The following is a 121,896-nucleotide window of genomic DNA, read 5'->3' on the forward strand; positions in this document are numbered from 1 at the left end:
CTCTTCTAAGGTTTCTTTCCAACTTTTTCAGCACAGCTCTCTTTCTCTCCATCCTGCTGTTTATTATTACAGACATGTCTGAACATGGTGCAGCCTCCCAACTGGACATGGACTTACCTCCTCTGAGAGCTGGTGTCCTTCGATTTATCATCATCTCAGGCTTAATAAACAGAAATACTCAATAAATGAAATGATACTACTTTTATTTATTTTGAATGCATCCTCCCTGTGTGCACGTATGGAGGGAATGACATGACATATTGCGTAGATATTTGTTTTCTCACACTACATTACATTTTTCTCACTTTCGAAACAAGGTCCTCCATTTGTAAATGTTGTCTTTTCAGCTTTCAGCTTCAATAGGCCTAAAGAGGCCAAAAGCACAGCAATCAATGCATCTTCAAGATATGTTTATAATAAACGCTTGTAAATCAAAGACAAAATCAACAAGACTTGGAAAAAATTAATATGTAGCTCGCACATACACAATCACAATGTGCACGAGGTCACAGGTCTAATCGGGATACACATTCAACATACGACCATGAGCATAAAGGACTTGTGTGGTCGGATTAATGTGGCACACTGCATTATGGTGACGCCATAGCAACCAAGTAGCATTCCTCCCTGTCAAGGCCCAAAGGACAGAGATGAGGAAGCTGCCCGAGTCCCCGCGTGAACCAAACTGACTCAACAACATGACGGACGTCACTTGTCAATATTTGTATAATAGATGCTGCCTAAAGCTTTGTAAGTATAACAGTAATCTCTCTCTCTCTCTCTCTCTCTCTCTCTCTCTCTCTCTGTTGTGTGCCTCGGTGACAGACTCGTCCAGGGAGTAAATTTGCCCTCTTTGTTTTGTTTTGGGGAGCTTTAATTTTGCTGCTGTTGGAAAATTACCCATAATTGCAGCCTGCAAATGCTTATCCCTCTCTTTCTCCTCTCCAGCTACTCTCTAGTGTACACTAGATGTACACGCCAACATGCACACACTCACACACACACGTTCGCACGCACACACAGACGGATACCCTCTGTAGATAAAATGGTTGCTGCTGAAGGATAGACCCACATTTTCTCACTTTCACACTTGGACACGCAGTTGTGCAGATACACACACACACACACACACACTGACACGTCCACCCTGAGGTTGATAATGAGACTGGGGAAACATGATTTATGTTTTCATAGTGCAATCTAATTGATTTGATTAATCACATTCTTTCTTGACTAATTAAATTACCACAACAGATTACAGAATATTTGGCCACAAACGTGCCCTGCAGCCACGCTGTTAGTTTTCAACTCCGAGTTGGATTACATGTTTCTGAAGAGCTGTGATCAATGAATTTCATGGCCAATAAATCATTCGGGATCCATACCTAGAGCAGAGTTTGTGCTCTGCAAAACAATAGACGTGAGAATTCCCAAATATGTTTATTCCAGGAGCGCAGTCATCTTGCGTGATGCAACGTGTTTTCATTCAGATGGTCGGGATTCCACACATACTCATGATAACGTGAAATTTACACTGCCCGTTGCAGACATACTTCTCCGTGTTGCTCATCCTCGTTCTAGTTCTGTAAACATACAGAGTTTAAAAATAGTGACCCGCACAAAATAAATCAAATAGTGGACATCTATTTTAATATTGTCTTTTCAGAGTGGTGATACTGTACATGCTGTCCTTGGGCCCGGATATAGATTATCTGACCCGTCTTATCCAAGCTTAGGCTGCACTGTACGGTTTTATTCCTGTGGTTTTATCTCTCATTCCTTCACAGTGAAACTCGGTGGGAAAAAGGAGTTGGCCGGTTCACTCGGTTGGTTTGGTTCCTTCTGAGCAACATGTGAGCTTGGAATTACACATGTATTTTGATTGGAAGGGGTTTAAGTATGAATTTATATTATGTGGGGAAAATAAACCATCATATCACGTGATGGACTGGTGAAATGTTCCTTCTCTAGGTTGGTTCAAGTCGTCCACAACTTTTAAGAGGTTTAAATATGTGAAAATATGAATGAAAGCAAGAAAAGGAAAAGAAACTAAACGCTTGATTGCAAACATTGTTGAGAACCACGTTTTGAGAGGAACAACTTTTCCGCATAGAAATTTTTCATTTCCAGTCACTGATCTTGACCCATTCGGCCGTGCTTGTGGTGTTTTTTATGTAAATATCAGACAAATAATATTACTTTCTGTGCGGTTAATTGGACTAACATAGTGGAGCAGGGGACAGACACCGGTGTTTTGGATTAATGAGCGAGCCCTCTAGCGTCAGCAGACAGCTGCTGGAGCCAGCGAGCTCTGGAGGAGACAGGCGTGGGTAGAGCCAAGAGCTTCTGGAGGAATAAACAACAGGAATCCAGGAGAGCAACAGTTTGGATTAGGGTTAGGGTTAAACTCCTGGGATTAAAGAGTGGATTTATCACTCTCGCTATTCCCTTATGGGAAGCATCATTTACTTTATGAATAAGCAGAGAAGAGACGGGGAAAAGAAAAGATGCTGCACCCCCTTGGTGCTGGTTGCTGCTCACTATCTTGCAGCTCAATAAGGTAAATGTTCTGTCTGTTTGGGGTAAATAAACCTGTGATGAAATTCAGGCGAGTAACGTGAGGCAAAAATATTCACTTATATTTATGTGCGTTCACAGACAGCTTGTTCGCTTTTACTGTAGCTAGCTTGGTAGCTTCCAGCTAGGTCCACGCACGCTCTACCTCTTTCCCCACTTTGATAAGCTAGGAGCAAGGCAAAGTCAGGCACTGCCACCATGACGATGGCCGGTACCACCAACTTTGAGCTCCATTCTGGCTCTTCAGAAATCTACGAGTGACGTCACGGTGACTCTGTCCACTATTTTTACAGTAAGTGATTTAGATGGAGCTGTCAAAAGTCTTTTTCCCATGTTGAGACATGAAAGTTGGTGACTAAGATGGCCGTAGCAAAGAAAATGGAAAATAAATTCAATGCGAGCGGGGTGAGGAAAAAAGACAGAGAGAAGGAAAAAGGGAGAGGGAAATACAAGGAGCGCGGGACTTGTGAAGTTTAGAGGTACAGCGGGACCTTATAAAGTGAGCGAAAGAGTGTGAAGATAAAGCACATAAAAAGAGAGCGGGGGACAGGGAAGATTGGAAAAGAGAGCGAAGCCAAATAGAGGACAGATTGGTCTGCAAAACGTGGAGAGCAGCGAGATGAGAAGGAGAGGACAGAAAAGTGCAGAAAAGAGAGAAAGAGCGAGAGAGAGAGAAAAAGAGGGGGAGAGTAAAGAGGTCATGGAGTGGTTATGAAACCAACTCTGACCTAATCTGGCGTGTTTATGACTGTGTTTTCCTTTTTTTTCCAGGCACTGAGATGCAGGCTGGAATTAGACTGGGCGGTGGCTTAGGATGAGCTCAAAGAGAGGCACAGAGGGACGGGAGCATATTGTACTGTCCTTTGCACTGACAGATACAACACTCTGAGTATTTGTGTGTGGCAGCGGGGTGGGTTTGGGAGGTCAGGGTGGGTCACAAACAGCTTCGTTCAGATACCTTCCGCAGCACCTGAAGTCCTGTAATCATTAACCAGAGAAATCAGGCCAAACAACAGAAATGTGGTTGCGTAAGTTTCTATTAACTAGATGTCTAAACATGAAAAGGATGCCAGGCAGTGTAACTGTAGTGGCGTGTAGTGAAGTCAGCTGGTCAAGTCCTTAAATGTAAACAGTGCATATTTTTGATTATTCAGCCCGTTTCTCTTCACTCTCTCGTCATCACCCTCACCTTCCTTCATTGTCTATAGCTCTCGTCTGACGCTCCTGCCATGCTTTACACTGAATTATATATCTGACATTACATTCCAGTTGACCTGCTGTCACCCCACTTGGGCGGTGAGTGCCGCTGCTTTTCAGCTGGATCGTTGTTGCGTTCGGATCGTACAAGCGAGTCGGTGATCTTCTTGTCATCGAAGCTAAACCGCAGACAATGTGACACTAATGCTCATTTAATATGTAAATCTTTGAATCCAACCTAAACATGTGCGAGTACGATCAACTCCTTCTCAAAGCGACTGGAATATGGCGGGAAAATATGCAAATCTGCCGTGTTATCAAGATCTCAGGAGTTGGACCATTGACAGCTTAATAACAGCGCGTGAAATCTACTGTAAATTTATCCCATTACGGAGACAGCGTGCAGATTTTTTTGTTAAACGCCAACGTTATTTGTGTGTAGCTCATCCAAACTGGATGTGACCAAGGGCTAGTCACAGCAGCCTTTATAACAGCATTGTGTTATTTAAAGCAAATTCAATATTGAGATTTCACTTACCAGTTTGATGTTTACCACCTGTAAAAACACTGAAGCTGCATATTTAAGCAATTCAAAGTACATTTTCACAGCTTACACTGACAGGTGTCCACACTTTTTAACGTTGTGCAAACTAGAGGAGACGTCCAACTTATTTCAGAAAAAGTTTGTCAATTGGTCAATGGAGAGAGACAAAGCATTTGTGTTGATTGTTTGAATTGTGCCATGAATTACACATGATGTTTGTCAATTTTGAATCACTGCTCTGTAGAAGAAAAGCATTTTCACAATGTCATTAAATGAATGTGGAACTTTTTTAAATGCAAAAGAAAACTTTCCATTTTTAGCAAAACCGTTTTCATGTAAACATGACCCAAGTTTTGTGTAAAGCTGCTTAGCGAGCTGCATCATCAACAACACCAACATGGCCGTCACCTCGGCGCGGAAAAAGGATTAAAAGATGAAAATCACAAGTCGGGATGTATTGACAACTACAGTTACGTGAAAGGAGATCAGCTAGCTAACAGTCAAGACCAGCCCTTCAAGGCTTTGGTGAGCGTTAAACGAGACAACGTCACAAGGCGACGCCACACTGTGGTCTTTCTAATTACGTTTTTTGCAGTCTTGTGCTTCAACAGTTTTACGAAAAACTGCAGCTTTCTTGAAATGAAAAATTACACAATTCAAACACGATCCCTCGCCATTCACTACTGTGCAAATTTTCCTGAAATAAGGTCCCGTGCTCCACCAGAAAGGGCATGACTTCACCTCTTTATGACTGTTGGAGTAGTTCCAGTTAAAAGCTGCTTATTTTTGATATTTTACCAGAAACTGAATTCCCATTTCTTTGTGTTTGACCCACTGAAAGTACACCTTGATCACGACCTTGTGATTCTGTGCTGCCTGGTTGGAGCTTTGCAGTGGTCAGCACGATGATGATTCAACAGATTTTTAAGGGTTAACAGCCGATGAAAACAATTAGTTTGAGTGTTTCCACCCATCTAATCACAGTAGGATGTGTCACAGGTGATGGACCAGCCCCTGGAAGTCTCGATAACATCACAGACTGCAGCCAACGTTTTTACTGTTATCTGTTTTACATTAAATTAGCATAATCGTTATGTGTAACTCAAGCTAATCTGAATATTTTCAGGTAACTAGGTCACATTTTAAATAAGATGTTAAAGAGAATATAACAGAAAGGAACTAAAACATGCTAGGCATTTTTGCGATGACTGCAAAGTCATCATAACATCGTCGTAAGTGGGTTATCGTAACAGTGACATATTCTGGAGAGGCACCAAATGTTCCCTGTTCATGTGTCATCACAACCTCTCATCACGTTGTGATTATATCAGCTGAGGGATCATGCCAAGCCCGTGTAATATAAACCCTGCGCTGTACCTTGTTCACGAGCCGCAATTCATTAATGAACCTGATAGGAGTGTGTGTGTGTGTGCATGACCAAAAGAGAGACAGAGATGTGTGTTTAGATGTGTGTGACATGACAGATCTAGAGGGAAATGCATACATGTTTCTGTGTGTGTGTGTGTGTGTGTGTGTGTGTGTGTGTGTGTGTGTGTGTGTGTGTGTGTGTGTGAGTGCGTGTTTCTGGGAACCAGCAGAAAGGCTCACCAAGTCTGCAGACAGTCTGGGAAAAGGCATAAACAGTGGTGTTTTAATGCTTTCCTGTGTCCTCTTCTGCCCGCATCTGACTGCAAAACAACACTGCTCACAGGCATGTGTGTGTCTGCCTCACTTTCTGGGGAACGAAGCCAAAACAGACAACACTCCTCCAGCTGGATTTCTTCTTCATACGACACACGAACATATCGATGGAAAAATGTGTATCTGTATTCAATATTTTTCTTCTTTTCCCCCCAATTATAATATTAACCTGACATTCAGCTGACATTCAGTACAGTTTGATTAAATGTTTATCGTATTTATATGATGTTCACAGACTTCACAATAGGCTGGCTTGTATTCATGAGTATCATGTGCTGTTTCCTGCAGGGAAAAGGCCAACTAACTACCTTCAGGTTTTCTGTCTTCTCCCTTACAGGGCCTCTTCAACCCCCACCCCCTATTCTTACACACAAACACACTAAATCTCTCTCTCTTACTCGCTCTCTCTCTCTCACACACACACACACACACATTACCGTGTACACAATCGGTATGACACACCAGAACACACGCACATAGACACACATACACACACACACACACACACACACACACACACACACATTCCTACCCGCTCGGCTGAGACGGTATGTGAACAAACCACAGGCGGGGAGAGGTAGAGAAGGCCTCCACTCTTACTGATTACTGCAGGAGAGAAGAGGAGAGAGGAGGCTGCTGCCAGCTCCTCTCACAATGACCTGCACACACATACATGTATATACACATGCACGTACACACACACACACACACACACACACACACACACACACACACACACACACACACACACACACAAAGAGAAACAATAAATCTCTCTGCTGGGTGCAGCACAACATTACGTAGCAATGCAGATAACAGAACATGCATGTTACCACGAATAAAAAAAATCGGACGCTCGCTCACAGAGATACAATCAGAAGAGCTGCTGATACCCTTTCAGGAGACACACACACACACACACATACACGCACGCTTTTTGTACGTGCACCGTTTGGTCTTAAAACAAACAGTGCGACATACATTAATGCTTTTACAGCTCCCACTCTCGGACAAACATTTACACTGGCTCCCCTTCATCCACACCTCTCCACCCTCTTAAACTCCTGCTCTAACACCTCTGTGTTTATGAAGACCCGCTCACACACTACTGTACACAGCCATGTCGCACACTGACTCACAACCAAACACACACACAGATTACACGCTCACAGTATAGAGTTGTGCTGTATTGTTGCCATGCCATCAAGTGCTGACAAATAAAATTTGTGTAGCCATCTTTTTCAAATCTCTTTGTATGTGTGATGCTAAAAAAGACATCACTAAACACTTTTTGCATTATTATTTGAGATTAGGATTGATTAGAAAAAAAAATCTACGTTATACCACTATAAGACAAGTGGTATATAAAATAGTGGTATAGTGTGAAAAACATATTTAAAAGATGACTGTTTTAAAGGTGCAATATGTAAGAATTTTCATTGTAAACATTCAGAAATTTACTAAAATTATCCCAGTCTGGACCACTAGATGTACAGCTAAACAAGCTAACAGCAGCTACAGTTAGCAGGTATTCTGGTGATATGCTGCTCTGTTTGTTTTTAGTATGAATTTGACAAGTGGTCAATTCTACATCTGCACCTTTAAAGGGGCACTAGAAGAGAAGAAATTCAAACTCAAAATTTAATATTTACGATATTAATGAGGCAATAAAACAAACTCAAAATTATTTTGCCATAACTGAATAACAAGCTGTTCTCAGAGGAAAACAAGGTCCCCAGATCACTGTTTGAAGCTAGCATGGTGGCAGGGTCCGCCAAATATAAACAAAGTAAAACAATATGAGATGTTGTCCATTAAGGTCGGTTTGTTTATTCAGTTTATTCAGTCATGGAAACAAAGACAGTTTGTTTGTTTAGTTTGTTTAGGCATTAAAACAAAAACTACAAAGTGCACCTTCAAAAATGTTTTAAAATGCCTGACATGTAAATTAGTCATATATTTAGCAAAAGCAAAAATTAAAATCAATAAAAGAACTTAATTGAGACCAACATATGAATCACAATCAATTTGATTTGTAGGATAACAGGACTCAGGGTCTTTTCACACCTGAGAAGTCAAAAGACAGGGAATCATAGTAATCATTCATCTTGTGGGCTTAATGGATGTAAAGTATGTACGAAATTTCACAGCAATCGATCCAATAGTTGTCGAAACATTGGATGACTATCCACATTACCATCCCTAGAGTCACACAGCTTGGCCTGAAGTCCTCGAAGGTCTTCACAACCCATCTTGTGTTCCCCGAAGCTGCTAATCCATCAGGATTTGGCTGGTTCGCTATCTTACTATTGAACTCAACTTGGTGACTTACTGTCCCTGTAGTGACCCATACACATTATCCTCACTATACAGGGTTAAAGCCCAACACCAATAGTGTGGCTAAATATCACCATTAATTTAGCACACAAACACATCAAAGCCCACTCAACATTTGATAAATGATGTGTGTGAAGATGAATGCCTTGCATATATCAGGTTGTGTCAAAACACTGGCTCAGTGCTCACTGAATGGGTTCTGTTCACTGTACTGGCAAAATAACAGGTGTCAAAGTGAACACGAAATCTCACATGGTTGTACTTCGATACTTGTGAGGACCCTTAATGAGATAAAGCAGCGGTTTTCCAACTGGGTACCTTGAGTGGGTTGTCGGGGTCCCCAGCAAATGGAGGAATACAGTATTTTAAATGGGCCTCCAAATTCCACCAAAACCTCTGAAATTAGGGGTTTGTGGTCTAATGTGTATCTACCGTGCCTATAGAAAGTATTCAAAGTATTGTTTTCCCTTTTATTGCTTTTATAAATGGAATCATGGTCAATATAATTTTGTTTTTCTTGACAAAGAATTAGCAAAAAATCTTTAATGTCAAAGTGAAAAAACATTTCTACAAAGTAATATCAATTAATTAAAAATATATAATATAAAATAGGTGATTGCGTAAGTATTCAGCCCCTCTAAAGTGACCTAATTCAACAGAGGACCAGCCAGTTGAGTGCAGTGAATGTGTCTCAAGTGGTTGTAGTATAAAGACACCTGTGTCTGAAGGTCCAGTCACTGGCCAGTCAGAATTCAAGGCTACAATTACACCATGAAAACAAAATAACACTCCGAGCAACTCTGTGACAAGGTTATTGAAAAGTATAAGTCAGGGGATGGATACAAAAACATTTCCAAGTCACTGAACATCCCCAGGAGTTCAGTTAAATCCATCATTGAGAAATGGAAAGAATATGTCACGTGTAAATCAGACTAGAGGAAGCCGTCCTCACTAACTGAGTGACCGTGCAAGAAGGAGACAAGGGAAGCCATCAAGACACCTATGACTACTCTGAAAGAGTTAAAAGCTTCAGCAGCTGAGATGGGAGAGACCCTGCATACAAAAACTGCTGCCTGGGTTCTTCACCAGTCAAAGCTTTATGGGAGAGTGGCAAAGAGAAAGCCACTGTTGAAGAAAGTTCATTAAATCTCAACTAGAGTTGAACCAAAGGCATGTGGAAGAATCCAAGGTTAACTGGAAGAAGGTTCTTCGGTCTGATGAGACCAAAATGGAGGTTTTTGGCCATCAGACTAGACACTATGTTAGGCCGACACCAAACACTGCACATTACAACAAACACACCATCCCCACCGAGAAGCATGGTGGTGGCAGCACCATGCTGTGGGGGTGCTTCTTGGCAGCAGGCACTGGAAGGCTTGTGAAGGTAGAGGGTAAAATGAACGCAGCAAAATTTAGGGAAAATCCTAGAGGACAACCAGATTCAGTCTGCAAGAGAGCTACAACTTGGGAGATTTATTTTCCAGCAAGACAATGACCAGAAGCACGTAGTGAAAGCGACACAGAAATGGTTTAAAGACACCAAGGTGAATGTTCTGGAGTGGCAGAGTCAAAGCCCAGGCATCAATCCAATACAGAATTTGTGGCTGGACTTGAAAAGGGCTGTTCACGCCCAATCCCCATGCAACCTGACAGAGCTTGAGCAGTTTTGCAAAGAAAAATGAAGTAAAATTGCAGTGTCCAGATGTGCAAGCCAGATTGAGACCTATCCACACAGACTCAGAGTTGTAATTGTGGTCAAAGGTGCATCTACTAAAATAAAAAAGAAGAGAGCAAACCGAAGTCATTGCTGTCTGCTGTTGTGTCGTATATACAGCGAGTACACACCCATCACAAATGATCCGCTCGTTTAATACACCATTTAATCACTGCTGACAAAAATCTGACTCAAAGTTCCCAGATGAGGTGATGTTTTAACATTTTATTCGTTCTAAGTTTAGTCTCGTTCGCTGACTTCCCTATCCCGGAGGCAGCGACAGGTGACCAAATGAAACTCACTGTTTCCTTGAGACTTGAGGATTTCCCTGGGTTTGAACACTGTTGGAAACATTTGAGATAATGTAAGTACAAGTCAACAAATATATGAAAATATATGAAAATATATAATGCAGAATTTCTACATTTTATATCTTTTAAGGAGTGTAGAAAGGCCAAAATGCCTTAGCTTTCCCAAAAGTCTCCCCTCAGACTCTAAACTCAAACAGGTCTCCACAGAGATTGAATTACAGGCGCGCACACATACACATTCTGACATATTGTATTTCTCCTGCTTCTGGCCAAGTACATCGATGTAAAATGGACAGTAAAACGTCCTCTCAAGCGTTCATGTGTCGCAGTAAAACATCTGCTCCAGACAGTCAGCCACTCAGCGGCCCGATCGGCACCTAAAAACAGAAATCCTTCTTTGGGGGGCTTTATGTCTCTCTGGGTTTTCCATGTCTGCGTCGGAGCTCCTTTGTAGCTGTGTGAGCTAGGTGCCAAAATCAAAGCCAGGTCCCCCTTCGTACAGGCACCAAGATCTGTCTGTCTGCCTCTCTGTTTTACCGTCTCTCCCCGACTCTAAATCTTCTTTTATCTCTGTTCTTTTCTCAGTGTGCGTGTTGACAAAATAAATCTAATTGTCTGTTAAAATAACTCTTTGAACACAAGCCATGACTTCACCTGCAGTCATGAATACAGATTGGGATTTTTCAGAGATGGAAGATTGACGGGGAAAAATACCAACTTTAAGAGTTAAATGCCCAGTGTCGTCTGCAGCTGTGTTTTGTGTTGACGGGTGGAGGTAGGCTGGAGCTTGGCATCGTTCAGGGTAATGTGCCTCTGAAAAAAAAGAAAAACTATCTCTTCTCCTTGCTTTTCTATCGCTCATGCATGCCGCCATTTGCATGTATATTGCAGACATAGAAATGCATATGGTTGAGGGGTTTCTAAACTCCCAAACCACCGTCTATCTTCTTTCTTTTTTCTTTCTCTCTCCTTCACTCTGCTCCACATCACCTCATCCGAACCATCTCAGAATCTTTGCAAAATCTCTCAAACGCCATTCGGTCTGATATCTTTTTTTCCCCTTTTGTCTGAAATATATTAACAAACTCCTCTTCTCCTCCTCCTCTTCTTTCTTTCCTTTTCTTAATTTCTCTCTCTTTTGCTCTGCAAGTGCAGCTTTTATTGTGAGCCCTGTTCTTGTTTTATTAGCAGTCTAGAAAGCGTGACATTTATATGAACTGTTCTTAGAGTTTCTCTTCCCTATTGTCTATCGATGGAGCTGCAGACCCCTCAGCGCCATGGCTCCACGCGGGGTCAGCTCTTGCCCTCTGTCGCCATTCATAATTCTCATATCAGCCAGCAATGAAACTTCATATCTTCATATCAGCGATCCCTGCCTTTTAATAACACGGGAAATTGCTGGTCTAGGTAGCTGCATAAAATGAATATTCTGGATCTACATCAGCTGGATTCATTAAATCAGAGCGAATAAAAGGAGTGGAAAATATCTCGTTAACTATTGTTTTATGAAAATATTAAATCTGTCATTTACAAGTGACAGTCACGTTCCTTTTCTCCGGATACGTTTTGTCTACAGCAGAAATACCTTCGTCTGATTTCCTTTGCTATTTCTCAAACGCACACAAACACACACTCTCACATGTGATGATGAGCGTACTGGAGCCTCTAATGACCACCGAACATTTCCCCTCCCACTGCTAAGTCTTCTCATGAGAGCAACCTGGAAACTGAATCTCTATGTATGTGTGTGTGTGTGTGTGTGTGTGTGTGTGTGTGTGTGTGTGTGTGTGTGTGTGTGAGTGTGTGTGTGTGTGTGTGCTGGGCACATGCGCACATGCTGGCATTAACAGACGCAGCTCCGGACTGATCTGTTTAAAGACACACCAGCCTCTCTGATTACCGTCTCCATAGCCAGCCATAAATAATAAGATTTAGCTCAATTAGGATCCTCTTGAGGTGTAAAACAAGTGGAGAGGCTGCAGTTAGCCTCCAGTAATCCACACAGCTCCTGCTCGGCCTGTTAGTGGATTACAACCCCGGGGTCACTGTTTATCCTTTACGTAAACTAGCCGCTGTGTTCAGCAGAATTGAGCGGGGCAGAGCAGACACTTCCTGGCCCGATAGCATCTGATCTCTCAGCTACTTGACGAACAACAGGACACTCCGGCTTCCACCTTCCCCCAACAGCAGTACCATCACCGCCAATGCTCCATCCATCTTCTGGCTCTTATGCTGGATCTCTATCTCTGCTGCTCAGACATGGGGACTGGAAGGGCAATTCAATCTCAGTCATATCTGCTGAGAAATGGTGATGATGCTGCCTCAGCGGTATACGATGGGTGGTGGGCCACGGGACACACGCGTGTAACACCACACAGGAAGTCCCAGGAGGATCATTTAAACACTGATTTTTGGCCGATTATATGCATTCATAAGTAGACTGTTTCAGACTACTTAAGGTGAGCACCCCTTTTTGTCTAAAAAGCAACCCAATCGTTTCTGCATAATCACAGATAAGATAAAGCTTTACGTTGCTTTATGTTGCAACTTTACCTTTCTTTAGGTCCTATTTTCTATTTCTCTCATGTCACGACGCTGTTGTTACGGTCTGGTTAGGTTGGGCAGAAAAACCACTTGGTTAGGGGTTAGAAAAACATCATGGTTTGGATTAAAATACCTTTCCTGAGGTCTCCTTAAAAACACCTGGTTTTGTTACCACAAACACAGTGGGAGATGGCCTGACTTCTCATGAAAAATATTTGGTTATGGTCACCACAAACATGGCTGGAAATTGTCCCATGTTCCAGTAAATTCACACTTACAAATTCCTTTTACAAACGTCGATATGGTACTGTACATGACACGTGTAAACCTGGACGTATCTGTGGTTTGCAGAAATGTTTACTGTGAATGTTATACTCTGGCGACTGGGCTGGAAAATGACATTTGGATTATAGTAACGATCCCAGTCACATCTTTGGAGTTTATAATCAAAAATTCAGAATCAGTAATGCCGTACGAAATTTACAGTGGCGCGAAGATGTTTTAACAGACTGAATGTCCAAATAATATTATTTCAGTGATGGTTCATCTGGATGCCATGCTAAAAATGGCAACAAACTGCAGTTAGCCTGCATTTGAGCTGCAGTTTGTTGTAGTTGTAATCGCTCCAACTGTTACAAGGCTCAGTTGGGAGGTGCAGACTCTTAATGAAGTTCAAAGTCAATCTGTAAGTTAATAATCAGTAGAGATGCACCAACCCACTGTTGCTCAGTTCTCACTCAATTCCAATACCTTAAAGCAACAAAATGTAACTTCCTTGAGAAAGATGGTTGATAATTGAGCTTTAATCCCAGATCATCACATACTGACACTTTGGGCTGGCAGCTCAGGTCAGACTTTACGTTAATAGAAACATCAGACTATGGAATCTGGATTGGTGACCTCAGTGCGATGAGCGAATCAATCCGATGAGTGAATTACGTCAGTACTGGCACCAGATACCGATATTGGATCGGGTGATCACTAACTCTAAAAATCAGCCTATATGTATTGACGTTATTTTCACAGTCCAATGCACCTTGATTGTCCAGCAATGCTCAAAGTAAAATCATTGATGTTTGGTGCCAAGTTGAAATCAGCGTTGCTCCGTTCGCTGGCAGAGAATGAGCACACTTCACAAGTCAACTCGACGCACCAGGATAAGCAACGGTACTCTGTGCAGTACAGAAAATCCATGTGTTCAGACAAAGAAGGAAGGTAATGCAATGAACAAGAGCATCAGATGACTTCTGAGGATGCCACAAGGATGACGTAACTGCAGAGTCAGTGTTTTTTAAATGACAAGCACTGAATCTTCATGCACTTACACAAATGGCTTTCCAATCACACTGGTGTGCATCTTTTTCAAAATGACTGACAGCTTCAAACCTTTGCAGGTAAAGAGGGTAGAAAACTTGAACGCACCTCAACCAATATGTGACAAAAACTGCACTTTTGCAGGGGGGTAATGGAATGTCTCCCAGAGAGGTGTGGTCTGTCTGTTGGTCTTTCGGGCTTCCATTTTATGGCGTGTTGGTGAGGCCGACACAGATATGGTTTCACTCCCCTTGGCAGAGCCAGGCCCCGCTGCTGACAGCAGGTTTTATTTGATGTGGACGTCCAGTGTTGGGTTTCAGAGCTGGCTTCAACATATGATCTCCATTATGAGCAGAGGAGGAACGCATGCATGCTGGTGGATGACTGGTGACTCTGGGCAGACAGGAGTAGGGGTGGGGAGGGTGCGGTGGTGGGGGCCTGGAAGAAGAGATGGAGGACGGCCAACAGATGGAGAGTGTTGTGGAGGGAGAGGGACATGTAGAAGTAGAGAGACAAATGGATCAGGTGGACGAGGTAAGACGAGAAGATGAAATGGAAGAATGGATAAGATAAATGAATGGAATTAAAAACAGGATGATGTGGAGGAATTAGTGAGAAGAGTGAATGGGGTTTGGTGTAAATACAAACCAGTTTAATAGCCCTGACTCCTTCACAATTAAGCCTGTGTCACAATACACAAGACTTTATTACATGATTAATTAAAGATAAACAAAGAAAATTAGTTGATTTTTCAACAGATACTTGCTTATTTTTAATTGTTTTGTTTTTTTATCATGCAGTGGTTTAGTTTGATTTCAGGGTCTCATATCTGCCACACAACAGACGATGATGACACTAATGAAATGTATATTTTCTTAAAGATATGCAGATTACAGGTTTACATCAGCCCACATGGACATCATATACCATCTGGTCATATATTACATAAAAGGCACGGCCATGACTGCTGTTGGTGTTATTGTTATGTTCTATATGTCGTACATGTTTATTGAAAAGTATGTAAGCCTATGCATCATACTTCAAGTTCATTTACTCAATTACTGTTTATCACAATTTAATAAAGTCACTTAGTCCATTAATTTGAAGATGTAAACATAGCTTTCATCACAGTAATAGTTACATATGAGAGCAGTTTGGCTTAATGAAAGTAAATTTGTGTTTTTAGCAGAAATAATTCAACCGAGATTAAAAATGAGTCATGTTTTTCATTTTCAACACTCCACTAAACGGCTCCACTGATGCAGGATTCGGCAGTCTTCACAGCATAGGTCTTCAGATTTTATAAAAACATAATCTATGACACACACCAGGCCTATACTTAATTTAAATCTCAACATTATCTCACAGAAAACTTTATGAACCACTCGCAGTATTAGGAAAAATGAGGAGGCTGCAACACATTCCCTCGCATACAGAAATGAAATGAAAACCATCTCAGGATACAAATTGCTAATCTCGTACAGCGTGCATTAGGCTTCATGAAACTTAATTATATGTTGGCACAATCTGCAAACTCATAGCCACTAAGTGCAGCCCTTCAAAAATCTGGAATCATTCAACTAATAGATTCAAGGTGTTAGGTGGTATTTGTTTAAAGCGAGAAGGAATTAATTACACAGAAAGTCTTACATGGCACCTGCTGTGAAAGGTCAAAAAGATAAGTGACTTAACTACCGTTTTGTACAACAAATGTATTAATTCTGTGTGAGGATGTCTAACAAGCCACGGTGCAGAGAAATTATTTAAGAAATGTACAAACGGGGGCTGTGTGGTTGCAATAGGGATTGCACGATAAATGATTTTAAGGAGGATCGCGATAAAGAACACAATAAACCCATCGTGGTTCATTTTCATTATCGGGATAATCAGGAAAATTCTCACATGAATGACTTAAAAAAGCTGTCTAGCCTGCTGATGTACAGTCCTATATTGGTTTCCTGATTTATTTTGAATTGAGGATCCTAAATCAGATGTGTGTAAATACTACAGATTCCAGACTTCATTTGTACTGGACGACCCTATGATTTATGATTGCTTATTTAAGATATGATTGATTATTTTTCACCAAAATAAAAGAAGATGTGTGTCCTAACGGTGATGCAATAAAACTATTTGTTTCCCAGCAAAATCACTTTAATCTTAAAGTGATATCAGCAGCGCAAATGGAATTTTTATATGAAAGTTTTATGAATATTTTGACATGTGACATGAATTTTTTACATTATGCTGTGCCTAGTTCATACAGGAAAGAAGGTCCTGGGTTCAAATCCCAGCTGGGGCCTCTTGCGTGGAGTTTGCATGTTCTCCCCCAGGTCTGCGTGGGATACAAAAACATCCCACAGTACAAAGAAATGCAGGTTTATTGGGGACTCACAGATTATTGAAAAAATAATAAAAACCTAGATAAATAGAAATATACAAACACTGCCATGTCATGCATCAAATTACTGTCAAACTCCAGCTAAGTGAAGCGATAACTGACAAAACAGTATCATGATCAGTAACTCTGGCAATCACTTTTGACAATTAGGAATTAAACCTCACACAGCGTGACCTTCAGGGTGCTACAATTTCATTGAAACGGCTAGAGAAAAAAAAAAAATTAATTTTACCTCATTATGTGGGCATTGCACTCTAAAACCAGCCTGTTATTATCACAACCTTGCAAATGTAATTCCTCTTTAATGGGAATAAATTGCTTAAATGCTATACAGCCATCTTCCCTTGTGTTGATAATAACTTGGCCTAACTTTAGCACCAGTGTGTTTAATAATTTGACGGAGGAGGGGTGGAGAAAAAAAATCATATTTATTGGATTTAACTGTTTTGGGGGCTCTCTCTCCGTCAAATTGAGCCTGCACACCCTTCTATAATTCCTTCTTATCGGCCAGAGGCTTTAGTTATTTACTTTAAAATGGACTAATTTCTTATTCCAGCGGAGGGGGGACCGGCCGCTGACTTGAACAGCTGCTTCATGACCCAAAAAACTGTCAGTCTTTCCCTGGAATAAATTGTGGACAGTTCCATTCAGCGGCGCGGGGGTGGCCGAATCCGGGAGATACCACGAACCCCGCGTGAAACGCGTCCTCCTTCCGATGCGGCGAAATGAACACAATCGGGGTAACATTTCAACGCTTTCGGGTCTAATCGTGTGACATTCGGTGGTGTTTTGAGCCGGACTGGACGCGCTGTTTTCTATCGCCCACCCCCGCCTCTGAGAGCAGAGATTCGTGTAGGCTCATAGTAGAATCAATTCACAGAGAGGGCAGCTTGAAACCGGCCGCTCATGCCTGTGCGCCTAGTTTGGAGAGAGTGGCGTGTCGGGCAGCTTGGAGTTTAATAGTCCGGGTAGCATCCGTGCTGTATGTACATGTCTGTCTCCCCATGTGTACGTGCACGGCTGTAAAAAGGCACAGAAAGAGGGAGAAAATGTGCTCGGACTCTTGATTTGACATGTTAAAGCTCTGATTGAATCTTTGTTTGCAGCTTTTATGACGGATGTCGTGTTGAAATAAAGTTAGTGGCTCCAACACATGTCCGCTCTGGTGGATGTTTCCCTCTTTTCTCTCTCTGCGTCTGTACGTGTGGAACAAAGCGACTGACAGAAAGAGATGGAGACCAACCCACCAAACTTTCCACCATGTCAAAGCAGATCTGACACAGAATCACATTCATTTTGACACTTGTCACACACAGTTGGCGTGAGTCAGATGGCTGCAAAGTTGACAGGTTTCATGCCTGGCTACCTCTGTGATTTGTCCATGTGCACAAAGAGAAAAAAAAAAAAATCAGATCAGGTGTGGCAATTTTTTTTAAAGGGGCAATATGTCAAATTAATACTAATCAACCGTAACGACAACAGTCATGCCTGTAGGGGTAGGAAACTGTCATGTTGATTAGCATTGTGGAGTGAAATCGGCAAACGCGTTTATTTCTGTTGTCGATATATAGTTAAACATGTTTAACACGACCTATGGGACATGTCTGGTGTGTTTACTTCATGTATATTGCTATGCTAGCGTCTTCGCTATCTTAGACTAGCTGCCAGTTTTGGGTAAACTAATTTCTTTAACGATTAAATCAGGTCTCCAAAACTAACGTTTGTCAAAGTTTTCTTATTAACGAGGTATGAAAACATCAAACGTGTGTTTTCGATAATCCGATGTACACACTTTGAGATAACACAAATAAAAAATTAAGCTAAGTTAAGCTAAAAATGAACAAACATTGTGATTCAGTCCATAGGAGGCAACATATTACCTAACTGCTGCTAACTGTAGCCGCTGCTCGTTAGCTCAGTTAGCCATGCAGCTAGCAATACAGAATGGGAGTTCGGAGCGCCGGGGGAGTGTTGGTGTTTCTACGCCGCTACCACGGGAGCTTTGGAGCAGAACGAGCTAAGGCTAGCTGGTTAGCATGCTGACTTATATTGCATCCTTATGACACTACTGTTGGTCCGTCACATGCTGTTGATGATTAAATTTTGTTTTCTTTATGTTTTAACTTAATATTCCTCCTTTAAAGAAAGCATGATGACAATAGACGTCACTGTATCTACTTAAACTATCATTTAACTGTGGCACCTTTAATATTTAATGAACATTTTTTTGAAAGGCTAATTTACACAGATCCATGAAGACCATTTCTCTTTCTTCTTTATTAAACTTCTCCTCTCCGGGTCACTTTCTTGCGCAGCATACACAGAGCGCGGATACATTGCATTTTCATCATTTTCTCTGTGCCTCTTCTCTGAGATGAATCGTTCACAAATATACACTATAATAGACCGTCCAATCAATCCCCCTGATGAACTCTCCATCTTTTTCCCTTAACTGTCTCTGACTGTCGTTCCTCTCTCATTATTCTGTTCATTTCCACAGTTTTACACACACACACACACACACACACACACACACACACATATATACACATGCTTCGCTGTGTGTATTCGCCTGTTTGTGTGTGTGTGTGTGTGTGTGTGTGTGTCAGTGGTGGTGGCTTGTTTAATGCACTGCAGGTTGGCTCCTGCAGCAGGTCTGGCTAGATAAGAGTAGCACACAGCTTTCTGCTGGGAGGGAGGGGGAGAGAGAGAGAGAGAGAGAGAGAGAGAGAGAGAGGAACATTGCCTCTTCACACACATAAACCATTAAATTGTAATAATGGGGCCACCAACTCTCAAACCTGGATCCATAGCGCCCCCTGTGGGTGATTGAGCGAGTGACAGCCAAAGTGACGGGGGTCCTTGTTTTGCTGGTTGTGCTGTGTTTGTGTGCACCCCACCGCTGAACGAGGCGCTCGTGGCAATTATTTGGGGTCGATTAGCCAGAGGATGCGAAAAGATGACGATCAGCAGAGAGAGAAAAAGAGAGAAGATGAGGAGAGAGGGAGGAAAAATGTCGTGAAGTTGGTGATTTTGCATGATTTTGCTTCAACGTGTTTAAAAATGATCGTTTCTCCGGCGCAATTATATTCCTGAAAGTGTTGAAAGAGCATTTAAATGGTCATACAGAGAAATAAACATCTTTTGATGGCTGGTCCAAACATCCGTTGAGTAGGCTTGTGTTGTAATCATTTTCTGGACTTGTTTGACAGTATTGATATGTGAGATAATGGTTGAAGCCCTGTTTAGAGATAGTTTGGACTGATCCGATCCAATAGGCAAGTCAAGTCAAGTCAAGTCCTTAGTTAAGGCAGGCCTAACAGGGTCTGACCTGTTCATTACACATTTTGTTTTATAATTATGATATTAAGTGAAATAAATGCTTTCACCCATGTTCGTTTGTCTGTTTGTTGGTTGGTTGGTTTGTAGGCAGGATTACACAAAAAATACTTAACTGATTTCCATGAAACTTGGATAGAGGATGGGTCTCGGCCCAGAATAGACCCCATTAACTTTTCGTGTGGATCTGGATTAAGTGACTGATCCAGGACTTTTCTGTAACTTTCTTTAACATAGGGCATTGTGCGACATTTTCGTTATCTTTTAAGGGAAAAATGCATGGATATATCGATGAATAAAATCAGGCATACTTCTGTTGCTAGTGTCTATGAGTGAGTACAAAAGGGGACTGTAGGGCCGTGGCAGAGGTGCTCTACTGAGAGCCATTCTGGTTTATTTCTTAGTTTCTTCTTAATCAAAAAATATTCCCTACACATCACTTTTGAACAGTGAAATACTGCCAGCCAGCCAAAAAAAATAAAGTAAACTGAAAACATAAAATGAACACAGTCAAGTCATTTGAGTCATCGTGTCTGAAGTCAAGAGTCTCAAGTGTAGTCAGGGCTCAAGTCGTTTATTTTCTGTCAAGTCAAGTTGCAAGTCATCAAGACAGTGACTCAGGTTGACTCAAGTGCACATCTGTCTGCCTACATTTGTTCAAGTTGTTCAAGACATTAAAGGGGTTGTCATAGCAATTCGCTCTCATATGCCTGTTTGTATGTGAGACTTAGTTAACCCAAGTTCAAATAATTTGCATTTACATTTATACCATTTCCATATATATTTGCACTTTCAGTAAGACGTGTTGTGCAGTTTACACCAGCCTCATGTAACCTCAACCATTATACCAACAAGGACAGTAATAATAATAACAATGATTATAATTACAATCAGTGTTGGAAAAGTATCTGAAAGTCATGCTTGAGTAAAAGTAAAGACACCGTGTTAAAATGTTACTTTGGTAAAAGTAAAAGTCACTCGTATGAATGGTATTTACTTAAAAGTTTTAAAGTATGTGATGTTAAATTTACCTAAATATCAAAAGTACATGTAAAAATAAATGAATTCTTTTCTCTTGTTTTTATTTGCATAAGTTTGACATTGAGGTAAGTGACGGAAATAAATCAAGTTACATCACTTTAACACTGTGATACTGTGATTACATTACTAACTACATTTTTTAAGAGGTAATTTGTAGCTTTATTTGAATACATTTTTAAAACGACCCTCCCAACTCTTTACATGCATGTACAGGATATAATGTGCACTGTAGGTCTGCCAATTACTGGAAGCATGTTCCTGATTTTTTCACAATCATCTGATCGTCAGATACTCATGCTTTGGGATTGTAGGACGGGTTGGCACCCGTCCCAAAGCATCAGTTTTGGACGAGGTTCTTATAAATAGGACCTTTAAACCAAGACTTTCTTGATGGTCATCCACACACTGCATTTAAAGCACAGACGGAGCTCGCATCAGCTCACATACATCAGCTCATGTGACTTGTGTGTGTTGTCCTGGCCATGAAATCTCCGTTTTGTCTTGCATCAACAGAGAGAGTCTGATAGTGGGAGACCGAGGAAGAGTGAGACAACAGGGCTCATTTGCATTCAATGAGTCAACGTGTCAGTACAATCCGTTCCTACTCTTTTTCATTTTTAGCTCTTCCTCCTCCTCCTCCACCACCACCACCACCTCGACGGATCAGTTAGAGAGAGACACACACAGAGGAGACCCTCCCTGCCTTCCTCACACACATATCAATGGGAGCCCAGCTGCTGCCGGACTCATTCACATGCAGGCAGAGCGAGAGAAGGCCGGCCCGGTCAAGTTAGTGAAGTGGCACTACAGTGGGCAATTTTTCTCTCTTTACCTAAAGTGTCTGAATGTATGGGAGGAAAAATCAACGCTCCCGCCTGTAGAAACTTCCTGTGTTGGTGGGTTAAACGGAAAGACGCAGATTTAGGCCCACGCGGCTCTTGAGGAACTGACGCATGAGAGAAAACAAAAAGTGTGTTTGAACTCAGAGCTGGTCGTCCTCAACTTCCTCCTGTGTCGTCACCTGTCCGCACACACACTCTAGGGTTAATGGAGAGTATCATACCTGACCAGCAGCCACACACACACACACACACACACACACACACTCCACACTGCACTTTAAAATTTCCTCCTGCCAAAACATCACATTGTAACGTAATGTAACACCGGCTTGTAGAGAATCTTCCTCTCTTTGATTATGTGTCAGAGCTGACAACAAGGAGGCATGTTTTGATATTTCCTTCTGTCTGTCTTGTCATTCACACAGCCAGCCAGCATGTTATGCTAATTGGACACATGCACTGGAAGCTCTGGTGTGTTGCCCCCGTCGTGTGCTGTTTGATTATGTATTCATTGTATCTGGTCTGTTTTTGATGCAACGACAGAGAAACCGAAGCGGCTTTTCTGATTTCCTTTTCTCGTTTTCTCTTCTCTTTTCTCCAGCGAAATCTTGTTTGAGAAGGAGCCTCTTTAAATGAACCTAAGTGACCTAATTAAATGTGTGTCAGGTAAGTGCAGATGGAACAATGTCTGGGCACGATAGTGGTGTGCTTTGCAGTAAATCTACTCTTCTGACAAACAACTGAGCCCTGAGCAACCTCAACAACTCACCGTCTAGAGAAAATGGGACAAATAATAGAAGATAATATGCAAATTGTGTGTGTAGACGATGAGGGTGTTTTCAGCCAAAATGCGTGTGCCAACTTGTAGATTTCCCCAAGTTTTCTCTGAGGCGGGAGGCGGCTTCATTTATTCTCTCAGCAGTCGTCCCAGCAGCAGAAACTCACCTTCACTCGATGCTGCAGCTCTCATCTGTCTGTGTTATTTGTGACCATTTTTCATCCCTTCAGAAACAAACTTTCAGCTAAATGTGTTTTGTAAGTAAATGTCACCCATTATTTTTCTCGGCATTTAGGCCCACCTCAGCTCTTTCTGTAAGCGCGGAGTAGACGACACATGATTTATTTTTCGGACGAACAGAATTAACAGCAGACACTCTGGAGCTGCTGTCGTTTGTGGCCACAAAACCTGCTCTTTCTGACGTGAATTGGGGTAAAATAAAATAAAGTCACTCCTCAATGATGCACAAACTTGTATAATTGTTAAAGTTATCACTTGAGGTCAGGGGAACTCTGAATAAGGCACATCAGACTTGAGAATAACATTAATGTCACAGTTAGTACAGCCTTCAAAAAAGTTTCTATTTTAGTAGTTTAACAAATACTGAAGCTATGCTGCCACCAAGTGGACAGAGACTTGTATTACACATTTAAGATTAGTTGTTGGGACTTGCTCATTTGACAATGATAAACAAAAAAAGAAACTGAATGACCTATATTATACGGCCAAAAGTAAGTGGACGTACCTTTGGTTTGGGGCTGTGTGTCATGGTTTGTGTGAGGCAAACCCTCAAAGGTGCACTGTGTAGTTTTGCAAAGGAAATTCAAACACAGAAAGGAAACATTTGCAAAATGTGTCCCCAAAACTACATAGTGCACCTTTAAAATCCAACGCATTATTATTATTAATGCTTATTGTGCCCAGTGATGTTTTAGACAACAATCTGCTTTCAACTTTGCGGAAAAAGTTCAAGAAACATCCATTCCTGTTTCAACACGACAATGTCCCTGTGCATGAAGCGAGGTCCATAAAGAAATGCTTTGTCTCAGTTTGATGTGGAGGAACTTGAACTGGCCTGCGCAGAGCCCTGACCTCAACCCCCACCAGCACCTTTGGGGCCAATGAGACTGCTGACTGTGAGCCTCAGAGCTTTCTAATCCCAGCAGCCAGTGAACAAACTCTTGTGGAAAGCCATCCAGGAAAGGGGAAGTTAGTATAGAAGCGTATTAAAGCCCACAGTCACATAAAAGTGTATCTATCAATCAAAAACATCATGTGTCCCCCGCAGCAGCGAGATGCATGCGTTTATTTAGGATGAATACATCTGAAACATTATGCAAATAACTTCCTTTTCCTCCTCGAGTTTAGAAAGAAGATGGCGGAGGGTGTAAAGGAGTGTTTGAATCTGTGGCTTTCAGATAGTGGGAGTCTGAGGACGGTACCAGATGGCAGAAACTGTTGATGTAAAGGACGGGAACAATCAGACAGGATGGGTTCTGCTTTCTTATTTCACTGTATGTTGTAATGATCCTGCAGAGTTTCCTTCGCAGCGCTGCAGACATTAACCACCTTATTGAGTACGTTTATGTGTTTGACCTTGAGAGATAAAAAGAGGAAGTGAGCTCAGACTGAATAAAGGATTGATAACACATTGTCATCAGGGTCCCGTCAATCTGGAACTGAGAGTTTCCTAAGACAAAAGAGAGGCTGCTGGGTTTTTTCTTGTACATCGTGTTACTATTAAATGTCAGGTATTTTGAATTCTTCAGTGTTCACTTTGATATCCATCCTGCTCTTATTCTGGCAACAACTCCTTCCTTTGTCTTCTTTAGTTTTCACAGCAAACAAGCAAGTTTCACACTAAACACACGCCCATGCAACACACATACACACACAAATGCACACTCTGACTACCATGTATAATGTGAAATATCTATTTGGCGGGATCCTTTTTTATTATTTTTAGTTAAAATTAAAAGGGAAAAAAAGGTAACATTTTAATACAACCATCAGTGATAAATGGTAAATTGTGGTGGAAAGATTACTGAAGATCTGTACTCAAGTAGGAGCACAGTTACTGAAATATTACTCAATTACAAGCAAACAATGGGAAGGAGTATTCAAAAATGAAGTGAAAGTACAATGTATTCTTCTGAAACACTACTCAAGAGTATTAGTTACTTTTTAACCATTGATGTTTGATGCATTATCAATAGCGGCATTCAATCAAAGGGGTTTCTGTTCCTGCAAATCTTCAATCTAAATTTCTCCCATTTTGTGTTTTTGTCCAAATGTCAAGGTTTTCATTGGCCCGTTTGTGACCAGATAGTAGTTTTGGTTACAAAAATGTAGATGAAAGGTTTGGATATAAAGTCGAATTGTACTCAGTACTCGGTTATGATTTTGAAAGTTACTAAGTAGATTACATGGCATACTATAGTACGAGTAAAATTACAGACTTGAAAAAGTACAAGTACCCCAAAAAATGACTTAATTACAGTCATTTGAGCAGTTGTAATCTGTTACTTCCTCCCCGCTTAAACCTCAGTAAATACTTATTTTACTGTCAACTTAGGTTTAATTAAGAATAAATGTCCTGTTTATTAATGACGGTTATTATAAAGTGATATGAAGAAACACACACGACTCTGTGATTTATTTACAATGAAAACACTTTATTTCATCATGTTGTAAGTTTCATTTCATTGAAAATAAACAGACCAGTAAAAAGGAAACAATACGGTTTTGAAAGTCATATCATATTCCTTATGATACACCGTCAGCTTGAACCAGCACAGATATTGATTGAATGGCTTTTTAATTGACAGTCCTCCGTGTAAATCATGAGGACGTGTGTCATTCATCGTTACACATTCTAGTCAAGGTTTACAGTAAATAGTTAACACAAAAAATCACAAGTCTACAGCAGAGGCTTGCCATCGCTGGCATGGCGGGCGGTTAAGGTAAACTATCGAAGCGTCACTTGCATGCACGGTTTATTGTCTACATAGCCTGGATGAAAAGAGAGCGTTACGGCACATCGAAAGCACTGAGAGGAAAACGGAAAAATCTTCTCTAAGACTGTGCAACTCCGCTCGATAACAAAGGTCTATGTTAAAAGCTTTGCATTACACATTGTTACAGAGGTTATCCTTCAGTGTGTGCTCCTAGGACATACAAAATAGTCAGCTATTAGAAAGCACATGGCACATATAACAGCTAAGAACTCTTGAAGGGATATAAGAGCAATAATATGATAATTATAATAATAATAATAATAATACAGTAATAGGTGCAGTCTTCTCTGTGTGTCTCTTTCAGATCTGTGTTAAGATGTATTTTACATTTGTATGATGAATAAACTGTGCATGGCACTTCAATAACACTATTTAACTCATGTCGATGATGCTGAATAAATAGAGCAGAAAATAAATAATGGTTTCATTACAGCTTTCAATCCAGTTCCAGTTTTGAATCTGTCAGTTTGTTCCCTGTAAATGCATGTGTGCTGTTGTTTCACACACACACGCGTACATATCCAAACACACACAAACACACAGAGGAATAAGGTGACAAAAGACACTATATCAGGTTTTTGAGTAAGTAGTACGTCTTTGATTGTTTTCCACCGTGCGGGGAAAACATGATTTTGAATCTCTGGACCGTTTTATGACACAGCTTTTACTAAACAGCTCATAATGCTGATTGTGTAAACAGATCATAAACTGTGAGCTGCAGTATCTGTTTCCTGCAGCGCTCACAGGCCACCTTCCATTCATCTCCCCCCTCCTCTCTCTCTCGGTCTTTTTACGCCTTTTTTCTCGCTCTCAGCAACCCATCAATTAATCCAAACTCCCTGCGAGAACGAGGCAAAATTAAATCTAAAATGAATCTCAGTGTTTGTCTTCTCTCGTCCACGCCTGACATGAAATACGACGCGAGAGCTCTCAGCTGTCATCCATCCTCCCTCTCTCCGGCGTGGCTCAGAGACAAGAGCACTGACTTATTATCAATGAGAAATGAGCAGGCTGATCATTAAGGAAAAATATTGAGGATGGACTTGAAGAAATGTGGACTGTACAAGTAAATGACGTGCCATCAGACCAACAAGACCAAGCTGGATGTTTCAGTATGGTAATTTGAAATAACAGGAGGGTGCCATGCTCTTAAAAATATGTTTTAAAAAATTCTGGTGACTGATTGAGTCCCTGTGATGTGTTTGTTTCACCCCTTTCACCGCCGGGCCAAGGATTTCAACATGGTTACCCTGGGAAACAAGACAGCAGCTCTCCCCGTGGTCCTCTCTAAACACAGGTTTTGTTGAGGTCAACTTTCACCGGCAGCGGCCCGGCCTCCTGGCTCTCCTCTGATTGTTTCACGGTGACAGCGATCACAGGACTCAGGTGGTACGGGTTGACTTTCTGGGCATTATCCAGGAACTCTTTATCTCCGTTGATACTCAGCTGGAAAGACACAAAAAGAAGAGAGACATGAGGAAAATACCAGGTTCACTCACAATACCTGCCCCCCTGGAGCACCCATGTTCGAAAAACATTGTGAAGGTGCCCTCTCGGATGCCCCCTATGGCAGATAAAACATAACAAAGTGCCCTCTAGGTTGCCCTTCCACTGGACAAATTGTGGTGAGGTGCCCTCTCTTCTCTATAAATACGTATATCACGATTTTCGACGCGCTGGTGCCCCCCTGAGTGCATGTGGTGCCCTTTTTATTTTTTCGCTCCTGCCCCTCAAACATCCTCCACCACTCCTTGTGTTACATAAGCTCTTCAATTATCTGCACAATGGGCGGAAAGGAAAAAAATCATTACACGTGCCTTTTCATGCGCGCTCAACAGGAAACTCTTGACCTCTCCATAAAAATTCGACACTACACCCGTGGAGAGGCTCTCCAGCCTGGTCAGTCTTGTGCTGACTCCAAGGAGGAGCAGACGATTTGAGAGACTCCTCCTCATGAGGTATAACCACTACTTTAGTGGTAAACAGGTCAGATAAGCTGGACTACTCGACTATGAAACCACAGGTTTGTGAGCGAGCGATCCAACTGAGTCCTCCAAGTGTACGTTGTTCTTATGATAGGGCTGATACACGGGCATAAATAAGGCTACAGGTTATATTCTTGCCAATAACGTGACGGTGCATCTCAGACGATGTTGTGAGTAACACAAAAGTAATGGAAAGAGTAGAGTGGCAAACGTCTTTCTGCAGGGAGTAAACAACTAAAATGATGCATTAATTTTCGAGGTAATGATTGATGATATAATTTAATGATTTTGTTTCGGAGTAACGACTCCAACGCTGGTACTGACAGCTACAGTAATCACACAGCAGTATGTTAGCTGTTGTAAATATTACAGTCATCTTTATTCTGACTCCCTGGAATCAGTTTAATTGACTTCAAACACGATCAAACCACATGGATAAAGAGTTTTTGTCATTTTTGGTCAGTTCTATTGGTGCACCTTAATCAATTCAAAGATCATAAGCAAACATCATGAAACATAGGCGCACATCCGTGGACATCAGTGGGCAGACGTCAGCCTCAATTACAACTGGACTTCCAGCAAAACAGCCCCTCAAGTGTGCTGCATCACCCCTTGAATTTCTGAGTGAAACTTACTAACTCATTTTCCCCTCACATGTGTAGTGTTTACTTCTCCGTGTGTTTACCTGCGTCTTGATGTGCTGCTCCGGTGCGGTGACAAGGCTGGCACAGCTGAGCCACAACATGACCATGATTGACAGGAAGAGACAGGCCGCTAAGATCCACCGCGGAAGGCCTGAACGTCTGGAGAAGGAAAGAGTCGAACACAGAAGGAAGGAGATAAGAGTTAAGGGACATTTAGAAACGTTCCCTTCTTTAACTCTTTAATTCACAGCAGGGTAACTCGAGCTCCAGCTCACCTCGACATGCAGCCGAGGAAGTCGTGCTCAGCTGTGGGGTCGTCCGCGTGCTGGACCGGGTGCTTCCCTTTGCCGCCTGCTTTGGATGCTCCCCTCTCGCCGTGCCCCCTCACACCTGCAAAACGAGGCAATATTGCAGCAACACACACTGATAAATGTGTGCTCGTGCAGTAGGTGTGTGTCGTGTAAATGTTTCACCATGGGGTCTCTGGGTGTGAGAGTGGACCTGAGGCCAGGGTTTGTCCGCCACGTTGGATCGAGGAGCCTGCAGCTCGGGCAGGGAGTACTCCATATCTGGCTGGCTCTGAGGAGAGACAGACGACAACAAACGACAACATTTGATACCTTTTGTCATATTTAAACAAAGCATGTCTAGCTGTTTCCCCCTTTATTCCAGAGTTTATGCTAAGCTAGGTTAATCACTTCAAGCTTCATACTGAGCCTACAGACATGTGTGAGTGTTTGTAATGTCCTCATCTACCTCTCAGCATGTAAAAGTGGAAAAATCTTATTTCCAGAAATGGCAAACTATTACTTTAACACCACATTCATTTTGAAGGAAAATCAGAATAAAACCTTGTTGATTTTTTTTTACATGTTTGATTAAAAGACATTGCAGTTCTCATATATACCGGTAACACCCAGCTGATAGTAACCCAATGTTACATTAAGATCAATGTTAATACTGGACGAGCTGACCCTATCTTAAGCTCTGACACTTGGTGCTTAAACTTTGGACGCCTCAAATAAGGTTAAACGAAAAATTTCTCTCAAAAACTCTTGTTGTTTGCTCTGCTCCACTGAAAGGTCAGAGGTCAGGATCGGCTAGCGTCTATAGCCTTGGAGCTGGAACGCAGTTAGACTTTCAATCATCCTGTAGCATAACAGGCTTTCATGTTGAAATCAATAAACGTCAGCTCAGGAGATGTTTTCTGCTATAAAAGTTAGAATGCTGCAAAATCATAAATTTACTCTTTTGTGCAGCGAAAAAGATATGCCTCCTGAATCATAATCTAGCACGCTAATGGAAATGATTGTTATATCTCATTTTGAGCATTCAGCTTGTTGTATAACTTAATCAAACTTCCTTGAAGCTAACGTTTCCCATCCTTTGTTCTTTCCTGCTCAATTTTAATGCCAATATTTCTCTCTCAGAATCTTTCTCACCCACTCAAATCAGTTTAGTTAAACCTTTTGAACTGGGACTGAACTGAGCTGAAAAATGGCTTTTAAAACAACTGCTACACACACACACACACACACACACACACACAGCCTGCTGTCAGTATTTGCACTGTTGTGTGTTTCATTATGTGCGCAGTGTTTCTGGTTCCCCTGGAGAACTCATTAAAAGAGGATTTTGGTTCCCCGCTGCTGACCCAACCCTCCGCTACAACAGCAGTTGTAGTCGGTTGTTACAATACTATTGCTGGCCTCAGCAATCACACACACACACACACGGTGCCAGTATTTATCAACTCTGACATTAATGGCTCTATGAACTTTGAAACTTCTTGCTGTGAATTTCACTATATCAAACAATCTAAATTACTTCTGGTTTCATTCATTCTCGTTACTTTACTCAGGAAATGATTGATCCCTTTTCTACTAGATGACAAGTTGACTGTGGAGACATGGCTGGTTAGTTTGCTTCCCAAAACACACTCAATCTTTTGAACATCTTTTGTTTGAAAATGTTTTTTTCTCACAGACGGGTTTGCTACCACCAGCGAGCAATGTTTTCTGACAGAGTCCATTAAAACCAGATGCAGCACCGGTGTTAAGGGTTCAGGGAGACGGGGGGAGAGATGTGAGGGGGTTGGCTGTCATTGGCTGCGGACTGAAGGGATCTAACCATCAATGAGTGGAGCCTGATCTGCATCTGTCATGCATTATGAGAGGGAGTGCAAAAGGTGCTCTGACTTAGAGAGTGAGAGAGAAAGAAAGAAAGAAAGAAAGAAAGTCATGTCTCTTATTTGGTTGATTTTGTTGTTTTGTAAAAGAACTTTGACTATGTCTAAATATTACAAACACTACTTTGGGTCTACAAACCCTGAGGTGGTTACAAAGCGAATCTGTTCTGCTTTAACTCTAATTAATAATCAAACAAAAAGGCCAGTATGGTCCATCTGGCAAATACTGAGTGTAAACTGGACTAATGGTGTTGAATTCATGAATTAAATCTGAACTTTAATTACAGCACCCCCATGTGGTCAAATAAGGCCACTTTTTATATTTGCATCGGGGCTGTGATGGTAAGTCATAGGAAACAGAGAGTGTACAGAAATCAATGTGAATGTGTGAGGAGGGCAAAACTGAAACATCATGGTGGCTCCTGGGCGCAAAGCAAGCACCTACCATAATGCTTAAAGGACAAATCTGGTGATATTCTGTATTTTTCTTAACGTCAACAAATCTAATAAAAAGAATAAAAACGACAATGAATTGCTGTTTTTTTGTACATCCTTACAGACTAGTTTAATTTTTTATTTCTCCTCATTTTACAGTTTTTACTGCTGTATATCATTCTGCCATGTGCACCGAATGTGTATTAATCCACTGCTGAAAATAGTCCCCAACAAATGCACTGTTTACTCCTGTTTGACTAACACTAGCTACAAACTACAGTCCCCAGCTGCTTTAGGAAACCACTGGGCCTTTAAAAGTTAAATATATTTTTATAAAAGAAATATACTTGTGACCCTTTGTCAAAGCTTTATATCTTCAGGAGGGACTTGCTGAGAGCAACAGACAAGAAGAAATTGGAGAGAAATGTGTTATCATACGTGCATACTGTCTGTAATAATCAAGTGTAGGTCAGTTACTGTCTCTGGTGCCTGGGTGAGTAAACTAAGCTGAGAAAATACACTGACTGCTTTTTCAGTGCAGCATCATAACTCAAAGTCACGCTTCCTTGTACGCCGTTATTCCTCCGGTCCCCTCTGTTCTCTTCTGGGTTTTTGTTTCTTTAAAATTGGTTCGGGCAGAATGACTAATGCAATTGTCAAGAAGAAATCGGGTAGCGACTCCTTTCTCTGTATTCAGCCTTACACCAAGTTCAATTTGTTCCACGGGCCGGCTCGCTAACACAACCACAGCTCAGTCGGAGGAAGTCTTTAATCGACTCACTTGTCCCGAACGCTCTCACACTGTCGCCCTATCATGGGCTGATTGGTCAAAATAACAAGAGGGTGGTGAGAAGGGAATGATTGAGGTAAAGGGCTGTGTTTTACCGATATTTCCTCATGATTACAAGTGTTCTTTTATTCCTTCCTTCCTGGAGAGTGACTTTAATCTAGCCTTATAATCAAAGCTAACTGCTCCCACTGACTGGCTACTGGCAGCTCTCTGATTGTTTTTGTGACGCTTGAGGCTGCATACAACGAGTCATTCTCCCAACTTGACATCACACATGAGGACACAGATGGATGTAGTGTATAGACAGCTCATTATGGCATCCACGTAATTTATATTGCAGGCAGGGTCGGTTTGTTTTCCCCCCTCTGCTGTCCTTCAACTTCACTGGACTTTTTCTGTTGTTTCAACATTCAGAGAGTCAATCTGTCAAGTCGGTGGCGGTTTGCCAGCTGCCCGCTAAACACAGGCCTGATAGTCTTCTCACAGCCCCGTGGAGCCTGGCTTTCCCTTGCCGCTTCAGCCCGCATGTCACCGCCATAAAGAGCAAACATCCATCACCGAGTCCGAAAGAAAACGCTGGTAATTTCATGTTCTGTGGCTGCTGCAGCTCCATATGAGGTCAGTGTGCGCACAGCTTCGTGAATTTCAGCATATAAAAGACTCCTGTGTTAAACAGAAGCCCTTCTGTATGGGTTAGGGTGCGTAAATACTATCATTTCCCATTGAGCCCTTTAATTATGGAGCTAAAAATGTCATCAAAGTCACATTATACAAACGGGAAAACCCCTGACGAGGATGCAGGTTTCTGACCAGATTTTTAAATTCAGAGGATATGGTTGGGTAGTCCGGTGGTTAAACAATCCAGATCTTATTATAGCTTAAATGTATAGGTGGTTTGGCATTAGCAATATGTCCAGAAAGCCCCTTTAAGACCGCACACTTCTGCAAAGGCTGCACATAACTCTAAATTTGCCATTTCAGTGACGGAAAATGTGAAGAAATGTTTAATCTGGATCCAGATCAGCATGGAAATACACACTGAGGGACAGATGATCACTGGAGACTGAAGTAATGGATCATTAGTAGTGAAAATCTTCAACAAACAGACAAACCAACAGGACTTAAATATAACCTCTGTGGTGGCACCAACAATAAGTCTGTCAGCTCCACTCAGTTTAGTCATTTAAAACGCCATAAATAACTCTTGAAAAGATCTTTAGTCTTCAGCGCAGTCCACCACTAGCTTTTAAATCTTGCAGTGTGTTTTCCGTCCTGAGGCAGGTTTACCCTGCCGCTTATCAAAAATGCATGATGCTGAGGCCCGTGTGACATAATTTAAAGGGACATTTATAAACAATTAAAGTGCCCGAAAGAACGGATTCAACCACCTCATCCACACCCTGCTGCGTGCCCTTGCTCACTCAACCTTCACAGACGCGCTGGCTCTAAAATGGGCTGTGAGTTGTTTTGGCAGCCGACCAAGCTCTACAGCACCGTATAGCGGAGGATGTATTTCACTATGTGAACAGGAAGCAGAGGATGGCCCCACCAATAATCTATAAAGGTCTACGGGGTTGCTTTTAACCTCCAGTTCAAAACATACCAAATGAAAAAGCTTTGTAGATATTACTGTTATCATTTTCCACCGTCATGAGTCAGTGGGCCATTACGATATAATGTATGAGGGGAGTTCATTTATGGAGATTTCAGGGTTCATTTATCTGCTGCGAGGCACTTAAAGATCCCACTCTGTTGTCAGTGCAAACATTCAGAATGATGAGGTGAAATTTAGCAGTTAAGATAAAAGAGGCTGATACATCATCGACAAAAAGCATAAAAAATACACATGTTTATGTATTCTTGTTTCTCTTTGCATCCGCTCACTGATCAGATTGAGTATGAAGTGTGTTGGATGGAATTAAGTTTCAACACAAACAGAACGAGGACTCGTTTTGAAATTGAACAAGCCGACTTTGCTGCTGGGTTTTCTGTCCTGTCAGCCTGTTTTCTTGAGTTGTTGGTAATTGAATTTGGGGACAACCCAGATAAGTCCATCTATATCAATTCAGCCACTTGGAGCCCCGACTACATAGCTTTTCTTCTATTATACAGACTGCTGCTGCCAGAAACACAAAAACAAATTTGAGAAGTTTTAGGAGCAGTGTTCATGTAACACAATCATGCAAACTGTCAATATGGCTCTGAAACTTTTAGGAACAATTAACCATTCATGCAGAAACATACATAATATGTCATCTCTCAGTAAAACTGCTCAGAGTCAGACCTTCTGGGGGAATAAACACCAATATCAGATTCTGCTCCAATCCAGAGCTGTTTACCAACGGCAAAGCTCAGACTAATTTTCTCCTTTTGGGATTCAAAAGTTGATTCATCTTCACTCCTGTTTATCAACCTGACTGCAGCAGCGAAACGTGGAAGTGACCTCCATTGTCTGGTGTTTATGTTCTGTAATGGTGACTATCAACTGCAGCTGGAGGGGAAATGTACTTTACTACACTGACAACATCACAGAGAGGAGAGGGGGAAAGAAAAGAGAGAACCTGAGTCTCTGGTGAGTGCTGAATTTAGTGAGAGTTGAGTAACGTTAGCTTACGGCTAAGCAGTAAAGTTATCTGGTAGTTTGGGGCGAGTAGCTTGCCTCAGGGGTGGTGAACAACCATCACTGCTGATAAAAATCTATCTGAATTGACTCACAAATGTTCACAGATGAGGTCATGTTTTAGTTTTATTCACGTTAAGTTTAGCCTCGTTTGCTGACTTCTCTTAACCAGAAGTAGCGTCCAAAAGAAACACACCGTTACCTTGAGTAAACTTGCGGATCTGTCTGGTTTGAAAATTGCTGGTCAGATCGTAGATAAATGCTCTTTGTAATGCAACATCTGCCTGTTCTCCACAAACACTTGGTGAGGTCTTACCTGAAAAACGACAACCTTGCCGTCATCAGCCTGCAGGTAGAAGGTCCAGGTGGAGGAGATGAAGCTCTGAGCAGAGCTGACGATGTCGTTGCACCAACTGGACACGGCCTCCATCACAGAGGGGGGTTTAGGGCGGAGAGTCATGGCCCTGAGCTGAGGAAGAGAGACAAGACAAGGTATTGACTTTGCGTCAGGATACTTGTGCTCTTCGTAGCAACATTAATATTCAGACATTCTCCTGAGAGAGTTTGGCCCTCATATCTGCTTTTGCAGTGTTTGCGTGTGCAGCCATTGACTGCAGAGCTTTCTCACCTTCCTCCTCTTGATCTCAGGTTCAGAGGGTTGGCTGGCACAGCCGGTGCAGCAGGCCTCCTGCTCCAGCAGCTTGATGTATGCCTCCTGGCAGGCTGGAGAGAGAGAGAGAGAGAGAAGGAGGGAGAGAGAGAGAGAGAGAGAGAGGCACAGTTGTGAAGCATGAAAGAAGAAGTGTGATGGTAAGAGAAGAAGAAAAGGTTGAGAGGGCAAATGGAGGAGTGAAGAGAGAAGAAGAACAAAAGCCAGTGGGCACGCAGCACTTCAGTCAGCTGGGTGGGAGACAAGAAGAAATAAATCAGGTGCAGGCTATTTATGTGGGAAGAAAGATAAAGATGCAAGAGAGGTGTATCTGTCGGCCCCTGCGGAGATGATTCACTCCACGTTGCAGTTATTGAAACTGGGGGCGATGGGGCATCTGCTGTCTGGATGGCAAATCACATCATTGATTTCCAATACAGCAGTTCAAACAGGGCGAACAGCCTTAAACACCCAGAAAATACCCACTGAGCCTGCCAGCTTTTAGGAAGCTGCAATATTTAGCAGAGCTGTGTCCAACATCTTGATGTTTAAGAGATGTCGGTCTAGACCACCTCTGAAAACATTAAAACTGTGCACTGACTCTTACACAATATCGATTGGCTATAAACAACCTTGACTAATGCATGACTCTACTTTTTGTATGTACACTTTGTTCTATTTCGCTGTTTGCTCATGCACATTTAAAAGTGTATATACTGTATATACAGTAGTTTTCATTTAAAGGTGCAATATGTAAGGATTTTGTCTAAAACATAAAAAAATTAACAGCATGTAAAGAATTTTGAATTTTGGTAGTTCACAGTGAATCTGAGCCAACAACAATGATTCTTTTCATTATTGATTGATTGATTGTTTAGTTTGTAAAATGTCCATGCTCGTCGCACAAAGTGACGTCCTCACATTGCTTCATTTTTCCAATCAACAGTCCAAAAACCATAAGACGCTTCATTTACTGTCATAGAAGAGAAATAAAAACAGACATTTCTTACATTTAAGAAGCTGGAACTAGCAAATGTTTGGTATTTTTATCGCTTGAGAAAATACTGAAATTATTCATCGATTATCAAAATAGTGGGCTAATACTTTCTTTTTTTGATTGACTGATTGATTTATTGACTTATTGCTGCAGCTATGCAGTGAGTGTATTGCAAAGCAGTTATGCTGAAGAAGAAAAAGGAAAGTAAAAGAAATATTCTGTCCAAGACCTCAGCATATTTACCTTCATGACATTAATGTTCCTGTCTTGTCAAAAAGAAACTCAAGTAGAAATGACTGATATAAGAAGTTTCACCTTCACACTAAGAGGATTCACTCCGCTGCCGTTCATTTTTACTCAAGACTGAAGCCTCGGTAGCCTAAACAGCAAAACTGTAAGAGCAGCAAACTCACTCTTGCAGTCCTGCAGACAGATTGACACACTGACTCACCTCCCTGACACTCCTCCCTGCTGGTGTTGAAGCCGGCGTTGCCATTGACGAACTGGCAGATGGAGTAGAGGCGACAGCCACGGTGACAGGCGTTCATTATGGAGTCCTAGCAGCCAGACAGACGGACAGACAGACAGAGGGAAGAGAAGAGAGGAGGCAAAAATTAGAGACGTCTCCTGCACTCTTGGATAAACTCACCAGATCCTTGTTAGAAAATATGACAGAGATGGTGTAGGGCATCTCTTAATGACACGCTGCAGCTGTTTGTATTACAGCCTGTCATAAACAGATGATAAGAAGCTTTCAGAAAACTGGTGATAATAAGACAGGAGCTTAAAACTTGGGCTGGAAGATGAGCTGGTGGGACATGAAGATGCACATTACTCAACTTCCTCTTGTCATAATGCCTCAATTCTTGGGTTTGAAGTGAGGGAACAGCGCCCTCTGATGACCTCTCAGGGAACAGGAGAGACAAAGAGATCCTCTGACCGCGACCATGAACGCTTTATTACATCTTTGTCATCATCCTCACTGCGTTTCCCTGTTTATCCACAGCAGGCACAGATGGCTGTTTATCCCACACCGCGGACCTGGGCCTTGTAGTTGAAAGGCGACTGCTCATTCAACATCTCCAGACAGTTATAAACTCGGCGTTTACGCACAAGTAGCCTCGTTTTCATCCCCAATGTTCAAAACAGGTGACTGTGATCCGCTCTGCAGCTCTGCTCCTGCTGCCCTGCAGGACGCCTGAACCACACCTGAAGGCGGCAGAGGAGGAGGAGGAAGATGAGGAGGAGGAGGAGGAGGAGGAGGTGGGAGGAAAAACATCCGACAGTGGAGATCTAAAGCACAGAAAACTCCTGGTGTGATTCACAGCCATCATGGATCCAGGCTGGCCTTGTGTCAGCAGAGAGCTGCTGTGTAAACTGTCAACAGAGGACAGATAATTGCTTCATGGTTCACAATAGTCCCTCACCGGTCCTCCATAGGCTGCGTGCGCTATACGTCTGACCTGGCCGATCTTAATTGCATGATTGAGATTAAGAAATGATCAATTACTGGCGCAGTTTATCGCAAGTACGCCTGGATGCTGCTCACTCCTCGGACGAGTCTTCGGGGCTCAGAAGAAAATGAGCTGCATCCATTTTTCGGCCTAATTATGCGCCGGAGCATCCAAGAAAAGGATGCAGCGGAAAAATCGGAGCGAGCGTCATTACGCACGGACCTAAACACGTCCTCTCTGTCGTTTCTCATGTAAAGACAGATTCCCTTTTGAAGCTGAATATGTTGTGCGAGTCTGAGCATCGTTTCAGGCGCTGAAATGTCGGACAGCAGCGGGATGTAGCTGTCATAATACGCTCTCTGCAGAGGCAGCCTACGCTACAGCGCGCACGCACACACACACACAGAGAGAGAGGCGCACACACACAGGGATAACTTACTTTAGCAGGGCTTTTGTTTTTGATGGTGAGCTGGCATTGCTTTTTGCAGTAATTGATGTCGCCCAGTTGGTTGTCAAACAGATCCGAGGACGCAGCTGCGAGCCCAGCAAGAAGCACCGAGAGCAGGGCCGACCAGCCGCACATCCTGCCGCCGAGCCGGAGCATCTCAAACCCAGGAGGAGAGGAGAGGAGCGGAGAGACGAGCTTCGAGCAGCACTGAGCTCCTTTTGTGGCGGCGCTGCTGCTGCTGCTGCTGCTGGTGGAGGTGGTGGTGGTGGTGAAGGTGGTGTGGGTGCTGCTGCTGCTGCTGCTGCCTCAGCCCGGATCCTGTCTGCTCCGCTGCTGCTGCTGCTGCTGCCCGTGGCGTCACACGCATCATCATCATCATCATCACGCACAGCCTGCCTCCCCCCAAACACACACACAACCTGCAGAGCAGCCTTCACTGCAGTGCACACTGTGGCGGTGATGATGACATTCATAAAAATGTGTTAGAGAGTTGATCAGGGCCGAGCTGCGGGAGGCAGATGTCCCGCACCGAGCGGACAGATGGGCCGATTGTTCAAGTATCGACACTTCACAAAACGATCGATGTCGCAGCTGATCAGCTTAAGTTAAATATCCTGAGGGACACAACATGCATCAGCTGAGGAGAGGCGACAAAACAGCTAAAAAAATGAATGATTGTTTGTTTGGTGGTTTATTTGTTATGAACTCAGTAACTTTGCTTATTTAAGTGTTGAGATGATGATAATAATTGAGGAATATTATTCAGTTTGTACGTTTTAATTGTTGAGCTTAAAGGGGCTTAAAGTAGTTTTGGAGAATTCAAACTCAGAATTTTAATATTTACATTATTAGTGAGGTAATGATACAAACTCATACATATTTATCTTTTCCATAACTGAATAAACAAGCTGTTCTCTGAGGAAAATAAAGTCCCCAGAACAGTGTTTGAGGCTAGAGAGGTGGTGGCAGGGTCCGCCACATATAAACAAAGTAAAACAGTATGAAACAGTATAATTTCTGACAAAACTATTGGACTATTTTTTTATATTTATTTACATGTAAACAGGAATCTGATGATGTGGATGGAGCGATAAGATAAGATGATCATTTATTGCTCTATATACTGATATTATGTAGTAAAAAAATATATGCAGATACATTTTTTGCAATGATTTCTCAATTGTGATTATTAAACACTTGTGACAAAGATACTGTATGTAACAGAGTGAGGATATTAACAGTTTAACAATAATCATGTCTAAAAAGAGATCAGTGCTCTGAAACATTCAACTTCACTAGGAATTGTAATAATTTTAAATTACCCAAGCATATTTTTCTGCAAAGTTTTCATATTGGACAACATATACACTGATACTGATATATCTGTGATTGGCCAAAAGCATCCGGCTCTAATAATTAGAGAAGAGTCAAATAATCAAATAAGAAAAGGACATTAACTTATAAACTGTTGTTTTTTTGTTTGTTCTTTAAGTCCAGTTGCTGAAAAATAAATTGGTTTGGCTCTGATGCAGCATGTCATCTGCAAAGAAACTAACTAAAGTTATCAAAATGTAGAGGAGTGGATGTATGAAGTTGCGGAAAATGGAAATACACAAGTATACGTAACACAAACTGCATTTAAAGGTGCACTATGTAGTTTTGGAAATTCAAACTCAGAAAGGTAATATTTACAATAGTATAAGGTTATAATACAAACTGAAAAATAGTTATGTGATATCTCTACACATAAACAAGCCGTCCTCGAGGCGAATAAAGTCCCCGGATCACAGTTTGAGACTAGAAAGGTGGCAACTTAGTAGAGTCCTGCAAACGTACAAAAGAATGAAAGTGTGTTTTCCTCTGAGGACAGTTAGTTCATTTGTTTAGTGTGTGTGTGTGTGTGTGTGTGTGTGTGTGACGGGGAGGGGACGTGTTGAGGAGAACTAATGGCTCGTGGCTGTGTGGGAAAACAGAGGAGGAGCAAACAGCGTGAACCTGAGAACAGCAGCAGCAGCAGCAGCAGAGTCAGTCTGGAGTTTAAAAGGAAGCAAACCTCCTGTTTCACTCAGTGTGTTTCACTCAGGAGCCGCTGGAGAGTGAAGCTGCTCCAACAAGGACAAAGACAGAGAGGGAGGACATAAAACTGACAGAACCATGTTCTCCTTCACGTTTCTCCTCCTCCTTGTTCCACATGTGTTGCTGTCCTCGAGACGTGAGTACCAAACTTTAGTCGACAGGCAGACGTCCTGCTGTAGGTCTCCGCGTTTCTAAAGATTATGTCAGTGTTTTAGACTGAGCTGCTGTATGGAGGCTGCAAACAAACAAAAACAAATTCACCATATCAAACAGTTGTTTGACTTAATTAAAATCAGCAGGAAGGGTGACTCTTCTTCACCTGCCCAGGTGTCATTATCACCCCACCTATAATAATTATGCCAGGTAACCACAGCAGGTAGATTTTCAAGTTTAAGCTCCGGTGCTTTTATATACACAGCTAATTTATACAGGGAATCAGCAGAGAAAGTGTAGTCGGATATAATAACTGAATGGGAATGTCTGTTATTTGTATAATGTAATGAATTAAAAACCTGTCATAGCAAGAAACTGCAAGGTAAATTTATTATCTTTTTTCTAAAACACAAGAGTTTAAAAAACAAAACTAGGGTTGAGTCCTTCCTCCTTCAGTCCCAGAAAAAAACAGAACTGACATCAACACAAAAAATTATAAAAACTCAAGAGGAGTGAGCAGATTTTTAAGACCGATATCATCATGACATGTTTAAGAAAATCATATCTACAGATCAGCCAATATATATATATATATTAAGTATTAACATTTGCAATATTGAGTGTGTATGTTGTGCTATGTGTAGTGTGTGTACTGTTATGTACTTTCGTTGTACTTCGGGAGAAGCAAAAGGAAAATTTCCCCTGAGGTGGGCAATAAAGTTAATCTAATCTAATCTAATCTAATATAATATAATATAATAATAATATTAGCAAGAAAAAAAAGTCAGCTTGTGTATCAGCCAGACTAATTTAGCGGTCTATCTCTAGTAACAATGAAGTATTGCTCAAAAGGAACCACTAAGTCGAGAAACATAAAGAGGCATAGCTTTAATAGAAGTATGGAAAAATCTCTGATGGATGACAAATATATAAATGAAGCATAGCGCAAATTCATGCAGGACACGGAAGTCATAAGCCCCCGCTGTAGTCAGCTACAGCTACATTGCACTCCCTGGAGTGACTTAGCATGCTGCTCGTTAATGGTTTTAATCAATGAGGAGAGTGTTCCTAAATGAAATATATATGATGGTATGTGTCATTGTATCTCTCAACCATAATGCTTATATATGCAGTAAACCTTTGATTAGATTGCACCGTAACCAACTAATGAAATAATATCAATAAAAAACACAAATCATAATTGTAGCAGTTTCCACTAAAGTAAATCTAGACGCCGTGACACCACGTTAATGCGAGAGGAATCATTAGATGTGATTGTGTACCTAATGGGGGATTACGCTGAGAACAAGCCTATTAGACATGGTGGTGATGCAGCTGATGAGACAAATGGAAATAAACCGTGTTCATCGGCGCTGTCGCATGAAAGAACTCCAAGACTGAGGCAACGATGTGCGTGGAGCTTTTTGTCATGTGTGATGAAAACAGACACATGTAACGCTGCTCTGGCACGTCGATACAGTTTTCATCACCATCTCTCTGCATCTGTCTTCATGTCAGATGAATCCAGTGAGGCTGGAGACAGCGCAGTAGCACACATGTTGGAAAGCTTGTCCAACTGCCCACCTGGAGCAGGCACGCTTAATAAACCTCCACACATTAACCCTCATATCTGTGTGAAGAAGGAGCCCAGTGGTAACATTCAAACACACTGCAGAGGGTTTCTCAGGGGCATCAATCATAAAGGCAAACCTAAAGTCTAAGAGAGGTCGAGGTATGGAAAAGCATTCAAGGATTTTACCGACAAACCAGGGTGACCTTTCTGACTGATCCCACCGAGGCTCCATAAATCCACTTCATTACCGGGTCATAAATATGTGCAGAGCTCCGGCTCTGTTGTGCTGCAGTGCTGCTGCTGCTGCTGCTGCTGCTGTACTCCTCCTCCTCCTCCTCCTCCTCCTCCTCCTCCTCCTCACACAAACACAAAGTTTTCTTACAGTTGTGCAAGAAATGTGGACACACTGCAACGTTTCTTGTTGGAAACAGTGTGTTTAAACGCATAGAGGTCAATGTTTTGGCCAATAAACTCTGTCGTGCATGAAAGTAGGGATGCAACAGGAAAATATCACAGTTTGGCGCTGCATGGTATCACACGGATATTCAAATTAATATTATCAGTCACAATGATCCTTAATGGAATGAAAACAAACAGGTTTTTTGCTCGAACAAACGCTTTATTATAATTTCACAGAATATTTTCCAGAGGATGCTGCATCAGAGCCAAATTCTTTGCAATTTTATATTAATAAATTGGCAATCGGACACAAAAAAAACCAATACCAATAATCAGTGTATCCAGGTATCCTGTGATGAAGAATATTCACTTACAGAAATCAATGAAGGTGTGACATGAAGAAAAGTAAAGGCACACTGAAATGTGTTTGTGTGTGTGTCCACCCCCCCAGACGTCGCAGTGATCTCCCCTCAGGATCCCGTCCTGCGTATCGGCTCCAGTCTGACAGCCACCTGCACTCTGAGCCCCGAGCTCGGCCTCGACTCCAGCACGTTGTACTGGACCCTGAACGGGATGCGTCTGTCCAGCAGCACCTACAGCGTGCTGAGCCCCGACACCCTGAGCGTCACCCTTCACGACCTGGACGGCTCCCAGCAGCAGTCTGGAGACAACCTGGTGTGTCATGGAGCTGATGGACACGTCCTGGCCGGTTCGTGTCTCTACGTGGGCAGTAAGTGGAGGCTTCTCTGTCTCTTCAACTTAATTATTATTGTTTCATTGTCTTTTTTCTCTTCATAAATGTGTGTGTGCTCTCCAGTGCCTCCAGAAAAGCCAGTTAATTTAACGTGTTGGTCCCGCAACACGAAGGACTTGAGCTGCAGGTGGAGCCCGGGGGGCCGTGGTGAGACCCACATCCGAACCACTTACACCCTCAAGTACAAATTGAGGTGAGCGCCCCAGACCTGCTGCAGCTCACAGGTGATCACCTCGTCCAACACCGCTCAGGTAGACTAGCAGTAAATGCTTAAGTGCATTAGTTTATCATCTGAGACACATCAGAGGCTGCAGTGTGTCGTGTGTCTTGTGTAGAAACAGTTGAAGATGATCATTCGGTGTTTCAGAGGCAAACGTCAGAGTTTATTTTGGTCGCTGTGTTTCTGTCCAGGTGGTACGGGACAGAGAGGGAGTGTGAAGACGACGTCACAGGGAAGCAGCGGTACTCCTGCCACATCCCCCGCAACCTGGCCCTCTTCACCCCGTATGAGATCTGGGTGGAGGCAGCCAATCAGCTGGGCTCTGCCACCTCTGACATCACCACCCTCGACATCCTCGATGTAGGTGGGTGAATCAAACACAAGTATTACCTTCTCTCTTCTGTCCTGTCCACTCATTTCTGGTCATTTCCTTGTCTTTTTTGTTTTCTTTTTCTTTTTCTTTTCTTCCCTTCATTCACTGTTTCCTTTCCTTTCCTTTCCTTTCTTAATTTCCTTTCATGTCCCATCCTGCCTTTCCTCTCCGGTCTTTTTTTTGTCCTTTCCTTCATTCCCCTGTCCTTTCCTTTAGTTTTCCTCTCCTCTCCTCTCCTCTCCTCTCCTCTCCTCTCCTCTGTTTGACTATTGTTTGTCTGTAGATCTCCTACATATGGCTAACACACGTCTCTGGAGGAGAGGGGATTTATTTTTATGGTTTGTTCCCTCCAACCCGCTGCTGTAACAACATTATAGGTTCAGGCTGAAACTCTCAAAGATAAACTGTTTTGCTGTAAAAGTTAACCGCACTTCAGATGCCTCTCAGGTTAACGAGACCTATAGCAGGTATTCCTTACAATTTCCCCAGTGCTAACGTAATATTGTTGTGTTGTGGCCACACTTTGAAAGCGGTGTTTGTCGTCCGTCCCTGAGCTTCCTCTACCTCCGTAAATCACTGTATGATGAATTGTACAGCCTCAATAACAGAAACTACAAGCTCACAGAGTATATTTCCTCTTTGTCTCTCGAGCTGAATGCGACAGCACAAATGAAGTACGCCGGCATCACAGAGCAGCCGCAGATGATGTCTGAAGGTTACCAGCAGGAAACTCTTTACAAGACATTTAATAAGCTCCTTTCTTTGCCTCTCGTGCTGTCGTCTCCTTTATCTTTCCCTCCGTCTTTCTCTCCTTCAAAGCACTTGATTTGTTTGCATCCTTTATTGCCGCAGGTAAAATGTTTTGTTTCATACTAACTGATGAAGTACAGATTGAACTTAAACAAAGCCAGTCTGCACAGGAGGAGAACTTTATCTGTCAGCTGAGTTTTTATATATTCAAATGACAAAAATATATTAAACTATAAAAAATAATTTCTGGGAACAAATTTTACGGGTCCAGACATTTCATATTAAGTAGGTGATTATTCCCGAGCAACATATTTGAAATGAATCTCACCTAACTCACCTGAAAATTATTGAAAATTACCCCAATATTATTAAATATTAATATTCTGCCATTTTCCAGGCCCTCGGCAGGCCACTTACATGAAGTGAGCCGTGCAGCTTCACTTACAACTAGTTTCTGCATAACTATAAATAGTAAGTTCAAGTAATTCACTCACACACACACAGTTATTATACGCAGATACTGAAATGATTAGAAATACTGACTTTTTTCCCCTGCATTTAATTCATTTGCTAATATATGCATCTCAAAATGTAAAATAAGTGACAATTTATGGTCATTTACGGAAGCCCTAAAGGGCCATGCATTCATACATTTTATTTCCTCCGTTTTCTCGTGATAACGAGTTAATTTCATTTGTTTTCTCGAGATCTCGAGTTATTATCTCGGAATAACAACTGCCGTTTTCCTGAGATAACGGGATAATTTTCTTGAAATCTCGAGATAACGAAACTTTGCTTTCCCGAGATAACGATCTTGAGAAAACAAAACGATAGTGTAGTATATTAAATCATTGCAGGAAACATCATTCAGCGTAGCAATGTCAGAGGAGCAGGAGCATGTCGATCACCGCATCACATATCTTTTCAATCAAGGCCTGACACAGGCTGAAATAGCATTATGCCTTGCTATTACAGATAATATACACATTAGTGTGTGTAATCTAAAAAGATGGTTAGCATGGCTTCAGCTATATTGGCAGCCTGATGTGAGGCTGATGTCGTCGTTAACTACATAGCTGACCGGCTACGAGGTCCCGGGCATCTCCATGGATACCAGATGATGACTGAGAGACTAACTGACATGCCATGCCACTTGTGTGTGATGGAAATCTCATGCCTATCATATCACAGTCATTATCTCGAAATCTCGAATTAATTATACCATTATCTCAGGAAAACAAAGTTTCGTTATCTCGAGATCTCGAGAAAATTATCCCGTTATCTCGTGAAAACGGCATTTGTTATTTCGAGATAATAACTCCAGATCTCAAGAAAACAAATGAAATTTGGTTAATTATCACGGGAAAACAGAGGAAATAAAATGCATGAATGCATGGCCCTTTAGGGCTTCGGTAGTCGTTAACTGTAAGTTAATTGACATTTAGAAGAACTGTTCCTCAGTTGGACTGATCTGACCTGCAGAAGTCGAACAGAAACCAGATGGAGGTTTCCTGGAAATGTCTGTTTTTCAGTATCTGTTTTCATGATGGATTTTACTGACTGGCCTTTTTTTTTGTTTTTATTCACTGCATTCAGGAAATTGATATCCTTTTAGAGAGACTCGCTTGCTTTCCTTCCAATGAGGAACTGAAATTAAGGAATCTTGCACAAAAAACATTAAAAAACATAGAAATAAATAAATAAATAAATAAATAAAGACTAATTTAAACTTGTATAAGAAACAGATGGCATCCTCACTGTAAAGAATGATGTCATTTGATGTTTGTCTTCCCTCAGTGTTACAGCGTTCACTGTTGGTTTCACATCTCTTTTAAGGTCAAACCTCTTTGCATTCTGTGTCATTTCCACATGAACTTTACATCTGCTGTATACAACTTTTTAAACACTTGTCCTTGTCCGTGCAGTGACTACAGACCCTCCTGCCAGCGTGCAGGTGAGTCGTGTCGGCCACCTCGAGGACCAGCTGACGGTCCGCTGGGCCAGCCCCCCCGAGCTCAAGGACGTCCTGTTCCAGGCCAAATATCAGATACGCTACAGACTGGAGGACAGCACTGAATGGAAGGTGGTCCACACACACAAACCTGCAGACTAACACACTTCCTCTGCAGCTATGACACCTCTGAGACAGGTGTTGAAGTATTTGAGGTGCAGCGCTGAAGTTGCTCCTGCTGCAGCTGTCGCCTCTTGCATATAAAGCAAATAACACTTGTGTAAAAGCCTCGACTGGTGCTTTTGAGTCTTTGCTGGCAGATTTTTGAAAGCTGGCTTTGATCCAAATGTGCAGTAGTGGAGCAGTTCAGAGACATCACTCCTTCAAACTGCTTCTTTGAGGTTTTCTGCCCACAGCGTCTTGCTATGTGTTCTCTGCTGTGCAGGTACACACCACGTCTTTTAATATCTGGATTCATTATTGAATGAGAGGACTGAGTAAATAATGTGGGAATATATTTAAAGCCACGTTCAAAATTAAAGCAAAACAAAGTTTAAAATATTAACAGTAAAGAAAAGATGCTGCAAATATTTCTGTTTAGTTGAAGTAAACAAGAACTGACCCTCTTACTAGTGTTAATGTTGGCAGCCATTTTAGATTTAGTCATAGACTTTTAATTGGTCTAAATGTTTTCTCTTTAAAGGAGCAATGTGTAAGATAAGGCCAACATTTAAGTTTAAAACATTTGCAAAATGAACTAACATCATTGACAGCATGTGAAGAAACAACAGTGTTAATGTGAAGTCAAAGATGTGTATGTATTGTGTTGTAGAGATGAAGTTAGCATGCTAACCAGCTAGCCCTGGCCTGTTCCTGTCTTGAAATACCACTTTGACAAACTCTAGGGCCGCTAGCACCACAGCTAACTGAGACATTAGCTAATGGTAGCTAACTACAGCTAATGATAGCTAGCAAAGAGCGGCGATTGTCGGTTACTCTGGTGATATTCTGCCCCCTATGTTTTTGTAAAAACATTTTAATTCTGGCCATATTCTACGAACTACGCCTTTAATGTAATTGAATTCGGCTAAACGGTGTTGAAATTCGTAAAGCAACATTTCACTCTCTAAACACTTTTACTTAAACAGTTAAACTAGGTTCCAGCCAGGCTAACGTAGCTTGTTAGCAAATTAGCCACAAGTTGACGTAGCCGACTGCCCAGTAACACTGATTTAGCGTTAGCAAATATATATGCTTATTTAATATTAGGACTTAAAGTTGGCTAACTTGTTGCGGTATTAAGAGCAGGGTGGTACGACTTCAAGTCTCCCTTTACTGCATTTCATGGGGTTTCCTTTCCACCGAATTATAAATTAAACGTGTCCATAAATCTCTTTTTTGTGTCATGTAGTTGTCATTAACTTTCTATCAGTTTGGGACAGCATCACCTTGGATTCTGGGAATCTGCACACGTCAATCGATGACATTGTTGCATTGTTAATATTCTGACAGACGGGCCAGAAAGTTGGGGAATTTTTTGGGGAAACATACCAATATATCAAATATGTATTTTCCAGCTCATCAGCTTCCTGTCTTTGTCATGGAAAAAGATCGTTGATGAACATTTTTCATCCTTGTTTTCGCTAACGGATTTAACACTGCCTCTCACAGGTGGTAGACGACGTAGGTAACCAGACGTCGTGTAGGCTGGCAGGCCTCCAGCCCGGGACTGTCTATTTTGTCCAGGTGAGGTGCAATCCAGTGGGCATCTACGGCTCCAGAAAGGCCGGCATCTGGAGTGACTGGAGCCACCCGGCTGCCGCCTCCACACCGAGCAGTGGTGAGTCCTTTGCCATGAGATAGTTTATAGAAGACTGTATGAACAAAGCAGTGCCTGTCTCTTCTGGTCATTCAATACAAAAACCACCAAATGTTTAAAAGCAGAACTGTCTGTCCTTTCAATGGCTTTTAAAATGCTTCCCAACTGTCTGTGATGCCCACAAATCTCTCTAATAATCAACCTTTCATCACCAATTAAAGCCAGAAAAACAACGTCGTTATCCTCGTTTCAACATCCTGAACAAGAAGATCCAAACCGCATGTGACCCAGGAGGAACCAAACATCAATAGGCTACATACCTTGATAGAGATCTCTCAGCAGAGGATTAGAAGGAACTGCAGAGAGCCAGGGGGACATTTGATAGATTTTGGATGTCGGCTTCAAAGATTGATCAAGTTAAAAAGCTGGTTGTCTGTCCGCGGCGCACACAGGGCCTATAAAGTTTGAGTGGAAGCAGGTTTGGGAGCAGGAGGAGCAGATAATGAGTTACATTGGTCGTGTGGTATTTACTCTACAGAGGCAGGAAGTCGTTATCGGGCTCTGTTGTTCGCCATGAAGAAGTGATTGTCGCAGACTTTCAGTAGCATCCAGTAAGTGTGGTACATCACCTCCACATTAAAAAAAGAAACATTTCTCTTTAAATGAAAGGTGGTTGACCAACCGCCATCCTAACAATACAAGTTATATGGACCCTAAGATAACAACACTTGCTTCAGATTTAACTTAGACAGAAGGATTTGCCCCAAAGGATTACGCTGCAGCGGTGACGACCTGCCAGCTGAGGCTCGACCAATTCCTAAGTCTGACTCATTTAAACATCAAAACATGTGAATATTGGGCCCAGGTTTAAAAAATACCAGAACTCCCCTTTAATTCATTTCAAAATGTTAATCCACTCATTCCAGAGAGATCTGGATACTAATAAAAAATAAACAACAATATGATTTTTAAAACATGTCAAACTATAAAAACAGCCAAATAGATAAATTAGTTAAAAGCAGCTCTATATTTTTTTTAAAGTAGCATGAGGGTATCTGTTTTATTAGATTTTTCTCTTTTTTATGGGATTGGAGTTGATTTTCCCTCCTCTGTGAAAACGCTGACTGCGCGAATAAGTGCCGAAAACATGTCAATCACATTGATGCTGACACATCACACGGCGAGCATCTACACACCACCTCGTACCAACACTTGTCCCGACTATAACCTTGATGCTGTTCTCTCACCCTCCCTCCCCTCCTCCCTTACCTCTTCCTTTCCTCCCTCACACTCTCTCTTTTGTCTCTCCTCTCCTCTCCTCCTCACCCCCCTCCCTCTCCCTCTCCCTCTCCCTCCCTTCCCAGAGCGGCTGCAGAGCGGCTCCTGTGATCCCAAGCCCGGCGAGCAGAACTCCACCCTGCGGCGGGAACTCAAGCAGTTCTTCGGCTGGGTCCGCAAGCACGCGTACGGCTGCAGCGGCATGTCGATCAAACTGTACGACCAGTGGAGGGTGTGGCTGCAGAAAACGCACAGAACGCGCAACCAGGTAGGTAAGCACAATCTCCCTCTGTCTCCGTCTCTGTCTCTCTTTTCATAATCTCTGCCGAGCCACTCTCACCAAACACAAACAGCCACTGCTGCATTGAAGTCCCGAGCTGAATTTCTGACCCTGCCTTTGTTATGCCATGTGGTCAGCATTTTATTTTTTTCTGTTCACAAACACAAAGAGGACTGATCTCTCTTGAACTGGCTCTGGGAAGTTTCAGTCCAGACTTTATGATCAGGTAAAATGTGCGGTTTTGCCTTTACTGGCCCAGAAGCGAAGGCATAAAAGTAGATATGCACTCGGATTTTATTACATATTTTAACGACGGAGACGAGGACCACATCAAAGAGAGGCGAGCATGTAAATGTAATCAACGGCCCGCTGTAAATGTGCTCCTTTTGTGTTTTGTTTTTCTCATGGCGTGAGGAGCCCCCTTCACAAAAACAACTGGGGCCAAATGGCACGCAGAGCCCCGGCATCGTCTGAGCGAGAGCAGCCACATCCTCCTCTGCTTCAGTCCTCGAACTCACAGAAACCTTCGCTCCACCTGACTCAATTAGTTCAGCAGTCTGCAGGTTTTTGTGTTTCATAGGGCACACGCTGTCTCCTGAATAATGTCTTTGTTCACAAACTGTGACAGGCTCCCATTGATTACCCTGAGAGGTAAGGAAGCAGGGGGAGGGCAGGAGAGCAGTACCTCGAGAATAAGAAAGAGATGATGCAAAGAAAGAGAAGAGGGGATGAGATTAATGTGACAGCCAGATGGAGAAATTAGAAATTACGTGGTATCTCCTGCTTGAATTATCCCAGTATGAACCATCTGCTTTTGTCTTTTCAGATTCTGCAAGACGATAATTCATAGCAGCGCCGCCCGGCACCACTGTGGTGTTTTAATTCAAGAACAGCATCAAGAAACACTGACAGTTAACTGGCCCCGAGGGGCCCGGCTGTGCGAGAGGTCCAACGCCCTCAGCCTGACTGCAGTGCTTGGTCACAGTCTTGAGTTTAAAGGGCCCGGGTGGAAGATAAGTGAAGACAATGCAGCCCTTTTTCTGCCTTTTCCGCTGACTGTTAGATCTGTTTGCACAAATACGTAGGCCCTCAGTAACTGCACTTTTATTGTGGGGGAGAGAAGTTATTGTAACAGAATGTACAAAACAACCCCGACCCGCCTGTTCCAGGTTAAGACATGTTTTGTTGTAAAACTGTGGACTCTGAATGAGATTACAGGGTTATGATTGTTATGTATCTCCACATCCATTACTGTTGGAAATGGTTCTGTGCAGGGCTGCAACTAATGACTGTTTTCTTATATTAGATTACAACGGACACAATTTGTCTTACAAAAAGAACAAATACGACTCCAAGTGCCTCAAAACACACCTCTTTAAAACTGCCTGCAACTTTTAACCCTCTCTTTTGATGTGTCCCTTTATGTTTTCTTTTTGTTTGTTTCTTTGTGAAGCGTCTTTTAAGTATTTTGAAAAGCGCTATATAAGTTAAATGTATTATTATTATTATTATTATTATTATTAACCCCTGCCACATGTTGAGGGTGTCAAGTGTCGCTTTCAGGTCCTACAGCAACATCTTTAAACCATCTTGTTAACCTGTTATTTTAAATGTAGACCAACCGAGTACATATAAGTTTAACAGTAAACAGTAAAGATTGATGAAGGTACATCCAGGTACTAAACATACTCAACTGTTATTACAGGGCTGGACTTAGGAAGGGTCAATAAACAATTGTTTCATCAATAAAATGTCCAAAAAATAGTGAAAAACACAAGTAATCACTTCCTGAATGCTGAGTTGACACCTTCGAATCTTTTGTTTTGTCTGACCAAAATTCAAAGATATTCAATTTATGATTGCATAAATCCAAAGAAGCAAAATAAACTACCACCGATTAATGTTTGGCATTTGGTAACAACAAAGAAATGAAACGCTTATCAAACAAAATTGGCAAACGGCAGATCATTTTTCTTTCCATCGATGAATCTATTGTTTCAGCTCTTGTTCAGTGAAACCGAATAAGCTGTCTGAATGCAGTAATCTCGCACCATACATGCAGTAAAATCAGATAGTCCTGAACTGCAGCGGCGTTGGTTGTATAGCAGTGATTGAATATCTATAAAACATGGCTCACTACGTGTAACTTGTATATGACCGTCCTGAGTCTGTGTTTGAAGACGCTTTTCATACCGTTTATATTTTTATAACTGCATATTTAAAGAATGTTTTTAATCTAAGTTATATTCTTTTACTGTACCAATAATTCCTCTGACAAATACTGTGTATAACGTATAAAACAGTCAAACTTGTTTCTGAAAGTCTCTTTTATTAAAATATACAGTTTATCGAATAAACAAAGATCGCTGGATGAGCCTCTAAGAATTATTTACACAAGTCTTCACAGCATAAAAAACAAACGGAAATAAAGATGGTTTCTTGTTTTGTTTTGTTTTTTTGCTGATGCATACATTAATTCAAACGCATGCCTGCAGATAGAAACACACAGAGCCACAATGTGAAAAGCCCCCTGGGTGGAAGAAGACTGCAGCAGCGAGCAGGGTGGGGCCGCAGGGGGATCAATAAGTGCAGCCCGAGGAGTCCAAGATGGAAGTTGCAGCAGAGTGGAGTTGATCTGTCAGCTCGGCTGTCTGGTGATGTGAGAGGGCGGCTGCGGGTCTCCTGGGAGCCACCTGTCAATCAGACTCCTCAGAGTCATACTTAAAGTCCTGCATGATCTCACTCAGAGCCTCTTTGTTCTTGATGATTCTAGACAACAAATGAGCCCAGAAAACACAACAAATTAGTGATGACATGACAGTTTTAACAAACAAAGGAAAGTCTGTTAAATTAGGAGGAGACAGGAAGTGCTGCAGCAGACAGCAGGCTGATAGTGAGTGAGTGGATCGGTCAGCAGGGAGCTCACGCAGTAAACTGAGGGGAGGTAATAGCTGCTCTTACTCGTGCTTGATCTCCTGAATCTTTTCTTGACAGTCTTCGTCCTCCGGGTGATCCTGGGCCCGCTGCCTGGCCAGCTGCAGCTTGGCTGTCTGTTGAGAAGGCACATCAGATAAGATTTATGCAAACCATTCATCAGTGGAGGATGGAGACGAGACAGACGATGAACTCGAAGATAATAGGAGCTTTATGACGTTACTGGCAGAAAGGAAGTTAAGTAAATGCTATAAAAAGGGAGTGTATTTATATGAAAAGTGCTGCATATCGCCTCTGAACACCAGATGTGACTGTTCAAGAATGTGGGAAGCACTGAAGCGTCGACATTTTAACACCAGGCTCACTCAAAACATGATGAACATCACAGACAGACTGCAGCTTTCATGAAAGCAGGACCATTTGAAAGAATGCATCATCACTGAATGATTTTAATTTAACTGAAATTAGTGTTTGTTGTGCAGGCGGCACAGAAAAGCCCCGAATAATCTTATCAGCAGCATTGTGGACTTTTCACCTTCATAAATGTTGTTTGTTTAAAACATTTATGCTGCCAGAATAAAAAGTCCCTTAGTCCCCAACATTACAGCAGTAAAAACAAACTGTGCTTGCACAAAAACTCTGCCTCCCTGTGGTGAAACAGAGGAGCTGCATCAAATGAAACGATATTCATGGTAATTAATATGGGAATAAGTTCAAAACATCGTTAGTAAACAATAGAGATTCTTGTAAAAGATTATAAACCAATACTGATAGTTAGTAATACAGTTAAATAAAACATTGAAAAAATATTAATTTAACTAATTTGTTTTAATTAATTAATTTTAATTTAATCCTCCAATACACTGGTCATATAAACCGTACATATAACAAAAGAAAACAATCGTAAATTAGGAATATTATTCACCTTTTAAAGACGATTTGAGTAATTGTGATTTTGACTCAACTCACTGTTGCAACTTGACACAACGTGTCGACTTGAGACACGATGACTCAAATGACTTGTACGTCATACGTCAGTATTTCACTCTTTAAAAGTGATGGGGAGGAAATATTTTTGATGGAGAATAAAAAAAGGTTTATAGATTAATAAAATTTAAAGTCTTCTACATTTTTTTCTTTCCAGTTTAAGATGTTTGAGTGTGTGTGTATTTATCATTTGTCTGTATCTAGAAATCGGCTGATTATATAAGATTATATAAATTTCTTGGGCTCTTGATTGCTCCAAAATTTCAGCAACATTATAATAAAAAAGCAAAATCACAATAGAGAAATAATTTAAAAAGTGTAAAGAGGAGTAAATGCTGACATCAGACAACAACAAATAAGATAAATTTAGGAAAATAAGTAAATTACAATAAAACAAAAATAGAAAAGGTAGAATATGTAATAATATTGAGAAGTAATAAAAGGTAATAAAGTGTATATTAGGAATATTGTACCTGACAATGTAAAAGTGCTATTTTATTTAATACTGACAAGTATAACTGCGTATGATATTCACTTTCATATTGCACATTATATTGTAAATACAGTATTATATCACCTTCACCTTCTACTTGTAGGTGAACCAGTGTACGCCCAATTTACTGTTAAAGCATTTACACATTTTTTGTTATAAAAATGTTCCTTATCTTGTAAACCGCAATCTTGTGGCCTCCATATAAAATCGGTACAGAGAGCGTTTACCTACCAGGTCAAGTTTCTGCTTCTCTTTGCTCTGCAGCTTTTCTATGTGCTCAGAAAGGTCTGGCCTGTCGAAGTCGTGGTGCAGCTTCCCCTTGATCTGCAGCACTTCATTGGAGATGCCAACGAAGGCCTGAGTTATCTCGTGGACCAGCTGCCTGTAGTGGTCGAAGTCATAGTGGGGCCCCGTCCTCAAGTAGGCCTCGTGCCCTCTGGAGGCAGCAGAAACATCACCAAGAAATACACAAGCAGAAATGAACGAGGCGTATAATAACATGTCTCTGTGTCTGAAATCAAGAAAAATTATCCCTGGATGAAATAACAGTGACAGTGTAGTAGATTATATCCAAACTTACTCTTCAAAGAGATTATAGGTCTCCACCCGCTCTGACTGAAGGTGATAAAACCTCTGGATCAGGGCTTTAAAGTCTGTAGGGACCTACAGGAAGGAAATCACCTTTAGACAAATTTAACACATGACATCTAGTGAGGGATGATATATGAGAGACTTAACAGAATATGAATAAATCCAAGAGGGATTACTACTATTATCATTGCTGTGGTTCAAATCATATGTGTGAAAAAATATAGTTAGGCTGAATATCATGAAATCTTTGCAAATATCATGACTTTATTGTGTTTTTGCCTTTGAACACACTCAGCACTTTCTTCCTGTTAGAGCTCTCATAACCTGTGCAGTTGATGTACTGACTTGACTAGTTGTTATTAGTGTTAATCAAGGGGAAATAATACAAAGGCTTATTACATGAATAATCTGATTTAACTACAGTAAAGTCTCAGGTACCAGGCAGCTCACTGACTCTGCTTGAAACACTACAACTTCAGCTTTGGTAGCCAAGTTACCATTAGCTTAGCTTAGCTTAGCACGTGTAGAAGTGGCAGTTTTAAGGCTCGCAGACATTAAACTGTTGTATAAAATGTCAGATACTCACCATGATAACCTGCCGGGGAATTGTGTCGCTGAGTTTCAGTAGTTTATAACACAGACATGTTAATATTTTGTGAACACAGGACGTTGTCTCTCGTCAGTGTGTGAATCAGCAGCCTGCACTGCCCTGCTACCCGGAAGTGACGATGCTGCGCTGTGTGTACCGTTGGATTTCAAAATAAAGGTTCTCATGTACTGTAACAACAGACCTCCACTGTTCCTTCTGTAGCCTCCATTGACAAGAGACAGACTGTCTTGTTTAATGAATGAGTTCAAACACAACTCTATGTTTAAACGAAATGTTTGTGACCAGCCTTAGTGCTACATGTGTAATAACACGTCCTGTGTGCGACAGTTTACCAAGATTAACCCAGAGCATCTTGAGTGTTAAAGGAGACATATAATGCTCATTTTCAGAGTCATAATTTCATGTTGGGTTACTACTACAATACGTTTTCATGCTTTAACGCTCAAAAAAAGCATTATTTTCTCAAACTGTTAAGTGCTGCAACACTGTATTTCCCCTCTGTCTGAAACGCTCTGTTTTAGCTCCTGTCTCTTTAAGGCTCCTGTCCTGAATACCCAGTCGGATCTGATTGGTCAGCTCACACACGCCTGACCCAGCACTGCTGACACCAAAAGAGTTGCTGTGCTAAAATCAATTATTACGAGCCAAACTAGACATAAATCATGTAACTGTGTGACATGGTGACATGACAAGACACAGAATTAAAGTGAGACCACTGACTTTGACCTTTTTAACTTTCAAGATCTTCTATATGCACAAGAACAAAAACACTGAAGGAAAAAAAAACAAAAACGCATAATAGGTCTCCCTTAAAAAATATAATACAGGTGATTACAGAAACTGTATTCACAATTAAGATAAATAGTATTGGTCAAAATAAAGCAATTATGAACAAAAAGTCTCTTCGTACACAGATCCAAAATCAATATTTTACACATTTGCATGCTTGTAGCTCCTTCAAATGTTTGTTGTTTGTTTGCTGTAGTCATCTACAAATTATAAGGAGCAGAGTAAGGTTTAAATAAGTTCATATAATTGTTCCATAAGGTCAAATGAATGAAGAAGTGAATACTAGGAGTAGACAGATTATCAGCCCTGGCTGATAATTGGCACTGATATTGGCATTTTTCCGTTTATTGGTATCAGATTACTGATAAAATAAACTAATCTAAAAATGTGCTGCTTTGGCTCTGATGCAACATCCTCTCACACAATGTGCATTAACAGTAACTCATTGATAACATGTTACAATGAATAGCCTATAAACGCTAAATAATATGAATCTGTAAAGTAACTAAACTAAATGTATCAAATAAATGTAGTGCAGAGGAATTATAAAGCTTGAGAAGTAAAGCACCTCAAAATTTCCCTGATAAAGCCATATCGGTCGACCCCCTGGTGAATACATTGCAATTTTTACAAGTACATTTAAATGACAACGGCTTATTTCAATAAAAATATGCAATTTAAGTTCAAGTAAAAAAAAATATATATATATATATATATATTCCAACCACAAAAGTCTACATGAAAAAAGAAATGGACAATATATCTGATGAAACATAAAACCATCAGAAAAAAGCATAAAATATTTAATATAATCAGTGAAACTTCACCAAAAACCTAAGTGCAGTAAAATACTTGAGTATCCAATAAAATGCTGATATATCAGAATAAAAACATATTGTGTAAGCATGAGTAAAAATATGTAAGGTGTCTGTTAGGTGCTGGCTGGCTGTAAAGCAGTCTGACAACAGGGGGTGGGAGGGTGTTGGTAGTGCTGAGTGCGGTAAACATGAGTGAAGTCGTTTTATTTTCTTGTTACAACTCATGTAACTGATGAGGATCACAAACTGGACCTTGCTGCTGATGTATCTTCTGCTTTGGTGACGGTTTTATTTTGAAAAGTGACATAAAGCCTCCAGCAGCTGACTGCCACTGACCAATCAAACGTCTCTCTTACACAGAAAGAAATACCATAGAAACACCACTGATGTGGTAATAAAAATGTATAGACAACAATTTTTCAGAGTGACGTTTTATACACTAACATCTTGATGCAAACACCTCCACGATGACACCTGAGATGTACACAGATCACCTGTTGCTGCCTCTCATTAGCTGACATCCCCCCCCCCATCAGCCCCTCCACCGGAGCCTGATCTGTCTGCTTTGTGTTTATGCGATTAGGAAAGCATTATTCCAACATGGAGGAAGGGGGTCGTGGAGCTACTACCGTGCAGACGCGGGCACTCCTACGCCTTCAGTCTCCCTCCGCCGCTCATTGGTCCGTTCAGCATCTTCAGCACCACGCAGGCTGAACAGCGACACACGGCCGTGCAGCTCTCACCAGATGAGGATGCCGAGCGGCGGACGCTGCCCTCCACGGTGACAGTCACACTTGTTTTCTTTTCTTTTTCTTTTTTCTTTTTTGTTTTTGTTTTAAAAGCCCTGATGCGATCGTTTCACCAGGCTTCACCAGATGTTGACAGTCGGTTTATTTACAGCTGACTGTGATCGGAAATCGCCTCCCTGTGTCGTCTAACTCTGCAAGAGGAAGCTGTTTTTTTTCCCTTTTTTCTTCTTCTTTTTTTTTTTTTTTAATCTCTCTCTCCCATCACAGATGCTCCGACTCCCAGGTTGCGTTGGTTTCACCGGGTCTCCCTCCCGTCGAGTCGACAGGCGGCATGACGGACAGTAACGCCGCCGCTCGGGTTACAGGCAGCGGCAGCATCTCATGTCCAGTGCCGCATCAACAAGCCTCGCCGCCCGACCACCGGGTCCCCCTGCCGGCGCCCCGGTGTCCGCCGGTCCCCCGACGCCTCTTGTGACATGACAGCTCGGGGAAGGAAGAAGAGGATCAAGGGTTACAGGCAAGGGTTCCTGCAGGAATCCTTGAGGAGAGGGCGCACGGAAACGGACAGTGAGGATACAATCATATCAGAAATTCATGTGATACTTTATTAATCCCTGCTGGGTGTTTGTCTTGTGGCTTGGAGCCTCCGGAGGGGTCAGAGCCCGGGACATGAGCAGGGCCTGCTGACACAGAGGGACTGAACCTGGACCCTGGACCCCCCCACCACCACCCTCCTCACTCAAGCCTTATTGTGATTGTGATCGGGGCCTACGGAGTGGTAGCACCCACCTTTGCCTTACAGCTTCATCTGATGCACGGCCTCATAGTGTTGGTACTGGTCGAGTCCCGGTCAGCAGCGCTGCTCCCCAGGCCTGTCGGGCTCTCTTGGCTGCTCCTGACCATCACCTTCACCTGCACAGCCATGGGCTGCATCCAGAGCATAGCCTGTAACAAGTCGCGCATCAAGCGGGAGAACATCGTGGTGTACGACCTGTCCGCCACCATAGACCACTGCCCGACTGTCATCGAGGAGAACTCGCCCATAGTGCTTCGATACAAGACGCCCTATTTCAAAGCCTCGGCGCGGATTGTGATGCCTCCCATCCCGCGCAATGAGACATGGGTGGTGGGCTGGATCCAGGCGTGCACCCAGATGGAATTTTACAACACCTACGGAGACGTCGGCATGTGAGTTCACACCTCTGTTCACCCGCGTCCCCATCCGACCCTCGTGACGTGCTTTCAGATGCAACATTTAAAAATAAATCAAATAAAATAAATACAGCGTGCGTGAGGGTTTGGATGCACGCGCGCACACTCTGTACAATAACATGTTCCGCGCTTGTGCATCACGCAGAGGAGCATTTGTGCGCGCAGCAGGTTAACTGTGCTTCATTCAGACGCCCACCGACAGATTCTGTTCCTGTGACTTTGGCACCCAAATATAAAAGCTGCTATTAAAAGGAGCTAAACAACAGTTGATGCTCTCACACTCTGAGACATGTCCTCCCCCACCACACACACACACACACACACACACACACACGTATGTTATCTGGAGGGCATATGTGAGGGGGTGTTTAATCCTGGAGTGGGTGGGCGTAGGGGTGAGAGGATATGGGGGGCTTAGGGGGGCTTGTCATCAGATTTGGTCGTGTAAGCGCAACAAATAGATGGAAGAGGGCCACCAGATGACAAAAACTGTTGGGGGCACACAAAGAGATGATGTTAATCCGCTGACACACTGAACCACTAGATATCACATACAGCCGGCTGCTGCGGCCTCACTTCAAGCTCATGTCTGGATGCGATTGTTGAAGCCTTTGTGAGATGATCTTGTCGCTTCTGTTGTTTTCCTGGTAAACAAAAAACACAACTTTTTATGCTTCAGACTTAAAGGAGTATGCCGACAGTCCTTCATCATTTTATCATCCAAGGTTGAAAAAAGTGGAAAAGTTGGCACGTTTCAGCTCCCTGATTTGGCAAAACGACAGCCACAAACAGTAAAATGCAGAGAGAAGCAGCATTTATACACATTTGGAGTTAAAACTTAGTAGGATAGCTGATAATTAATTGACAAAACAGAGGTGTTTTTTTCGGTTTATCCACTAATCAATGCACTAGTCTATGTGAAAGGGATCTCTTTTGATGTCAGGACTAATTATTTTCAATTAACAGCCGACAGACCCGGAAAATTATTATTGCTCATCCAAGCAGTGAGATCCAATGCTTGAGTGACTGATTGAGGCTTTAAAAAGCAAACTTAACAGTAGTTGAACACATTTTTTATTATTATTATTTACTGACAATAGTTCCTCTAAGCAGTGGAAGGATCACCCATAATTGTTCCCCTCGTGGATCTCGTGGATATTGTGCGTTTAAGGGAACACAGTTACCCAGAATTCTCCACTGTTTCCAGCCTCACACTGTCTGTCTCCTCTCAGGTCGAGCTGGGAGCTGCCTCAGCTTCGAGAAGGTCTGGTGAGGGCCATCAGCGACTCAGACGGCGTGAGCTACCCCTGGTACGGAAACACCACAGAAACTGTCACCATAGTGGGCCCCACCTCCAAGCCATCCCGCTTCATCGTCAGCATGAACGACAATTTTTACCCCAGCGTCACCTGGGCTGTGCCGGTCAGTGAATCCAACACGCCCCTACTGACTAACATCAAAAGGGACCAGAGCTTCACCACCTGGCTGGTGGCGCTCAACACCACGTCCAGGGAAAAGATCCTGCTCCACACCATCAAGTGGAGGATGAGGGTCGACATCGCCGTGGATCCGTCCCTGCCTCTGGGCTCCAGGGCCAGGCTGGTGGGCCGGGTGCATCAGGACCAGCCGCGGGTGTTGACCCGCATGGAGCCCATCCCTCCGAACGCCATGGGGAGGCCCAACGCCAACGACGCCCAGGTACTGATGTGGAGGCCGAGGAGAGGACCTCCGCTCGTCGTCATACCGCCCAAGTAGAGTGTTGAGAGCATCGGATCGGCCGTTTGTTACATCACATCAGAGTGCAGCGAAACGGCTGAGGAGACAATCAGACGAAAAAACAAAAATTGAAGATCTATAATCAGGCCGAGGTTTGAACTGTCATTGGCACAAAACAGAGTCTTTTAGCGCGTAAAATCTTGAGGGGACAACTGCCTTAATTCCCCACTGCTGCCTTTGACGATCCAGAAAGTGTGTTGGTCTCTCCTTCAGGTGCTGTTGAGCTGTCCTGGCCTTCACTCCAGCCCAGCACAAATGAGCAAAGCTAACTCTGGTGCTGGGATTTAACTCAAACCTGTACTGTAGCTACTCAGGCCCAGAAAGAAACGATCAAGCCTAAACACAGACCCTGTTTAAAAAGGTTCTTCGGCCTTAATGATGACGTAATACTGGCCTGCTCTGTACTGTGCAGTGAAGTGCTGATGTGTAAGAGTGTAACCAAGGAAAGGTGTTCGTGTTTATGTGTCATACAGGTCGGACAAGTTTATTCATGACGGACAGAGATAAGTATAATATCAGCTGAGGTGTTGGAGACGGTGTGAGTGTGGGTGTGCAGGCATGTGTGTATGTGTTTGTGTGTTTTCTATAATGGAGCCCCAGGGTTGGGTCCGGGCTTGCTGCTTTGTCACACCAGACTGCCTCACACACACATTGACACACACACACCAGGGCCCTCATTTGTGACAACAGACAGATTGTCGACATACACGCATCCTCAGAGCTACTTTTCTTTTTTTAAACATATCACATAAAAATGTTGAAATCACAGCTTGGATTTAATGTTGATGCACACGATTTGTGCAGCGAGAAAGAATTTTAAATGAAGCCCTGCAGCAGGATTTCTTTTTTAATTTCAAACACAAATGGCCAGTTCATCCAAGCTGCAGAGCTTCTCGCTCCCTGCCTTTTGAAAGCCAGCGATGCCTGTGTTGATGACAGCCTTCTGCAGTAAAAACATGATTTTGTCTTTCCCAAGTCCAATCTGATCAGCTTTGTGAGGCGGAGACGCAAGGTTACTTTACTTTACATGTCATAAAAGGAGTCTGTCTTCGGTTTGTCCTCTGCAAGTGAAACAATGCATCTTTATCCAGTCAGTAAATGTTGTTTAAGGACACAGATTGTCGTGAAAGATGATTATATTTACGTTAGAAGATTTAAAGGGTACCTACACCAATTTTACACATTAAAGTGTGTTTACAGGTCTTGGGGAGTGCTGCTACATATGTGAAAAAAGTAGTATAAAGCCTTTTGTGGCTTCAGAGGAAGCAGCTTGTCTACAGTGATGTCACTCAGTCGCTCAGTTGCATTGTGGGTAATGAAGGAAGCAGAATGCGTGGATTACAAAAGGTGACCTCTCTCGTCCTGCTGTATCGATTTTGATCCTTTAAACTTTCCACGATGAGTCCAACTTCTTTAAAAGGAGTGCAGTACAGACCAGTGGACGCGTTTTCAAAACCTGGTGCCTACATTACCCACAATGCAACTTTGGCGCTGAGTGACATCACTAGAGGCATTTTTTCAGATTACATGCAGCTTCCTCTGGAGCCGCAAAAGGTCTCATGTATGCAGCAGTACTCCCCATGACCTGTAAACACACTTTAATGTGTAAAATTGTGAAGTTACCCTTTAAAAAAATCAGTTTACCTGCATTACAAAAAAACATAGCTTCTCACCTACTTCTAGCAGGATTAAGTATCTACCAGTGAGATGTCTGGCTCCAGGTTGGAGGTGAAGGAAATATCTTCAGTGATAACAGCTTTGACAAACTGCTTTTAAACACGACAGCAGCTCTGTGAGGCTGACTGTTGCTTACTAGCAATACGTACAGCTGAGGCTGATGGGAATATCTTTCTGCAGGTATTTGGTCATAAACCAAAATTTGGACTAGACGAAAAGTCAGTTAATAGCCAAAGTAACTACGATTCATCCTCTGGGCACCATGGATATCTGAGCCAGATCTCATGACCGCCCATCCAGTAGTCGTTTAGATATTTAACTAAAAAGCGAGAATGTAAACCTCATGGTGGCGTTCGAGGAATTAACAAAATAACTGGCATTTACACTAAATCTTCTATGAACAATGAATGTCTGTTCCAGGGATGTTGATGATTGTTTTATATTACTGATGATTAACAAATAATCGATTGTTAAGGCAGCTGACTATCAATTAAAGAAATTCCTTCATAGCTGCACTTTGTTGTTTTGGGGAAGAAATTTTAAATCAGAAGAGAAAAATCTTCATTAACTGATTTTTTTTTATGCCTAAACAAACTAAATAAACAAACTGACCTTTAAGGACAAAAATGTTTCGTACCGTTTTACTTTGTTTATATTTGGCGGACCCTGCCACCTTTCTAGCTTCAAACAGTGTTGTGGGGACCTTATTTTCCTCTGAGAACAGCTTGTTTATTCACTTATTTAAAAAAATAATAATCCGAGTTTGTATAATTACTTCATTAATATTGTAAATATTAAAATTCAGAGTCTGAATTTCTTCTCCAAAACTAAATAGTGCCCCTTTAATTGGATTCAAATGGTTTATTGTGACATATTTTAACTTTGTAAACAGAAACTACAGCTCCCGTAATATTGGATATTGCACTTGGCCATATTGCAATTACAATAATATTCCGATTAATTGTTCAACCCAACCAGGAAACATCTAGGTCAGGCTGAAATACATTTTTAAATACTTTGTCAAAGCATTGAGCAGAAATGACATTTCCTTCACCTACATCACACTGAATGGTTAATCAAAGGGACAGACATCTAAAAACCTGAACTGGAACATCTGCGTGCCTCGATTCCGGTAGAAGCAAAAAAAAAAAAAGTGCTTTGTTTGTAATTTGGTGAACTGAACCTTTAAAGATTGGTGCAGTATTTGGTTTACAGACTCTCCTGTGCCATTCTGAGCTTTTATAAAGTGTGTTTTTATGAAGATTCACGACTGATGAAGGTGAAACACCAGAGTGCAGCTTACAGAACATTTCACGGTCACGTTGAATCTCAAAATGTTGCTTACCGTTTTCCAGGCGGGTCTATAGTACGCTGTGTTTCTGTCGGTGCACAGTCAGCGAGCCGGTGAAATAGATCATGCTGAAGTGCTGAGCTGGTCGAGAGGAGACAGAGATGAAGAGAGGCGGAGGATGTAACCACCTTATCTTGCCCATGCTGCTCATTACTCCTGGTGCAAACCGAACGAGCCTTCACACGCAAACACACACACACACCTCACTTAGAACGACACTAAAGCCGCGATCATCTGAAGGAGTGTCCTGCCTCATCATACACTGTAGAGGGCGTGGACATTAAATATTTTAACCACATGCTCATTGTAGCCATGACACAGGAGCAGTTAGTGAGGCGAACAACATCCGAGAGCTCACGTCGACAATCAAGGGAAACATCTAGAGCAGCACTTTAAACTGGAGAATCAAAGTAGGTGATCTTTAGGATTGAGGCTTTTATAGGGTGAAACAAAGCGGAAACTTTTTCACATGTTGCCCCGATTAAAATAAAGTGTTAAGAAGAAAAAAAAATACATTCATACTTGACAATGAGGTCACACAGCGTTCGGTCTGTGTGCATCAGGGCCTCAAGTGTCTTTTACAGTAACAGATGTGCCTGAGGACTCGAGGGCGGAGCGCCACTTCATGAGGAGCGTGACTCGTGAATTGTCCTGCTGATTGACTGGAGTCTGATGCAGTTATTTGTTTAACATGACTGGGTAAAAAAAAAAAAGAAGAAAAAAAAAGGTGTTTTACAGTGTTATATTATGAAGGACATGAAACTCTGGCGTGTTGCAGTCCTTTCTCTCAGACTGTCTGGCTTTTGCATGCAGTGTTTTTAAACTCATTAAAACAAATGCCAAAAATATCAACGTGTGAATTTATTCATGTAGCTCGCAGTTCTCAGGCGACATGCCAAGTATTAAATTAGACAAGGTCGACGTGTGAATGTGCAAAGATTTATATAGGATCAGATGTCAGGGGAGAAGACTGAGATGCCTTTTGACTTCATTTTATCAGTTCCAGGCCTGTAACGACAACGACGTCATCGACTTATACATTACTTTATCAACTTATCGACGTACGTATATGACCTCGATCATTGTTGCTGACCTCGTTGTGTTTACATAAGATTGTCACCAACATTTGAGCCAAGATGATGCAAGAACAACTAACAGGGATTTCAATACCATTATAAGTATTTCTTCACTTTTTATTTATTGTTGTTGTTTTTGTTGTTGTTGTGAGGACTGATTTAATTCATTCAGTATATTTTTTTTATATTTTTCACATTTCAATTCCAGTGTCTGAATATTATTTATTGCTCTTTGAAATGGTGTACTTACACTATTATGCTATTAATTATCATGTATCAGTGGCATGAAATGGTTTTCAACTGGCAATAATATAATTATTAGTTCGTCCAACAAAGAGAAAGTTACTGTGACAGGTCGAAAGCAGTCAAAGTTATAAATGTGTGTGTGTTTTAGTGCAGAAAAATCTGGGAGGAAACACATTGTGAATAAAACACAATAAACACATTCAGAAAATTTCAAGGAAACATGTTTCTTTTTATAAAAGATTCACATATTGGTAATTTCAAATAATAAAGTTATTAATTATACCCGCTTTATCCCAAGAAAAAGAAAAATAGTAGTTCCAGGAGAAAAACACCAGTCAAATCATACAGTCCAAGGTTACTTTGTGTGTAAATAATGCCTCACAGATGTCTGATGTAATGAGTATTTAATAGGGATGCACGATAATATCGGCAGGTCATCGGTATCGACCGATGAAGGCTTTATAGGTGCACTATGCACCTTTTTTACGGGCCTATAAACAAACAGAAACACACCTCTTGATTCAAAGAATAGCAGTTTGCATAGCTAAGGCCGGGCTACGACTACAGGAGTTTAATTAAATCCTAATTCTCACCTTGGTGCCAGTGTTTGGCGCAGATTATCTGGTAATGTGAGGTTTTAAACATCAAGATGTACCTGTAAGTCAGATGTTTAACATTTTCATGTGTAATCATTAGAGAAAAATGGGTCTGTATTTCTTTTATTTTTGGTGTTGTTCGATCAGAAAGAGCCAATTGGCCATCTGGAGGTCCAACAGTTCAAGAATATAGGTCAAAACAAGTGGAAGTGGCCCTTTAAGATGATATAGCAGCATTAGTTGGAATGAACACACACTGTGACAACGTAGTTTTACAGTTTACGTTTAGAAAAGCATCGTATGTCTGCATCTGAATGTGAATCCCGTTTACAGAGAGACTTGATATTCTCTGCAATTAGGTGTAAAAAGATACGTACTTATATCGGTATCAGCAACGGTGATCGGCCAAAATGAGTTGGAAAATATCGGCTTAAATTCAAATATCGTGCATCCCTAGTATCAACTATTCAGTCAGTTCAGACTTAGCTGGGCCGCATTCAGTGATTTTTGATAACTTCACCACAAAATGGACAGAATATATCGTTACACGAGCACAGGACATGGATGTTGGTAATCAGTGGCTTTGAAAAGTCATGTAAACTTCCTAATTAATGAATGAATAAGTTAAACAGACAATTCATCGAGAGTTACAGATTACAATTTAAACGGTGCTATCATTTACACCCAAGGTTAACGTAATTTCAAGTTGTACAAAAATCATCTTCAGCACATAATCAAACCGTCCTGATGATTAACTCTTGTCACAGCCCAGAACAGTATTTCTACACCCAGATTACTGTCAAACATTATCGAACATTAAACTCCACCAGACGCAGACAGACCAGAGTGGTACAGTAAAACAGTTCTGTCACTGAGACGCGCTGTATATGTTATCAAAGACACCCCGGTGACTATATGCTGCCTGGCAACGGAGACTGTTTCCAAAAATAGCTGAATGAAACCCAACATGAGAGCCGTAATTAAGGAGACAATATGAGTTATGGTCACTTCATCTACCACAGTCTGAAGGCTCTAAGTGCATCGAATTGTTCATTTTTTTGTCCCGATTTCTGCCTCCCAGGCAGCCAGGCCTCTTAAGCTGTGTACAAATCCGCCTCTGCAGCAGACTCTAACCCCAACTGGGGCCTCAAACTAACCTTGATTATTTGCCCGTTATGGCTCGTGGTATTGTACACAGCTTTAGAGTAAACAACTGCTCGGCGGCCTCGTTTCAGGGAGAACAAATGGCCTAAAATGTGCTTTCAGAGCTTTATGTGGGACAAGAAGGAGCCTCGATACTGCAGCTCCGACTACATGTAACCAATTTTGAAGAACTCCTGCCTGTCTGCGCCTTTAATCCTTTCGTGTATAGGTGTGATTGATGTGGCAGTAACAGTGACTGGCAGTCAAACAGGTTCTTAATCAACACAATCAGTCGGTCCTGTCGAGAATCTCTCTCCACATATGGAGGTGTGGCAGCCAGGATTATCTCTACAGCGGTAGTTATGAACAGTTTCTCTTCTCACTGCTTCTCTCGTCAGCTGAGGCACTTTTGGTGTGTGAGACCCATCGCAGCGTTGTGCTTGCTTTTTGTTTTAACCCTCGGTCCCCGTCTTCTTTTCCCAACCTGCTTACCTCCTCTCTTCCTCCTCCACTGCTCTGTCTCTTCCTTTCTGTGATCACAATATATGATAAAGACCTTTCCCCTTCTTTTCCTCCAGCCCTCTGTCCTGCTTTCCCCCTCCATGTCTTGACGCTTCAACAGGACCTCCTGCTGCTGCTGTAGTGTCAGCCGTGAGAGTCCTATGCCCTGCTGGGGTTGGGGGCCGGCTTCCCTTCGTAGCCGTACAGGAAAGTGGCCGCGATGACCAAAAGGGCCCCCAGGAAGAAAACGCTGTGGATGACAGCAGACGACACCGTCAGCTTGAGAAAATGTGATTATGAGAAAGAAAAACAAAGATTTAGACGGAGAGGGTGTGACTGATTTCTCTACCCGGTGGGGTCGAAGTCCTGCAGCCAGAAGTAGGATATTAGAGTTGACAGGATGATGGAGAGCGATGTAGCAAAGCCCTTGAGGATGTTGTCTGCATACTTGATGACCGCTGCTATGACCAGACCACCCAGCGCCTGGAGAAACAAACACAGGGACACAGATGTACGAAGGCATGACCTGTACGGGCCGACAGAGAGTCTGATCCACGAAATAAAGAGTCTGTTACCCCAGAGGCTTCATAATATATTTGACAGAAACACATATTAAATCGCTGGCAGTGGAGTGAGCGTTACCTGCAGCGCCACGACGGTCCAGGTGATCGTGTTGTATCCCTGGAACATACCCGACTCCTTCACCCTCTCTCCATCGTAGGCCAGCATCCCGAAGAGGCCAAACACCAGGCCGAACATCCCTGAAACACACACAGCTTAATGCTGCTAGACTGTGGATTTGTTTGTGAAGGATTTCCAGCGACAGTCCAAAGGATGTGACTTTATTCACGTTCGAGTGCCTCTTCTCAGTGGCTCTCTCTGCTCCGCTAACAGTGAGTGTCAGACTAAACCAGCACGATACAGAAGGTCCACAGAGTCCCTTTAAAATTGAGGTTAAGTGTACCTCTATGACTTCAGTGAACATTTCTGAAATAGTCAAATAACACAAAACCACATACAGACGTTTTGAACAGATAAAACAAACAAGCTTAAACGTGTTTTCTGCGCACTTTAAAGGTGCTTTAAGTCAGATTTTGTTACCTACATGCTAGCTCTTTCTCCACAGTTCTAATCTTCATGCTAAAGATAACCTAGCGTTAATGGTCTTCTGGGTTTAGCTTTCTATTTAGTTTAAACTCAATCTTCTCATCTAACTCTTGGCATAAACCAAAACAGTGAAGTATTCCTTTAATACCTTGCCACAGCATGTAAGCATTCAACTACGGTGTTTTTCTTCCCTACTTTCCTAAAAACGCTGTCACTCACGATTTCATTTCCAACCTACAGCATGTCAATTGTGTTTCCTTTTATTTTAATCGTTGTGCAAAAGGTCTAAGCACAAACTAATTTGCATCACAATCATATAAAATAGAGACATTTTGCTCATCAAATGTCTTAAAAGACTCGACTATACAAAATTCTCGGTTTATTTGCCTCATTGCACATTTTCTTCTTTCACTTTCACAACTACGAACAACAAAAACGGCAAAATGAGCGCGCTGCATTTTCTTCCTGCTCTTGCTGCAGATCTAGGCTCCAACATTTAATGCAGGTGAAAAAGCTCCAAGCTCACACCAGGAATCACAAGAGACTTAACACATGCCTCACACGCTCCGCGGTAAAAATAAACTAGACAGGAACATTCATCTTAACAGAAACATATCGGAGGTAAAAAGCCCAGCTGGCTCTCTGAGCAGGGAAGAAAGGAAAATGCGCACACACACACACACACACACACACACACACACACACACACACACACACACACACGCTCGCCTCAGGAACAACGATGCAGGGCCTTTTTCAATCTGTTTTCAACAACTCCTCTCAACAATATTCCTCTGTGGATGGAGGAGTATCGATCGAATGAGACTTCAACATTTCTTTTCGGTGTACTGAATCACATTTTATATGTAAGAAGAGCTGTTATTGTTTAAGACCGACTGGATTGAATCGCTGATCCTTGAAAACTGACCTAGCTGGATGTTGCGGACCCAGACGCTCTGTTTGCTCTCCTTTAAGATCTTCTCAAAGTAGACGCCGGCGAACCCACTGGAGCAGCACGCCACCAGAACCGCTGTCACGCCGACAAACTGGGAGCCTGTAGAGAGGGCCTCCTTCTCCGAGGCCGCCGGGGACTCAGAGGGCCACTGCAAACACAAGAGAAACACTTAAATTACGATGAACCGACGAATTGCTTTCGCACATTTATACAGATTAAACAAACAAGATGTACCGTGTTGATTAGTGAGCATTAGAGGTGCTGATAGGTACATTTTGCTATCTTTGGACAGAACCAGGCTAGCTGTTCTCGTCTGCTAGCTGTAGCCTAATATCTAAAGGACTCATATTGTAGAAAAGTAAGATTTCCATCTCTTTTTTGATTGTTAAGCAGGTAAGTATCAGAACGCTCAATCCACAGAGAAATCCACACAGCCCATGTTCAGAAACTCAGACTTCAGAAACGCTTCTCCCGCGCATGTCATCGCTTATTTTTTTGACGAGACAGTCCTCGGCAGAAATAGACCTGAAAACGACCTATAGACCGTCATATCGACATCACACCAGCGTTACACAACAGTTTTAACATCTGTATCTGTAGAGTATCTGTCAGGAGAGAATACACACAATAGGTAAAGGGTGTTTTTTTTTCTCCAGTGCACTCTCCTTCTCCCTCCTGTATTCTTACTCTTTCAACGGGGGTAAAGGAAAATCACAAAGAATCATGAAGTTGAAATGAGGAGTTATCTGTACAACACAACACAAAACCTAAATAAGGTGTGAGCTGGCTGGAGGGAGATCGCCAGGAAACTTAATGTCAAAAAACAAACATCTCTACTTGCAATTTCCAGTAGAGAAAACATCTAAATATCACAGTTTAAAGCACAAGTTCTCAGTACAAACATAGGAGGGCAGGCTATCTTAGCAAACTCGCTTATGTTTTGCTTCAGAGATAACATCTCTAATCTGATCTTCGTGCTCAGCTGAGAGGTGCTTGGCTTGTTTACATGACATAACGGACTGCATAGTTAACGGACTGCATTTAGGACACATCGTCAAAGAGACAGTGACTAAAATGTTCAGAGAGAGTGAAGAGGTGCTGCAGCAATGGGCAGATTGAGAAAAAAATAAAAGTATGGTCCTGAAAATGAAACCTTCAAAAGTAAAGATGTGATAGTGATATCAGTTTGCAATAGGAAACAGAAAACACAACCAGTGTGTCAATAGAAGAGGATGCAAAGCAGAATGTGTCGACACTAACTGTCCTATGAAACAGCTCCTGTGAAAAAACTCTTTGTTTCGTGCTCGACGATGCAGGGCACCTGAAATTCGAACAAAGGCATCTTCACAACTTTGCCGAGCTGCGAGAACGCTGCAGAGTTTGAGTTTCTCTGCGTTTTGTGCTGCAGTAAGCAGGAAAATAGATGATGATCTCTGGTTGTGCAAAGTAAAAAAAAAATATTGTAGCTACTGCAGTTTTTTATGCTTTGGTAAAGATTTGAGAAAGTTAACAACCCTTTGAACAAGATGTTGTTTGCCTTCCACCTCCGATACCTACGCCAAAACAAACCCCGCTGAGTGAGAACTAACAGCACGAACCTTGAGGACGAACAGTGAAAACGAGAAGTTGCATCGATGCAAAACAGGCCAATTATTTCTCAACGGATTCACGCTGGCTTTTTAGCACATTTATATGTTTTTTGGTGGGTGTCTGCAAACAGAATAGCCGCTGTGGGTGTGTCCTCACATGGTTTCATGGATAAACTAATGTCACATTCCTGCACACAAGCTGGTTACACAGCGTGGAGTCAATATTTCTATCTGTCTGATCTTTTACGAAGGTGTATCCTCTCATCCTCCTCCTCCTCCTCTTCCATTGTGCTTCTGTCTGAGTGCTCAGCCAATATAAAGATCACGTCCGGTGTAATACCAACTGACAGGCATTTTCTTTGTTTTGCCAAGAAGGAGGAGGAGGTGATATCAAAACAGTCAACACTTCATCATTCGTCAGCAAAACCCTCGTAACCACTGGTGGCCAATATTTATTCAGTGCTCCAGTTCAGGCCTCATTATGTTGTTTTATTTATTCAACCTTCTCAGAACTCCCACTGAGGTGTCTTTTCTTTATCCGGCCACGAGAGGAAATTAAAGATCACACAATAACCAAAACTAAGAATTTACAATACGAAGCTGAGGAAATGCTTAATCAGACAATTAGACGCCTACAGAATTGGGCACAATCGCTTTCTTCCATTTAAGAGGCACTAAAAGATGGATTTTTTGGTATGAACCACAGAGAGGATGCTCTGTAGCCTGTTTCTAGAGAAGGTGAACAATGTGTGATTTTGCATTTAGTAAACGTGAAGCTGTACCGGACCTGCACGAGAGCCACTCCAGCCATCAGGATCAGCAACGAGAGCCACTGGTAGACGCCCAGCCTGCGACCCAGCATCGACACTGAGAACAGAGCCGTGGTCAGGATCTTCAGCTGGTACGTAACCTAATGGAGACGAAGTGGGAAAACTTTAAATAATCCATGAACGAGCGAGGGAGGATGTGCTAATCGAGAAATGTCTCGGAAAGACACATCAGCTCTAGTATGAGTCACACTGTGAGTCAAGCAGATTCACACAGCCTCCCAACCCAACCCGCCCTCTGCTGTACCTGGTAGGTGGCTGCATCCAGGTTGGACAAGGCGACGTACAGCAGGTTGTTCTGCAGCGTGTAGATCCCCGAGGGGATCGCCAGCTTCAGCGTTTCTATGGGTTTGTTGGCAATTTCCTGACGCAGGACGCTGTTCAGAGCTCGCATGCTGTAACCTGAGGAGTAGAAAAAAACTATTCAGACCACAGTCAGCAGGGCAGCCGCTTAGTCAAGTAACAGGTTCCAGGTTTCACAGGTGAAACAGTAAACCTGATTTTAGCATCAGGCATTCGGACAGGTGTGACCTAAAAAAGGGAACCCCCTGAAGTAACGTTCTCTATTTCTTTTGTGCTTCAGTTGGACAACATCACCTCGACAAACCTGTTTTCTCAGTGAGGGGAACTTCTCCAACTACTGTTTAAGGGCTATTTTTAGTCAGGCAGATATTAATTATTGAACCGCAATACTTTTGTTTAACCATAAATGTGTCTGTAGCACTTCCAGTACCAAATGCGGACAATCTTTTACTGAACGTGTGAGAGAACTTAATCAAAAAATAGGTTGATATTTCTCAAAGAACAGAATTGCAATAGCATCAATACCGAAACTCAGATGTTGTATCACCTTGTTGTAAAAAAGCCTTTGACAATAGGCTTTGACAATACAATTCTTAACTATCGTAGTCATTGTTGTTTTAAATGGTTTATGAGTATTAGCAGATGTAGCCTATAATCTTTTAGCAACAAAAGCTGCTCAACATCCTCCCAGATCTATATTTGACAAGTAGGAGGTTCAGAATAAGTTGACCATCATCATGGGCATTGATCAGAAAGCAGGTAGAGCAAAGAAACTTCAGCACCTTTGTCTTCAAACAGAAGGTTTATTTCTACAATATCAAATAATCCATGAAATATAAACTGGAGCACAGAAAAACACACGTTGTGTGTCTGTTGCATCAATGTAAAGGTCAAATAGTGAATGAGTGGGTGTGCGGTCGTTAAATAGGGAGTGCTCAGCTGAACTTAAAGTAAACAAGGTGTGACCAAGACTGAAGAAGAGTTGACAGAGAGAAGAACAGGAATCTTTGTATATCTTTACAATCCATTCATAGTTTGTCATCCTGAGTGTCCGTACTGTAATTTTACTCTGAACATCTGTCTTCTTGAGGTTTCTTCCATTTTGGCTATTTGGGATTTGCGATATCTGAATGATCATTTCTGCCGCTTTAAAGGAAAACATGACTCCAGCTTCTCAAATGTGAAGTTTTGCTGCTTTTCTCTGTTTCACATTGATGTTAATGTTTCATTTTTGTGTTAGTATTTTACAGTATTGGACTGTTGGCTCAACAAAAGCAATCACAACACAGTATGACTTTGTGATGGCCATTTATCCTAATTTCTGGACACTTCACAGACCTCACACATTTAAATCAATAACAACATGACAGTAAATGGCTGAAGCATAATGAAAATAATGTGTTAGTGATCATCAGGTGTGTTCAGGTGCACTCACTGTGCTCCTTGAAGACGAGCAGCACGCAGGTGAGGATCTTCATCACCTCGGCCACCACCACAGCTGAGGAGGCCAGGTACCGCGGGCCCTCGGCCTGCAGGGTGCGGGAGTACCGCATGGTGAGCACCAGGGAGGTGGTCTGGAACACCAGCACGCCCAGAGAGAGGTACTTCAGCCGGGACGAGGCCATGGCCAGTGGTCGGTGGGAGGCTGGACACAGAGAGGGGAGCAAGAGGTCGATGTAGATACACAGTGGAGGCAGTTGGAAGTGTTGTTAGGAGGTTAATACAGACAAAGAAACAGCTGTTGAGGAGGACTTGCAAAACAGTTTTTCAGACACACACAGGTGAGAGGAGAGGTCGCTGACAGTCGCTCACCTTTCTGCCTTTTCTTCAACAGCTACTTCTCTCACGTAGATATTCGTCTGTACATAAAACAAACCCCTCTTTAGTGTTTAAACCTCGAAGTCTCGTCTGCTCCCAGCTGCTCTCTGTCAGGCAGACAGACCAGGTAGTGGAGGCTCAAACCCCAGCTGTCAAAACAGCCGCACTTCAAGTCCTGGCGTCCATTGACCCGCACCGGATGTCACCCGTCCGCCGAGAGCTGCACATTATCTTGTCCGGGTCTTCACAGCGACTGTCCCTTCATTCAGCGCCATCACGGTTTAACCCACCGTCAGAGGAAAGAGTCATTTATACCGAGAAAGTCTACAGGACGACACAAATCTCATACATGCAGAGTCCGGGATGACTTCCGTGTACGGACTTCTTCCTCGTGTTGCGTCACGGCTTCCTGCGCGAGCCAGCGCCCCCTGCGGGACTGGCAACAAACTGCACCACTCACACTTACTGCAGACTAGTGGAGTATAATTACATAATTACACGGATATTTTCACATTTATGGCTAAAGTGACACCTAATGATTATTTTCAATGAAACCGGTTCATTGAACACGCAGTAGGCACAAGCGAAACAAAGCATCTGTTTCAAATAAAACACTGAAAACACTGAAAGATTTAAAGGTTGCAAGACGTAAGCATTTCAGTTGACAACATTTGAAACTTTAAAGTGCAATATGTGATAAATGGCCAGCTGTTGACGTTATATTAAAAAAGGGGGGTGAGCATCTAGTGGTCCACAATGGGAGCTTAGAACAAATGAAATCAATTTTATTTATAAAGTCCAAAATCACAATCACATTGCCTCAGTGGGCTTTACAATCTGTACAGTGAGCAACATCCTCTGTCCTTAGACCCTCGATTCGATTGAGACAAACTTTGCCATATAGGAGAAAAAATCTTTTAATGGGGGAAAAAAGATGGAAGAAACCTCAGGAAGAGCCATAGAGGCGCTCCTTCTCTCAGGACGTACAGACATGCAATAGATGTTGCGTTTACAGAACAGAACGACAAAATCACAGTTTAAAAATGTCAAAGACAGAATGTCTGATACAAGTTAATTATATAAAATATAAGTGAAGAGTGTGGATCCAGGAGGACGACTGAGCAGGCTGAGGCATTCACTTCACATTTCACCTACCTTGGTGACCTGGAAGAGGACAGGCCACAAGATAATAAGCAAAAAACCCCAATTGGTGGGCAATTTTTACATATTGCCCCTTTTAATATATTTAACAGCACAAAAAGCCCCAAAGTGTGTTTCTTTCTGGAGTGTTTCTATACATTACTGTAGCAATGTTTTAATTCTCACGTGTTATTAGTTACTATTACCAATATCCTAACATTGTGCAACCCCCGATTCCAAAAAAAGTTGGGTTCTTCTCACTTTGCGTCTTCCAGGCATCAAATTCATGACTATATTCACAGGATTTAAAGGATTTGCACATCACTGCACTCTGTTTTGTTTACATTTGACCCAGTGTCCCAACATTTTTTAAATTAGACATTAACAACAGAACCCCGTCTGTGATGTTAACAGTGTTGAATGGGCACGTTTGAACCACTGACCCACACACATTCCTTTAATTTATCACTTCTGGAGGATACAAAATTAAAGGATAGATACTATTGACTTTGGTGATTTGTTATTAACAATAAGATAGTTGATTACTGGTGTCATTTTTCAGTAAACTATACTTATGTTCAGTACTGATTACCACCAGCATTGTGCCTGAACCTGTTGACAAAACACAGTATATTTGTTAAAAAAAAAGACACGAGTGCAAAAATCTATGAAGATCTGGGCTTTATTTCAGTAACACATTTGGCTGATCATTTGGTTTTCTGCAACAGACAACTTATTTTATCATCAGTTTTAGTTCTACCTTATACAAACATTGTGAACACTACTTCATATGGCATGTATATTATCATAGGCTATTTGGTTAACAGAGAAAAGTACAATTAAAAAAAACATTTTATATTCACAACATGGAGAAATTGCCTTGCAAATGAACGGGAACTGACGTGCTCAAATTCTTAATAAAAAATGTTGACTGACACCTCGATGTACAGTACTTGTGTTTTGTGAAGAACAGAGAAAACGTAAAGGGTATATGGCTGAAATATGAAATATCTGCAGTAGTAATTCAAACCAAAACAACATTTCTTGGCATCTGATGTGTGTGCTGTCAAAAGTCTTTAATACAACACGAGACTTACTGAAAAGAGGGTAACAACTGACCAAAAGAGTGGACATAATGTACATTTTTGGCAGGAGAAAAAATGAATTTGGTCTTAGAGGCAGTGATGTTCTGTTTTGAAGTGTCAAAAATAATCCAGCGAATGATTGTCTGTGTTACAGAACAGTAACACAAAGCTATGATCAACATCATCTTTAAGAAAGAAGACAAAAAAAATACTTTATCAAACCTCACTCGCCTCCTGACTTGGTTTATGAATCATGACAATTAAAAAAAAAAGGTGCACAGATACACTGATTGTAGTCAAGCAAAAAAGGCAAAACTGGTTAAATGATTTTGGAAAAGAAAATAAAGAGGCGGCTTAGAAAGGTAAAAACATGCACCTCTGTAACATTCAGAATCATTGAAGAAGTGCGAACAGAATTCATATAAAAAAACATTAAAATGTCAACACATCTTTGCCAAATCGAGCTCAGTAATAACAAGCAGAATGTGCTGTAAGTCTATGTACATTTCATCATACAACATATTAAACTAATGTATGTATTTGCATAAAGTTTGTCAAGCTTCTGAATGAATCCCTCAACAACACATGAATAATAGTGGTGAGACATAACTGCATCTGATTTGGTTTAAATCGACTCTTCTGTGTTTCTGTAACAGTACCTACCTAAAACATGAGTAATACGCTGTGTTCTCATTGCACCAACAGCGTGCAAGTAAAAACTGCATTTATCGAACGTTCTCTGTGTGTTTAAACACTTATAACTCAGGTGTAATCAATGCAGTAAATACATTTAACCCTTAGTAACAAGATGCATCTGTGTGCCTTACTAAATAATCTGTAAGTTTCTTGGCGTTTGTCTTTCTAGTCATGCAACAGCATTTTATAAAATTCCCCCTTTAGCACATTAAAAATGCATGAGTAAAAAAACAAAAAGGCAACTAGGTAGTTTTGAATTAAAGCATCGACTGAATATGACCCATCATATTAAAAAAAAAAGTAGAGTGAATGGTTTCGACGAGGAGTTAGTATTGACAGGCTTATCACATTAAACAACAAAAATAAGGATAGCATAAAGCAGAGCTAAACAACGTCCTCCAGAATCAGACAGTATCAATGCGGAGCGTCCTCTCAGTGTCCATCTCACCAGTCTGTTTTCTGATGCAATACCAGCTGGCTGCCATCTGCTTGGCACTTCCTTGATGATCCCTCAATAAACAGTTTGTGTCCAGGCGCCAGAGGACGAAAAGAAAAGTCTGGACTTGGCCGACAGAGAGCAGAGGAGGCTCAGCTGGGATTGAAGGCACAACATGGAAAACTGATTGTAGCTTGTGACAGATGACCAATTCCACGCTTTTTGGTATTGAGAACTTTTGCTTTCTAGTTGATAATACTCAACAACGTTTTCGAAACTATACACAGTTTTCTTAAGTGCAAAGAGGAGGAGAAAACATAAAAGGGGAGGTGACCGATTACTATGATGAAGAACAATAACAACAAAGACAGTTAACAAGAGAAGTGAGAAACGCATTGTGAGAGTTACTTTGTGTTATTTAACTACGCAGAACCCCAAAGTCAGATTGTTCATGCTTTCCTCGGGCCGGCCTACGCAAACACCTGCATGTTTCCGAGCTGAGGCTGTTGAGAGGCCTGCTGCATCTGCTGCGACTGCTGCTGCAGCTGCACCTGCTCTGGAATGTGTGTGTGGTGTGAAGATGGCAGTGCATGGTGGGGGTTCCCCAGAGGGGTAGGGCTGGTGGTGACGTCAGACCAGTCCGAGTTGGAGTGTGGCGAAGAGGACGACCAAGGGTCTGGGGACTCAGGCGAAGGAGTGAGATACGGGTGCTCGCTGGGTGGGTGGGCAGAGTTGCCGGGGGTGGTGCCCTCTGAGCCGGCGGTGGTGTAACTGTGCTGGGAGGGCGGTGTGGGGTATTTATCCACGGGGCTCTGCATAGGTGGATAGGAGGGCAGCTGCCGAGACTGGCCCTCGATCCCGCTGTGGCCTCCGTGGCTGACGGTGTGGGCGTGCTGCAGGGTGTGGGGGAGCCCGTGCGCCATGCTCATCTGCTCGGGCATCTGGTACATCATACTCTGGGAGCAGTGGAGGTGGCCTGGGCCCTGCTGGGAGTGAGCCTGATTCTGCCCCTGGGACTGTGTGACCTGGACCTGCCCCGGCTGAGGCTGCTTCAGCATGGCCTGGCCTCCTCCGGGCGCCATCATCTGGAACGTGACGATGGGCGGGAGCTGCTCTCTGCTCATGGTGACGTTCATGGGGGTCAGCATCGGACCCTGGCCATGGTGTTGGCCCATGCCAGGGTGAGAACCCCCCATCTGGTGCGGTACGAGACCGAACATGTGGCTGCTGTAGCCGTGCTTGGTCATGCCCACCCAGCCCTGCTGGCCCACGCCCTGCCCCAGCATGTGGCTGACGGGGGGCAGCATAGGTCTGGAGGTGGGGCTGCTCAGGAGGGGAGGGGAGTTTGCTGTTGTGGAGACAGCGCCGGACACGTCGCCCGTGTACGAGTGCGGCGATTCCAGGGAGTCGACAGGTGACATGGTGACAGAGCTCTCTGGAAGTCCTCCTGCTGCCTTCACGCCATTCGCGTTCCCTCCTCCTGCACCTCCTCCATTTCCTCCTCCCACTCCAGCACCCACGCTCGGTGCCTCTCCTCCAGCGGGCTTCTTTCTTCTCTTCGCTTTCATGTCTTTAAGCTCTTTAGCTCCCCCGCCAACACCTCCCACCTTTGCTCCACCTCCGCCACGCCTGCTCTTCTTCCCCTGCGGCCCGGGGCGCATGCCGATGAAGCCGGCTCCGTTGGCCCCGCACATAACAGAGTTTCCTCCACCCATGTGGTTAGGCCCGTTGTGTGGACTGTGAACCAAGTTGTATTGGTCCAGCAGGCGCACTATGTCATGATGCATGCGCTCCTGAGCCGTGTCGCGGGGCAGTCGATCCAGGTGATCGGTGATGTCACGGTTGGAGTAGTGGTCGAGGAGAACTTGAGCTGCCTCGAAGCTGCCTTCTCTAGCTGCGAGGAACAGTGGCGTCTCCTCCTGAAGGAAACACAGAAAATGATTCATATGTGTAATAAAAGGTACTTATATTTGTATTTTTCTTGTTTTACTGGAATACCACTGCACATTCATGATAAGCCAAAAAAAGGAACGGTTTGAAATAGCATAAGTGAAAACACAAGAACCAACCTTATTGTCTTGCATGTCACGGTTAGCTCCATTCTTCAAAAGCACAAGAGTTGCCTCGACATTATTAACTGCAGCTGCCCAGTGCAGAGCAGATTTGCCTAAAACGGTAAGACGGTGAGAAGAGACAAAGAAACACAACCATAAGAACCAGAACAAAATTATTAGCTTGTCCTGCTTAATTATTAGCATGATTCCTCATACTAATGCTGCAGTTTCAATATACTGTAATTAGAATAACTGTGTACATAACATACTGAAATTAATACACCAGACTTCGATTAAAAGCATAAGACAATAAACAGGTTTGCTGACCATGGTCGTCTACAGCGTTGATGTCAGCGTGGCAGTGGATCAGCTCCTCCACCATCCCCTCCACAGCGAGCCTGGCTGCCAGGATCAGTGGTGTGGTGCCGTCATTCATGCGGGAGTCCAGTTCTGTTGCACGATTCCGGATCAAAATCTGAGAGAAGAACACAGAGACAGATGAGATGTGATGAATACATGACAGACTTTGTTTACAACTACAGTTAAATTAGTTGCTAATAAAAACACTGTTTTGGCCGATCTGTCGTCTCACCTGGAAGACTCCCTGGGCATCAGCCGCCACGGCAGCATGCAGCGGAGTTCTCCCCATGTTGTCGTGCGCGTTGGGATCAGCTCCGGCGTCCAGCAGTCTCTTGGCAGCATCAGCCCTGGCGTAGCGGGCAGCCAAGTGAAGCGCTGTTTCTCCCGTACGGTCAGTCTGAGCCATCAGGGAGGCACCTTGAGAGATCAGGTCTGAAATGACACTCGGTCCTGGTTCGTCTCCTCCGCTCTCCTCCTCCTCTTCTCCGTGCAGGCTGCAGTCGGGGCCTCCACCATTACGCAGCGACGCCAACATCAGTGGGGTGAAGCCATCTGAGGGAGAAATTCATTATTAAACAAATAAATGATAATCAGTCAGCTCTGTACATTAAGAAGTGCATTCTTCTCACCAGGTCCCTTGACGTTAACATCCAAACAGTCAGCGTCCAGGTCGGCCTGTGGGGGAGTGAGAGTGATGTCAGCGGCCTTTCGATGCTGCAGCGTCCACTCCCTTCGGTCAACACCTCCGTCCATAGCGATGGGCAGCAAGGGTTTGTCTTCGGTCTATAAAAAGTAGCAGAACTTGAGAGAACATTCACAACAACCAAAAACCTTTCCTCATGTTCCACCGGACCCTGCCTGATATAATTTAAACAACTCCCGTCCTTCAGCTTTATTGGGAGCATTCTTTTTTTTCTTCTTTCTCAGTTCACTTACTCTTGGTTTCTTGGATGGGACCTCGTCGTCCAGCCATCTTTGACTCTGTCCTCCATCAATCATGGCTCCATCCTGGGTTTTGAAATTCCTGATAGGAGAAAAACATGTTTAGACAAGAATGACATTTTGTTCTGCTTATATTTATCCAGGACACAGGATGCATGCTATGTTCCAGCTCTGCTTCACATTCAATCAAACACCAGTATTGATCGCTGGGAGCTAGCCAGTACAACCACAGCCTTCTACTGATGCAATTGAGCTGTTCCAGGTTTTTAACAAAGATTTCCTTACACTAGCAGTGATAGTTTTTTCACTTTCACTGCCCATATCATCTGACAAACCTTACATTTCAGTCTGATTTTGATTTGTGCACAGTACTTAGTGTATTATCATGTATGTTTTCCATCCACTCACTTCATGTCAAAGTCATCCTGTCCAACAGGCTCTCTCCTCTTGTCATTTTTATTGGCCATGAAGCCATCAGGAAGCCACAGAACACCATGTTTATGCTTCCTCTTGGCTGCTAGCATCCCAAGCACCAGGATAAGGAGAATAATAACCACTGCCAATCCGACCAGGTACGGTAAAACCACTTTAGACGGAGGGTCGCGCGTGAATCCTGGAGGACACAAAGATAAGTCTAAGTACCAGTGATTTTTTTCTTTGTTTGATTTCAGTTTTTACCTAAAAAAAATAACTAGTTAAATTCCACTAACCACTGGGCCACTTACTACTGTTGACAGATACTAGAGGGTACGGCAGTTCAGCCTTAATGTGTGCAGCAGCAATGAAGGACGCAGCCTCGTGAGTGTTGGAGAAACACTGGTCATCAGAGCTCTGGGAACATTCACGGTTATCGATTTCCAGGTGCACCACAGATCTGTGCAGACCAACATATAAAAATAGAAAACAGTTAATGTTACGCATTTGATTGGTGATTCATTTAAAGCTACCAATTATTTTCTGAGAGCTTGTGAGTATGCCATCATGAACTACCCTTACCCAATAACCTCCCTCTCCCTCTCCAGCTCCCGCTTCCTTCTGCCTCTTTGTCCATGGGGTCCAAGATCGTCCTCCGCCCCATAGTAAGGGAACACCATTAGCTCCTTGTTTTCATCCAGCTTAACCTGCAGGTTAGTGTGCAACAAGGCTCCCAGGGAGCGCAAGAAACCCCTTATGTCTCCGAGCAGCTCCTTAGGCTGCAGCCTGACCACTATAACCAGTGTGCCATTGATCTTATCGGGTGGAGTGTGACCAGAACAGTCCAAGCCGTCCCAGCCACATTCCTCCGTATAGCAGCTCCGGTCACAGATGCCGTTACCGTAGTGGTCTGCGCAGTACCTGTCATACCTGAAAATACACGGTACAAGTGTTTAGTGATTTGCCTTCAAAGCATGTCTGGACTTTGTAGGTAACTGCAAGTGCAATGACAAAATGAAGACAAGGGTCACATACTTGCAGGGATTTAAGTTCTGACATTCAAAGCCATCAAAGAGGCAACCAGGGTTGTCACACTCCTTATCACAGCGTCCGTTCTTAAAGTGATTCCAGCAGGGGATACTGGCGGTGCAGTTCTCCCATGGCTTCTGCCAGTTGAGTGAGCAGTCTCCTCCATCCCACTGACATTCGTGGTTGTTACACTGATCGTCACACACTCTGTCCCCTGACTGCTGCTCACACTGCAGATAGGGGCAGCTTGGAGGGGCTGTTTGGAGTTTGTTCTCACAGAAATGTCCAGTGAAGAGTGGGGGACAGCGGCAGCTGTACGACTTGGATGGGTCGCAGGTTCCTCCATTTTGGCAGGTCCAAGAACATCTCGGTGGATTCTCACAGTGTGCCCCACCGAAGCCCGACTGGCACTGGCAGTACATGTGGCCGGTTGTTGTCACCACGCAGCGCCCCCCGTTTTGGCATCGTAGCTTTTCACAACTGTAGCCTTCTATGTCGCCACAGTTTAACCCAGTAAAGCCCTATAAAAACACGAAATGTTGCTGAAGTGTGGTAACAATACATTCATTTTTAAAGTAATGCTGGAGTAGACATGTGTAGCCAGTAAAACTGCAGCTGAAGTAAAATTAAACAAACTACTTTAATTAATGTACGTTTAGGATCTCCTACAAATCTGCTGCTAGTCTACTATACCTGAGCCATGGTGTGGCCTTCTGAAGCAAGCATGAGAGTAAAAGAGGGAGCAAGAGGTTAGTAGAGAGACAAACAAGTATTTAGTGAGAAAAGACTGATGTTGTAGTATGAGAGCGAGGGAAAGGAAAACTCTGCCACCTGTCATCTTTCATCATCTTCTGAAGTCACTCAGTTAACTTATATACAATTAATTTTCTCACTGTGATCATACAGATCAATTCTCTAAGTCTAAAGTGATAATGAAGCATCAGAAACACACTACAGATGAAGTCTGTTGAGGATATTTTTGTACTTTAAGGATTGATGTTTTTATGTAATTCATTTTCTTTTTTTAAAAAACATTTAACATGGCAGTTCGTAGTAATCGGTGTTCATCGTTTTCCAAGTTAAAATTCACTGTTTCAAAGTCGAGTCTGGAGGAATGTGTGTTAGTCAATATATAAAGAAAATGGAGGAACATAACTGATATTGTTTTGTTGTGTGGAAAAATTAAAGTGACAATATGTAACTTTTTAACCTCCAAATAACAACTTTTTCCCAGACAAACCACTTTGCATCTGGTTCATACTGTGAACTTGAAATTTGTGGCAAAAATCCAAGCAAAGAAAATGCGTGTACATGGCATGCCAATATGAAAGACTGAAGAGCACAGGATTGTTAATAAAGACCTTGATGTAAAATCAATTCAAGTATAACATTACACAGCTTATGAACAAATTATGAGTGCATTGAAAAAAATAAAGCATGTTTGCATTGAGAAATTATAAGAAAACATTTTTTCCAAAGTGAGCATAAATTAATGAGAAATTGTTGAAACCATGTTATCTTATCAAATAAACTTACAGATACACAGGAGCAGGTGTAGCCATGAACTGAGCTCATGTTCATAGAGCAGATGCCACTGTTGTGACACGGCTTCGACAGACACAGATCCACCATGGACTCGCAGTGACGGCCTGGAGAAACAAGAAAGTTATACAAAAAGAGGAAAGAATAATGAGCCTCGCTGCTTTTCAAACACACAAAATGGCTAAATATTGTGCGGCTGTGTCCATTTGAACAACTATAAACGTACCTGTGTATCCAAGGCGACAGCGACACTGGTAATCGTTGACCAGCTGCACACAGTCGAGGCTGCCGGGAGCATAGCAGGGCGCTGACAGGCACTCGTTGAGATCCCCCTCACAGTGTTCTCCGACGAATCCTGGGGGGCAGGAGCATGTGTAGCGGCCCACACCGTCCATGCACTGTCCTCCGTTCAGACAGCGAGGTTCCCAGGAGCCTTGCTTGGGTGCGCAGTCGTCATCGTTCACTTCACACTGGACTCCTACAGAGCAGAGAACAGACGGATATCACTGAATGGGTCCAGTAAAGCATTTTATCAGCTCTGAGACACAATTTTTAGAGGCACCCCAGAGGTAATCATACGAGTATATGAATTATATCCAACATTTCTTCCCCCACAATCATCCACTGTTTCACTTGTTATCTCTTAATCAGTGGAAGAGGTTTAAAGCTGCTTTACGAATGTTTACAGGTAATGTTTTCACCTTCTTCCTCCTGTGTTTGGCAGACTTACCATGTGTTCCAGGTGGGCAGGCGCAAGTGAAGCGGTTGATGAGGTTGATACAGGTTCCTCCATGGAGGCAGGGCTTAGAGTGACATTCATCAACATCGTACTCACAGTTCACCCCCTGATAGCCTGGTTTGCACTGGAGCAATGAGAAGAGGAAAACAGGTTAGCTCATCATGTGAAACACGACAGATTTACAGCTTACAGACTGTGCATGCCTACACCAACAACAAACGCACACACACACAAACAGCTGAAGATTTACTTACTTTACACTCGTATGTGCCCTGATAGCCCTTGCATGTAGCTCCATTGCGGCAAGGGTTTGACTTGCACTCGTCGACCATCTCATCACAGTAGCTGCCCGTGTATCCTGGCTGGCACTCGCACTTGTGGGAATTACCCACATTGACACACCGCCCGGCGTTCTTACACACACTTTCCATATCCAGACCTAGAGTAAAGGAGGCAGGTATAAGAGTGTGAACATATACAGTTACTGCTTATTTAAAGATTCTGTATGATCTTTTCCTCTTATCTGTCCTTCTTCTAATTACAATCAATGTGTGTTTGCTCGTTGAGATAGCTCACCTGCCCTGGCAGCAAAGTCCTGGCAGGACATGTTGGGTACATCACAGTAAAGTCCCGTCCATCCCATTGTACAGTGGCAGGTCCAGGAGGTGGCTGCTGTCTGAGAGCAGGAGCCGCCATTGTGACAGCGCACCTGGCTGCACAGGTTCACATAGTTCTGCATACAAGGAAGGAAAGGAGAGAGAGTAAGTATTGGCTGCAAATGTTACACAGACACCAGAACGATATCAAATCTAGCCACTTTAATGAGTTCGATACATCAACTTTCTTATCGAGATCGGCAAATTGTCAAGCTTTCTTCAGTGTGTGAGCATTCGGCTTTGCATATGCAGACCATTTCTTCTACTTAAACCAATTTGTAATTATTCTAAATATTTAATTCTATATATCTCAAAATCTGTACAGCATACAACAACCTCTATACTTATACTCCAGATACTTTAGTTGTTTTAAAAGTTCGTTTACCTGGCAGTTCTGTCCATTGTATCCTACAGGGCAGGTGCAGCGGTAGGTGCCCAGGCCATCAGTGCAGGTGCCTTCGTTCCTACAGGGCTGAGAGTCGCACTCATTCTGCTCGTACTCACAGAACGTCCCATAAAAACCAGGACGGCAACGGCAAGAGAAGGTGTTGATGTCGTCAATGCAAGTCCCATTATTCAGACAAGAGCTGTAGGGAAGTAGATGAAAAGAGGAGTGAATAATCTGTATCTCTGTCTAGAGCACTGAGACATATTTCTAATGTACAGAACAAAACAGTCTTGAAGTTCAACTTATTTTACCCAAATCAGACGTTTGTTTCAGAAATAGTCACAGTAACATTTAAGCATGATAATAAAATGCTGGTTTTAAGGCTCACCTCTCGGTACATTCGAGGATGTTGTGTTCACACAGGATTCCATCAAAGCCCGGTCGGCACTCACACACAAAGCTGTTGACATAGTCCCGGCAGATGGCACCGTTCCTGCAGGGTTGGCTGGCGCACTCGTCTACCTCAGTCTCACAGCGCTCTCCTTCGAAACCCCGCCGGCAGTCGCAGGAGAAGCTCCCAACGTCATCCACACAGGAGCCTCCATTTAGACATGGGTCTACAGAAGGGGAAAGAGAGACGGAGGAGAGGCTGTCCGTGAACAAACATTTTATGTAAACAGCAGTCAGCTTTATCAGTGAGTCATCCACTAGCAGTCTGGCTGAAACAGATATAGATATTGTGGAAGCACTTTCTTTTGTTTTTACAAATTTTTCTTATCATGTACCGACTTAAACCCATGTGTAACTCAACATCTCAAGAGGTTTCAATGCTGCTTTCTACTAGGATATTGCCAGATAAAAATATTACATAGGAGTCGTTATACAGAGATGCAGGAATCACTGGGTGCATATAGCCTTTAATAAAGTGACTGAATTAGTTGAGGTGAAACTCACTGGGTGAGCAGTCGTCGATGTCTGTCTGACAGTTGTGTCCGCTGTATCCCGGCTGACATTTACACGTGTAGCTGCCCTGGCTGTTAATGCAGCGACCGCTATTTTTGCAAGGGTTCTTTTTGCATTCATTCACATCATCACTGCAGCGTGGACCTGCACAATTGTAAACAAACATATTAGTAAATCATCAAACTAGCAGTGATACATAATAACAGCTATGACTTCGTTCTCAGGCACTCTGTCTCATATCTCACATTAAAACTGCAGCAATTGAATTAACAACTATTAAATTAATCAGAAACTTTTTGATTGATCAGTTTGAGTAACTTTTTAAGAAAACAAAGTTGAAATTCTCAGATTCCAGCTCCTTAGATACAAATATTTTCTGGTTACTTTATTTCTCTATGACAGTAAACTGAACAGATTTGGGTTGTTGTCGCAGCCCTTTATCACATTCTCATAAACTCGGACACACACACATACCTTGCCAACCAGCAGGACACCGACAGGTGTAAGAGGTGTAGTCTGCAGTCGGGCTACACACTCCTCCCCTCTCACATGGATGAGAGGCACAGGGAACCTGTTCCACCTCACAGTGTTTACCTGTTTTGACATGACACACACAGTGAATAATGATGAATGATGAAAACAACAAGTGAATCAAAATCTTTGCCAAAATGATATCCAGCTGGCCTCTACAATGACTGATATTGCATGATAACAAGTGGATGTTGATGTAATGGGAAAGTGTTATCACTAACCTGTGAATGGTGGACTACACTGGCAGCTGTAACTGTTGACCAAGTCTGTACAGATGCCCTGGTTCAGACAGGGTCCGGACGCACACTCGTCTATGTTCTTCTCACAGTTTACACCTGATCAGAGAGGAGGGGATATTCAAATATTTATTTTAAAATTCAAAGCTAGTTAATCTATTGATTGCCATGTAATGCTATGCTGAGTTAATAATAATGACCTCTGAATCCAGGTGGGCACGAACAGGTGTAGCCATTATAGCGGTCCAAACAGCTGCCACCATTTTGGCACGGATTGGACTGGCACTCGTTCTTTTCCTGCTCACAGTGTTGTCCCACCCAGCCGGCCTCACACTCACAGCGATACCTTTACACAAGAGAAACGCACGCACAGATTTAAATGTGAAATTAGCTGCATGGTAATAATAACAGAAGGTTGTTTCCAGCATCCATTCCAGCGGCTGTAGCTTGGACTATTAAAATATATACATGCAGTTCTGCTGATGCTGCAGGTTTAAATGTTTTGCATCTGGAAGAAATTTCCCTACTGCAGGAGGCCTTCACATGAAAAGAGAGTAACATGGGAAAAATGATTTGGCTGTCTTCCCAACTGTTACTTCAACTTTTGGATCTTTTAAATTCCCACTAATGCTATATACCTGGTATGTTAACCCATATTTAAGCACTGGATCAGATAAGGACAGATGGACCATGGAATATGAGTGGCAATAAAAGGTAACATACCCGTGTTGCTGTTCAATACATTCTCCATGCACACAAGGCTGAGGAGCACAGTGGTCGGTCCCGGAGAGGCACAGAGGGCCATGGGTGGTGGGCGGGCACAAACAGCTGAACCCATTAATCTTGTTCACGCAGGTTCCCCCGCTCATACACGGGTTTGAGTTACACTCGTCGATCTCCACGTCACATTTAACTCCTTTCAGGGGGTAATTCAGATTGGATTAATTGTAACACTTGAGTAATGTCTTCAGTTCAGTTACAGAATCTAAATCTTGGGGTGTATTGCTATAAATATTTATTCATTTGTGTTGACTGTGTCATAATGTTGACTTTAATGGGTATCTAGCGAAACATACCTGTATATCCTGGGGTGCACACACATTTGTACTCGTTAATGCCATCCTGGCACTCTCCGTACTCACAGGGGTTGCTGGCACAGTCATCTTCATTGATCTCACAGTTAACCCCTGTGTGGGAGTGGAAAAAACACAATGACAAACTCGTATTGAAGGGCAATAGTCAAGTCATATAGTTTCTCATTTTATCTGGCTGCATAATTTTTCTGAGATTTAAAGATAACACACCTGGTTACACCCCTTTAGGTTGAAGTGAGTGAGGAGTTGCATCCAATAACTGTTACAAAACGTGGCAGTTAACTAATCCTCCACCAGAGGGAGTAAGACTCCATAAAAAAGGAGACTAAGACTCAAGTATGATATAAAGTCAGAGAACTAACAAGAACAACATTAGTGGCACAAATGAGGGGGAGTAAACTTGAAAACTAGACAGAGAAAACGAGGTACATCAGAGGAGGGGAAGTCAGGCCATGAAACCAGACAGTGAGACCTGACAGGGTGACCTGACGCCACTTTTGGTTGAGTGAGGACAGTACAGATTTCAGTACCAGGCCTCAGGGTGGTACAACGTACTGAACTGAGCATGCTAATCCAAAGAGCAACGTGGGGTAGCACCGCTCGACCCAGACTTGTGACTTCTACTCACACAAACATGCGCACACACACGCAGAGTGCCTTATAGTACAGCAAAAGTTATACAGGAAGCTCTACATGTGGGGGATGGAGGACTTTACATTCATTTCAAGCAGTTACCTCCACTCTTAAACTTTTGAAGCTGCCACAAGAATCAATCATGAAAAAATCAGGAATGTGTTAATGTGATCGAGCTGATTATCTAGAATGGCTCAGATTTAGATTCTGTCAAAATAAAATTATACTTCAGTGAAAAAGTATTGGAGGAATGAGAACTCGTAAATGTTTTCTGTTTATAGTTCAGTCTGTATGGTTACTATAACAACCAGACGTCAAGCAGAGCAGAGCAGAGCTTTGTTTAAAACACTGTAAAACAAGTGGCAGCAACATTAATTTGGAAGAGGAAGTGGCTAAAAACCCCTTCTAAGAGGCCACTGAAGAAACATGGGTGGGAGAGTACCGGCTTGTCAGACAGGTGAGAGACGTCTTACTATGCAGGAAATGAATGTTGTACACCAACCTGTGGTTCCCGGTGAGCAGTTGCACTGGTAGGCATTGACCAAGTCAATGCAGCGCCCTCGGTTCTGACAGGGGTTGCTGTGGCACTCCTGGACCTGGATATTACAGATGGAGCCTGTGTATCCAGCATGGCACTCACAGGAGAAGGTGGCGATGCCATCTTTACACAAACCATGGTGGCATGGCTCTGGTACGCAGTCATTGATGTTTTCTTCACAGAGCGGACCAGTGAAGCCTGAGGAACGACATTTCTTCTTAGAAAAATAACAAAAGGCTATTGCATCCGATTATTTTCTGGGTCAAATGGGGATTAATGTGAAGCAGTCGACATTTCCCTTGTTTGAATTGTGAAATCGCAGTCCAGACACTACAAAATAGATTAAGGAAAATGTTGCTTTTAACATATAGTTATTCCCTTTTACCTTCAGCACATTCACAATCATATCCGTTGGGTCGGTCGATACATTTGGCACCATTTAAACAGGGTGTGCTGGAACACTCATCTATGTCTATCTGGCACATTTCACCACTGAAGCCTGAAAACAGAAAACAGAACAACACGATGAACAAACGCATTCATTAAAAGACCATTTTAAAACAGGTAGGTCTTCCTAAGACAACTCCTGTTCACTTGGAGAGAGAATCAATCAGAAAAATATTTAAATGACAAAACCTACCTGCTGGACACTCGCAGACAAAGCGGCTGACCTGGTCCAGACATTTACCCTGGTTTAAACAGGGCGAGCTGCTGCACTCGTTCATCTCTACCTCACAATGAGTCCCCGCAAATCCTGCATGCATGACAAGAAACAAGTTTTTTTAATAATTTCTTCTTTTCTCAAAAATTACAAAGAGTTCAATCCCATTTCATTGCCGTTTCTAATAAGTTTCATTTTAAAACATTAGCAGTATCAGTTGCCTAAGTAGGCTGTCATCAACTCCACCAAAGGAAGTTGTGTTTTTAGTCCTGTTTGCAGAATATATATAGATAACAAAACAGTGACAGGTTTTAATGGTTATAATGAGGCAATGGGCCAAAGAACAAGCACCATTTTGTGTAGATTTGGATCCAGGAAATTTAAAGAGATTTTTTTGAAATTTGTAAAATTGCATATCTTTCCAACATTTTTTATATATTCTCTCGTGAACTACTTCTTCAAATAAAAAATAATGGCATATGTATGTGTGAGTGCAAACATTTTTTTCTATTTCTAATAAAACTATTGAGATGAGTCTGTTGCCTTGGTAATTATCCAGACTGTTATCAAACTTGACCTTTTCCTGACTGCAGAAGACAACATTTCCAATGCTGCAGTATTTTGAAGATTAACTTCATGAGAAACTTGTCTGAATTTTTTTTTAAATGTAAGATAATTTCTAAGTCCTTGAGAAATGTATACCGGGCATGCAGATGCAGGTGTAGTCCCCGATGCGATCTAGACATGTGCCATCGTTCTGGCAGGGGCTGGAAGCACACTCGTTGACATCTTGCTCACAGCGTGGCCCAGAGTAACCTCTAACACAGTTACAGGTGAAGGAGCCATCAGTGTTCACACACTGACCACCATGCTCGCAGGGGTTGGTACCTGATGACAAAGAGGAAAGAGGTGTGGGTAAAAGCAGAACAGATCATTAGCCTGGCACAGATACATGCTATGTGTGTGTTCCGCTTTCTCACCAATGCTGCATTCGTCTCTGTCAATGTTGCAGGTGTTGCCTACGTATCCAGGTGGACAGTTGCAGTTGAACATCCCGCTGATGGGGTTGGTGTCACACTGAGAGCCCTCTCGACAGGGGTTACTGATACAGGCGTCGTCTCTATGGCAGAGCAGACCTGAAAAGAAAACCATGTTGACAAGGAATGAGTAAAATGTTTTGAATAAAAGATCCAAAAACCAAAATGTCCCCCACAGGGTTCTGCTGAGGTCAGAGAAAAGCAAACTGGATGCATATTTGCTGCTGGGGAGAGGTTAATTAAGGTGAGGCTTAATCCAAATCCAAGAATGCGTCAGTAATCAGCAGGAAATTCAAATCTACTCTGAGGTATAATTATTGTTTCTGACTGTTTGACATGGATCACATTAAGTGCCTTTTCCTCAACTGTTTCCATTTTTTGCTTTCAGATATTGACAATTTCACAATATCTACCATTATATCTTGTAATGCAGTTATCAACTTTCTGCAATTTAAGCGTTTGGTGTAGAAATATCTGCATGTGGTTTGTCACTACTGGCCTACCCGTCTTTCCGTGGGGGCAGAGACAGACGAATGATGCAACGCGGTCGATGCAGGTGGAGCCAGGGCTGCACGCTGCGGTGGCGCAGTCGTCAATGTTCTCAGAGCAGTCGGCCCCGCTCCAGCCATTGACACACACACACTGATAGCTGCCGATCAGGTTGCTGCAGGTGCCTCCGTTCTGGCAAGTGTTTGGCTGTAGGCGACACTCGTTCACGTCTTCTGTGCAGTGCTGGCCTGTGGAGAGGAATGGAGGTGGACAGGAAGAGGAGGGAAACAATTAAGCAAATTACGTTAATAGTCTATGCAGCATGTCATGCATACAACATAAGTTAAGCTGTTACCTCGTGGGTTTTGGGTAAAAAAATAAATAAATAAAGACCTACATTTGAGATTTTTTTAGATGCTTTTAAAACTGTGTTCCAGCTTCACAATGCCCTGATTGGATTAGTGCTATAAAAACTCAGACAGGCTGTAGGAAACTGATGTATGACTGTTTGCTTTGTAAACAGAAAGCTTGGGGATGCCAAGTGTGTTAGCACAGACACACCTTGTGTGGCGTATAGGCCTTCATATGGGGAAACAGTACAGAGGAATAATAGGAAGTGTGTTATCAAAGCAGACAACATGAAAGGATGCAAGTTTTTATCAGTGATCACAGCACAAACATGTACACCTCACTGCTCAAATGGCACACTCAACTGCTCAACTGAAAAAGTCAAACCTTAAAAATAGTAAAGCTATTTTACAGTGATATGTCTAGACTGTCAAGAAAGTGAGAAGGTAAAGACACAAACCATCTGCTGTAGATTTCATTTAAAATGTGACAATGGAATATTCAACAAAAAAGACTTCAAACACAGCTTTGTTTTAGACACAGCAGGTTCACAAACTACTTTTAAAAACTGCTTCCAGCGAAATACATACAAAATATTCCAAAGGCCAAGTTCAGACTGACTTTGGCACTCTCATTCCTTCCAATGAGGCCAGTCCACAGATGTGGTGGGTGGTCATCCAGCAAAAACTTTAACATGGCTCAACTTCTAACTTCAAACAGCTTGAGGCCGTCCAACAAAACACTCCGGTGCCCAATCAAATAACCAAAAATGTATTTCCTGGTAGATTACTTTGAAATGTGAACAGCTTATTTCTATTTCTTTTTACCTTGCGATCGTTGTCATCGCCTGCTATGAGAACATGTCTACAACTCACAATACTGCTTTTCTAATGCTTTGTTTCAACATGTTTGTGCCTCATGGCTTTAAGGCCCTGAGGCACACACTGTACATGACAAACATTGTGCGAGTGCAATAGTTGTCACAGGAACACTTAAACACAATCTTAAACACAAATCCCTTACCGGTCCACTCTGGAGGGCACTGGCAGTTGTAGGTGTTTACTCCGTCCATACAGGTTCCTCCATTGGCACACTGATGACCGGGGCAGTCATCTATGTTGTTCTCACAGTTGGTCCCGTTGAAACCTGAAACAAATGAAAGAGAGAGACATTCACTTTATTATTATGTGTCCAGTGGAGAGGACATGCACCCAAATACAACAGCTGTGGTACAATATTCTCTGGTGTAAGTAATATGACTTGACCTGGTAGTGTATAAACAGCAGCTGTATGTGTGTGTGTGTTTGTTGTGTCTACTCTTTAAGTGTAGCAGACTAACAGTGCTCTGTGAGTAATACAAAACAGCCAACAGGATCAGACTGTTTGCACCTCAAACACCTTAATGTAACAATACAGAAGCTCAAAGCTACGTTGATTTATAGATGAATACTAGTGAGACTGTAACTATTTTTCTCTTCCTACATTCACTCTCCTTCTCTTACATTTCCATTTCAGTCTCTCACCTAGAACCAAACACGGTCCATATCTGTGTTAGTGTAGTATTAGTTTAGTGTTTTTCTGGTTCATATTCAGCTTTTAAGAAAGAGTAACACAAGTTTAGGTTTTTTAGATTTTGAATCCTCCTACCTGGAAGGCAGTGGCACGAGTAGCTGCTTTCAGAGGTCTGGTGGCAGGTGCCCCCATTCAGGCATGGTGAAGGTGAGCAAGGGATGTAAGAGCTTTCACAGTGTCTGCCAGTAAACCCAGGGGCACAGTTACACCTGTAACAATGACAGAGTCAATGTCATGTCATTCAGTCTTGACATTAAACAACTGTCCAAATAATGACATATTTCACATTTGCTTTTTAAAATATTGATTCTCACTTGTAAGAGCCAGGGGTGTTGACGCATACTCCTTCATTCTGGCATATAGAGGGTGTGGCAGCACATTCGTTTGTGTCATTAAGGCACCGAGGACCTGTGTAGCCAGGTGGACAGGAACATGTGTAGCTACCGCCAGACAGAGAGCTGCACGTTCCACCGTTGGCGCAGGGACCGGAAAGACAGCTGTCCTCCTGCTCACACCGCAGCCCTGGGAGTGAAGAGAAAGAAGAGGAGCTGAGGTTACAGTGCTTTGGCTATCACATATCAATGTGAGCATCTATGTAGAATTATGTAGTTTTATCCTGTGATATTTTTGGGACAAATTGGAGTTGGTTAATGGTTAGCCGTCTCTAAAAAATTTATTTGCATTAATCGATTGTCTGCAGTCAGTGTATCAAAGTTGCACAGATGTCTAAATCTGATATTTTAATAAAATATTATTTTCAATTTTTCTAAATGATACCAACTTTCCATACCTGAGGACTTCATCTCATCAGCATCAGTGAGCCAAATAACCAAGATCTAACAGTGTTGGTGACTGGCTTTCTTGAGGCATGCAGGAAAAACGCTAGGTTATGCCCATATTTTAGAGTTTCATAAATTTGGTATCAAAAAATTATTGTTCAGGAACCAATATCGAAGTCAAGGTATCGGTATCAGCACTGTCATCAATCTTTTATTTTCAGTACCCAGCCCTAGATATGCTCCTATCAGTCTAAAAAGCAGGACCAAAAATTAACCTTGTTGGAGATAATAACAGGCTTCTCAAATGGCTTAAAATTACCTGCTTAGAGACAGTACTGTAAAAACACATTTTTACAAACAACCAGAAAAGAGTTACGCTACAACAGACTTTGAATTTGCATGCAGGATGTTTAAAAATAATTTAGTGCTCCGACGATAAACAAAGTCAACTATCATTTCCCTTTTGGCGAACTCCTGCGAGGTGATAAAACAGTATCTCACCTGTCCATCCTCTGGTACACTCGCACTTGTACTTGTCGAGCGACAGCAGGGTGCAGACACCGTTGTTGGCACAGGGGTTGTTGGGGTAACACGTGGAGTTCTGGGGAGTTTGGCAGTGCTGGCCGGTGTAGCCGAGAGGGCAGGTGCAGGTGGCGCTGCCGGGTACAGGTACTCCAGCTAACATGGACACAGAGCAGTTTCCTCCATTCTGGCAAAAGCCGGGATGACAAGGGTCCTTATGGTGGCAGTACTCTCCCAGGAAGCCTGGCGCACACCTGGACACACACAACAAAACACAGAAATCAGTGATGGAGCACTCAAAGCACACACAAGGATTTAAATCTAATCATCGCTCAGTGCAGACAATAAACTGAAAGATGAATTAAGCAAAAAGACAAATAGGTATGTGTGTGTATGTGCTTGACAGAGATGCAAACAAACAAAACAATAGAATGAGAGAATGAGTTTCAGTCAGGTGCACGTAATGCACCACATCAGACAACAGCATTGATAGCAGAGAGTACAGCATCTGCACACTTATGGATGGAGGTGTTTGATGTGTGTATATGTGCCATCGTAAACACACACACATCAAAGAAACAATTGAAACAGCACAGGTAAACACGACTGTCTAATACACATCCTTTCCATTGCTGTACAATGATCCGCAGACAATCATATGTGGGAGACCACATCCCTACATGGGAGTATTAGCAAAACAAGTGGTTGTGAATAGAGAAATTAGTTGTAATTACTCAAACCATTAAACCTTGTGGTAAATGATTACTGGATAGTGTTAATTTAGCGCCTTAACCAGAGAGTGATAGGGGCTCTATGTACAGCCTCATTAATGACACACACACATTTTGACATGCTGTTAAAACCAGACCAGAACCAAACAACGAATCGTAAGATAATAGTTATAAACTGTACTGAGCCCTTAACTGTTAAACACTGTAAGAGAAAAGAGGGAAGTTAGGCTTTGTGGGAGGGTTAAACTGGGGTCAGTGATGGCAAAGAAGAAGCTAAAAAGTGGAAGGATGTGAGATGGAGTCATCTGGAAGTTGTTGACTGAAGACTGGCAGAAACTAAAAAACAAGTGGAAAGCACCGGCAATTATTTGTCCTAAGTAACAGATGAAAAATACTCCTGCCAACAGATAAATAATGATTCAGCCGATATAAATGTGTCCACAGTTTAAGAAAGCAACCTTTTTCGAGAACTGTTCTCAAAATCCTGTTACGTGTATGACTAAAAGACTTATCTATCGTGTTTTGACCACATTTGGGCTACAAACTATTTCTGCGTATGTGTGCCTTTTTTTTTCCCTCTGCTTATTCATCAACCCTTCCTTTCGATCTCTGCTTGTCTGATGTCAGTAAAGTGATTCAGCTGTATGCCGAGCAGTGGGAAGGAAATTACAATATTACACAATATGTTCACCAGGGATCCTATCAGAGACGTTGATGCCTTCGTCGCTTTCTATTCCTCTGTATTCTCGCAGTCCCTCCCACTTTCACTCACCACTTCTCTGTGTGACAGGATTTGGTCAGAGGTGTTATTCTGTTACTGAGCAAAAATGGTACTTGACAGGTAATTTCATGTCTATGCTATTTTGATCAGCTGTCTGTTGCACTGCATGTGTGTGTGTGGCACACGGCAGACACACTGTCTGGGGACTGTGGGTGACAGAGCGACCTGCTGCCTCTTACACAGGCCTCTAAACCGGCCTCCCTGGAGGGGCTCAGGTAACATAATAGGAGAGTAGAGATACAACACACAGTAACTAATGCACATATTCACAGACAGACTACCCTCTTTCATAACCATACAAATGGGAAAAAAAAGAAAAGAAAAAAAGATTCTTATTTCACTAATAAGCAGGCCTCTAGGATGTAAAAACATACAAGGGAAGAATCAGAGATCGGAGACATGAGCCATATAAAACTGAGATGAAACAGAGAGGTGAGAATTATCTGAAATCCAGTCTCACACTTACTAAAACGTATTTATTATTGGCCACCCCACCCCAGAGCAGCTTGAAGATATTAGCTTGTGAGCGCATGGGAAAGTAAGAGAGTCATGAATCATGCCAGGCAGAAGTCTCACAGATCAATCACATCTGTGAGACACGTGACTCATCCGATGTCTTTTCAAATATGACAAACAACATCTGGGACAGACTCCCACTCTGACGAACATATTTGTTTCTCAAATATTAAGTGTATCAAATGCATTGGCATGTGCACAAATCAACAAAAAACAATTAATCAACACCATAAAAATAAGAAAATGTGACTCTTAGATGTCCAAAATATATCCAAAATATATTATCTTATTGACAACAATCCCACTAATAATAGTATGTGAAGCCAAACCCTTGATATCTTATTCCATAAACAACAACAACAGATGCACCATTCACTCTAGTAGACTGAAATCTGCTTAGCTTTTTCCAACAATCAAGTATATATTTGTTGACCATCTATCAATTCATTATGTGTAGTATTTCATAATATATCTATATTTTTTATACAAGTAATTGCAAGTAATTTGTGTCAGAGGTGCTATATAAAGTGAATTTGATTATGCCACAAAAAGACCAAAACCACACAGTAACAATAACACAGGATATTGTGAGCCTTATCTTGTCAATATATATTTTGTCTCACTGAAATATTCTCTAAAAATCCTTGTACTCATGGTGTTGGTAAACAGATAAACCAGATGGCAGATTACTGATGTACAATCTTCAAAGAAGAGACAGACTTCTTTCAGATTAGACATGGCCACCCTCCCTCTTCTCCGTCTCCGTCTCTGTATCAGCATGTCTGCAGTGCACACCCCCAAAACACATGCCTATACACAAACACACACACACAAAAATACACAAACACAAAGACGTCCCTCCCCACTCTAAACACAAACACAGCTTGGCCATGATATCACAACAAGACGGCCGGCTGTCCTGGGAATTAGGACTGCTCTTTTTTCTCCTGGATGACCTCTACGCCCCCTCTCATGGAGTAATGACATGGCCCTCTGCCCTGTGACATACATCACATTAGCAGGCTGTCTCACAAAGAACACCGTGTCCAGGTTAATGCCAGGTTTACGTTTCACTGGGAACATTTCACACATTTTCACTGTTAAAACTATGTGGAATATGAGACGCGTTTTCAAAGTCAAGTATAGCCACTTCAGTGAGAGAGAGGAAATTTGAAACGTGCGCTTTGTTGTGATGTTTAGCCTGATTACAAGTGCTTTTGAGCTCATCTAAAACAACTTCCTGTTTAGCCTCAATGTGCACGAGAAAGATGCAAAAGGTATCATAGTATAGAGTTGTTACGCAACCCTCCATCACCATTGAAGAATTATTTCCTATTACGAAATTTTTGTTAAAACCCCAAAGTGCTGACAGGCAAGATGCATAGTAATCTCTTTTAAATTCAATTGCTGCTATCTAACCCGTGTTGACAGAACCACATGCCATGGCATCAGGAAACGATACCACCCTGTCCTTCAGGTTTCTCTGGCAGATAGAGAGCTCATTATTAGCCTCAGGCTGTACACTCGAGCCCGAGGCAAACAGACAAGGCTGTGCATGATTCGCATTAATGTAAGGGAGTGGTGTCTCGCTGAGGAAGAGATAATCTAACACACAACTTGTCTTTTGCTGAATACAACACAGCAACACATAAGCAATGCAAATCTTTTGACACTATAGAACTTTTGCACATGAACACCTTTACGCAGACAAAGTCAGATCTACTTTCATGAACAACTCAGAAGAGAGAGCTTTCTGCAGCCAAATTCATCTATGGGATTCTTTGTTTTGCTCCACGAGGACTTTTTTTCCTCCTCTTTTCTCCATCCCTCTCTTACTCCGTGCAATTTCCTGCAGCCCTTCTTTCCCTCTCTTTCTCACTCCTCCACCTCTCATTTCTAACCCACTCTCGAGGTGTCAGGTTTCTACAGCTGGTTCACATTAGCGCCCCCATCTCACGCACACCCCTCCCTCTCGTTTTCTCTCTCTCTCTGCACCCCTTCTCTCCTTCGTTCTCTCCCTCCGCCTCCTCCTCTACCTCATGCTGACCTCTGCCTGTCCTGGCTGGCCGTGGGGGCTTCAGAGAGCAGAGAGGGGGGGTTGATTCTCACTCAGTCATGTAATGTCTCCAACCTCCTTCATTCCTAATTCCTATGTCCCAAGCTCCCCTTCTCCTCGCATTCTCCTCCCATCCCCGAACGCTAATTCCCCTTTTCTTTTGTGCTAATTCTCTCCTCCTACCTTTCCACCTTCCTCTCCTAAACCACAACCCCACCACCTCCTCCTCCTGCAGTCACTATTCCAGTCTCAGCGACGCTTAATAACTCCATCATGCTCTCTCCCTGCGGCCATCGCAGAGAAACGGTGTGAGAGAGAAAGAAGGGGAGCACAAACCAGCTCACATTTCAATCCCCGGATCATTCCCTGGCTTGGCTAGAGCATAGGTGGCCTATTCAGCGTACTGTAGTCTTGTGTGTGCGTACACAGATGTCACAAGTCAGTGCAGAACATGGTACCAGCTTTGCTTTTAGTTTGGTTGCAGAGATAAATGCAGGAATCCACAGCTTACATAGAAATTGTAGCTGCAAGATGCCTGATGGATCTTTTAAGGAAAAGTGAGTTGCACAAAATGTATGTTAGATGGTAGGGCAGCAAGATTTGCAAAATGTTTTTTGATTATTCGCCTGGAAACAGCAAATGTTGAGATTTTTGCTAGAAAAACGAAAAAAAAAAAAAAAAATCTAATCTAATCAATTAATCATCTAATTATTGCAGCTCTATTAGACGGTATACTTAATTTAAAAAGGACCTGCTGCCTTTCAGACTCTACCTGCAGCTCTCATCTGACCGAGAAATAGTAATCCAGAGAAGAGGACTCAAGTTTTAAAAATGTGACATGATTGGAAGAAGTGTCACATTGATATCCATCACGATATGGCAGGTGTATGCAAAATCCCATAGACAATACTTGCATATTGATGTGAGCTGCATTTGTTACATGGGATCAAACTCTTCATCTGTAAACCAAAAACTTTATACAGACATTGTACTACTGAGGTGTTACTTACTACAGTCGTACCAGAGACAGACGTGACACAAACAGGGAAGCATTTTGTCAGGGCCAAAGGTGAAGGCAGTTCAAGGAGCTCCCAAGACAGGTTTGAGTGTGCTTATACATATTTTTTGAACGGGGAAGTACTACAGTGTGTGACCTTATCTGTTCTACTTCGACTCAGGAAATGCTACACTGAATGTTTTGAAATCATTTTGTGCAGGCGGTCCTGTCATTTATTACTGCTACCGTACACAAAAAGATTGGAGCTTCAGTTGACTTGCAGAGGAACTGACACTGTAAGCATTAATATTACAGCTGCCCTGGACACCCAGAGCAGGCTTCAATTCATGTCTCAAGATGGACAAGAATTCAACCAAAACACAGGTAAAGGAGCCAAGAAAGAAAACAACAGTGATGCACTTGTGGGAAGCTCACAAATCATTAGCAGCTGGCAACCTGCATGGTAGCTTCTGCCCTGAGTAAATGAACATGTCTGTAAAGGGGTGAATGCTGACTTGTGATGTTAAGCGTTTTGATAGGTTTGACAACATTTCCATTCAACTGCAGTCTCCATTGCCATTTCCAATAACTGTCATAAGTGATCAATCTAAAACAGTATGAGCTAAATACAGACAGATGTGAAAAGAGGTTTCTTAATAACACCACCGCCTCAACCCCAGAACTAAATGAAGGAGCAGCAGCAGTGAGCTTATGGCAGTTTGGGGACGCCCTTGCTGAAATTCAGACATCCCAAAGAGGCTATCTGTCCAATCACAGAATGATAGTTATTTTTCTTTGTACTGCCACAGTGTAAATGTAGTGTGTGGATAGGTCTGGCAATGGAAGACCCATTTAAGCCGAGGAGGAGAGGCCTTTTCTACATTGGAAAAATAAAATGCACCTAAACTTAGATGTAAGGGTTCAGTCATGGGTTTTTCTTTGACGGATGGAAACTATGCATCTATAGCTTAATAATCCTTAGTTGCAAAGTAGTTATAATGGGTTGGAGGGGTTTTTTGCCCACTCCCCCACTTCTCAGCAGTTTTTTTTTTTCTTGTTCACAAAGATGAGCCAGCAGCAAAAACAGCATCACAGCGGAGGCGGGCCGAGGGAGGTGTGGGAGTGATGTCAATGTTGGAAAGAAAGACGTAAAGGAGGAAAAAAAGAGGAAGCTGAAGCGAGCGCAGTGAGGTGGAAGTAAAAGCAAGAAACGTAATAAGAGAGCGAGACATACAGAGAGAAAAGGAAACCAGGCAGTCAGACTGAAAAGCATCAGCATAGTCTGAATAAAGGAGTCCAGAGCAGGGTGGAGTCCAAACGAGGGACATGTGGTAAAATCTCAGACTGTATTTAAAAACATGTTCAAAAAGACTCATCTGAGTGGCTGTGGTGAACAGCACGGGACTCATTTTCTCTCTGAGTGCTTCATCTGCCTGTCGTTCTATGTTGTTCTGTCATTATCCTGCTTCTGTGGTTGTTTCAAGTGGAGTCTCCAACAATAGGTCTGACTGCCTGTAAAAGTTCCATATCTAGATCTATGTTAAGCATAGTCCACCACCGACTGATTTAGACATTTTTAACAAAAACAAATATCGTCTCTTCTGTACTTAAAATGTCACTTAATCCCTGAATGACTAATTTATTGCTGCAGCACCACCCAAGGAGATTTACTCCCTGCTAATTTTCTTTTTTTTTCTTTCTCTTTGGCATTTATTCTGTGAAATGGCACACAAACAAGAGGGAAAGTACAGAACAAGGTACTTTTGCATTATTTTGATGTATGTCAATAACACCATTTCCATAAAGCATTTTTGTGTGAATTTTGAAGAATATCGCATTAGAAATTTTATGCAAACAACAAGATTAGAAAAAGCTTGCTCTAATTCAAAAACTTTTGTGCGCTTGCTTGAGTTACTGCACCAAATGTTTGATGGAAAAAATGCTAGCTAACATACAAGAACATTTACAACTTGCCCTATCATAAGTATCCTGAATACCTCTCTCCATTTTGTCTCCTGGTTTGTTTACCGCTAGACTCTATTTACTTCGCTTGAAATTTTATGGAAACATGGCTATTGATGATTGAATAACAGCTGAAAGTGAAGTCCAGCCAAATGAAGATGAAACTCACACTGGTCCGATCATCAGTTCAGTACATCAGTACATGGCCAGAGTATGTGTGACTTTATGACAAAACCGAGGTACTTTTGACCCTATGCCACCTTCAATGTGTGACAGAGAGCCACTCGTCACCTTACTGTATGTGGGTTTATGGTCTGGTTGCTACATTCCCCACACTTTTGTAAGGCTTCCTCTTTCTGAGGGCCTGTTTGAATCTCTAGGCAGCCTGATGTGCATCTGCTTGTTGTTTTACCCAGTTTGTTTGTTTGTTTTTGTGACTCTATCTTTGTCATGGTGATTCCCAGTGACCTGTGACAGCAGGTCATGTTGACCACATCCAAACTAGTGAGTTATCAGTACTGCTGAAATTAGTCAATTGACAGAAAATTGTTTTAGTTTTTGATCTTTTTTTTAACTTATCAAGCAAAATGCAAGATATTGCATTATGCTGGTTACAGCATTGATTATCTTTCAGACTGTTAGTCAAACACAACGAGCAAGCTGAAGACAATACTTTGGGCTATGGTAAACTGTGATTAAATTAAACAAGTTGCTAATCCAAACACTTACTTGATAATTACAACCATCCTTATTTGCAGCCATGATTACCACTGATGAACAGCCTGCTTGACTCATCATTTGAACCCTTCAACACACACACAAAATATCTCCACCTTCCAGATACTGAACCTTACATGTTCAGTGAACTTCAGACCCCACTGTACCACCATGTGAACTCGCCCCAGGCTACAGGTGCCCCTGATTCTCTGGAGACACACACACAGACAGAGTACATACACAAACATATAGACAAAGAAACTCTTATCATTGTGGTTCCAGTCTCAACCACATCTACGGTGCTGTTAGCTAGGCTGTGGGAAGAAGATACGTCTTTGGAGAATATGAGCGGGAAATCACTGCCGAGGGTTCTCCTACTCTAGTGTTTGTTGACTTTAGTTTAGATCATATGCCTCACCAAGTTGTGTGTGTGTGTGTGTGTGCTAGAGAGCATGGGTGTCTGTCTGCTGTGGAGGAGTAGAGGTGTGACTGATATATTTTTTTTTTGCCTATCTTACTCCTTTATCTTTGTTTCTTCCTCCCTCTGCCTTGTCTTTACCTTGCAGGGCAGCTGGATTCACGAGATCTCCTTACCATGTGATCTAGAAAAATCCATCCTGCCAGGCTTTAAGCCATGCGCTTGTGGTTGAACCACAGCGTCCTATGAGGAACAACTGGCAGCTACGTGCGTGATTTAGATGTGACGACCATTGAGAGAAGTGACTATGTTTGAAAACAACAATGGCGCCTTCTCAAGAGGTTAGCGTAGCTGCTATAGCATCAGTTATGTCAGAACTGGAGAGTATACTTCATGGAATGAAGAGCACAAAATGGGACTGAAGCGTTTCCTAAATGGAAAATGTTTTTTCTCGACTGGCTTCTGTAAGAGTTCGATTTTTCTCCTCCTGTGGATCTGATTGGTTGAAGTTAGCCTGTGATAGGTGGTTATAGACCGATGGTTCGTCCAAACACCTGCCAATTCAACTTTGAAAGTGCCAGCCCTTTTTCACACAGTTTCTCAGGAAGGCTTCCCAGATGTTTTTTTGTGCAATAAACCACCTGGCATATCAGGTTAGTCCACTCTGCTAACCTACCCAAAGGCATGAGAGTGCGAGGCGAGAGGGCTTTTTGTGAGTTAACAATTTGACAGAAAGTGGTTAAGACTGATAGACAACAGCAGCCAGAGCAAAAGATCTTCAACAATGCTCTGCAAACACAAAGAAAGAGATGGGAGATGGAGCAGGTATGGCTATAATAAAGGCAAAAATTATGAAGACCTCAACAATAACAGGGTTGTGGAAAAGGGATTAAGAGGCCTGGTGAGTTGTGTCCAGAGGCATCTAAAACCCCGAAGCCGAGGGAGGGACAGAGGCCTGGATGGATGAGTGACAGTTTGATGAAGGAGGCGTAGCAAGAGGGAAATTACACTCCTCTCTCTGCTCTGCTTCTCCCTCATCTCCCTCCCCCCATTCGCTGCTCTCTCATCATTAGTAAGGAGTTGTGCTCCGAGCTATTCCTCCTCAAATTACCTGAAAAAAAAGACATCCTCTTTACTTTTGGCCCTTTCTCTTCCTCTGTCTGCCCTGCAGGCAAATTCTACCTGTCAGATCAAACAAGCAGCAGGTCTGCACAACACAGTAACTCTGTCCCCTCATGCTTAAGAAAACCTTTTTTTTTTTTTTTTAATAAATACAAAAGGCATGACAGTGACTGCAAGAAAAAAAAAAGAGTGAGAAAAAAAGAGGCATTGTTGGTGAGGGAGAGTTAATCAGTTTGCACCATGGCCCAACAGCAGACAAAGAGATCTTGTTCTGGGGAGAAAATAGAGCTCGGACAACCTAACGTGTGTAGCCTCACTCCAGATTGCACTGCTCAGGTAATAACTCAGCGAGTCAGACTCCATGTTAGTGTCAGGAGTCCTCTGTGGCCCACAAACAAGACCATTGTTTCTGCAGTCTTATCCAATAACTCATCAGAAAGTATTCATGAATCTCCTCAGCAATGACACAAACACCTTGCAAACTTGTGACTTGCACAAATTCACACGGAGTCACACTCGCAATACACACCTTTCTCACACCCTGATGACTTGCAGTGTCACCGGTTAGACGGCTTCTCTGTACCCTGCCCTGCTCGTCGACCTCTCCCATGCACTTTAATTCTCTTTAGCAACATTCTTTGTGTCTGAAATGAGACACCGAGCACAAATTTTCAAAGTATTTCCAAATATGTTTTTTCTACAATTGCCATTGTTTAAGTCTAAGCTACTTACATGTATCTAAGCACACATCTATTAAAAGTATCCCTTTTTTCTTTGGTTTTTCATTTCCCTTGTCCTTTTCTGTCTCTCTTAAATGAAAAATGTAGCAAGGCAAAGTGAAAAAGTCTCTTAAAGGGAATTTAAAGATGTGAAACAGAGACTTGGGCCCTTCTGTGTTTTCCAGATTTTCCAGGATGTATGGGAACTCCGCAGAGGAGACACTGGAGGCAAGTTGATGAATGACAACATGCAAGACGCTCAGTCTGTTGCCAATCATAACACAGCCTTGTCTCCGCTGTGGATCCGTTTCATTACAGATATCAAACAGAACATTACTTTTTCTGTTGTTACATAAACTGAGAAAAGTTAATAAGGTGATGACATTTGCTTTCCGTTCTCAGCACTAAAAAAAATGTGTAATTGTAAACTAGGGATACCTTCAAATGTCATGGCACAGTTACCCAAAGTGGTTGCCCTTAAGTGATATAAGCCTGTCATATTAATTGTCTGTTTAATTACAGTTACTCCCAGTCCGACCCCAGATGTGATCCATGTGACGTAATTAGGCTGGTCCGAGCCAAACGTCCAAAGTGACTGTTTACTCACAGCCGGCAGCCTTTAATACACTGCGGAGACTAATAAACACATAATTTGATTTTTACACAATGAGCCTTTTGACCAGCAGCACAGTGCAGATGCGACCAGACAGGCCAGACAGAGGCAAGTGCTGCTATTTGTGTGCACATGTGTGTGTGTATCAGAGTGTGCATGTGTTCATGTTTGCTTGTGGACAGCAGGAAAAACTGACTGACTGGTTAATCAGTCTAACAGTAGGCCTGCGCTCTGTCAGCTGACTCTTCTAAACTAAGAGCCTCCTCTCTGTGTGCCCTCAGGGCAAGAGGCCTTTTTTTATCATCAACATCATCATTTAATTCTGAGAAAAAATACAGACTCAATGGTCACAAATGGAGACAGCTTGGCTGAGCAAAAGCGAGACTAAATACAAGTGAAATCTTATAACTCCAGACTTCTTATAAGTGAAAAATGTATAGTTCGCTTGGACAAAAAATAAACACAAAATTGTCATGTGTCATGATGCAAATGATTTGAATGTTGATTCAGAGACATAGGCCAATAAGTATCGGCATAAATCCCTGTTCTGCTTGTACTGTATGCCTGTCTGCCCACATTAAGAACACACGCTCTGATGTTGGCTGTGATCTTTTGATCTGAGCCTGTTGTTCAATCATCTAACCAAGACAATCCAATTCTGTTTCCTCCACCTGAGAAACATTTCCAAAATTAAAAGCTGCCTATCTTGAGCTGTCCTTGACAAGGTCAACCCAGCCTGTTATCATCACGTCTTTATTACTGGCCTAACGTGCACAGCCATCACCCACACCATACTAGTTCACGATGCAGCTGCCACACTTATCTGAAGGGCAGTCCACACCAAGAACAATAACTATAACGATAACAACATCCTTACTCATGAACGATAATGTTCTGTAAACGTTGGTGCCAAGCAAGCCCTGCCCAGTCCAGATGTGAAGGCAGCTTGAGAGGGTGGATATTGATGACCTGTGACTGAAGGATATGGTTTTTCCGAAATTCTTCCCAGATGGGTGTTGGGAGAATCCATCACTCTGTTACAAGAGTTGTAATCTTTTGTTGTTTTATTCACAGGCTACTTTTGTATGAGTCAAAATCAATTATCTTGGCGATGGACAAAGAGGACATGAGCAAAGACAAAAAAAACAGCAACATGCTGCAAATACTGTTTTGCAGCATGTTGCCGGTAAATGACTTGTTAAAGTGTTTTTGCAGCGTAATGTACATTATATAAGTGTTTATTTACGTGTAAAAATGTTATTAGAGTAGACCATCAGTTGATTCAGTCCAATAACTCTCTGACCTTCAATTAGATAGAGAGAAAGTCAAACACTGATTAAGGAATGTTGATGTCTCCATCCCTATTTACAGAAGTAGCAAAGTGTTGAAATTCCTAAAGCTCTGGGAACAGACACACGCTCTGATTCACATCACATTTGGTGAAATATGATCAGGTTCATGAACCAGCTATGGTGTGTTTTCGTTGGGAATTTGGCTCGGGAGTGGCGACGCAATTATAAAGATAGCTCAGTCTTAATTACAAACTAGGCTAAGCTGTCAAAAAGTGGAAGGCATAGATCAAACAGGCCACTGCTCTCCTTTACACTGCAGCACTTTTCCTCAATGGTCTGATTGCACCACCGGTAGTAGAAGAGACTCCCTTGCAGGTTATTTCAAGTTTCCACAACAACATGGCGTGGGCCCAGAACCACAACATGTGTGGTAAGAGTGATATCCCTACTTGTCATTTTGATTCAATCAACCAAGTTTCAGATAGTTTTTTCCTCATCAAATACACTTAATAGGTAACTTTCTCAAGCAATAAAAATGTCTTGTCACCGTCTTGACATCCCTAAGCAACAACAAATCAGCAGTAAAATATGTTGGCAACACTAAAAGCTATCAATTCTATAGCAACAAGAGAGTAAGTAACAAAACCCACGAAATGTCCTAAATAACATCTTGGAGGTGGAAGTGTGTGTGTTGGTATTGTTCCCAGTACTGGTGTACTTTGTCAGACAGAGCATTCTTTTATTCCCTCTTCCGTGCCTCAGTAAAACCTCATGGTCCCGTGGACAGGCTGGGGTTGATCTGAAAACCCTATTTCTGTACTGGCTTTCACATCCAACAATCCTCTTATGAGCCATTTCTATTGCCGTGTTCTCATTTTTGTTAGCAGTGCTGTGGTGACAGCCTGAGATAAACTGAGAAGCCTGTGTGTTTGGCAACAGACCCAGCAAGTCAATCTTACCTGCAGTATTCGGTGCCGTTGCTAAAGGTCAGACACGTTGCGTTGTTAACACAAGGCGCCTTATCATCCATACACTGCAGAGCTGCAAGAAACAAAAGAACAGTTAGACAGGGGACAATCAGAGAGGCACTTTATTTGCAACAAGTCTAGTATGAATATTGGCAATATTTTAAGTGTAACCAGCTCATTACATATGGCAATGGTGTTGTTATCAAAGCTAATGAATCCATTCAACACATGTTCAAAAATGTTTCTCCTCACATACTGTAACATATGTAGGTATGTAGAGACAATCTTTATGCTAAGAACAGTAAGAAGTTGTGGTAATTTCAGGAATCAGTCTCCACTGTGGTGGAGACTGATTCTGAAATTGCAAAAAACAGGAAAGCCCCTCTCTCATGCCAGTGTTTAGGCTCTCCGTTCTGGGCTGATGTAGAAACATGGCGGTGCAACATGGCAACTCCGTCAAAGAGGTCCTGCTACCTCTGTAGAAATAAAGGGCTCATTCTAAGGTAAAGAAAACATGACGATTCTTTGCTTCAAGTTATTATACAACAGAGTGGTGTACCCCCACAGTACGAACATTACCACCACAGGTGGATAAAATAGGGAATTGAACATTATAATCTAGATGACTAAACAAAACAAAACAAAACACAAAGAAGCATAAAACCTAGGTTGAAGAAGTAGCCCCTAAATCACAATCAAGCACTGCAAACCACTTACAACAAAACAACGTAAACTAAGACCAGCAGGGACACATGTAGAACTAATACCAGAATCTACCTGTTGCCACCACTGCTACAAAACAATTAGAGAGTAAACACTGTACACTAATGAAAAACATAATTATGAATACTACATTCTTCTTCTGCCCCTAAAAAAACCTTTTTAGTACAGTGTCCACCATGTCTTGGTTTTGACTTGCTGTGTCTAGACACGGACACCATGATGATGATGTCCTCCTGCATCATGTGCCACAAACTTACTATGTTTATGTATATCAAAAGACACAATCAGTTTAAATAACTTGGCACTACTCAAACTCATTCAGGGTTTACCCCAGATAATTAGTTAGCAGAGGTGGCAATATCCCCCTCACAGACACTCCCCACCCCTCTGAGGCAACTCCTCCACATAGTCTACAAGTTTCTCCTCCTTTCAGAGATAATGCAGAAGGCTTGCCACCTATCCAGCCTATGAAGAGCCAGCCTGAAATCAGCCAGTGGTCACAGGGCAGCCGGATGAGTTGGCAGACAGAAATGAGCCTATATGAAGACAACAAAGCCCAACTATCTCCCCACCAATGAAACACTCATAACCAGACACATAAGCTATTGTGTGGCCTTCAAGCCACCAGAGACACGCGGCTCAAGTGGTCTTCACGCACACCATGCTGGCCCAACATGCCAAACAACAGTGTGGTGTTGTTAGTCTTTATTTATCAATATGATATGGTAGGCAAATGAAATACTCCACTGTTAAGTGTGTGTGATTAATCAAGAAGAATTATTAGCAGTAGTTGCACAAATTCTGCAGCATTAAGATTTTGTTACATTTATAGTCTCACATGTTTAAGTCATTATGTTAGGTACCCCGACACTACAGAACAGAGCTCTCTTTACAAAACCGAGGGTAGGTCAGATGATTTCAAAGAAACGCCAACAATGTCTTCACAAAACAGTCATTGCATTACAGGAAGTGCACTCAGAAATGGTGTTACTTCCTGCCCCTAGATTAATCACAGTGTCACTCAAGTCGAGGAGTTCTTGCGAAGACACACTTAATAACCCTACTTGATGTGCTCTTGCAGTGTAAAAAGTAGGACACACATTGTTCAGGGTCCAGTCTCTGAGCTGGCCTGGTCAGAGCATGGGCAGACTAATGCTTTAGGGTCGGGTTGACAGACATAGTCCATTAGACATGGGGATACCATACATAAACCGCTGTGAAATTCATAATCCCAACAAGCACGCACATGGAGCATGCCTCCAAGTGCACAACTGCACAGACATCCACTGAAATAAAGTATGAGTTGATAGCAGACTACAGCTGCAGTACAAGAAACCACAGAAAAAATACTGAGCTATTTTGGGACTATTTCTGTACTGAGCAGACATACAGTATGCACACTGGCTGCGAGTCAACACGTGAAAATCCTACACATACACAAACAGCGCAGAGAGCTGAAAATCCACACCTATGTGGTTAGATGTACAACACAGTGGGACATTTTTGGTTCTGATCAAGCTTAAATGGAAATTTAATGCAAAATCTTGTATAATCAGCTTTTGAATAAAATCAGAAAAGGACAACATATGTGATAAAATCTGAGCAACACACAGTAGGGTATGGCCTGTGTGGCACAGATACCATCAGCGAGCAGACAATTGCAAAATAAGCAAAGACAGGGTGAGGGGTAAGGGAGAGCTGGGAAGACCAATGCATAAGACACAAGAAGTGAAAGAATGAAGGCAAGAGAGCAGAGAGGGGGAAAAAGCTGCTCTCATCCCTCGACTGGTTTGACGAGCTTCCCATGCACGCTGTCGCAATGCCAGACGCAATGATCTTACCAGATTTGGAACAGCCTGCCTCCTATTACGCCATTTTAACACACAAATACACACACCAATCACCCAGTGATTTACAGGTCAGCAATTCCCTGACTGAAAGTTTGGAAAAGCTTTCAGCAATCTGTCTCTCTGAAGTACAATAAACAAAATGTTCACACACATTCAAATGACTCATGCATTGTGATCCAGATTCATATCACCGGCCTTGTATCCTCTCTACCTGGCTGTTCTCACACATCACTATCAATGAAGCATGGACTGGAAAATTTCCCAGGAATGACAGCCTTGATAAGACCCAATCAACAAAGTCAACAGAGCTGAGAAGAAACAAAGAAGTGACTGAATTATGATGATTATTCCTTATTAAAACATTCCTTTTCTTACTCACTGGCACTTGTGAGTTGATGTCAAAGCACGTTTCTTTTTTGAATATAATGAAAACTAGTGTTCCAGTGTCAGTATGTAGACGAGCACAGGGGGGAAACCTTTTACTTTGTTGCTGCATGGAAAATGAGCAAGAGAGGTCAGCGTAGCAAGAGCAGCAAGTATGTTTCTATCCACCTGTTTTTTATGTACGGGGGGGGGGAGAGTCGGCATATACATGAAGAAAAGAAGATCTCAATGTCATGGTACCTCCTTTAGCTTATTCTACCATAGTAGCTTTAAAGTCCAACTGAAATTACATTTAGTCACTCAATGTATTAAAAAATAAGCTCAACATATTTATGAAATGTATTTTATGTATTATAGACAGTGTGCTTTTAGTGGTATTTAAGATTAATGACCAGACCAGAGTTTAACCGGTCTCAAGTGACATTTGCAGGTATGTTTACATGCCCTTTAATTTGCTGCAGCTGAGGAGCTGATTACCTATCTAGCCTGCAAACTAACATAAATTTTTCCTCCGTGAGCATTTGTTTAGTCGCTCTTTCAACAAGCGAAGGTGCAGGACAACGTGTTTACTCATCTCAGACAAGAAAGAGAACGCTGCTGTTACCAATTTACACAACATTTTATTGCGTGGATACCCAACTAAAGCTAGGGGGCACCATAAAGAAACCAAATAATCTATTACAGAGATTTACAGAGCAGACACGTAGCAGACAAAAAAATAATAATTTAGACCATGAAGGTGTGAATTACAGGATATAGCCAGAATTCAAAGGTAACCCCAAACCTATAGGGGGCAGCATAAATGCTTACTGCTGTTCACTATACTGGATTTGCTACTCTTTGCTGTAGCTAATTTTGGCTGGAGCGACTAGCAAGTAGCTCTGTTAGCTGCGGAGCTAAGTAGCCCTATTAGCTGAGGGAGTCTGCCCACATTGCATCGGAAGAACGGTGGGGTCAATGCGGGCAGCAAGGCTTAGTCAACCAGCCTCCCAGTGAACATGGCTCATGGACTCTTTTGGTAATGTTTATTTTTTCAGTGTTTTAAAGTAAAATTCTGACTGTATTAAAAAAATTGCCCCTTTAATTATCATGCATCCACTCTACCAGAAAGCCCCAAAATAAGGATAAGACCAGAGGTGGCAGGGGTGAATGTAACCACAGTCACCAGGTCCTGATTCTAGACAGGAACCCTTGTTGCATGTCAGCCCCACACTATCATCACACTCGCTGACCACATCACCACAGGCAACACATGGATCAGAGGTGAGTTGATTAAAAAATGAGAGAAAATGCCTGTGCACGCTTAGGTGGGAAGCAGAAGTGAAATGCCATGATTACGTGATAACATTGCGAGACACTGTCTAGTTTTCAGTGTTTTTTGCATATTGAGAAAAGGCAAGCCTGTCATCGTTTGTGACACAGCTGGCTTGCATTATCATCATCAATGTAACTGAGAATGACACTAGTTAGTCTGTCAAAGTTTAAAAGCAGAAGTGAGTGTTCCCACAGAGTGTCTCGCAATGTGAAAACCTGGAAAACATCACAGGATGTATGTGTTTTTCTCTTAAATATATTACAAAACCACTCGTGAAAAAATCCAGATGTGAATTAAATTTTGAAAATACAGTTCACAGTTGCAGCTGTTTTAACCATACTAGTGGCATTTCTTTGGCGATGGCAGTGCCAGTCTGTCAGTCAGTTGATCGATCCAGCACTTTACTCCAGACTGATAATACCTGGACAATTATTAAATGGACTGGCATTACATGTGCCACAAGCAGGTCAATCTTCTCCCCTGATTGGTTAAATATCTCAACCTCTACTTAATGTGTTAATGTGTCCCAGATAGAAATTCCCACTGAATTCAGTGATATCCTGACTTCCTCTAGCCTCACCAGCAGGTTTATATTTTAGGTTTATTTCGTCTCGGGAAATTTGGTACAGACATTTGTGGTCAGAAGAGGAAACTTTGGTCCGTTGTGCTTTTTAAGTAGGGCCATCACAAGATCCAACTTTCTGTTTGTCCAATAAAACAGAATATCTGCAAAACTAATCCATCAGACTCAGCCACACATTAAGTGCAGTGCTGATAATCAAATGTTAGCACACTAACACGCTATACTAAGATGGCAAACATTATACCTGCCAAACATTAACATGTTCACATTATCATTCACATCGCTTTAGCACGCTGACTCAAAGCACCACAGCTTTTTCTAAATACAGCCTCACAGAAACAACAAAAGCAACCCTTGTGCGTAATCAGCAGCTAGTTTGTTTTTTTCTCCATTTAACTTTTCACTTTCAATTACTAGAAGCATTTACTGAGCTGTCCCCACAGCAAGTGAATCTTGGTTTTTTGTAAACTGCGGTGAACTGCAGCAACCACAACTACTTTTAGAGACATGGTAACACAAATTCCAGGTTAAAGTAAGTTTATACCGAAGTCCTCTTTCTAAATCGGGGTACTTGTCTGTGAGAATCTATAAAAACTGGAAACACTAAGATATGCGAGTGAACAGAACAGAAAGCAGAAATCACTGCCTTTAATGGCGTAGACAGAAAAAAAAGTTAAAGGGGGGAGCCGAGATGCTCAGCTGGCATTACGCTGGTTCCTCCCTCAGCACTTGCCACTGCTTTGTCACAGACACCACAGCGGGTCCCTAGAGGGATCCAGCCATGTCATGAGAAGAAAGAAAGACTGTCAAAGAGGGAGAAAGCGGGAGGGAGAGAGATAGACGGGCTTTGAGCTAATAGCTGAGGATTGAGATGAGGAAGTAATTACGAAACTACAGACAAAGACTGCACACGAATGGGTGTCCCTGAGCCCTGGCACACATCCATACAGCGGAGGGCAGGAAGTTGTTCGCGCTGAGTGAGGAAGTAACCCCATTTCCTGGAATTGCTGCACAAGCCTCTCGATCCAGCAGGCCAAGCAGTCGTCATGGTAACTTGCAATAAAATACCCTTAGCTCAGCATGGAAGGAGGGAGACGAGGCTCAAACTAAACACTATTACCCTGAGGGAAGCTTTACTGGCCCACACAAACAGCAGAGGAACCAAGCAGACGAACCAAGCAGGGGCTTTAAGGGCTGTAGTCTCGCAGGTCAGCTTCAGTTTAGAGGATGGTGACATACTGTAAGACACAGATCACTGACAACACATGCAGCAGAGGCATGTGATTATTAGGGATGTCCCGAGCTCATCTCCTGGATAGGGTTAGGGTTGGGGTTAGAACCACACACAAGCATAAAGGATATAAAGCTGCCAGTAGTTTTAGTTGCTAAAAATGATATTAAAACGAAGGACAAAGGTTTTGATCTATAATTACCGGCCAACCTCCCAACTGAGACGGCCGCCTTGCTGTTGTAATTGCTTGGAAATGCTGGGAGAGTTTCATCTAAAACTGAGCGCTGGCCTGTTGACTCAGTATGTGTGTGTCTGCGTATGTGTTGGAGGAAGAAAGAGACAGACAGACAGAAACATGGAGAGCAGGCCAGACAGGGCCAACGTGGGGACTTTCCCTTGCTCATTCTTATCCTAACTTCTTTCTGATTCAAAACTTTTCTGTTATGATTAGAAAAACAACTGGACTAGACTATTCAGTGACATTTGCATAGTTTTTAGATGATTTAAACTGTGGTCTTTTCAGCACAACTTTCATTACTGGAGCCTGTGAAAGACTGTGTCCATACGTTTATTCATATAAAAACATGTAAATTACATACATATCTGGTGATATGTCATATTTGATCATATTCTACTCAATGAGAGGGGTAACCAAGGGAAATTTTACTAATTATCCCAGCATTATCTTGATGTTTTTTGATATTATTAATTCAGAAGCACATAGCACAAAGTCAGAATGTATTTAAGTTCTCATGCTGTGATAGATTTTGGTAAAATTTGACTTGTTAGCTGTGATGAACAACAATGACCAATGACGACAATGAATCAAACAATAAAATATCATGTCTCAATATGAGATTTTCTTTTCTCATACTGAGAAACATGGGTGGTTAACCATTACAAAATTATTCCGCTGGTATACTTTGGCCGAACATAAAGACTTCTCTCCCCTTGTATTTTATTATACAAGCTTTTCCTTGTTAATCAGAGCAGAAGTTTAAGTAAAAAAGGTAATTAGTGAGTGACAAAAAGTGAGAAACAACTATAGCCTGACCAGAGCTGATGTCTTTCCATTGACAATCTGTATTGTTACACTCTGTGTTTAACCACAGATCCTGTTTCTAGGGTTGCAGCGATACACCAGGGTACAAAACTGATGGCTATCATTCTATGTACTTTTGCTTATCCAAGGTATTGAAAAATATATATTTCAAGATTTTCAAGGTCTGTCAGTAGCTAACATTCTGTGAAATTATAATAAAGTGTTTTGTCCGACCAAAAAACTCTTCCGTTTTCATTCCTTCAAGTGTATAACTGTGATAATAATAATCATAATGTAATACTATATATCGTCATACTGTTAAATCGTGATAGTTTCTGAGATGGTTATCTTACCATGAAAATCTCATACCATTGCAACCCTATCTGTGTCACGCCTAAATTCATTAAGCAAAGGTAACCCAACAATATTCCCCACACAGACTTTACTTCGGTATATAAACAGCCGCCAAAGTATATTTTTATTAATTTATTTATTGATTAACTAGTGGACAATCTGCCCTTGCTCTTCCCCTCACATCTACTGTCAATCATACATGCTTTGCAGAGAGAAAGAGACACTCTGTGGTATTACATCCCTCCTGTTATTGCACTGATTGTGATGCGACGTCTGATTGTTGCGATGTGGTTCAATGCACGTTAATTTGATCGCCAGCCACCCCAGGTACACAGCCATTTTCTGGGAAACAATGATTTTTCTTATCATCACTGCAAGAAAAAGTTTCAATTCAAATTTGCAAATATTAGTTTTTTAATCTTAAGATTTTCAAATTAATTCAAATCAACATCCATGTCTTGTAATAAAACTGATTATACACCACATATTACAACCGGTTGTTAAACATAGGACTATGTAATTACTGCAACCCATTACAAAGCGGTTTCCCTCCTCCTCCTCGATGTGCCCTGCCTCTTGGTTCATTACTCCATGCACCCTGCCTGAATGTCTCCAGGATTACGGGGCTGTGTTGGCCAAGGAATGCAGGCAGCAGTAATTCCCTGTTAATTTGCTAACCTGTTCAACAGTGCAGACACAACGCTCTGTAATCCTCTCGACCTTCACAGCCACAAACACCACCTCCTATAGTAACAGTGCATGTGGTTCACGAAGGGCATGCATCTAGCTTCATTCACATTTTGACTGGTATTTATTTAATGCCTGAGGATCAAAATCACACAGAGCAAGTGGGTGATCAGGCATTGCCGCTGTATTAGCACGGTGAAGCTAAATCATAACAGATCCATGCCTTTGACTTTCACCTTGTCTGCTATGCATTTCAACTTCAAGACCTTAATCACCGTAGGTCTATAAGTTTACGTCTATTCTAAGCCACCATGGCTGCACAGGCACACACATATGCACTGTGCGTGTGCATGGAAATACAGACACATGCATCTGGAGCACAGCCCCACAGACATGTACAGTTCTACACATTATTTACTACTCTCTCCCACTACAACCAACAAGTATTTGACCAAAACAGATGTGGAGGCCTGGCTTTTTAACTACACTACTAATCAAAAGGGTGGAGAAGGCTGAACTGAATCTAACCTGAAACATGAACACACTGAAGCAATGTGGGGGAGAACAGATGAGATAAAGAAATCAAAGAGAAAGCTTCAAGGGTGTCACAGGGCGATGTTTTAAGCCACATTAATACCACAGCCACAAGGCAGTGGGCAGAGCTGGTGGTCAGTTAATAATGCAGTGTTGTGGGCAGCTCAATAAATATCTTTGTCTTCTGAGCATGGGGCGAAGCATGGCGTAGATAAATCACATTTCACACCAGACAGGCTCCAGCTTGGGTCAGATGCAAGTAAACCATGGGCGGCACAATTGCCGGCCTTTGTCGGTTTGCATCCACAACGCAATACATACACACACGCAAATAGATACACACACGCATGTCAGCTGTCTGCTGTTTGCACTGGGCAAATATATGCAACCATCCACATGCCCACACCATTGGGGTAGCACTATGTCGTGTGCCACAAAGATGGCACCTACGCTTCCTCAAGAACCAGAATGACATTCAGCTGTACTGTAGCACAGTATGAACTCTGTTCCTGCATCAACACAGAGAGGTTTCAATGACCTTTACAGGCATTAAACATATGTTTTAATGATATATAAGCACTTATTCTCTTTGGAAGAAGTCAGACGCTTTAGAACCGCTTAAGCATGTTTTCAGCTAAATAAGAAAAAAGAAGAAGTCAACGACCATGGAGGTATTAATTCAATATTATGTAATGTACAGTGCCGAAAAGTCATCCATGTTTTCACCGTTCACTGTGCAGCCCGTTTGCCTCTTCTAAACTTGTTCTGTATGTGATTCTCCCCTGGTGCTTGTATACTGGGACAATGGCAGTAGTCCAGCTAAATGGCCTAATCGAGCTATAACCTTGGCTCGACTGAAGTGTGCATGGAAACGTACTGACTGAGCAAAAACAAAGGACAGGCAGCCTCATCTACTGCAGACAATTGAATCTGGCTGATTAGTACTGGGACATATTATGCTGTGCCTCATTTTCACCGTCTCAGGAATAGCATGCTTGGCTGCTGCATGTAAAGTTGTGATTATAATAAATGTTTCAACTGCACCTTCACAGTGGGGGGTCATTGGTGCTGCCAACAATATTGTGCTCCTGTTTAGAGTAAGGTAAAACTGTTCCTCCCCAACTGAGCTGCAAGGCACTGAACTGATTGGCTTTGCATGTGTGATCAGACAAATGACGGGGTACAAAGCGTCATTTTTACATTTTTAATGTTCAGCAGATTGCAGCTCTTTTGTGAGCCACCCTCATGTACTATATTGGAGCTGTATGTGTGAAGTCAAGATACCGCTAATGCTGACTCAGTTTAAAGTTTTCAAAAAAAAAAAAAAGAAAAACTGGTCCAGACTGCAAGGTTTGTTAGCAAATGATTTTCAGATGTTGCAAACAAGAAATAGTAAATGAAAAAACAAAAAACCCACAGTGAACTGGTAAAAAAACCCTGCAGGCTAAAGGCGCCTTTTGCAGCATGGGTAAACCTCAACCTTTCCACGCATCATTAAGGTAAACAACACCTTCTTTAATGCCATCCTGTCTTATAGAAAACTACTTGTTCCTTGCACACATCACAACTGTGATCACAGCTGCTTGTGGAGGACTACCCTAACCCTTACAATGCAGTAGCGTTGAGCGATGGCTGACATCAACTTCTGACACCCGTACCATCATAATATAATAATTTAAAAGGTGCCCCACGAGATAGCGCAAAAAAGTAGTGTGGCCCCTCAGTGTTGCCGTAAGGCAGGAGTTGTTGCCATTTGTGACATGTGGTAGAGAAAATGAAGAGAAGATTGCTGTTGCTCACTGCACTAACCTTGTGTATCCATGTCTCTTTTATTATGTTCTTATTAAACATTAAACTTTCATTTGCACCGTTGTTATTTGCGTTAGCTTCATCAGCACAGCTAGCTGTGAGTGGTAAACTAATGCCTTACAGAAACTCTGAGGGGACACACTACCTCAAATATAGAAACACGTAGTGACCCCCGGCCCCAACCTGGGGCACCCGCTTGTTTGCACCCGCTAAATGCTGGTAAGATATGCTTCACTCACCAGCCAACAAAAATAATGGAAATGTATTAAGTGGCGGGTTCAAGTTTTAACATTCACTACTAGTAATTTGATTTTGCACTTTGCACTATTTGGAAGTTGAGCATGAGCTGTAAAAAGTACGGGTGAGGATGGAGAGAGGAGGGAAAAGAAACTCAAGGTGCACAAAGTGTGTGCATGTGTGTGAGAGAGTGTGTGTGTGTGAGAGAGAGAGAGAGAAAGGCTGAACAGAGGGAGGAATGTCAAACACCAACAACATTCCACTGCCTCTCCTTGCACTGCCTGCAGCACTTTTACATTGTCTTTTCTCCTTTTGTGCAACTTCTCTGTTCACAAGTCACCTATAGTCCATGAAAAAACTTATGAAAGAATAGCAGGGCGCCATGTATCAACTCTGAGCTAAAAAGGCAAGAAAAAACATGCGAGATTAAATCAATTTCACTGCATGGCCACCCTTGTGTCTGGCATGGCTAAATAGACTACGGGCGAGAGGATATGTCTTATTTCTCAGGGCAGCAAACCAATATAGCTGGAAAAAAGCATTGGGAATGATGTTTTATGCTGAGAAACATAAATCAACGAATGAGGTCAGATAAATCAAATCAGATCAATGAATAAGTGGCAATCAAACATCTTTTCACATGTGCTTTTCTATATTTTAGCATATTTTGTTTTATCTCAAGCATAAGCTCTTTGTACACAACACTAAAAGAATAACACAAAACAAATGAGAACGAGCTAAGCGAAATCAATAATGTTGGTGATTTTTGGAAATTACCCTGATTTTTCTAGGCCTCTAGCAGGCAATCCGGTGGTCTACTTGGCCTTTAGCAGTCAATGCTCTTCTTCTCCTTTAGGTGCCATTTGGTAGTGTTAACCACAGTGCCCCAAAGTTACTACTTCTGCAGTTTCTATGAAACAACATTTCATCCTTCACTGTGAGCTGACCCCTGACCTCAAGTCCTATTTTAGGACCCGTTATTAGACTCCAATCAGTGCTTAATTAAAGACAGATGCACCAGAAGGTAAACCAGTCATCCCTATGTATGCTGTGTTAAATACACGTACACACTGCTAACATTTTCATGACAACTGTAGACAACAGGTGTCTGATTTGAGTAATTAAGATTTTTTCCAATCTAATCTAGGTAATTTCTCACAAATGGGGCTGCACGCTAAATAAAAATCATATTGCTATTAGTTTAACAGATACAACGTTTGTATAACACTCACAATTAGTGGAAAGGATGATTTTTGCATCACAATTTTTGATTTCACTGAAAAAAATATTAAGTATGTGACATTTGATGGGGTCTGAACCACACAAACATGTTTTCTTACATCAGGTGAACAAGCTTTCTCATCCAGGGCCTCTGTGCAGCACTACACTACTTCATTAAATGCAGCTTTGTCACACATTTTACCTTTAACTTTAAAAAACTGCAGCTTCTTGCGATTTGGATAATGCGCTTGCAGCAACATTACGATTAACTGTACAGCCCTAGTCACAAACAATTTCTCAATCTTTACACCAATTCGCCTCTTATTAGTTCACATTTTAAGGCATTTAAAGCGTGTGACCCAAACCTCTGAACTGCAGGGTGGTCAAAAACCTGCAACCAGCAGTTTTATACAAGGGAAGGGTCTTGCAAAAGGGAAAAATAAGTTTGCTTCCTATTAAAACTCTTTAACCAACTATTCTGGTGGATGTTTAGCTGGAAAATGCAAATTTTATCCATCCATTCATCCTTCCCAGCTCTCTTAATTCAGCAGGGCAGTCTTAACATAGTTAAGTGTCCATTTTGAATTCTTTCTCTTGCTCTCTCGCTGTTCAACATCTGGGCAGCGGTGCGACCAAGCTCTGATAGTGGTGGGCCATGATATCCATATTAAATTAATCTATGAATCTAAATTAATTACACACAGGGGGAGGTTGTGCTCAGATTTAGTGGACTTATGGAGGTGTGCAGTCGATTATTGCATTTTAAACTATGTGGAGATGATCCAGAAGTTCCTAACTAGTATGAATTCAATAACACTGATAACACAGACATAAAAATACAGCATAATAACACGAGTAAATGCGAGTGTACCTGTGACACCCTCAGTCTCTATATGGATGTTACAGTGATATCAAAACTAACGTTAGCTAGCTATGTTTGGGTAAAAAAAAAAAAGCCACATCAGTTTCTGTCTAAACGCAGCAAGAAACGAAACAATAACCATAAACGTGGGTTAAATATTCTTTCTATCCGGCTAAAGTCACTTGTAAGGAGAGGGTGTTGCTTTTTCAGGTAACCTTTTCAAAGCCACACACCTAGCTAGTCAGACACAAGTGTACAGACGGTGTGTGTGTGTGTGTAGAGAGAGAAGATGCGGAGGCACCAAAACGTGACAAGTTATGAATTATCGAGGGAAAAGATGTGGCTTTTGTAATGATAACACACTTACCCAGGGAGAGGTGAATGAAGCAGAAGACAAAGACTAGTGATTTGCCCGAGGAGAAACCGGGGATCTGCTCCATATTTTCTGTAAAATCCACATAAGGTCGCCAAACCGAAGTGAAGTTGTCTCCCGGGACGGTTACTTCTCAAAAGGTCTCGCTGGAAATGAGTCACACATAAAACTGAACTACGTGAAGCGCCGAGTTACAACAACACATTAATTATTTTCTTCTCTCTTTCTTTTCTTTTTTTTTTTTACACGTGTCCTACAAGCTGCTCCGTTCAAACCGATTAAAATACAACATAACTGAAGTCGTAGCAGAGACACACGGCGGTGGAAAAGTCCTCAGCCCTGAACGCTCACCACTCACTGAAGTCACTGCGAGCGGAGACACAAAAAACATATCCTTCCGCCGAAGTCAGCGGGGATCTATCGCGCGACTGAAAAGATGGTTAAGAGCTTGTAAACAAAGCTTATATCTACTTTACATTTGTTTGTGACCGCGTAAAAAAATAAACATCCCTCAACACGCTCGTAAGTTTTACTCTAGACGTAACTTTTAAACACCCCAGGAGTTAAAGTTTTCTTTCTCTGTGTCGCCGCGGCGGAGGAATTTTTTTTCTCATTTTTCTACTTCTCGGAGCCTGGTATGACTCAAAATTAACCCTTCAATGATGTTTTTTTTTCTTCTTCTTCTGTCTCCTGCCATGAACTGCACGTTTTTTCGCGATATTTAACACCCACTCTTTACTCTTTTTTTCTCGTTTCCATAAAGCCAGACTGTGTGCCAGGGCTCAGGTACACAGCGTCAAGTTTACAGGTAGTATATGAGCATGAGAAGGACTTTGTAGAGGGAGACAGAAAGGAGGGTAAACAACATCCACCCATACATTTCGTTTGTCCAAATCATCCACCATCATCACTTTGCATGTTTTCTTTAATGAAGAACCATACCATGCTAATGTGTACCATGAAATGAAAAGGAAAGTTTGAGGTGAGTAAATCAAGGCACGTTTCCCCTGCTTCAGTTAGTCAATCAGTGTTGATGCAGTGTGTTTACCTGCAGGTTTAAGTGTAGTCACCACTTTCCCAGGTGGGTTAGTCATGCAATCCATAAGGTAAATGTAGCTATAAGAATATTTTGGTGTGGAGATCTTTAATGTCATTAATATATAGTTTTCTTAAGTGACACATTACAGTGATCTCATTTTTTCCTAAACAAAAACATTACCACATCCAGCAAAAAGATCATTGTACTTTTTTAAATCTTTTTTGTTATCATTAGA

General features: G+C 42.2%; 6 protein-coding genes across 7 annotated transcripts; 2 read left to right on the plus strand and 4 right to left on the minus strand.

Annotated features, from left to right (window-relative positions):
* Window positions 1-25,294: 25,294 nt before the first annotated feature.
* Window positions 25,295-38,355, minus strand: tmem59l (transmembrane protein 59-like). The gene is given in 10 exon segments (XM_084354030.1): window positions 25,295-27,103; window positions 28,328-28,445; window positions 28,562-28,676; window positions 28,760-28,865; window positions 34,636-34,788; window positions 34,948-35,042; window positions 36,417-36,522; window positions 37,859-38,089; window positions 38,091-38,201; window positions 38,203-38,355. Coding segments are annotated over 10 exon segments (1,332 nt in total). The 5' UTR covers window positions 38,341-38,355; the 3' UTR covers window positions 25,295-26,944.
* A 1,498-nt stretch (window positions 38,356-39,853) lies between these two features.
* Window positions 39,854-51,805, plus strand: crlf1b (cytokine receptor-like factor 1b). The gene is made up of 8 exons (XM_084355964.1): window positions 39,854-40,079; window positions 42,520-42,798; window positions 42,886-43,015; window positions 43,234-43,406; window positions 46,091-46,248; window positions 47,788-47,956; window positions 49,300-49,481; window positions 50,320-51,805. The coding sequence occupies exons 1-8, from the start codon at window positions 40,022-40,024 to the stop codon at window positions 50,341-50,343; spliced, it is 1,173 nt and encodes a 390-aa protein (XP_084212090.1). The 5' UTR covers window positions 39,854-40,021; the 3' UTR covers window positions 50,344-51,805.
* Window positions 51,803-55,226, minus strand: rex1bd (required for excision 1-B domain containing). Its single transcript, XM_084355963.1, has 5 exons — window positions 55,085-55,226; window positions 54,488-54,570; window positions 54,139-54,343; window positions 52,455-52,543; window positions 51,803-52,262 (listed from the first exon to the last, which is right to left on the minus strand). The coding sequence occupies exons 1-5, from the start codon at window positions 55,085-55,087 to the stop codon at window positions 52,190-52,192; spliced, it is 453 nt and encodes a 150-aa protein (XP_084212089.1). The 5' UTR covers window positions 55,088-55,226; the 3' UTR covers window positions 51,803-52,189.
* Window positions 55,227-57,994: 2,768 nt separating this feature from the next.
* Window positions 57,995-62,690, plus strand: fam78bb (family with sequence similarity 78 member Bb). Its single transcript, XM_084355367.1, has 2 exons — window positions 57,995-58,652; window positions 59,909-62,690. Exons 1-2 carry the CDS (start codon window positions 58,276-58,278, stop codon window positions 60,429-60,431), a joined length of 900 nt encoding a protein of 299 aa, XP_084211493.1. The 5' UTR covers window positions 57,995-58,275; the 3' UTR covers window positions 60,432-62,690.
* A 2,315-nt stretch (window positions 62,691-65,005) lies between these two features.
* slc35a3a (solute carrier family 35 member A3a) lies at window positions 65,006-74,008 on the minus strand. Its single transcript, XM_084355366.1, has 8 exons — window positions 73,636-74,008; window positions 73,259-73,468; window positions 71,768-71,922; window positions 71,481-71,603; window positions 69,078-69,252; window positions 67,685-67,803; window positions 67,392-67,525; window positions 65,006-67,292 (listed from the first exon to the last, which is right to left on the minus strand). The coding sequence occupies exons 2-8, from the start codon at window positions 73,446-73,448 to the stop codon at window positions 67,202-67,204; spliced, it is 987 nt and encodes a 328-aa protein (XP_084211492.1). The 5' UTR covers window positions 73,449-73,468; window positions 73,636-74,008; the 3' UTR covers window positions 65,006-67,201.
* Window positions 74,009-75,445: 1,437 nt separating this feature from the next.
* Window positions 75,446-120,967, minus strand: notch2 (notch receptor 2). Of its 2 annotated transcripts, none has more exons than XM_084355909.1 (35): window positions 120,617-120,967; window positions 107,409-107,490; window positions 94,505-94,779; window positions 93,539-93,746; window positions 93,300-93,433; window positions 92,676-92,798; window positions 91,319-91,552; window positions 90,759-90,914; window positions 90,481-90,666; window positions 89,758-89,871; window positions 89,503-89,616; window positions 89,082-89,315; window positions 87,929-88,039; window positions 87,576-87,768; window positions 87,053-87,198; window positions 86,838-86,951; window positions 86,560-86,679; window positions 86,077-86,229; window positions 85,511-85,739; window positions 85,120-85,321; window positions 84,655-84,811; window positions 84,333-84,517; window positions 84,070-84,202; window positions 83,566-83,817; window positions 83,334-83,446; window positions 81,804-82,318; window positions 81,351-81,698; window positions 81,080-81,228; window positions 80,763-80,967; window positions 80,349-80,436; window positions 80,042-80,195; window positions 79,645-79,964; window positions 79,380-79,527; window positions 79,068-79,165; window positions 75,446-78,917 (listed from the first exon to the last, which is right to left on the minus strand). In XM_084355909.1, the coding sequence occupies exons 1-35, from the start codon at window positions 120,687-120,689 to the stop codon at window positions 77,469-77,471; spliced, it is 7,515 nt and encodes a 2,504-aa protein (XP_084212035.1). In that variant the 5' UTR covers window positions 120,690-120,967; the 3' UTR covers window positions 75,446-77,468. The 2 variants fall into 2 exon arrangements, with proteins under 2 accessions (XP_084212035.1, XP_084212034.1); XM_084355908.1 differs by having other exon boundaries at window positions 81,065-81,228.
* Between the last annotated feature and the right edge of the window lie 929 nt (window positions 120,968-121,896).

The sequence above is a fragment of the Pagrus pagrus genome (genome assembly GCF_965226575.1).
Source record: "Pagrus pagrus genome assembly, chromosome: 6".
In the NCBI taxonomy this organism is placed as follows: domain Eukaryota; kingdom Metazoa; phylum Chordata; class Actinopteri; order Spariformes; family Sparidae; genus Pagrus; species Pagrus pagrus.

Excerpts from the sequence above, each read along its gene's own strand:
- rex1bd (XM_084355963.1), bottom strand. Across the intron at positions 54,344-54,487 it reads ACCTATAATCTCTTTGAAGA|AGGGCACGAGGCCTACTTGA; the intron begins GTAAGTTTGGAT and ends TGCTGCCTCCAG. Across the intron at positions 52,544-54,138 it reads AGAAGCAGAAACTTGACCTG|ACAGCCAAGCTGCAGCTGGC; the intron begins GTAGGTAAACGC and ends CCTTCTCAACAG.
- crlf1b (XM_084355964.1), top strand. The coding sequence starts at position 40,022 with ATGTTCTCCTTCACGTTTCTCCTCCTCCTTGTTCCACATGTGTTGCTG. Across the intron at positions 40,080-42,519 it reads TGTGTTGCTGTCCTCGAGAC|ACGTCGCAGTGATCTCCCCT; the intron begins GTGAGTACCAAA and ends CCACCCCCCCAG. Across the intron at positions 43,407-46,090 it reads CCTCGACATCCTCGATGTAG|TGACTACAGACCCTCCTGCC; the intron begins GTGGGTGAATCA and ends TTGTCCGTGCAG.
- fam78bb (XM_084355367.1), top strand. The coding sequence starts at position 58,276 with ATGCACGGCCTCATAGTGTTGGTACTGGTCGAGTCCCGGTCAGCAGCG. Across the intron at positions 58,653-59,908 it reads ACCTACGGAGACGTCGGCAT|GTCGAGCTGGGAGCTGCCTC; the intron begins GTGAGTTCACAC and ends GTCTCCTCTCAG.
- slc35a3a (XM_084355366.1), bottom strand. The coding sequence starts at position 73,448 with ATGGCCTCGTCCCGGCTGAAGTACCTCTCTCTGGGCGTGCTGGTGTTC. Across the intron at positions 71,604-71,767 it reads TGGATGCAGCCACCTACCAG|GTTACGTACCAGCTGAAGAT; the intron begins GTACAGCAGAGG and ends CGTCTCCATTAG. Across the intron at positions 67,526-67,684 it reads GGACCGTCGTGGCGCTGCAG|GCGCTGGGTGGTCTGGTCAT; the intron begins GTAACGCTCACT and ends TTGTTTCTCCAG.
- notch2 (XM_084355908.1), bottom strand. The coding sequence starts at position 120,689 with ATGGAGCAGATCCCCGGTTTCTCCTCGGGCAAATCACTAGTCTTTGTC. Across the intron at positions 94,780-107,408 it reads AACGGCACCGAATACTGCAG|GTGTGCGCCAGGCTTCCTGG; the intron begins GTAAGATTGACT and ends GTGTGTGTCCAG. Across the intron at positions 80,968-81,064 it reads CAGTAGTAAGTGGCCCAGTG|GATTCACGCGCGACCCTCCG; the intron begins GTTAGTGGAATT and ends TGTGTCCTCCAG.